This window comes from Ylistrum balloti, unplaced genomic scaffold (genome assembly GCF_031769215.1).
Source record: "Ylistrum balloti isolate Yb309-2 unplaced genomic scaffold, AGI_CSIRO_Ybal_v1 Utg371132, whole genome shotgun sequence".
In the NCBI taxonomy this organism is placed as follows: domain Eukaryota; kingdom Metazoa; phylum Mollusca; class Bivalvia; order Pectinida; family Pectinidae; genus Ylistrum; species Ylistrum balloti.
This window is the reverse complement of record NW_026782621.1, coordinates 453,969-598,147: the sequence shown is the minus strand read 5'-3', so window position 1 is coordinate 598,147 and position 144,179 is coordinate 453,969. Positions and strand designations below refer to the sequence as shown.

The 144,179-nt window shown below is 33.6% G+C and overlaps 9 protein-coding genes across 13 annotated transcripts; 4 read left to right on the top strand and 5 right to left on the bottom strand.

Moving 5' to 3' along the window:
- Nucleotides 1–42,760: 42,760 nt before the first annotated feature.
- On the bottom strand, nt 42,761–50,335 carry LOC132560971 (dynein regulatory complex protein 8-like). Its single transcript, XM_060225679.1, has 8 exons — nt 50,302–50,335; nt 49,855–49,874; nt 49,389–49,491; nt 47,390–47,474; nt 46,278–46,350; nt 44,941–45,020; nt 44,334–44,443; nt 42,761–42,876 (listed from the first exon to the last, which is right to left on the bottom strand). The coding sequence occupies exons 1-8, from the start codon at nt 50,333–50,335 to the stop codon at nt 42,761–42,763; spliced, it is 621 nt and encodes a 206-aa protein (XP_060081662.1).
- A 271-nt stretch (nt 50,336–50,606) lies between these two features.
- On the top strand, nt 50,607–52,475 carry LOC132560984 (uncharacterized). Its single transcript, XM_060225691.1, has 2 exons — nt 50,607–50,870; nt 51,853–52,475. The coding sequence occupies exons 1-2, from the start codon at nt 50,635–50,637 to the stop codon at nt 52,223–52,225; spliced, it is 609 nt and encodes a 202-aa protein (XP_060081674.1). The 5' UTR covers nt 50,607–50,634; the 3' UTR covers nt 52,226–52,475.
- Nucleotides 52,476–65,925: 13,450 nt separating this feature from the next.
- Nucleotides 65,926–70,648, top strand: LOC132560935 (myosin-11-like). The gene is made up of 4 exons (XM_060225638.1): nt 65,926–66,072; nt 68,220–68,444; nt 69,410–69,560; nt 70,362–70,648. Exons 1-4 carry the CDS (start codon nt 65,926–65,928, stop codon nt 70,646–70,648), a joined length of 810 nt encoding a protein of 269 aa, XP_060081621.1.
- A 2,362-nt stretch (nt 70,649–73,010) lies between these two features.
- LOC132560990 (RNA-binding protein 4.1-like) lies at nt 73,011–85,769 on the bottom strand. Of its 4 annotated transcripts, XM_060225699.1 has the most exons (8): nt 85,690–85,763; nt 82,116–83,047; nt 81,733–81,868; nt 81,400–81,483; nt 81,119–81,174; nt 80,493–80,852; nt 78,636–78,671; nt 73,011–75,662 (listed from the first exon to the last, which is right to left on the bottom strand). In XM_060225699.1, the coding sequence occupies exons 3-8, from the start codon at nt 81,853–81,855 to the stop codon at nt 75,416–75,418; spliced, it is 906 nt and encodes a 301-aa protein (XP_060081682.1). In that variant the 5' UTR covers nt 81,856–81,868; nt 82,116–83,047; nt 85,690–85,763; the 3' UTR covers nt 73,011–75,415. The 4 variants fall into 4 exon arrangements, with proteins under 4 accessions (XP_060081682.1, XP_060081683.1, XP_060081684.1 ...); XM_060225700.1 differs by lacking the exon at nt 82,116–83,047 and having other exon boundaries at nt 85,690–85,769; XM_060225702.1 differs by lacking the exons at nt 73,011–75,662; nt 82,116–83,047; nt 85,690–85,763 and adding an exon at nt 77,929–78,236 and having other exon boundaries at nt 81,733–82,104.
- A 124-nt stretch (nt 85,770–85,893) lies between these two features.
- On the top strand, nt 85,894–99,343 carry LOC132560989 (U3 small nucleolar RNA-associated protein 25 homolog). The gene is made up of 21 exons (XM_060225698.1): nt 85,894–85,985; nt 86,784–86,829; nt 87,925–88,015; nt 88,428–88,652; nt 89,017–89,108; nt 89,826–89,912; nt 90,171–90,246; nt 90,471–90,523; nt 90,785–90,870; nt 91,403–91,465; nt 91,805–91,925; nt 93,109–93,193; nt 95,117–95,273; nt 95,676–95,772; nt 96,225–96,310; nt 96,649–96,731; nt 97,248–97,324; nt 97,652–97,723; nt 97,885–98,009; nt 98,338–98,436; nt 98,638–99,343. Exons 1-21 carry the CDS (start codon nt 85,894–85,896, stop codon nt 98,885–98,887), a joined length of 2,163 nt encoding a protein of 720 aa, XP_060081681.1. The 3' UTR covers nt 98,888–99,343.
- Nucleotides 99,344–100,384: 1,041 nt separating this feature from the next.
- On the bottom strand, nt 100,385–107,104 carry LOC132560985 (metalloprotease mig-17-like). Its single transcript, XM_060225692.1, has 13 exons — nt 107,029–107,104; nt 105,862–105,986; nt 105,545–105,671; nt 104,289–104,446; nt 103,290–103,367; nt 102,761–102,921; nt 102,467–102,501; nt 102,159–102,273; nt 101,813–101,968; nt 101,424–101,556; nt 101,188–101,307; nt 100,870–100,957; nt 100,385–100,759 (listed from the first exon to the last, which is right to left on the bottom strand). The coding sequence occupies exons 1-13, from the start codon at nt 107,102–107,104 to the stop codon at nt 100,632–100,634; spliced, it is 1,500 nt and encodes a 499-aa protein (XP_060081675.1). The 3' UTR covers nt 100,385–100,631.
- A 2,535-nt stretch (nt 107,105–109,639) lies between these two features.
- On the bottom strand, nt 109,640–111,708 carry LOC132560970 (uncharacterized). Its single transcript, XM_060225678.1, has 5 exons — nt 111,529–111,708; nt 111,246–111,273; nt 110,658–110,870; nt 110,323–110,438; nt 109,640–109,780 (listed from the first exon to the last, which is right to left on the bottom strand). Exons 1-5 carry the CDS (start codon nt 111,706–111,708, stop codon nt 109,640–109,642), a joined length of 678 nt encoding a protein of 225 aa, XP_060081661.1.
- Nucleotides 111,709–122,862: 11,154 nt separating this feature from the next.
- Nucleotides 122,863–132,010, top strand: LOC132560944 (uncharacterized). 2 transcript variants are annotated; one of them, XM_060225648.1, is made up of 6 exons: nt 122,863–122,941; nt 125,603–125,759; nt 126,341–126,368; nt 127,299–127,505; nt 128,125–128,237; nt 129,267–132,010. In XM_060225648.1, the coding sequence occupies exons 2-6, from the start codon at nt 125,619–125,621 to the stop codon at nt 129,426–129,428; spliced, it is 651 nt and encodes a 216-aa protein (XP_060081631.1). In that variant the 5' UTR covers nt 122,863–122,941; nt 125,603–125,618; the 3' UTR covers nt 129,429–132,010. The 2 variants fall into 2 exon arrangements, with proteins under 2 accessions (XP_060081631.1, XP_060081632.1); XM_060225649.1 differs by lacking the exon at nt 122,863–122,941 and adding an exon at nt 123,356–123,444.
- Nucleotides 132,011–132,389: 379 nt separating this feature from the next.
- LOC132560954 (solute carrier family 35 member F6-like) lies at nt 132,390–143,349 on the bottom strand. The gene is made up of 13 exons (XM_060225660.1): nt 143,255–143,349; nt 141,323–141,414; nt 140,843–140,910; nt 140,379–140,416; nt 138,671–138,732; nt 138,259–138,338; nt 137,746–137,884; nt 136,962–137,056; nt 136,594–136,638; nt 136,018–136,198; nt 135,204–135,286; nt 134,036–134,078; nt 132,390–133,863 (listed from the first exon to the last, which is right to left on the bottom strand). Exons 1-13 carry the CDS (start codon nt 143,347–143,349, stop codon nt 133,652–133,654), a joined length of 1,233 nt encoding a protein of 410 aa, XP_060081643.1. The 3' UTR covers nt 132,390–133,651.
- Between the last annotated feature and the right edge of the window lie 830 nt (nt 143,350–144,179).

Here is a 144,179-nt window from a genome sequence, read left to right as displayed (position 1 = left end):
CGCAATGTGAATTCGGAACCTCTTCATTAGAAAAGCGTTCAAATGTTTATATGAAAAGACTCACAAGTGAATAACATCTTTCGATGCTTGCGGATAACTCTTCAGTTTTATCTTAACTCTTCTAGGACTGGTGAGTGATACAAACTAGAAAGCAACTTTACAATATCAAAATTGATCGAAATCAATCAATATAGTGAGAAATGCCTTTTCTGCGTAACCAAAGAACTTTCTTACTTCCAATATTGTATCATTTCGAATCTATGAACAGTATATGTGTATAGTACCGTCCCATTACTTACATGAAATAAAATCGTATGTAGTTACGGCAAACATTGAAGACTGATGTACATGAAAACGAAACGAATCACTATAATGTTCAGCATGAAATACCTTTTTTCATGCCGCCGGATCGAAATGTCCAGGGCATATTGTTTTCATATTTGGCATGTGTATTCCTCGTGACACAGTTTTTCCTGTGGTACCATGTGACCTTGACAGTGACTTTGACCTACATTTAAAAGTAAAAATGAAATTATCACAATGAAGACATAACTGTTTCACGAAGTGTGCATGCAATTATCACATGTCGTACACAGTAATTTCAATGTCCCACTTTAGAATTTTGATGCGCCGGGGTATATTATTTCATAAACACATCTCTTCTTACGTCCCAGTCTTTTTTTGCACGTAAATTGATATCTTTGAAATCCCTAACAATTTATTTTAATAAAATGCATATAAGATGTAAGGAAGAAATGTCGTTTTAAGAATAATTGAAGCCCACAACAAGCTCCTTCATAAGAACATTTTGACTGTTCCGCTTTAAATTTGTTGTACATAATTTAATTAATTTAAAATGCTTTTTTAGATGGCTTTTGATAAAGTAAATTCATGTTTTAAAGTAATGGCATGAAGCATACATGTTTCCAAACAATTATATTTATTGATAACATCGCATGCAATTGTAACAGGGAATGTGTACATTGCACCTTTGACTTTATATTTTGTTAGCACCCGTAGTTATCTGTTGGGTGATGATCAGAATGTTATAGTTCTAATGTCGTTGAGGAACTAATAAATAATATCTACACATTTATTTTTATTGTTATATCTTATTTGTGTTCTATGAACAAGCAAGTATCATTGGGATTTAACAGGAAATAATTATGTTACCTTTACACCCTGTGTTACGTGAACTCATGCATTTGTATCAAATAATGCAATATAACCCTAAAGTCTGAACTTATTGCTTAAATAACTTTGGCCTCTCATGGCTTCTTAATGTCTAAAGATATCAAAACGTGATGCGTACAACTTGATAGAGTTGTCCTTTAGGGGCCAACCAACAGTCTGAGTTCTTAGGTGGAATCTAACTTACGTTAAACTACTGAGACAGGGAAGGCCAACTCTAATATAATGATGGCACGAACATATTATCGTAAATATGTACAGCATCAGCAAAGTTGATAACATTAGATGCTTGGCACACAATACTAAGATCACAAATTTAAAAATCATACGACAGTTTCGTAAGTACAGCTATTATGCTGCGTAGTATCCAAAACCTCGACTTTATATTCTAAGGCTTTATATCAACAAGCCGATCGTCTTGTTCTTTCTTTCTTTATGTGCTTTATTTTCCATCGATTCTCATAAGACCTGATTGTCAAGAGGACCTTAATCAAGGACTTGTCTTCTCTATACATGATGTTTCATTTCATATGAAATAGTGTTACTTCGGAGAGATCAATATTTAGCGTATTACCTATAGTTTACGTCTAGTTTCAGTCAAAACAGCACAAACATTAAAGATTTATGAGATATTCCATATTCAAACTTTTCAAATCGTTTATTTAGTTCATTGTAAACTTATTTACATTTTCTTTGATGAAAACTGAAATGATAGATATATTTACCGCTAAAATTACGAGAGGGTCTCAGGTTAAAGATAGTACCGAATAAGAAATATAGTTCACTATTTGGAGTGTATTGTATTTGTTACTGGATTCATTTTAAAGCTAAAATTCACTTGTGTGATTCTTAACAACCTTTTATGGATAACCTACTTCAAGAAATGAGCCTTGTTTAAGTTTAAGATTGTTTAATATCCTATTACATATATTGCCTTTTGAGGTCTCACTGTCCATGTATGTGTTGAGTGCATGTAATTAAAGGAGGATGCGATATGATCGTATAAGTCTTCTTGTGAGTTCGGAACTGAGGGTGGATATACACTGCTACTACACTGAAGTATAAGGCCCCGTCAGACACCCCAACCGGTATTTTTATGTATTGGACATTGCCGAAAAAAAAACTCGTATCATGCTATCGTAAAGAGAAGGCTCATACAGGTCTTCCCTTGTTGTCCGATCCCTATATAAAAATCATTCAATGAAATGTCCTGAAATGAAATTCGTACCAGATGCATCAATAGCATTAATTGAGAGACTCATATTTACGTTTCCATTCTTGTTTTGAGCTGATTTAATTACCTATATTACTCTAATCCCAAAGAAACAGCAATAACAGCTTCGTTCTTCTTGTTCTCCATGACTTATGTGTTGAAATTTGACAGATAACAGCATGTCGATTAATTATTAGACTATTTTATGGCCAATTAAAAGTGACATCTATGTAAAATATTTTAACAACTCCAATTAAGAGTTATCTTTCTTTTATCGTTCAGTTTAAAAGAAAATTTGTAGATTTTAAAAAACTTAGAGAGATAAATATCAATTGTTTATACATACAGATTTTATTGCTGAGTACTTTTTTTGTTCTGATTGACTATATATTGCTTAACTTTCCTATCTATATTCAGGAAAGGACGGACTCCCCATTGGAGTTTAATAAAATGAAAAGTCATACCAAAGACACACTAATGAATAGCACATTTCAATAGAAATACATATTTAGGGAGCGCTGAGCCAAATAATGAATACAATGGCATCAAACGAAACCAAACACTGAACGATGATCTGGTTAAAAGCATAAATTTGGACATTTTGATAGTGACGATGCCTAACAATGCTCAATTACGTCTTTTGCGATGCAAGGTGAAGAAATTTCCTAACATATTTCACTAATGTAGAACGTCTTTATTTTCTTACAGATGATATAATAAATTATTCATATTAGAATAACTATTGTCAATTACATAACATTATATTTGCTATTGTCCTCGTAAACACTGTTATTTACTTCAAGACTCAGAAATTGGATACGATAACTATTAAGAAAAAACACCAAACATAGTTTCTACCGTAGCCACGTTTTATATTAAGGAAACTTTTAGGTTGTTTTCTCTAAATTCGGACAAATACAATTGTATTTTTTGTATCAATTTCGGAATCATCTGCTATAAAATTACAGGGGTGGTTTTACAGCTTCTTGATCACGGTGGATAAACTGTGATTGGTATTGGGGGGAAATATTACCTTTAATACATATCCTGTTATTTATTTGTTATCGCAAATCGGAATGTTAACGAAATGTAGAACAAATTGGAACTCTTCTTTTAGGGTACAACATAAGGTATCCGTATTGACGTGATGTAAGAAGAACGATGTGTAAGAGGCTGTCACTTCGAGGAAGCTTTCCTATGATACACGTTGTTCCTTTAAATGGTTTTAGTTATTGTATGGTTGCTTTTCTTTGATGTATAAAAATACACTGTGACAATGGGGTATACATGTGTCATCCTATTTTCCTTCGATTTAATGGAACTCTCTCTTTGAAGGTGTTCTTAGAATCCTGTTCAATTATTTGAGTGTTGGTAATTCTTCTACCTGAAATGATCTAAACTGATGATAGAACGGCCGTAATTATAGACGTGATTGGAACATGCAACATTATGTCCTTGTGACTTATGTCAGCGCCTTGTCTAGAGATACTTTGCCTTTATCTTAATGGCTCAAACACTGTTGATGTTTTAAATTACTAAAACACTGATATTTATCGGGATTGTTAATGAGTGCATGTCACTTAAATATTCTAAGTCACATTACAAAATCATATATTTAGTATTAATTGATACATGCAAAGGTAATTTCTTGAAAACAACACACATGATTTGTCTTTGAAACTGCAATTTCAACAGATAATTCAAATACTGCTATGATGCTATGTACATTCATAATGTACAAATCTGTTATCGAATGACCAACCTTAGTTAAGACATTATCTTGACTAAATGGAGTACAATGTAAATAACTTTTTCCAGTACTGCTGTTGACGCAATAGGGACAGATAGCCAATTTATGATCTCTCTCTAATGCAAGCTTGTCCGTGTTTGTCTTCAACAATGATCAAATTATGTCGTAATAGATGTAGGTTGAAATCTGTGTATAACACTTTCATTGTTCAGAACACTTTCGGGAAAGAATGACGAAGCCTGATTACAAACTCATATCGATAAATAGAGGGCAACATTTAAAACAAGAAAAATATCTAAACGGAGTCTCTTTTAAAGGCATCCAGAGAATACGATGCATGTTCTGTTGCTCCTATAAACTTTATCTATTAACGCATTCATGAAGCGTATACATTGTAACAAATATCTTTATCGATGACGTCACAATGTTTACGAAAGGGCAGTTGTTCTTGAACGAGTTGCCAAGAGATGCAAAATTTTATCTATCTCAATATTGTCGTAATAGCGCGGAAAACAAAATCAAAAAGTGCGTTACTTCCGCATAAATGCATAAACTTGATCTGTGTTAAGCTTTTAATAACAGTATTCCTTTTCATATATACGTTTTCCTATATACAAACACAGAAACTCGGCTTGGTTGACAAAGAAAATAAATGGTCAATGTCTTAAAATATAGGCGGTATTTCTACGAGGATGAAGACAAAAGAAGCTAATCTCTGGTAACATTGATTGAAATAAGACTGTTGAAACTTAAACAGTTTTGTCGTTCAAACTGGGTTTACCTGATGTTGAAGTTACATTGAACTTTGTCTGACAAGGACGCCAAAATGATTGTTCTACGCGGAAACATAGTTCCAAAACTTAAATAAACAAATGCATAAGAAGGTTGTTCGTGATGAACACAAAATGCACATCAAATCTGCTATGCCTAATTGATAAGATTTTGCAAAAAAAAAACTTATCAAAACAAAATTCTAACCTCTTAACGGTAAGTCCATGTTCAAACATGGCTTATGATCAATGATAGATACTTTTCATACTTTATGTCATTATCTAACTGGTGACTGTTTTCAAATGAAAGAATAAACCGTAAATATAATTTAAGAATATCAACAATCACCAACTTTCTATCATGTTCTATAACGAATTACTAAAGTGTGTTAACCAATCTCACACTGAATGATGCAACCGTTATTGCTTGCAAACATGTCCATGATAACACTCTTAACTTATCTTCTGATCAATATTTCAAAGATCAAATTACTTTCATTTTGTAACACAGTTTTGGTTTGATTATTTTTGCTCTTTGTGCAAAACTTGGAAACTTTTATCACAGCGATAAAACGTTTAAAAAAGCATACTCATTCATTAACGCTACAAGGTATTCCAACATATAGTTCATCTAAATACCCTGCAAAATCATATCACAGGTAATATCTTTATGTATCTGTAATTACATGAACCGCAGCTGCTCTTAAAATTATTTTTCGAACTTGATAAAAAGCAGATGTATTTTCCCAGTGATTCTAAATTTCTTTTCATATGCACAAATAACCATATTTGAAATACATTGCTTATGTTTTCTATTGCGTGTTGAGATAGAAAGCTGATCAGAATGTCTTTAAGACTTCCTCATTTCATTACTTGGAACGTCTTTGTACTAAAGAAATGATTGCAGTTCGAAGCCAAACACCCATGATGTCTAATAGGTAAAACACTAATGCATCTGGTGCTGGTTATATACAAGGTCTTCGCGCGACGAGGTTGTTTTTCAAGGATATATATATCACGGAGTTATGTATCAAGACTGTTCGCAAGACAATAAAAGTCAAAGGTAAGGAGAATTTTTTCTATACATATCGAACTGTTTCTCCCGAAGAGTTTAAGAATTCACATCAGAAGTTAATTTTGGTTTTATTAAATCTTCATATCTAGAAGATTCCAATGAAACAGTAATTTTCATGCGAAGTTTTATTATGTGGTAATTAACACATGAAAATAACACAGTTCAAAACAATGTCTCAAGTGAAACGTGCCAAGACGTCAAATAATAACAAAATAGAATATACCTTACCTTGCTCTTTTCATGAATAAATAACATACCAGAATAAACCTTGTTACACATATCTATCTACCTGTTTTACTGAAACTCTAGTACGTCTTAATGCATACGAAAATCGGAGCAAATATATACTTACATGTACCTTTGCACTCAACAAAATGCAGGCATAAGCTTTGTAGTACAAACATATTTCCAGAGGCAAATGTACACTTTGTTTTATTATATATTTCGTATTTGGCTTTGTTCTCTTTTGCTGGCTGTCTTTCTTAGCTATAAACTCATTTAAACTCGTTAACACAATTAAAGCCAATTAGTAAACGAATCTTTCAGACAACTTCGTTTTTCCTATGATCGCATGAGTCATTAAACCATAAGGTAAACTCATGTTAAGTGAGGAGTTATAATATGGCTTGTTGCCGCGAACGTTTAATCATCATGAAAACCGACACAAAAATTTAATGTTCTGACACATTTTTATGGAAAATTTCTGTGTTTTCATTGGTCGCAAACTTTCTTCTCTGTTTCTGTTGGTGAAACAAAAGGACAGTTAAGACAACGTATGAATGGATATCGTTCACCAGTGAACCGTGGAGAGAATCAATGTTTGTATCAACATTTCAACCTCCCAGACCATTCCATACTGTCGATGAATGTCCGTACTTTGGAAAAAAAAATTACCACCGTACAAATGCTCCACACTGAGTACAGCCTTTCGTAGACGACGTGAGGAACACTATATTAGACTAGTTGGCACTACTACGCCATATGGCGGCATTGACGCGCGAAATTTGTCCAGTCGTAGATGCAGCAACACTAAGTTACGGCTTTATTCACTTCTCAAACTCAATTTCGAACTTCGTTTTATTCGCTTCCTCTCTTCGTACTGCGAAAGCTACACGTTCTAATGATATTGAATCTGAATTTGAATTAAGATTACGTTGCCATCTTGGTATTTTCTGAATAATTCTTGTATGGTCGACGTACGTTTAATAATTACAGTCCTATGTTTATTAGAAATGCACTTCTAAATGTTCCCTGGGGTCTTTGATCTCTAAAGGCACAACACAATTAGTAATATCTTGCTTCTGAACATGCTCATATTTTAATCTACTTTTATAAGGAAATGATGACGAATAATACTGAAACAATTTACGACAGCTTAACCATGTAATTATTCATTGGCCAATGCTCTAGCTTATGATATTGATCTGCGCTGAAGAGTATCTAATCATTCAGCAATATGTTCGCTGCTCTAGCTACATGAAAGATACACACACTTTGTACAAAATGTTAACTGTTCTTTCGAATTCAAAAGAGTAAAGGAATAGGAGGTTGAAAACCTTGTCCTTTCCCAAAGTAGTGACAAAAGTCTGTTGCCTATTAGCATTTTAAAGAATAATGCATAATTTTTTGTTTCAGGTATGCATGCCTTTAAAAACGTGAATTTCATTTTAAAAAAAAAAGAAGAAGAAAAAAACACTGATCAACATGCAAAGAATTACATTTTAAGGTATAGATATCTAATTTAATTTCATATGACTAGGTCATTGAAGGATGATCATTTTACATGTATCTGAACGTGATTTGACGAAAGTTGTAAAAGTTATTTTGGATGTTGTGTAAATTTAGCAAATTGATATCTCACCTTTCACTGCCACTAAAAGAAAGAGATCTGTTCAATTTTCAAATTTTCGCCGTGGAACAACAAATATAATCTTACTGAGGCAAGTTTTGTCATATTCATTGACACCTATTCCTATTTGCTCTTTCGAAGAACAACCAGGACAACGTTATATGTGATTTCCCTTTAATTAACTAACGTTCTAATACATAATTATTTTAAAATGTGGTAAAACTAATTTTAATAAATAGTCTTTGTAAGCATTCTAAACGTGTAGCATTAGTAAAGTTGAGAGTTTACCAGAATTGTAATTAAATGTTTATAAATTACTTAGATATACAATTTGATATAGAATTTTATCGGATGATGCAATGTATTTCTATGAGAATACACAAAGGACTATAATTAGGGCTCAGTATTTAGTTATTTGTATAACTAAAGCAATTAATTATTGTAATTACTACTCTATAGCTATATAATTAGTTTGGCGTGTTTCATTGCTGTCGATGATTTATTCAATTTTGCAAATTAGATTAGATTTTAATGATCCCATGTGAAAGATAAATTTGATTTATTTAAAAAGACAGAAAATATAATAATATTTTAAGTTGTTGTTCTAAATATACAGTTTAATTAACAAAGAACAGGAGTACTTGAATGGAGCTTGGAGATTATCTTAAGAGCCCCTTTGAAATGTCAACAATGGCTGTCCCTCCATTGAGCTATTTATTTTGTTGGCTCTATGTATCAAATTATAGCTCAGAATTCGCTTTTAAGTGTAGACGCTTAGGGTTTTTTTTATTGACAATTAGTGAAAACTTATATATTCTGATATACGAAAGTTCAATTCAGTTCAAACAATGTGACTGTTGATAAACTGATTAAGCGAGTGTCATAAAAAGCTAATAAGGTAAACACAAATTGCTCTCAGGGGGGACGTTCAAAAAAGAATGTAGTAGACTCATTGCCTTCCCTTATGACCTATATACAAGCATCTACGCGCAATGATGATTGAAGAGGTCGTGGCGATGATGACAAAATCATATCCTTAGAGAGTCGTACAGGGTTCTGATGAAGCCAATGATGTGCATAGGCCTCAAATAAAACACAATGATACACTCAAATATCCAGTGAAGCTTACAGTTATTATATTATCATCGACCGAGTGATACGTTTTCTCATAAGAACGGTATTAGGAGATGCTGCTGAATATAATACACTATACTAGTATGTGTTGTTAGCTCTTTAAGTAAGTCTTTATGGCAATTTTGAATGTCCATAATGCAATCCACATACGGTCATTAACACAATGTATATGTACTAAGGAAGGACCCAAAATCATGGAACTTCGTGTTTTCAATATAGCATTCCGATCCCATTTTTGTGACACTCGAGTTTTCATCTTGATCATGGTTGGTAAGCTGTGTAGTAGTTCGATCTGTGTATAATTATTACTATTATATAATATTTCATATTTCTTATTTCAGCTTCTTTAATATAGGATCTACAGTCAACATCAATTTTATTTAATACCCTTTACTATAAAGTTTGCTCTCAGTTTTTACTTCAGAATTTGTAACTACGTCTACACAAAGGTATCTTCACTACATTAGGTATAGTTGCATTAAAACATGACATTTATCAGCTAATGTCTTTCTATGCTTAGATAGTCTATCATTTCAGGTCATCTGTAACATTTTGCTGCGATAACAAATCTATGTAGTGATAATAATAATTGAAATGACACATTTCTGTTGAAGGCGACAAATGACTTTTGTCTGCGCTCATTGTCAAACTGCTAATGTTTTTTCCGTCATCTTGATTGATTAAATAGTTTGCCTTTTAGTCTTATAAAATATCATGAACTCAGTTTATGCGCATTCTCAGCAAATATAACCTTTGAAAAGGAGCGGTTAAGAAATGGTCAGCGTCCTTTTTGATTCCGCCGATAGGAAACAGGGTCCGTCTTATAGCTTCCCATTAACTTAATTTCAGGTCTACTTTATCAATATACTGTCCTACTTTTAAAGCATCAAATTATGTCTTGTTGGGTCCTTGATCCCATGATATGTAAATACTTATAGAACTACCTTCGCAGGGAGAAATCATTATCTAAAGTAGCAACTTTCCAGCTCAGACAATACAAAATTCAAATCTCTTTCATTTTGGTTACAATATTTAAATCCCTTATTGAATCATAACACGAAGGCGCCATGGCCATTGTTTACACATTAAGAATATAGTTATTTTTCCAAATGATTATTAAACGACTTATATATTCATCAGCACAATTTTTTTCTCTCTCGTAGCTTCAAAGTTTAGGTATTGCCTTTTCACTTAACATCACTTCGTTATGTCATTGTTTACGACTTACGTGCTATTTTCAGACACATGCATTCAATTTATGATATCTGGATTGTCCTTATTATGCACTACTCATAAATGAAATGCTGAAATGATGATCAACAGATAAACCGGAAGACCTCATCAATAGCTTGCTCATTTACTTTCCATTATTCATGTGCAATATATGCTAATTTCTGCAAAATATCAGCATTGATATCGGCTGGCGCTATTTAATAATTTTCATGGACAATCTGTAACGGTAACACGCTTCCCTCCCAGCCAGGACAAATTGTAAAAACGATATCTACTTTATTAGAATTACCGTCTAATCTAGTAAAAAAATAAAAGTGGCGTCTAAAATAAAGTGGTTCTAAATGGAATGCACAGTAAATCAAGATAAAAGCATATGGACTTACATTTGTGAAAAAACAAAACGATTGAAAATCACATAACCAATTATTATTAAAAATGAGTTTGTTTGGGATGTTTATAGACGTAGATATACAAAGTTTATGTGATATTCTTCTTTTTATTGAAGATAATTGCTTATGCACAAGTATCTGATTTCTCAAAACGTACATATTTTTTTAGAATTAACGTTATGTATTGCGTTACTCTTGCACCTCTTTGATATCATGATAATGCTTATCTTCAATGTTCTTTTGATAATGGCTGGAGTCGGCTTTTCCATCGGTGCAAAAATGCCAAGCTGCATGTTGTGGAAATAAACATTAGAAGTATATGATCATGTGACAAGATATAAACGTTTTATTTCATATGATAACTCATATCATAAAAAAAATCAAATATATCTGCCAAGTGACAATCAGGATTGCCTGAATGGTTTAGGATAGTATCTGAAGATCACTCTAAGAATACCCACTGTACATTGTTTCATGAAGATGAACACATGGTCTCATGCTCCTTGTACTTTTTCAGGAGTCTCCGTGTAAATCTTTATTTTGTTCATGTTATGCTCTAGATTTATTGAATTTGAGTTTAGATTATGATTACGTTGACATGTTGGTATTTTCTTGTTATTTCTTACCCTGTTTCTTCCCCTTTTTGTTTGTATTAAAATTCTGTTGAAGTATCCCATTTTCTTGTTGCAGTATCCTATTGTCTTCTTGTAGTACCTTGTTGTCTTGTTTAAGTATCCTGTTTTCTTGTATAATTATCATGTTTTCTTGTTAAAGCATCTTATTTCTTGTTGAAATATCCAGTTTTCTTGTTTGAAGTATCCTATTTTCTTGTTTTAATATCCTATTTCTTGTTGAAGTATCCTGTTTTCTGGTTTAAGTATCCAATTTTTTTGTTTAGGCATCCTATTTCTTGTTGAAGTATCCTGTTTTCCTTGTTTAAGTATCCTATTTTCTTGTCGAAGTATTATATTGTCTTCTTGAAGTATCTTGTTGTCCTGTTTAAGTATCCTGTTTTCTTGGTTAAGTATCCTGTTTTCTTGTTGAAGTATCCTGTTTTCTTGTTGAAGCATCCTGTTTTCTTGTTTAAGTGTCCTGTTTTCTTGTTTAAGTATCCTGTTTTCTTGTTGAAGCATCCTATGCTCTTATTGACTTTTCATTGTTTCTGTTATAACGAAAAAAAATAATATAACATCATTTTATTTTGGAGGCACGTTTATTTCACTCATGAATTACCTAATACTGAGTACTGATGATAGTGTTTAATAACAAACTAATTATAAAGCATATGACATTTCAAGCACAGAGCGAAATTCCAAATGCTTACACTGCCATCTGTTATCATCAGACATTAGTTGGTGACACCTATAATTGTGTTCATTGCAGAAATAATAAACAGTATCACCAGCAATAATGGCATTTGTAATAATACCTAATCATAATGATTCATTCGTTTGTCACCCAATAATTTAAAGTGCTGATTGTAATTTCCATTAACAGCATATGATATCTCATTCTGATTGCCATTGTTTTACACAACTGTGTCTGTGTAATATGACAAGAAAATCGATTTACTACCATCGGTATTCTTTGTTCAGTAATTTTTGAACAACCGGTATTCTTCGTTCAGTGAATCTAGATATTATTTCAAATTGAAATTGAAAGACAAAAGCATTGATTGCATACATGAACGTGTAATAAATAAACAATATACAAGTTAAAACAGAAACAATTTAGAAAATCGTTTAATCAAAGGGTCAACAAAGACACAAATTTATAAGTAGATCAACAAATACGTACATCAATAACTTTTTTATTTTCAAATATAATTAGATGGTATACGATAGTTTGACCAAAATATGGTACATCAATACACGTATGAAAGTGCCTAACGGCAAAACTGCCCTTACTTGATGTAACACGAAACAACATTTAGTTCAAAGGATTTAATCAAAGGTGATGAATAAAAACATTAGTTAAATTTTACCGCGATTGCAAACTCTTAACAAAAATTAACAAAGTACAAATAAATGTCTAACTTGTAAAAATGAAGCTATGTATCATTAGATATCTTGTCACGCATGTGTGTATGCACATATACTCAGCCATGTGTATAGCATATATGGAAAGTTTGTTTTAAGTTAGATCACATAGGACAAATATTGTCACATGTTAGACAAAAAAATCCAGTGTCAACTACCAGTGAGTTTATTGCGTGCCATTTCAAGAAAACAGTATGTGTATGTGGTTTCCTTGACACGAGATAAAGAAAGTTTTATCATCTCCTAGCTGTAACTAATCTGGTTTTCACATAATCGTCCTACACGCTAGACAAATTTGACACATCCGCATGATATTGGTTGCAGGAGCCGCTGTGATATCTTATTTTTTACAGTTCTTGTATATATAGATTACCTATATCGACATTTCATGGTTACATTCCCAAGGTTAAACAAATCAACCCTCAGATGCAGACAGACAATTCCAGACATGTGAATAAATTCGGATACTTATTCTTAGATGCCTTGCCTAATTAGTGAACAGATCGACCGACCATACCAGTTTACTGGAATGATAAATAGATCACTTTTTTCAACATTTCATCTGTACATATATTGCTTTTAAAGGACGGTCTGATTTTTATTTTGGAGGTGAGATTACAATTTTAAACATTATTGTTACAGTGTATACATGATCAGCTCAACATAGAATCTGTTAACGTGATCATGAGACACATGCGACTCTTGAAACAAGCTCATTGTTATAGTGATGGGTCATTATCCGTGAGAAATAAACTGGATAGAACCGTCCCATGTAATAACTGTTCTATCAAATTTCTGATACCGTAAATGTAGCGTTAACCCGAAGCCTTCGTCAGCTACATGTGATTGTAGTCACGTCATATAAAACGCAATGAAGTGGTTCCACTGCCATGCGTGTGTTGTGATTGACGTGGCGACATTGGTATAAGCATCGCAATGCTTATCTTAAAGAAAAATCTTTATGTCCCATTTGTCGTAATTAACTTTTGCTGGATTTGCATGTAGTATTGAGTTTGCTATTTGTTTCGTTTCATTGGTATACAGTTGTATGTGTCGCTTTGTTGTAAATTCTTAACTGATACCCGCCCGTCAAAGGCAAACCAGCGATGAACACAACATAGAGAGACAGCAAGGTAAAGTTAATGGAACATTTTAACTTTTTTTTATATCACTTCAAGTAAAGACATCACTAGGGATGAAAGCATACGATATTGAAAGATAAATTACCAAGACTAAAATACTTTAGTTGTCTTGATAATTTTTTTTAAATGTCTTGAACTCCAATCAGTTTGGAAATACAATCATTCATAAGTTTAAAAAGGTAGCAAGACATATTTGTTTATTCTACTCACACTCACAGCAAAACCAAACTTTAAGATTTGCAACATCCTATAAAGAAACGTAATCGATATGAAACACAAACATTCATTTTGAATGAAAACTACAGTAATAAATAATAACAAAAGACATTCGTTCGTATGTTTTGCCTCATTAATATTTAAGTATCACTCTATTATCTGATAAAACAGCTCACATTTTTCCTTCGTTCCCCTCTCGTTTACAGTAGTTTTCAATTAAAAAGTTATTTAGAGATTATAATTAACTTATCATTGCATTAAATCACACCGCCACACCGTCTTTATACAAATAATATAGACTCTTTTCATAAAGTTTCGGATAATTTTTCATATTACATATTTTGAGAGTACAATGTGGAGGACAAAATCGAAATACGGCAGCTACTTCTTTTGCGTCATTTTAAATTAATTCAACGTCATTGTCCAAATTATGAAACCACAATCGATTTTTGACAGGCGCAAAAATAGTTCATGGGCGAATTCACTTTCGGATTACATAATAAAGGTTTTATTTAACTATATAAAATGCGAATAAGCTTTTTATTTATATAAGTCACTCTTGTTGGACCGGATTGTAGCTCACGATAGAGGAAGGAACTGGGACACACAGAGAAAACCACGTGATTTGGCAGGTGACCATGTAACTTCCAACCACAGTCCTAAATCGTTTTTAAGACACACAACCAATATTACCGTTATGTTACAACGTATGTTTGAAAGATTTACCATGTTTGTTATCGTTAAGAAAACAAATTCGCTAAAATCAATACAACATTGCGTTTTTATTCTTCTCGAGCATTTGGCTGTCAGGAGATGCAACGATATGATTTTATAATTTGTAGATTTAATAAGAGCGTAGTTCTCGGTTTCCATAGTATATGGGAATTAAAATTTAAGACATGACGTTACTAACTCCCATGCATATGTGTTGACTGTATTTTGATGGTCCGAAAACCGGAACCAGTACTTAATGAAGAAATTATCCGAAACAAGTTGAGAAACCGCAGTGAAATATAGTTTTGGTATATAAAACATTCTGTAATAAGGACAGGCAGTAAGTAACAAACCAAGATGCGGAACTATATATCTTGTCCTATTCTCGCGAGAGTGAGAAAAGTGCACCGCAAACTGCCAAGATATTTCCATGGACAAGGCATTCAAATCCACAGCAACATACACTTGCAACGTATACTCTGTTCTAACATTAACTATTCTTTGAATTAATGAATAATACATTCTTGTATTATTGTATGAAATCGTCTTTTGTTGTAATCAAATAACAATTGGGAAACATGTTGATTTACAGCAACGCTTTTGGTGCATACATAAAAGGGAGGTAACTGTAACATGTTTCAGATGTTCAGTAATTATATATACACTTGCAAGCGCATTTCTCTTTTAAGGTTTTGCCTTTTCCTTGTTCCTACATCTGGCAAAAACAATATATTTTTTTTTTTAATTCTAAAACCGTTAGTTCAGTACTGGTTGAGCGCGTTCAAGATGTCCGAAGGGATTCTAACTATTCATATGAACATAATGAATAAAAAGGCAATTTAAAGACACATCTTGTTTGGTGCAGTAGCGTTATAATGACCTCAATAAACGATCAATAGACATCGACATAAGTAAACTTGTACAGCGGATATTCTACATTTATACTACCTATTCGTATTAAAGCTGTGCCTTGCCTCTGAAGTCGAGATTGAAAAGGGTCTTACAAAGGATTATATCAGCTTATTTATGTTATTTTTGTGTAAGTGCAATAAACGTTGAAATCCTACGGAAATAGCATTCTAGTACATGATTTTCAATATGAATTCATCTGTCGACACATTTTAACAATGTTGAGCTATGTCAGGAACCTGACATCAATCCTTTATCTTGCTCTTAACAGGATGTAGCAGTAAATAATATACATGATTTCATTAAGTAAAGAGTTTTCGTTCATATATATTGAAAAAAACATTATGACCGCATGGAAGACACGCTGATCAGCATACAACACATTTGATATGTTTTGCTTTGGAGCACTATTTTGTTGTGTGTTGCAGTATATGACCCATATTACCTATATCAACTTTTTGGTATTCCTGCCGATATGTTACTATAAGACTTCGATAAAATTCTACTTGTTAAGAGGTGACAGAGATAACGTGAACAGGTATAATCCTGAACCAAGATGTTGGGTATGCGTGTAAACAACATTGTACACTTTACATGCCATACAATTGAATCTCATCTTCAAGAATCCACAACAGGATCTCTTTCGAATCTAAGACCAGTTTAGACATGTCATTGGGACAAACGATAAAGTGATTATTTTCCCCTTCAGTGCAAGAGAGTTAGAGAAGGAAAATAACATCAATCAGGTTAACTCCTGTTGCCATAACATCAGTAGCAAGTTTAAATAAAACAAGTTGTGAATTTGAGACAACTGGTACGAACATTTGATATATTCTGACTTGTTGAAAAAATAAAATGGTATATCATACAATTCAGTTGTTGATGTTATTGAAAATGTGTTACAATTACCCTAAACTACATGAAAATCTTTTTACCATACCAAGTCGTTGACACTATATTTACCCACTCTATCCGATGTTGTCCCCGAGGGGATGAAGCATATCATTACCAGAAATACAAAGATTCAAAGGTTTTCTTTATTTTTGATCTTCTTCATCGCAGTAACGGAGTATTCTTATCTTCAAGTTATTTAATGCCCTTTTACTCGCTTTACTCCTGTAGTACAAGTGTCGATTGATGACAAAATCCAAGATATGTCATTAACAGATAATAAGGTATCTGATGTGTAATCTTCATATCGATAAAGAAAATGCAATTCAATCATTAGATTGCCTCTTGAAATAACTTACGGCCAGCAATCAATTAAGATCGTAACTTTTCATACAAAATGTTTGAGGCTGTATGTGATCTCTCTATTACTGACTTGAAAAGAAAGAAATTGTTTGTGTTTATTTAAGTGAAATCGTTTCCCTTACGATATCCAAATTTAAATGTGAAAGCCATTCGAACTCAAAGGTAAATTTGGAGAATTTACATTTGTAACCCTGGTCCCGGGTTAGAATTCTAGCGTTGGCAATGAAATAAAAATGACCTCTGTTACACATACATGTATATTCAAAATCCTTATTGAATTAACTGATGTTAATTTCTTTAAATCGGATCTCTGTGATCTTCAGATTCTGGTTCAGTGATGATATCATGGGATTTGAGGTAGAATAGTTTGAGCAATTTGCTAGGACCATGAAATCAATTGCCTCTTTTTAGTGGAAACTTAAGTAATATACACAGTAAATGAACTGAATTACGAGGAATGATTAAATCATACACCTCCCTCTAGGACTCTACGTTGGTGCCTACAATTTGAGTAAATCAAATCGGCGTATGTGGTTTCCAGAATATCCTTCATTGATAAAGACATCCTTTAAAACAAACCTGGAACAAGTGTCTTACCCTCTTTACTCTGACCTTCCATCTTTGCCTTTTTACGATATCTTCTTAATAGAATAATCTGGTTATGCGATACTCCGGCTGTTTGATCCGTTGGATGTTCGTTCCCTTTACAAGCAAACCTGTCATAGTCGAATATCAAAATGCACTAATATTAGGCGTCTTTCATGCCATTAGTTGTATAGAATATGTTAAAATATCACCCTTTTTGGTAGTTAGCGCTTAATATTTTGACACATATCAAAGACAGTGTCCAAAATGTATATAATTAAAAAAATAATCACTTTTAGCAATAAAATAAAAAAATGCTTGAATGGCTATAAAGCTCACATTCATGCTATGTGAAAAATTACATCATATGAAAAATAAACAGATGATATTGAAGAATTATGATACGGATATACATTTAAAACTTTAAAATAAGTGTTGTTTTTTTTTTTTTTTTTTTTATCTTGAATTATCGACAGGGGTAGACGATTTTTTCATTGTTACAAATCGCGTTGTTGATATATACATATTATATATTAAAGGTTAAACATGACTTTAGGTGTATTTATGACATATCGATTATACCAGTCTTTTATGTATCGATCAAATTGTGTTATTTGATGGTTCCATGGTAGTCCAGAACAAGATTAGTTATATACGAATTAAAATCACTAATGTAATAAATGTAACTTATTAAGGTAATAATGTTTGTTGGAGGTGAACTTTATGACGTGTCATTGTAGTTTTGCAGTTGAACACATCTGATTTTTCTTATGTGGGTCTTATACAGCCAGCAATATTCAAGTTTTACTGGCGAAAACCCATTTTGATCACAGAAGAATTAGTTTTCATGCTTTGAAGGGAAAATTGCACAGATTAGTCATCTTTAATAGTCAAACGACTCGCAAATTTTAACGTTATCTAACTTCCTCTCAATAGACTTCATTTCTGTTTATCAGATAGATTACTTGTTTGGAATGTGACATAGCTAACTTGGATTTACCATGATCTACATGGCAGGTATTGTCGATGAACAGAAGACGATTACTCCTCCGGATCGCCTGGTCTTCATCTGCTGGTACTATTTCAAGTCTTTTCGTAAAAATCTTTTGTTCATATTTTGCCCTTGAATTTGTGTTTGGATTATTTTTTCATGCTGTATTTATATTGTATTTATTTTTAAAAAGTTTTAAGTGATAAATATGACATTAATTCTTACACAAATGTTTGTGATAACGAAGTGACATCTGGTGTACTACTATGTTTTATGCGAATGGTGTAAAGAGCTTTACTTGCAAACTTATTGGAAAATGGCCAAAAGTGATAACCGCGGGATTTAGGTCACATGCTGCGTTTCAATGTAAAAAAAACATGAAAACAACAAAATACCAACCACTTAATGAAACACGTCGTATTTGGTATGTGGCTTCGTTTATACGGAGGAATTATTGCAAAACCATTATTTATTCTCATTTCGGTTATATTGTGATTACTGGGAGACAACATTATCGTATGTGTGAAAGATAGCGAGGATAGGGGGTCTGTCCCAATACACTCTTAATACAATGATTTATGAGCGTTGATAAGTTGGTTTTGTACCTGACAAACAAGGAAAAATAGTTTCTAAAATGCCACCTTTTATGTCATCTGAATATTACATTACACTGTTACAAAACGAGCATTCAATCATTTAGGAACTGTGTGTCTGAAAAAATGAAAAAGAAAAATTAAAAGATAAAATCATGCATATTGTTTCACTTTTAATATTCATCAGAAAATGTATTTGAAGTGACATTTCATATTCTATATTATAAAGTTTTAACTTACAATGAAAAGAATCAATGATAAATATACAGGTTCAAGAAAATACTTTTCAGTGCGAAAGAAATAAGTAAAAAGAATATTTATCTTCCTCATTATTAAAATTCCATCTGTCGAAATGTGTTTGAATTCAATATTTCACTATTTCAATTCTGTAATTTTTTAAGTGAAGCGATTCTTGTCGTACCGTAATATACCATTTTCATGTTCAGTCGAATTTCTCGTCACTATCTCCTGCACTTCTACTACTTCTATTTCCCCAATGTGAGTGGCGTCTCTCCTTACTGCTGCTGCCGCTGCTGCTACCACTACTACTGCTACCACTACCACTACTGCTACCACTACCACTACTACCACTGCTACCACTACTACTACTACCGCTTCCGCTGTTATTCCTGCTGCTCCTGTTGAAGTTACCACCAGAACCATGGTTCACAATCCTACGGGTTGGGAATCTCGGTGAAACGATGATTGAACCTGTCGAAAATAGAATATCAGAAACTCAGTTAAAATACACATTATTATTTGTATTTTAACAAAGGTATCCAATTGACACCTTGAAGAATTCTGTGTGTCTACTTATACGTGAATGTCAGGTACATTGTAGCTGTTGCAGTATACACTTGTTATGAAAATTAATCTATCAAACAAACAGAACAATACCAAAATCGGTTTAACCTGTTAAAATATTCTATAGTTGTATAAAATATTGGACCAACAATATCTTACAGTTCATTTATGACTCCTTAAGCTTATTTGAATATGTTGACTTTATAGCAATATTTTACACATCAATTGCATTTAATTTCTTCAATGATCTCATTATATGAACTTGTCATGTGTAATAAAATAAGTTGACGTCATAAATGTCACTTCTGGATGACGTCACATGATTGTCGAAAGGTGCGATTACTTTTCAAAAAAAAAATATGAAGAACTGTTTGCATTGGCTACAAGATCTCTCATTATCAATGGTGTGAATTTTTATTAAGAATAATATTTTCAGTAGTAATCTAATTGCAAATATTGTCCCTTCAAATGTCCGAAAAGTAAAATACGTATCAATCAGATGATTTATAATGACGATAATAAATGGCATCATATATTAAAAATAAGTCTACCATTTCGAAGTTTACTTTAATTAAACATCATGTACTTGAATTCATTGATTAACAAGATATTCACGAAATCCATTGAGACCTTTTCAAAAGTAAAAAAACCCTGAAATGAAATCATGGAAATAAATGCATTCCTGCTTTACAACATTTTCGTTGGATTTGTGCAAAAATATTCAAATAGACTATTGGCATACCAAAAGGATCGAGCTGTGCGTTTCGCTTGCCTGATATCTTTCTTTTTATTAGAGCAGGATTTTCCTAAGAACTTTTTAAACAGGTAAAATAGTCACTGGCTAGACTTTCAATTTAACTTAAAGATCCATTGGTAATGTTTCAATCTTCTCAATAATATTAATTTATTTAGCATGAACCGCGGGTGTACCTTCCAGAACTTCAAATCAAAAACATGTCAGACTCATTTACAGCAGCAGCTTGATTCAATCATCTTCGTCTCACGCTCAGCAGGCTTCCAACTTATTTGTATGTTACTCGTGATAATATTGATTTTGAGTTTGTGAATTCTTCATTTCTAGATAAAACTGTAACTGCTACCAAACCTATGGCTTTCGTAGAGTGCTGCCCTAATTCGACATTCATGTATATTCATTTAAGACTTAGTGAGATATAAAGCTGTAATGATTAAAGTATCAGATATCATCTATTTCCTTGATCGTTATGAAGCGAGATTGGTTAAATGATAATGATTGCTTAGTTTTTTAAGTGACTCGGTTCAAATTTTGAGAACTTGGGATTTCTTTGATTGACACAAATTCCAATGACACACATGTGCCAGCTAAACTCACAACATAGAGATCTCAAAAAGTATAAATCAGTCAAAAGTTAATGTAATATATACATTGTTTGAAATACAAGACCTATGTATATATCCTATGCTACAACTTATATACCAAAGATAAGTATTTAATAATAATAATTCGTATACTCATAATTACTTTGGTTTTGAATATCCACAAAATTTGCGAAAACATTAACTCCACATGAAAGACTGATTTTACAGTAGCTGTTTTAGTAGAAGACGAAAATTTAAACATACGACATCCCAACCATGGGTCCCCTGAACATCCCGTGTTACAAATGCAGGAAAAACGTAACGAGTCCCAGTGAGCCAGTGTACCACAGTGATGTACAACGTTGTAATCTGCAAACAGAAACACTGAATTAATACTTACACTGAATTTTCCTCAAACCTTTGTCAAGTAAACTGCATTTAAAGGTCAATTAATGCAAACGAGTTCTATTCTCACGTTTTCTGTGTAGAGGTATGATATTAGGGGATCGTGCTGATTTAAGATGTGAAAAAAGGATTCTCGGCAATTTAACATGGTACATGCACCGATGAAATAGAAACTATACAGTTCACATCTGTTTCACTATTTAAAAAAAGCGTGGATAACGAAAGCAATTAATTCACCATCATTTAGACTTCATATCGGATAGAAATCTTTGAACCCCTTTGAATAATTGCTGGTTTGAACAGCACGAAGAAACATTGTCTAACGTGTGCGGGAAATTATCATTAAATTTAAACAAAAAGAGCGAAGAGAATACGGATTTACAAACACAACCGGCACTTTAATTTAAATATTTAGCACCACAATATAGTATAGGTAACAGTACATTGTATCGAAGATATTGAACGGAACTTGTAAATAATTGTTTTCATTTCTATGAACATAAGAGGTAAATACCAAGGAATACAGAGGGAAAGACAAATCATATTAAACATAGTATCACAGCTTTTGTTCTGAATAAAAATAATCAAACTGAAAGCGATCAAGTTACAAAGTACAATGACACATTCAATTATTCTTGAAACCAAGCATGTCGTTGTGCACAATGACCTCTACAAAAGAAATCGTGGTTATTTTAAAGTCAATTCTTTTCTTCTTTGCAACCTAGACAAAAGACCAAGACAACTGTTTGCATCAAATAATATCTCATACTTATTGATGTGTAGATACATATTAAAATTAAGTAAAAAAATAAATAAAACAGTGTGTCGTTGTGCACAATGACACCTGGCGGCAATCATGGATGGATTTTTATACCAAACTTTGAAAATGTCTTGCAATTATTTTCTTTTTTATTTTGTTGCAGTCTCCTCAATCTGCATAAATGTATGATATTGTGTAATTTTGATTTTAATATGATTTTATTATATCAATAAGATGATACATAATTTTTGTTTTTATGTGAAGTAAAGGCAACTTTGGTAAGTATGCAAACACAAACTCACGACAGCCTAGTATAGGATCCCCGCTGCAACCACTGTTACACACACATCTTCTGCTTGTCGATGAACAATGAGCCAAATATCCACATTTCGTACGACATCCTCCAAACAGGAATCCTACATCAAATATAACATTTTTACTGTCACTTTACTCATACTTCGGCAAAAACAACTTTCTATACTGATATGATGACCAGAAAAATAGACCTTTTATCTAACTAAAGTATTTTTCGGTTTCCGACTGTAACTAACACGTCAACAATATAATTCTATTTGACAAACATTTCATACGACATTTCCATGTATAACCAAGAGTCTGAAGAGTAGATTGTGATTCAAAGCAGCAAATTATTAGATTTATTTTGTTTGAGGTTTGCACAAAAGATATACAAACGCGAATTCTACCTCCATAAAGACCTCTTTTTTTCCTTTCCCCACCATCATCACCTTCACCGTCAGCAGCTATAGAAACAAAAAGAATAGATTCAAAGTTTTGGAACTGAAAAAAAATATCGGGTGAGAATTTTTTTTATCTATTTCTTAGATATTGATAATGGTCATGCTAGGAATTTTTTTCACAAATCTACTTTCCTTAATGCAGTTAACGTTAAAAAAATAAAGATAAAAGCAATACATTAATCTTGATAAACTGGTTTACAGCATGAAGTGTACATTAGCCTTATCAAGATACCATTGTCCTCATTTGTTCTCAACTTACTGGAAAATCCCACCAAACATCCAACCAGGATGGCAGCAAATAAAATCAGATTTCTGAGTAGCGCCATCTTGAATTCAGCAAAGGTAAAAGCTAATAGAATAACATCTTAACAGTATTTATACGTTGTTTGACACACCTGCCCTGAAGAGATGACCATATGATGCATTCTGTTCATGGAAAATGGAAAGTCAATCTTGTTACCTATTTAGGTTTATGTTCAGTGACATGTTTACAAGTAAAACAAGACCTTAATCCCAGATAATATTTCTGGATTATTTACATCGGAAGCAGATTGCAGGTGTTACATTGATATTTCGTCTATCAAAAGAATTTTCTTTATTCACATAATTGAAAGATTATTTCTGAATGACAGTTTTTACATCGTTTATTGTATTTAGTAAGCTCTGTATCGATTGATCGTTTGATGTATTCGCTTGACTATGTAAAGTGTTATTTAAGGTAAATAATCATACGGTCTCATGTTGTTCTAGATCATAATGATGCTTATTTACGTAAGTGATTAATGTTTCATGGTAAACAGATAGCATTGTGTTGACCTTTAACCAACAGCTGGTGCAATTCTAAGATTTATTCCTGTGTTTTTAATGTTGCCATACAGTTTATTTTTTCTGTTTCAGAATAATGCCACGTAGTGGAGTGCAATGGTTCTTTGCAGTACTATGGCGCGTGTCGTAGGTGGAGCAGAAAACCTTTCTGCAACATCTGGTCTTGTTTTCATTGTTCAAAGGTATCCGTGTAACTCGCTTATTTGTTAATAGTTTACTCTCTTTTCAATATTAAATTTGAATTATAAGATTTGTTTCCTTTTTACCTTTTATTTTTTTCTAATCCGTAGACAGGCACTTTACGTGTTATATCATGCTGCGGCAGAAAAACCAAATATATAACGTTGCCATTGTATTCATAAAGTATTATCAAGATACCCATTTATTTAAATACGTCTATATTTGTTGTTATTTTTAATGTTTCATTGGGAGTTATGTATATCTGATGATTGCAACAATTTCTAAGATGTAATTGTTTACCTTTTTCCCTAATGGGTTTCATGACACAATGGTAATTACGACGTGCAAGCAATAACAATTTTAACTAATGAACTATGCACCGTTGACACCAGTCCTTCCCAATCGCTTTTTTTCAAAACATTATTTTTAAAAGTTGAAATATGAATAACCAGATTTTAAAATACATTTAACACATTTTCCTTGCGTTCCTTTCTGATCATTCAATATAAAAAATTCATTGCATCATGGGGGTAGTTCACCATTCGTTTTAGATCTGGAATTTATCGAAGTAACTTTTATTTTCCTTAATTGCCTCCTAAGGTCATCAAAACGTAAGACCCAAAGCGTAAATGAAAAGTAACCTCCCGTAACGTGTTCTGAGTGGGAAGCTCAACCAAGTCAGATTGTCAAGCAGGTGATCTTCTGTAAAATGTTATGTTCTTTAGACATTTAATACTTTATCTATGGGGATGATCATGAAAGTAGGTCGTTAATCCGCAAGACTAACCATAATCACAGACTCAACACATTTGGTTGGTTGCCTAATCATGGACAGCTATCCATTGCTCTTACAAATCCAGGCATTGAAGCCCGAATCTGACAACAGTTATTTTGGAAGATTCATGTTTTTCATGAGGATTAGGTATACCGAAATATTCATAAATCCATCCCACACTCATTTGATTGCTTGCCGTTGGTCGTTTCGTCAAACTATAACATTGTGGTCTGCCATTTTACCTTTATCAAAATGTCTCGGCCAAATCATGTTTGCAGGATGTGTCGCCAAGGTCATTTTGCGGCGAATTCTTCTTTTATTTGTCTGTGGCCTACCTCACTGAACAACCTAGAAAGGCTCGTTGCTTAGCAATCTTGGAAATGTGTCTGATCAAGACAGCTAAATCTCCTTAAGAGGAGACAAATCACAAACATCGGTCCTTAATATAGTGCTGCATTAATTGACTTAGGCTATTGTGTCCACATAACATTAAGGGGCATTGGAAAAAGTGGGAGATGGGATGCTCCGTGACATATAATGTCAATATGGCTAAAGGCGTAGTTCATTCACAAGGCTTAATGTTCTCATACCATCGTAAGTATATTATCAAAAATTGTTATACGGCAGATTTTCCGTAGGGTGTAATGCACATGAGGTTCGGTACTTTGTAGCGTTATCGACATCTGCTATTGTATGTGACAGGTAACAACATTTTTTGAAAGTTTGTATAAGTATTATGTACTCCAGAACACGATGGTGTAACCTATATAAGCAACCGTACCTATATATCTAAGGGCTTGAAATTCTCAATAAAATGCAATTTTATTTTCACTGATAAAGCATCGTGAACACGAACTAGAACTGAATTACATAGTTTGTAATAACATAGTTCTTCCCCATCGATTACACCACATGGATACTTATCATTCATAAACTCGTTCTTGTAATTGATACAGACTACACACGTACATGATACGGAAGCATTTCGGTGAAAATTTCTTAAAAACGATAAATACACTTGAACGTGAGATCATGCACTGCTACGCCGATATAAAAACAATGACAGAAATAGATGGACAAGAAACAAGCATTCAAAAACATAGAACGATACAATGAAATTTCAAAAAAAATATATATTCCATTGCTACTCATACGGTAGATTTCCTAAATGTTTCATCTAGGTAACAGTGGTTGAACATAACGATCAAGTGTTACCACATATCAACAATAAGTTGACTGCGCCTTCCACTGTTAAGGTAGAAGCATAGAAACAAACTTTTAGAAAAACTGAAAGCAAACGCGTATTTACATTCATGAAACCTGTATATCATGTGGCGTTAATTACTATGTTTCACATTACATACTTGAACTGACAAAGGTTTACATGGCGGGTGTCGTCGATGAAGCGGAATACGCTTACTGATCCTGAACACTTGGTCTTATTCTCCTTGTACTTTTTCTGGAGTCTCCGTGTACTATTGAATTTGAGTTTAGATTGTGATCGTGTTTAAAAACACTAACAGTGTATGATGACTTAAGTGTCGAGGAAACAATACAACCTGTCAAACATTACGAACCAGTACATCACAATGTTATTAGTTCATTTCAGATGTTTCTCCAAAATAAGTGTACTGTGAGATAACCAATTAAGCAATGAAATGTTCCCTGATGGTAGTACAGTCGATATGAATAAAATTAAAAGGAAATATATATAAAATGATTATTTATCTGTTATCTGTATTGTATTAATATTGACTGTATACTGTGATATGGTAACAGTGTCATGCTTTTATACACTTTCAGCATGATGCAGTAGGATTAATTTTATGATTCTGCCGAATCTAATTCTTAATTTGTGTTGAAAAGTACTATTCAATTGTGCTTCTATACCTTTACTGACAATACGGTAGTATAGATACCAATATGCTTTCAACGATAGTTTGTCTGATTTCTTGTGATTTAAAAGAGACAAAGGAAATGCTAAATATGTTCTTGTGGTCAATTAACATGGTGAAAACTTCAGTAACTCAGTTTTCAAAGAATCGATCTTAATAAAATATAACAAGCATTTCAATAACTCCAATACATCAAAGTAAAAAAGAAATTATGTACCTCAGGCGAACCCATAAATGTAATTTCCCTGCAATATCTTGTCAAATCAATGGCGTCTTAAAGAGAGCCCAAAGAAGACAGAAATATCTTCTCATCTTTCTTACATCTTGTGGATCAATCGTTTCTCTCAAGGCATTTAGAGTACAGGTATTTAAATACTTATTATCCTTTCTTTTATGTTTTTATCATCTTATTTCATATTATTCCTTTTATCTATAACTGATTTAATGTCATGTGTCAAATAGGATATAAGGTTATCTAACCAAATAAAACATTTCAAATATAAATAAGATTTCATCTGTCAAAAGTCAACATTAATTTCTCATGACCATGTTTTATGAAATGATTTTATCAATGTACAATAGGTTTGCATATATGCTCAGTATAAAGCTATGTGATATCATCCGTATTACGAAAACATCCCTTTAAAACATTTTCGATCTCAATTAAAATAAGTTACCACTTACTCAAGACGTGGAATTAATAGTACGTAAAATTTCAAGAACTTAAACGAGATTTTGACCAACGCCCTCTTTTAAGAAAATTTCTCCTATAAGATCTGAAAGAACGCCTTAGTTCTCTTGTCATGAGGGATTCTTTTCCAAGAAAGAAAAGGAAAATGTAGAACAAATATATGGTTATAAATTATACAGAAAGGTATTTCATACAAAATACGTCCAAATCAAAGAAGAGATGTCTGACCACCTGTGTTGTCTTCGGAGAGGACTTATATAGGCTTATGCCTGCTGTCCTATTAATGCAATTTGTTTTTGTATTAATAAAATATTTGAAACGAAAAAAAAAAAAAAAAGAAGAAGAAGAAGAGATATACGGAGGAAGAAATCATAAAAATGATCAATTTTTTCACTCAACAATAACTTTATCCTGTTGACATAATTGGTATATTTCATACAAAGCAGCTCTATACATTTAAACATAGATGGTTTTCTAAAAAAAAATTTTTTTATTAAACATTGTCTATATAGAAAAGTAATCTACGATACGTTTGTACAAATAACATTTTGATGAGGACTCGACTCTTATAAACATCTCAAATTTTGCTATACTTGGTCAAGAAATCTTTGTCAAATAAAACGTTGCGTGCTTTTCAAATTTAAAGCTGATTGACACCACCAAGTTCTAGACCAAACAATTGATTTTTCACATAATGCATCCAGTGAAAACAGGTTCCTGTATTCTTTTTCAGTAGAAACTTCATGCACTATTTAAATACAGTTTCCAGAATCAATTTATTTCAACCAATACATAATTATTCTATTCTGATACAATATAAAGGTAAACGGCCAAGTTCAAAGTACGCCGTGACATTACATGTAAATGTCAAGTCCTTTTGATGATCATCATAATTCATAGGCATAAAACTATATGTTGCTCATATGTATCAAACAAATGTAACATTGTTTTACAGTTTAAGCTTAGGTTTGAAACTTTGGAAATAAAGTCAACATTTTTTCAGATAATTGCATCTGGATACTGTTAAATATTTGTTATACTTGAAACGATGATATGTAAATTGATCAATACAAGACACTGGGTTGCCATTATAAGTTCATATTTCATAATTACGTATTTGCCAAGCCGTGCGAAATACTACAATTTTTGTCTCATCGACATTACAGTAAATTTCCATTGCTCAGCATAGCAAGCAAGATTATCTTATAACTTCTGTAAACCTTCCACTGTTCCTGAGAATAGCACTAGGTTGTCTTTGAGTATAATTAAGAATAGACTCATTTCTTCAAAATCATTAAGAAAATTACAATTTGAAATTTAAAAAAGCAATTATTCACAATCATAAACTTATATTGCATCAATTTGATATCACTATGGGAAAAACATATAAAAAAAACACCGCTAGTTTTTAAACAAGATCTGACAATTTTACATATTGACTTGATAACCTGGAGCGATTTGTCTACAGCACTTATTTAGAACATTTATACCATAAATTAATCCTAACGACACAAACAAATGTCTTTCTAAAATCAACAAACCAGCAATCAAGCCATTTATTTTCACTTAATAACTTTTTTAAAAATTGAATGTAAAACAAAAAACCATCTACAGTGCTAAGGTCAGAACGAAAACCAAACAGGGCATCTATGATAGTTTCATATCACTTTGACCAAATTAATAATTGTGTTTTCCAAAAAGATGCGAACAATTTTTTAAGACAACTAAACTAAACTAATACCTCTGATATTATCGGGATTCATTTGATCTCTTTTTATGTACTGGTATAATTACCACAACACACCAATCAGAAGGAAAACATCCAGAGTTTCTATCAAATACACATAATACATGTAACAATATAGTTTTCTAAGTTTAAAAATCTAAATTCCGTCATATCCATGAGATTTTTCGCTCTTGTTATTTAATATTTCTTTAATTTTATCACTAGTAAATGGGGCAATTTAACTCATTATATGTAGGAATAGCAATCAATCTCAGCAGGCTCAGTACATCCAGTTTCAATATTTTAAAATTTAGGTAGAATTTTTTGTTTTGATTTTTGTTTTCAAGTATACAATTTTCTAGGCTTAAACTTCCACTTCTATTCCATCATACCTCCTCCATGTCTCATATATTTTTCTTTGATTCTACCGCTTCATACACTCTTTTCTTTGCAACCAAATTATTATAATTTCCAACAGACTTGCATCTTTTAAATAAATTCTATAACTATAACTAACATGTTTGGATTCATAATCAAACTATGGAATCTCCTCATTTAAGCATTGAATGCTTATATTGTCACGCTCCCCCTGCATTTGCATGAGTAGTATTGATACGTGTTACTTATTGAGCGAGAAATGCTTCAATAGCATTGAGCAATTCATGTATGAATTTGGAAACACAGTTATTAATTAATCTCTTATTGACACCCTCAGATAATACTACCAACCCATCAAAAGCATTACGATAACAGGAGAGAGTGCCAAAAAACCTTTAAATTACACCATCATTCCAGCGATACGTTGGATGCATATTACCGGTCTGTCTCTCTATGTAACTGTCATCTCCCTGTCTCTGTGATAAACGAGAGTATATATGAAATGAGGAATGTCAGGCAACACATTAAAATTACTGACTTGTCCCCCAATCCCTTGGTTCCAGTCCTGGCTCCAGCGGATCTGGCACTGGACCTGTGTACATTTTATCTTAGTAAATTGATGATAGCCGCATATCTCTCTTCATATCTGGCCTTATTACACACTGTCCATAGTTTCCTTTGCATCTCTTGAACTTGTTTACATATCGCAGTTGTTCCAAATATGTTATGATATTCGTGCAAGATGTTGTAAACTGACGGACAAACTCATAACAAAGGGTTTCAGAAGATGGAGTTTTAGGGTCGTCATAGTGATCTTATCAGGACAAAATATATCTTTTTTCTGCGATATGAAGCATGACACCTTATAAATGTTAAGTGTTGAGATTTTTTGCCACCTGCAAGGACATGGATGATTATTATTACGTTAGCACTTTTCGTCTTTGTGACTTTGATGGAATGTGGATGTTATTGTTAGACATAATAATGTAAGCTGCTGCAACAAGCATTTTGTTTTTCTTTTCGTTCACAGAAATAGATGGACAAATGAACGAAGTCACCTATACGCACAGTCAACGTTATGTTAAGCAAGTCTACAAAGAAAATGAGGATATTGATATCAGAAGTGTGATTAAATTTATACACGAAGAGATATAAGTGTAGAATGGGTGTGAATGCTTTAGATAGATGACATGTATAAACATCATTGTTTGACCCAAGAGTTAATCGTAAGTGGACAACAGTGTTGATTGAATGTTGGTATTGAAAGATTTAATCAATTGAAAATAGCAATAAATGATAATAAGAGATATATAACCATGTTTTAGGGAAGAAATAGATAACTTAATTGAACGAAATGTGGTATTTAGATTTCCGGAATTATCTTCCGGACTGACAAGTACATGTAGCATCATTAATTCTAGATTTTGAAAAAAGTTTTAAATAACTTCAATTTGATTATCCATTATTTTACTATTTTATACTAGTATCAAAAACTTACCTTAAATATACCGCTTCACCTATGTATCTGTTTTGAACAGCCCTTTGAAGTATTTGTACCGAGTAAACACCATTATCTGGGGTGCGAATCATAAATTTTCAATTGTAAAGCTTCTTATCATTGATGTTATAAGGTTTCAGCTTGTGGGATTGGCTATTTACCTGCATACACATATTCATTAATCATTGATAAATACATCAGTGTATCTGATGCATCATTGGTGCAATTGAATTTTTAATCAGCTTTGACTTATTCATTTCGACTTCTTTAATATCTCTGAAAATAAATGTATGACATATGATCCCACATTCAATCAATACGGTGGGCGGGAAATCTTATTTATTCAATACCATATGGTACATGTATTTGATAATCTATTTTCAATGGTTTTTCTATTCAAGTCTAACAAGGTTAAGATGATAAACATGCGAATTAAATTGTAGATATGGTCTTAACATTGTGATCTGAAACATGTGATAGTCATAACAAAGCAATAAGGAGCGGTTGTACCTAGTATATATTTAGCGTCATTGGGAATCTAGCGTACCCAACATCGTCAACATGGCACCGCTTAGAGATGCGTTATTGTGTATTCTGGTCATCGCTATTGGTATGTTATATGGTCAGATTTATTTCTGTTTGAAATTCCAAATTTCCTTTTATTATTTTATTAGTTAAGTGGTCACAATTTAACGACATATGCTTTTAATGGATCACATAAAGATGAATTATTGGTTCAGAATAGAAATTGTTATTTGATTTTAACTATTAAAGTTAAAAATTGCTATTTTTGTATCCATAAAAGCAAGATTTAATAAATGTTTTATTTCAATAATCTCATATGTAATCTATATGAAAATGAATTATTTTGTTAACTGGATAATAAATTTGGAATTTTTCTGTCTACTGATTGTAATACACGTTGAAATATTTGCCTTTTTAAGTTTTCAGAACAATTTTTTTTATTTAGAATGGCAGCGTAACCTTGAAAAGTTTTTAAATCTAAAACTGAATTGAAACTTTATGTACCTTTTAAATTTCTGATTTCAGCAGTGGAGTGCGCTCCTCGAGAGAAACGTGGTATGTATTAAGAATTATAACACTGATCTATTTTTCCAAGATAACATTTATTGCTTGTGCTAAGTCTTCAAAACAAATCTTCAGTATGGAAACCATCTGTGTGCAACGCCGTCATATGACTTAGTAAAACACGTCCTTTTTTTCAAAAACATGATTTTTCATGATTTACTAAGAACAGATATCTGTATTTTTTTTCTTTATATATATTTGCAATCCGATGTGTCGCTGTGAAGGATATATATCATATACTATCTTCTAGTTTATCTTGGAAAAAATACATGACTGCACTGAATTAAGTTTTACATTTCAAGAAAAACGGTACAGTAATAGATTAATTTAATAAACAGGATGAACATATCGAGCCTGTTTCGTGAATATTGAATTTAATAAATGCTAATAAGTATTGCATTGGCAACTTGGGTAGGTACAAATGCTAAACCTGCATCTCTTGTAAGGATGCTACTTTGGATTGGCCTATATTGAAATGACATATATCTTCGGTAAAGCAGAAGATGCATACTCCTCCGGAACATATGGATCTATTATCCTTGATTCTTCACGAGTGTGCGTATAACTCTTTCTTCTATATATATTTTATGTATATTCTTTTGCCTTTCTGTCACCTTTTTTGTTGTTTTTATGTTTCAGGTGTAGTTTTCTGTGGCAGCTTCGCTCGCTGGGATAGCTACAAGGGTGAATGTGTGTGTAATAGAGGATGTGTAGGAACTCCATCAACTGGATGCCGTAAGTTTCTACACATAAAACCATCATTGAACTGAATTTAAGATATGAGAAGCAAATTTCAGACTGTGCAATGATTTAGAGTTTTTTGATATTGCAAAGCTTACGCAGAATTGCAAAATGTTTACGTTGAACTTGATTTACAGACCTGATGATGGTCCATATGTAGATCAGCACATTTTTTATAGTGGAATATATTTTCCTAAGCCTCTGGAATTAGGGAAAAGTTGTAAACCAATTTATTGCATCTATAAAGCTGATGTTTTCGTTTTCTTTATATTTTCACTGTAGTCATTATCTATAGCTTCAGGCGTCAGTCTGTTTATTCAACAGCATCTTCAAATGCAGATCGCTGGTTTAAAGACCACAATTATGGTAATATTGTTATCGGCCTCAACTACCTTAAACAGAAATTGCTCTTATTTTCACAAATTACCGGTTTAAGATAAGAAAAAAAATATTCCTGAACCATCGAGTTTGTTGTATTGATTGATTGTTACTATGGTTTGCTCTTATTTGGTTCACATTTGAAAAAATATATTGGAGACAGGATTTGCTTTGAAGACGTTTATCAAATTAAAATAGAACCAGCTCCAGTACCAGAACCACAACCTGAAGAAAACAGTAGTGGCGAAGACAGCAGCGATAGCAGTGAAGACAGCAGCGATAGCAGTGAAGACAGTAACGATAGCAGTGGCAAAGACAGCAGCAACAGTAGTGGCAAAGACAGTAGCAATAGCAGTGGCAAAGACAGCAGCAACAGCAGTGGCAAGGGCAGCAGCAACAGTAGTGGCAAAGACAGTAGCAATAGCAGTGGCAAGGACAGCAGCAACAGTAGTGGCGAAGACAACAGCAACAGTAGTGGTAAAGACAGCAGCAATAGCAGTGGCAACGGCAGTAGCAACAGTAGTGGCGAAAACAGCAGCAATAGCAGTGGTAAAGGCAGTAGCAACAGTAGTGGCAAAAACAGCAGCAATAGCAGTGGCAACGACAGCAGCAACAGCAGTGGTGAAGACAGCAGCGACAACAATGGAGAAGGTATAGCATTTCGCGAACACAGACAGATGTATCCTCACTGTTTTCATTGTCCCTTTCTCGTTACAGCAATCGTATGACATCATGTCTATGTTGCAATGGCACTATAACATTACCGCGTACAAAAATACCAGCTAGGTTACATTTGTTAAAAATAATATCCATCTTTGTTTATTCATTTCCAATGTCATTTTATCGTATTTCTGTTTTCAAACGCTTAGCAAAAACATTTCATTATATTAGTTGCATCATTCTGTAAACCGGATTATTTTTTTCACGTTTTCATTATTTGCCGTTATAGAGACTCGACGAAGAAATTCTCATTGAAACGCTTTTGAATACCAAGCGTTAGGTTTATGGGTGTCCCCGTCAGCAACATTAAGCTGCCTGTTGCAATTTCCCGCCGAGTTACAACCTGAATATATTGTTTCTTAATCGAAAAATCCTTCAGACGTGACGGTTGCTATAATGGAATTTTAATGTACTTTCAGACATCAAATGTGGTGTTAGAGCCATACTTCAAGGAAAAATTTGTGTATGCCTTCCAGGATGCTGGGGAGACCCGTATATCAGATGTTATGGTATGTAGTCACAAAACCACAAAGAAAAACAAAGATCAATCAGTTTTTAATAAAATGATATACATATCACGCATCAATATTAAATTGTATATTACGTTTTGATATGCCAGTCAAGTGCTAATTACAGAAATAATAACGTTATAAGATGCTCGTGTATCAAACGAACTATATATAGAGCTGGACAATAATACAATTTGTAATGTTTTTATATTTTCAGACTAGCAGCAGAAGCCGAGAAACATCCCGAAAAAATGTCCAATTACATCGTATGTTATGTAACATGTTTGTTTACATAAATTATGATACAGCATCAATTAATCCAATTTGTGTTCTTTCTGAAATTCTAAGTACGAACAGACGAGAAGATTTAACTGAGAAGAGGCATTTTATATAAAAGCAATACGAATGCACCAAGAGGTAATACTATATTCTGGAAACTAGACTTCAAGTTCGTAATTATTTTTAAAAGATATAAAATTAGCTTTAAAACATTTCAGCGTGATTTCTTGGTTATTCATATGGAAGTCAATTAACCAGGCGCATAAACTTTATTATGCAGCAAAAATAATAAATTATCTTAGATTTATCACCTTTATTGGCCAGAACGGACATACGCATGAGAAGTAAGACCACTGAATCCATGCCTTTTCACAAATGGGAATCGAACGTCCTGGTGTATCACCTACCCAGCTAAAGTCAACTGGATTCCAAAGTATATTAAAGACTTGCACTCCTAAAATATTATCAAAATAATTGTTTTCAATAACATTGTCGCAGATAACAAACTAAGATAATTGTAAACAATGTATGTGTGAGTACATACTTATTCTGGCAAGGCTAACATGCAAAAATGGATTTCGATTTAATTGTAATTGGCATTTGTAAGCAAACGTTTTCGTTAAAAAGGGGGTTTTAAAGATACATGCACTTTCTAGTTGGCCATATGTTGCAGTACTTTGTTCCTTGGGCTTTCTCATCTGCTCGCTAAATCTTACATATGTGTTGCTTGATTCAACATTTCACACTGATGAGCTGGAAACTAGGATCTTTCAATTTCCTTGACCATTTTATGATTGGCAGAATACACATGGTAGAAACAAAGTGATCATTCATCAATTTAACAGTATTTTTCTATCATTCACATAAATGTAAACAAGGAGTAAAACTGTCTTAGACTGAGTATTGTATACAAAATTATAAAGAAATACCTAAATGTAAAAACAAAAACTTTTATTCAAATTAGCACAAGGAGATGGATAGGAGATTACACAAAGCACATAGCAAAACAGCGAGGATGATTATACCAGCTACTCCAGAAGAGTAACCGTCTCCTGCTTTGTCTGCAAAATCTGTCAAATATACCATTCAAACTGAATCAATATCACATTCTCAGTAATAAAAATCCGAAGTAGTGACATTGGAACGACTGTGTATACTTACGAGCATCGAAAACATAAAACTTATCGCGCAAGGATAAAATATACTTTGCAAATTCTGTGTAAGCTGTTCCACGATAAATTCAGCCTCATATGAAAACAAAAAAGTAAGCAACAGATGGTATTGTTCCCACAGGAAGACATTGTCAATCAGACACCCGATCATGTTTTATGATTTCACCTGCCTATATTTTTTCTTTGATTTGGACGTATTTTTCACGAAATACGTTTTGAGAAGTTCACAGCCATGTAGTTATACCGCCGTTTAAACGAAAGCTTTCATAACAGAGGATTGAAGGTGTTATTTTGAGTTAAGAATGGGATATGGTTTTGTACCGAGAGGAAAAATAAAATTTTAAAAAATGTTTAAAGTTCAGGAAGTTAAGGACCCTTAATTGATTGTCAAAAAGTTATTTACAAGAACCAAATCAATTTAATAATTACAACATAGAAAATATATTGTCGATATGAGGTTATCTTCTTTCTATTTGCTGTGATTTAATAGAGTAAAATGATACATAACTGTTTTAAAAGAATGCCAGATAAAGTTTGCTTGTCATCTTAAACCAAATTGCTTTTCTGGAGAAGTGTGCAGCTGACAGATTGAAGTTATATAACGTATAAATTAAGGCATAACAATTACCTTCTTGAAAGCTTTCATCTACCCGAAGAGGAACTTTCATAATGCATTGAGATGTAGGCTGCAATTTAGGAAACCTGTCAACATATGTACATACTTTCGGAAGCATGGAATTCTTCCTGACTATACCTGTGAAATATCTGCTGGTTTGACACTTCATTATGCGTGCTGGAGAGACAAATATGCAGTTAAGTTAAAACTATGTTAGATGACTTCCACATTCAAACATGTGCATCACTCAAAGTGTGGTGATGTTATTGCGATATGTTCTTTTTATGACCAAAACAATCACCAGTGACTGTGGTGTACCATATCAACTAATGTTTAATAGTTAGTAATGTTCAGAAAAGATAAGGCTATTGCCCTCAATCAAAGTCACCATTTCGGTTGATAAGAGAAACGTCTGAAGCGCTTCATGATCATTTATACTTGAAAGCAAGAGGCCCAAGGGTATAGAATGTCGCTAGTACTTGACTTAACTGTTGAAGAAGAAACGGTTACTAAGCCATCATAACTTTTCTGAATTTTAGATAGTGTATGTTGAATTTACTGAATGAAGCAGTACAGGGTAATTTTATATAAAAATATGTTTGATCTTTTTTCTGTCAACGGCTTATGATGCTAAGCTAAAATCTACCAAAAACAAGGTTTGGATCCTACCCTTTTTTACTTGAATTGACATAATAAAGTCATTATTCCTCCGTCGCACTGTACACTCCTAACCGCTTAATAATTGTTATAAAAATATAATTAAGTATAATTTCATTCATTTTTTTGCATACAAAACATTACTTTAACATGTTATAAACATCCCTTAAAGGTCTTCTTCTTTTACAAGATGTCATACCATAGGATTAATTTCATTGGTTAGCAGTGTCGCTCGTTATAAGTCATACCCATGATATTTCAATTTAACAAATTTTATATATAAACAATATATATAAAGCGATCAGATAACAGGCGAAGTCAGCATAAATCTAATCCATTGTGGTGATAGCTATTTAAGAAATTTCGAAAAAGGAAAATTTTCACACTCAAAGAACATCCATGCTCACATTACTCATTACTCCTTCATACCAATACATAGTATTGATATTAGCAACTATCAATATAATTAATAAATTAATGAAAATTTGATAAAAGATTTTGATGTATAAATAATATCAAATTAGAAAATTACTATAAGAACATTAGGTTAAGGTGCACAAATTCAACAAGTATATAAGCATCATGAATGTTTAATTTCTGCAATAATTTTTTTCCACGTTAGATAAAATAAAATCATTGATTTCAAGGGAGAATTTATATTTCAAGATGTCAGAAGTTGAACATTTAGATAGCCAGTTCTAGTATCGATATTATGGGTTGACTTTCTTGAAGTGAAATAATTCGGACAGAAGAAAAAGAAGTGTTCTGAATTTTCAGAGGGATGGCCACCAGAACAGGTCGAGTTGGAAGAGAAAAGATCAATTAATTTATCAAAATCTAAATCATTTGAATTATTTTTAAGTTGGCAAAGGACAATATTTCATTTTCTAGGACTACAGTGCAGGAAATTAGGAGATACATTTGTAACATGGATTCTATCATTATTCAATATAGATTTGAAAATATTTAATGATGGTGCTAACGATAATTCTTGGTTAAGAGAGTTCCATATTCTCATGACATCTGGAAAAAGATATTACCAAACAAATTAGTTCTAAAACGAGGAATGTTACATAATCTGTGTTGTCTAAGATTACGACCTGTAACACCATAATTGATATAGGGTTCAATAATTTTATGCAAGTGATCACGTGTAATATAATTTAGAACTTTATGCATTAGGACAAGTTGATGATGGCTTGAGGATAGTAGTGCAAAACTTGTTTCAATATATCATTTCTGATGTGATGATCAACCTCTTAACCCAGTGATTATCTTCATTGAATCAATTTGAACAGATTCTAATAATTTAGCTTCACCAATAGTACAATTACTCCAAGCAACATCTGCACATTCAAGAAGCGATCTGACAAAGGAACAATAAAGAGTAATTAATATGATATCATAATTCAAACTAAAATCGATGGAACAATGCAAGGTTGGAATATAGAGAATATTTACAAGAGTAAATAGTGTAATATAATATATTCCGGAATAGTAGTCGTCGTCTTTTTATAACCGCATTGGCCATGTAAATATTGGTCAAACGCTATCAAATGAGAGCCAGGAACACCGAACCCAGCAGGCATACTAACGTAACGAACATTGAACTTCATATCGCACAAAGACAAAGACTTATTACATATTGGCCTGGATTTATATCGCGGTAATCGTGATACTACAACAGTAAATCTAGATTTATCATCATCTAAAAACAATATTTTATTATAATTCAAATTGATGTCCAAACTGAAACAGATATCTATAACCTTATTGTGAAATAAATGTCAGCTTTCAGCGCAGTATATAAAATCTGTAAGTTATCAGCAATTCGGGTAAAAAATGAGAAGGTAAATGATAACATCCTGGCTAGAACATTTTGTTTTTATCATCTGGATCATACATTACACAAACTGATGTGAATTTATAGTGTGTGAAAAATGTTGATACTCCAATCAATAGTATTTGATAGCTATGTAACAAAACAATGATATGTTAATGATAATCATTATGTACAAACACCGACACATCAGGGACAGTCGTTATGTACAAATGACACATCGGGGACAATCATTATATACAAACAACGACACGTATGTGACAATTAATGTGGACAAGTAATGACGCATCAGGGACAATCATTATTTACAAACAACGAGCAATATGGAACAATTATTATGTACAAGCAACGACACATATGGGACAATTAATATGGACACGCAATGATACATCAGGGACAATCATTATGTACACATAATGACACATCAGTGACAATCATTACGTACAAAAATATGACACAACAAAGACAACCATTATGTTCAAATAATAACACATCAGAAAAATCAGTATGTCATTTTGGCATTTTTTTTTCTGCCATGACTATAATCTAATGACATTGTCGTAAACCATATAAACTGCCGGTATTTATTCTCCATTGATAGTTGAGTCTTTATAAAGTAGATTCTTCTTGTGTCTTTTTTCTGTCGATATACTATTGTGGTTAGAAGGGATTACTAACTGAGCTAGGTGACCGCTGTTTCAGCTTTCCAGAAACATAGGACTAATCAGGATTCACAACTCTGTGGCATTGAATTGTATATTGTACTTGTTAAGCTTGTAATTCCATACAGAGTAATAATGTACCAGTCGATGTATGCATTATTGTTAGATGTGGTTGATCTTTAATCGGATAATGACCTTACTGTACGGACGGAGTATGTTACATCAAACAATACTGCCTCCTTCACAAACGCTTCGATAGTTCCAATCAAGAATCATCTGATAGTGTTTGTCACATTTGGAAATGAAACAGAGCGAACCAAAAATGTGTAAATAAGTTTATAAAAGTGAAACAATTCATATAAGACCATTGTAGTTCCTCGGAAAGAAAGATATCGTGTTTTAGATTACCGTTCTACGTATCTAATCAATTCAGATCGGGGAGCCGAACGTCTGTAATGACAAGACTCTGTTACATTCGATCTATTGCAGCGCCTTCTAGCCCGTCAAAGTCGAAATTGGTACGGTGAAAAATTACGTAGAAATCCAATATAAAGCAAAATGAAACAGAAAAGAAATGTAACCGGCCTCTTATAAATGTAGGTGTTTAACGTTTCGAAATGGAAAGCAGACAGTGATAGGAAAATGCATTTGGAGACAGAAATAAAAAGTTTGGTCCATTTGTCTAGGATTCGTGAATATCGTTACGATTCTCTGTAAGACTGATTGATACAAATGTTAAAGAAATTCTGCGAAATATTTTCGATACAAAAAGGTCTAGTTCAGTAACCAGTTTACATTTAACATGGCAGATTGGAAATTGAGACAAGAAAGGATTTCCACGTATATGTACCAAACATTGCTATCAACAAGTTGACTTTCACTCTTATTAAACACTGTAGATTTTTACTATGTTATGGTAATACACAAAAAACCTGTTATACAGAGATTTAGAGGCAGATAAATGTAGATAAAAGCCTAGTTAATTCACCGACAAGTAAAAGCTAACATAGTGTATCCATTGTTTTACTATTACTTTGATGGGAGTTCAATTTCCCTTCATCATATTGTCATCCACGATACTAGTCCATACTTATTAAAGTCATTGGCATTTGTTGTTTAGACATTTTTTTGAACATCTTCTGTTATATATTCTCGCCAGCGTATCAGTCATGTGGTGCAAACTTATAGTACAATGCAATTAGATTGCCGGAACTGCTAGCGGCCGGTATTCATAGAAATTACGTGGTTAGTCATAGATGTGTTATTCCTGAAAGGTATTTGATTGTGTCATGTGTAACGTTTGTTCATAAAAACAGGTTTTTTTCCTTTTCGTATCGGATCAGTTACAGTGTCCGAAACGTTTGGTGGTATTCGAATGAACATTTATTACCGGAAACACACGGTTTACGGTAAAGTATCAACCATTCACATAGATACACGTTCCATTATTTTCATAGGATATCGTTCAATGGCATTTTGGTTATCATAATTTTTTATTTTCGCTTGGCAGTAATGAAAATCTTTATAAACGTAATCATTCCAGTTTGGAAAAGAGTTAATCAATTGATCAAAACAACGGACTAGATATGTTCCTTTCAACGACAGAAATCACCTATTTATATATCATTGAGTATTAACAAGATTACAATTTATAGCACCAACATTCTGATTTCTGCACCATGGTTTAATCGTGTAACAAAGGAGTGGGTCATGAGATATAAAAATTCATCGATTTCCACAGGTTTATAGTCAAACACGACTCTCCCTTCCAAACCTCAAACTACTTTAAACCCTTGCTGGAATAGTGCATGGTTAAACATAAAAAAATATACATCTCACTTGTCTACACTGTGGGGACACATCGGATTCAGATTCGCACTTTCACAGCCGCTTACTGACGCCATGAGATAACGACCTGACATGTCATTCCCCGTATTGAAGCCAACTTGTAATGAAAACAGACTACCACGTGTTCAATCTGCAGTACATCATACTGGAGACACATACTGGAGATACTCGCTCGATCGCTCCAATCCTCATCAACGACGCTATAGAACTCCCATTCACTCCGTTTCTGATACTCTGCTTGCCATGTTGTCATTATTGTACAGCCACGAAACGTTGATGTTCGTACTCTCCACGATAGTACAATGATAAAATACCTAGTATTCAATTTGCATTGTTGACAGCCAGACACTATACCATAACAATAGGGTACTCGATTTTCAGATTGATGCTGTGTATTTGAAAGCACCCCAACACTTTAAATGTGTTTTCCCTTTTTTTTTAATTTCTGGCAAACAGTCATTCATCAAGTAACTAATGAACAAGCCATTTTCTGTGTATTTTTATTCATTTTGTTTTGTCAAACTTTTTTTTCTATAAAATGACTTATCAAAAGCTAAAAGTTCATTGCAATAGTAATTATTTTGTGAAAAACCCATCCAATTCCAAGTCGAGATGAAAACAATAACCATTGTAAATGTACAGTGTCACAACTTACATGTACTTCTTCTTAATGAGCACTCTTATGAAACATATGGACGTAACTTTCTTTTTTGTAATATACATATCACAAACCATGAAATACGGAAAGAAAGAAAATCAAAGAGAACTTAATATATGCAATCTATAACGAACATATATGATATTCTCCTATGGTGTATTCGGTTTGATTAACTTCAGTTCTACATCTTCATTACACAAAACAAACAGGCGGAGAGTGAACATTATTTCAATATTCACATATCTTATAGATATGAAATTGTCTGACACCTGAAAAGGGTGTGATGATATTACATGTACATCGATGAATATATTGGACATGTTAGAACAACACAGTTGACAATATTTCATATCATGAAAAACTGTGCAGGAGCTGTTCGATTATCTGTAGTGTAACGGAACCACATCGTACAACACGCTTCAAATGTAGTGAAAACAACCGAGATGTTTAAATAGTAATTTATTACGTACTTAGTCTATTTACATGCATTATGTATTACAGGTATACAAAATTAAACCTCCTCTATTGTCATCCGGGACACGTATTCCTTATATAATATACATCCTTTTTCGGGATCAACGGCAGCTGATAACATTTCCTCCATTTCTTCCTGCTGGAACGGTTCTCCTGCCAAACAATACAACAACTACTGATTAAATCAGAGCTTACATCAATCGTATTCCAAGAATAAACATAATGCTTCATTGTCAATATGCGTTCGCATTGCAGATGATGAATAATTTAATTGGATACCAACAACAGGTAAATACTGCCGGCACCAAACGATCTAACCCATCACTTAGTCAGTCATGGAAACGTGGAATTTCATTTATCGGCACAGAACTTAACGTTTAAGAAAATTACGAAATCTATTGAATTATGGAACAAGTGCACTTTGCTATCTAGATTCTGACATTTCTTTCGATCACTTTAGATTTATCCCACTCGCCTCGTTGGTTTCAACTTCTAGGCATCACAGACGAGTCATAGAAGGACGAAACAGCTGTGTGATGCAGTTTAAATCATCGTTCGGTTCTACTGAGTCTAACCAGGTGTTATTCACTTGTGTTTCTTTTGTACAACTTTCACAACTTAAAACTGACACATCGTTTATGTTTTCTAAAAACTAGTCAGATTTACTATAGTGTAGTAATCATGATAAGTGTTCTTAAACATCTGTTGACACCCCGGTATGTAAGTATTGAAAATATACTACCTAGCAGTTTCAAAAATTACGCTCGAGAAAGCGTTGTCGGACTTAATATTCCAGAAATGAATAAGACTCTCCGATATCGTTGACAAGTATCAATATTACTCAATCAATTGGGATTCAGAACAGTTTTTCATAATATACTGTTTTCATTTGAGGATCCGATGTACAAAAGAACCCAAAAGGCAACACAAATGTTGAAATCGTTCACTTAGGGACGAAACGGACACCTGCACGTCATCATTTCAGTAAGTTTTACTGTCTTGGAATATCAATACACTTCTATCAATATTCTACAATCGTGAATGTCTCCTTTTCTTTTCATACATTACTTCGTTTGGTACATCAACGTAATAACTGAGAAATATGTAAAAGCAACACAAACATTGAAATAAAATTTGGCCATGCCGGAATTCCTTCTTCCTAGGCAAATAGGAAAAGTGCTGTGGGTCCAAATTTTATGAATATTCAATCAATAGCAATATTTTTTTAACAACCATTGGGATCATAAAGATAAGGACTAAGGAAACATAACCAAACAGCACAGTTAGACACCGAAGCCTCGCAATGCCGGGAAGAAGCTGTCAATAGTCAACAGGCTATCAACATTCAACAATTGGATGGATTTTGTTTTGTTTATTTGTTTTTTTTTTTTTTTTTTTTTTACGCCTGTTCAGTTCAGGTCGACTAGAAATGCATATGTAAGGACTTCAGAAAAACAACCAAATAATTTCTAGAAATGTCAAACCTTACAATATCGTATATTTGTATCAACAATAATCAACTAAACTCATCCCCGTATCTCTTTATGTTTTACCGTTTCGTTTAAATCATCATTGAAAATAATTGGCAGCCAAAAGGGCCCCACACTCACCGTCCTCTGACATGTACTTGGCTAATTCCTCCTGTGTAAGATGGCCCTTATTGTCGTGGTCCAACACTTGGAATGCTTTCAACAGTTGGTCTTCTGGTAGAGGCTTGTACCTGTAATAGTTCCAAGCGATTAAAGCACTGAACTTAGATCTAATTATCTGAAGAAAAAAAACCAAACTTGATTATACAATTCAATGCGTGACATCAGATTTTTGTCTTATTATTCCATTTACTCGGCTTCGGATGTATTTCTCACTATCCCTGCTCGCGTTTATAACTTGATTAACAAAATCGAATTTTCTCTAATACGGCGCACGGAAATCCAATTATGACACCAGTGTTGTAATGTTCTTCTGTTTAATGTGTACGAGGAAAGCAGTACTGTAAACTGAATAATCAGTAGTATTAATTGAGTTTGTTAAAAACTTCCCAGAAAATAAATTGAAGTTAAAGTGTTATTCATGATCTTTTCCCTGAATAATATTTTCTTAATCAATGAAACGAGTAGATTAGCTTTGCAAAAATTTCATTTTTATGAACTTTCATTCCTTGCTATAGTAAATCATATATATATTCTAAATGGATTTTAAATGAATTGTGGACCGTACCGTCTCTCCATTAATACTTTTGTCATCATAGGCAAAAACTTCTCAAAACGAATATATCCTGTTGGTTCCTCCTCTTCAATCTGTGGAAACATTTAATTTAATTATTTTGCATAAGACTGGCGACAAACTTTACTGTTTACATAAAGCATCAAGTGATATTTTAAAATTTCAAAAGACATTCATATATGAATGGCACCTTCATTTATACGGAATAATTAACAGATCTGCGTCATTCCACTGTTTGTGTTTCTGAGTACTTTTAGAGGTGCTCAGAGCCACATATCCAGGACAAATCTTGAAACTGAAATAGGCCTGAACAAATGTGAAAGTATGTTGATTTAAGTGCAATAACTGATTAGTCAAATTATAGAACTTAAAATTTAAGTATTGCATTTAATTCGAACAAGTTCCTGATATGATTTACCATATCATTTGTGACTCAAATGATTTAGAGGAAGGAACAGGACAAAAAAGCAACACAACGTTTCTTCAAAGACGGAAACAGTGTGTAATTTAACCTTCTATTTGCATTTGGTATGTGTGCACTGTCACTGGAACTGGTTCACTTACTATGACCTACATTATGACCTTTCACCTACATCAGAGAAAACGTTTGTTTTTGCTCTATCTTTTGTATTGGAACTTTATACTTGGGAAATGGGTCAGATAGTTTAGGTAGTGTGACCTGTAATAAAAGTAGGTCACTCTTACCTCTGTTTTCACCTTTGACCTCCATCAAAAAACTAATTTGTCTATTCCATACACTACATTTACTTGAGACAGCTTTTTCATACTTGGGGCATGGGCTGACTTAGGAGAAGATAAGCGTCATGAACCTAAAGTAAGCCAATTTCACCTACATTTTGACCTTTGACCTATACATCAATAAAAAGTTTGGAACTCAACATGAAGATTATCAAATTCGTTCACATTTATTCCATGAATTGTAATTGAGTAATGAAACACAGTGAAATATGGGATTTAATGGTAAAAATGGGCCCACTTACTGGTAAACATCCTGCAGAGTTGTTTTGTAATAGTAGCACCAACACTATTCCTAACTGAACACATTTGTTTTGTCAAACATCCAGTGTCTAGAATTAGTCAAATTCATTATCTGTGCATTCCTTGAATTTAATTTCCCATTCTGTGGGGGACTGTAATTTGTCAATTACTTGCCTTGTTCTTTAATGACTGAGCAGGCATTCAGATAATTAGTGTTTGGCAAGAATATCAGGTATAGGTGGTGCAATTCTATCAAATATTGCTCAGTGTATTGTACACAACTGTAACAATTCATCACCAAGCTATTAGTGTAGGTAAGTATAAACACTTACCTCTGCAAGCATATCATGGAGCTCGGTCTCACTTGGGCAACAGCCTAATGAACGAATGATTGTACCCACTTCCCTAAATACAATAAAATAAAGGTGATTAATCAGATGAAATAGTCGCATATCCATTACTTTTTCATGATCAGATATGTCATATCCATTGTTATTTCATTATCAGATATATCATATCCATTACTTTTTCATTATCAGATATGTCATATCCATTATTATTTCATTATCAAAAATCATAACCATTGATACAATACAGATATTATAAACCTTCATTATCAGATATATCATATCAAAAAAATTATTCTCAGGCATTGTTCATTAACTTTTCATATAAAAAACCACATTATTTGTTTGATATACTTGAAGAATACAAATAATTACTATAATGATGTTTACTTTGAAATCATGTTTATAACAATTTTTTGTATGTCTCATACTAATACATATTTTCAAGGAGACGACTGATTGCATATACTTAAAATTTCAAACCCCAGAAAAATATTTTGACAAACTTATGCCTGAATCAAGTACACTAAAACTTGAAATGAAAATCAAGAATTTCTCTTCTTGATCAAGAGGTCTGTCAGAAGCATCTAAGTAACCAGGAATTAATTAAAATAAAACACTTTCACAAAAATATTTAAAATTAAAATTTACGTTCTTAGGCATGCTTTACATGCATTAAGAACATGTTTTGTGTATACGCAAGAATGCATTTAATTGCAATTCTTTTAAATAGAATAAGATTTTAATTTGTGAGATGAGATTGGTCAATATCTGTTTGTTAAAAAGATCATTAAATAACAAATCATTCTTTACTGACAAATATATTAGCAATTTGTGGGAGAAGGGGAGTAACTCAGATGGATTATTTGCGAACATTGAAATTGCTCCAAAATTAAGTTATATTGAATATCCTATACAACAATTTTTGTGTTATTATTCTCATAAAAAGAGATTTCCGAGCAAAAAAGGTCACACATTCGTAGAAAATTTATATAGTTATTTGCATAAGCCCCTCAATCATCTTTTTTTCATTTTTTTTTCTTTTTAGTAGATTAGGAGATCAGCTGAAACTATATATAAGATTTTCATCAAATTACCTGACATCTACTGTTTTGTTATTTTCATTGTCAAAAATGTCAAATGCATCTGTTATCCTTTTCTGGATATCAGCCAACAAAGAGTCTGGAAGTAGAAATGGGAGAATATTGTTTATATATATATAGCTACAATAAGTTGATCTCTACATTTTTACATGCCTAACTACACAATAAAAGATTAATGCATGACCAAGTCTTAAAGTGAAATTTCAATACTTAGTGGATCTTATTTTAAACGAGCACATCAATATAGGGAAAAACAATAAATTAAGAAATATTTACTTCTGCAAACAAAACCCTGCAGAAGTATTTGATTTAGCTATTCATGGTACCATAAAATCTGAAGGACTCTGACTATTTTTGCATACACATAATTCTTCTTTTTGTCAATGTCGCTGTCAATCAAAGGAAAGAAAATCTTGGATAGGTAGATATCATCAAACTGGCTACCAAGTGAGTGCTAACAGTGACACAGATTTGCATTTGCAGGTAATCAAACTCTTAATAAAAATTCATTTTGAAAAAATTAAAATCAAATTGAATTTTGATTTATTTTAGGTAGGTCTTCATGTTTATTTTTCTTTTTAATAAATCTGTATTTATATAGTAAATAAAGCATGCATAGGTTTAGTTATATGGTAATGTAATTCCTCAAATTACATTGTAGAAATAGCATTACGATTACAACTGGTTGCAATGTAATTAATTAAATTACAAAATATGTTTACAAAAATGACATTACCATATGTGTAAAGTAATTAATTCAATTACAAATTACATTGTGAAAAATAGCATTAGCATTACCATTACAACTAGTTGCCATGTAATTAATTAATTTACAATTTACATTGTATAAATGACATCACTGTTACAACTATAAATAATGTAATTAATTGAATTACAAATTATTTTGTGACAATGGCAATACCATAACAAATATGTAGAATGTAATGAATCAAATTACCATTACATTACATTAGTAGTGTATACAACTTTATAAACATGATAGAAAATAATCAATAGTTGCATGTTATGTAATCATAAAAGGTACAACTAAGAACAATATGTTTAAAAACATTCAATATAAATCTAATTATACTCTTTTAAAAAAAAATTCTATTTTCTCAATTTCATAAATCATATAGCAAAAGAATCAAATTTCAGAACTAATATTTTTACTTTGAGTTGTCAAGTATACTGTCAACAGAGCAAATATGTGTAAATATCTTCCATGGACACTAGTGATAACCAACATAGTTATTATGATTCATGGTGGCCAATATCAAAGTGTGCCAATGTGTAGGCCATGATATTTAAAACCAATATGAAAGCTAGTGGCTATGCTTAAAGCCTTTTGAATTTTTTTGTAAATTATCATTAAACATAACTAAAAAAAATCTTAAAAGTTATGCAAATAAACTTCTGTTACTGTTATTTATTGTGTATAGGTTTTTCAAAACTTCTGAATCACTTTTATATGTACCATTTGATCTACCAGATAATGACTGACTTAAACAGGTTAAGGTTTTGTCATTTATGGTTGGCAGCGACAAGAAATGGAGAGAAGGAAAATAATGTGTTTGCTGATGAAATTCCAATAATTGAAGGTCCTGGGAAAAAAGGATTCTTTCCTCACAGACCTTATCCAACAGATAGTGCGGACATTGTTTATGAGTGTCTTGAAGGTCTTGTAGTGGGAACCAGATGTTTGAGGTTGATGGCAACTTTGCTTTGACATATTTTATATTACATGGTCAGCCATGTGTCTTTTCTGCAATCAGCAAGGCTGAGCCATTTAAGATAGTCTAATATGTTTTCAATTCATAAGGTGTTATAAGGAAGCCTTGGGAGACCCTGATCTTACTGGGACAGTGTTTTTTCCTCTTCAACTATTATCACTGATTGATTGCTTTTACTCAGGAAGTTTTCAATCCAGGTGTTTACTTTCCCATAAGTCAATGGATTAAAAGTTGGTGGTTAACCATATCAAATGCCTTACTGACGCCCATGATAAGAACACCAGTTTGCTTCTCCAGTTCTATGTTATTTGTGATGTCATCAATAAACTCAATTTGCTGACTCTCATGTGACCTGAAGCCGTGCTGAAGGTGGGAAAGGATCTGATGAGTATCAGCATGTCTCACGATGTTACTAACAATAATATGCTCTAATAGTTTGCAACAGAACCATGTCATGGATATTGGACAGTAATTTTCTGGACTATAGTTTAATCCTTTCCTATACACAGGGGTGATATATATCTGTAGTCTTCCAGTCACATAAAATGTGACTGGTATCCAGGAATCGTTGGAACATGAGACGAAGAAGTGGTGTTATTTCTGGAACTAACTCCTGCTTTAGGCTTGATGAAATCAGGTCCTACAGCTTAGTTTATGTCTAGTTTAAGGAAAAGTTTTTAAATTACTTTGTTTTTATGTAGATATTAGGAATTTCGGGGTAATTACCCTATTTAGGATAATGTAATCTACAGTAATAGAAATGTATAAACACAAATGACAAAAATCTTGCATCACTACTGTACAATTGTACATTTGCACTATATACTCGCAACACAATAGAAATTAAGTGCATTTCTCAGGGGAAAGCATATACATTAGACGTTCTGCAGTCTCAAACTGTGTTAACATGGGGATATCCTCTTTGACGCCGTGATAGAAATTGGATAAGAATAAACTGACCAGGTAAATGTAAGTCATATAACCATTACTGAAAAATTGACCATGTATTTGTGAACTTGTATTGCAGCGGATGGTATGTACTCAAGCCATCATTTAACGTGTATTTGATTCTGGATGTCAATCAAAGTAAACGTATGATATTATACACATTCAAAACGTTAACAAATCCATATACAGTAAACAAACATTGTCTTACACAGCTAAATTGTTTACCTGTATTCTCTTTCTGTTCGTCGGCTCCGGCCATGTTGTTTACTTCGGTTGCCAGATAAAAACGGTTGATCAATATTACAAAATAAGACGTATACAAAAGATACATTAAACACAATTATAGTAACACACGTATGCATATAATATCATTAACATATTACAATTGTTTTGTAAAGAAAGAAAGGAGAAATCATGAAACGGATTATAGTACCTTTATTTTCCTTTTTATATTGATAAATTTTCCACATAATAAACATTGCTAAATATATATCAACCAACATGGCCGCGTCCACATGAAACGTTTACAAGTATAATTCGTTAATCTTGTTTACAACGATGTCAGGCTTAAAAGCACTTCTGATTGATGCCAAAGTTGACGAACTGCAAGTTGTTGAAACAGAGAATAATACAAAAAGTTTGTATTTCACAGGAATAGGAGCAAATGATAAGTGGAAAATATGTTCCACAAATGGAACGGATGTATGGAAAGTGGAGCTTGATGCTGACGAGCTCGAATCCTATAAGGATGCAGCAGAAGTCAGTACGATAGAAGCGTTTTTGTCCAAATTCAGGTAAAGTTCAGTTTAATTTTACAAAATCCCATACACTTGTTAAGTTATTTCTATATTTCAGGTACTCGTATCAAATGGAATATACATGTACCGATTAAATGCCTTTTGGAATTTCTCAATATAAGTACGGGTGACTGTGTCAGGCAGCCATAGACTCATATATTTTTATGTACAACTACCTGATTTTGTCTTACTTTTGCTGCTACTAAAGTTTATATGAGCACTATATATCTTAGAACACGTTATGAAGCACAACATGAATTAAAATGTATTTTAAATGCCCAACATTTAATGATTAAAAAAAAAGAGAGAAAAATACTTACATACATACAAACATACATCTCATCAACCTTTAAGTCTACATGTAAATGGGAAGATATATGTGTGATAGGAGATATATATAAATGTGCTTGTTTTGACATCTCAGGGGAGGTAACTGTGCTTCTTAGGATAACAATTTTTATTGACTTGCATTGTTTCTTTATAATATTAGATTATACCTGAGCTACTTACATTTATCAATCCTCCCAATTTCTTTGTGTGTCTCCCTCATTTTCAGTCTCAATTGTTCCTGTTGGATATTTGCATAAATCAGTGAAATCATCGAAGATGAACAATATTACACCATATGGCTTAAGTTACTCAAAAATGTGTAGTGTTCTACCATAGATTAAGAACTGGCAATGGAATTAAAGTGAAAAGTTACACTTGTTTTGTAAAAATGTCACAAACATAAGGATATGTAAATGTTGAATATTCAGTTGAAAATTTAATGATTAGCTGCAAGTTTGGCTTCAAAGTCATTGAATAGCAAGATCAGAACACAGACTTAATTTACTCTGTAGATGGCTGACCTCTGCTGATTTCCTGAATTCATAAATCATTGTTTTTGCTAATGTGTACATCTAGCAAAGGTCATATCATCCTGACATTTAATAACGATGTGATCAGTAATTTGTTTTGTTTTATTTTTTTATTTTAGGAAAGGTTTTCTTGGGGGAGACATAACAACACTTGTTGGAGGAACAAAGATAACGCTTAATATAGGTAAAGGAAGTGACAAAATAGCAGTTGATGTTTTTGAGGCAAAAGCAGCAGAAAGGAAAACAGAATTACAGAATGTGTTGTTTCGATTAGCTGACAAAAATATGTCGCTCCAGGCAGATTTGGCTGCTGCGGAGAAGACAGTGGTGGCCTTAAAGGCCCAGAAAAATCAGGGAGCATCTGGATTTTCTTTCAATGATGTTGGTCCAAAGACTGCCAACCAGTCTAAAGCGAGACCAAAAACAGGAATGAGTGCTATCAACCCGAACAGTAAAAAGAGAAAAGCAGCCACTGGTGTTGTGTTTGATTAAGTATACACAGACAGAAAAGTTTTATATTTTGAAATAATGTCAAATATTGCTATGTATATTTACAGTGTATCAATTCAAAATTGTTGTATGCCTGTCCAGTAAAGATTTCATTGTTGGAAGTAGGAATTTCAATATCTAAATTAATTCTTCTCATTTGTAAATCAGTCATATCTGTTTTTCATGAATTGAAGGAAAATTACTTTGAAATTACATATGAACGATATACCGATGTGTATTGTTTTAATTTCAATCACAACTTTTATTGGTTCATCAATTTGATATGGTTTACCAATATATATGATACTGGTATCCCTGTCTTACATTTGGTACTCGCTACCTGATGACAGATTCATATTCCTACGCATAGTTATTTACAACGGCAGCTAACTTGAAAGAAAAAAATGACCTTAGTTACTATGACTGCCGCTGACTTGATAACTCAATTTTATTTGATAGCGAAAATTTCATTTCCATCAAACAGTGATATTGTGTTCAAATAAAAAAAATACAAAATTTCTTCTATCCACTTATAGACAAAAATCCCACAAATAATTGTTTTGAATCGTATATTTGAATTCTAGTTTATCTAATACCAATCAGTTAAAAGAGATATATTAGCTTCAAACTGAATATAAATTATGTACATATCAGGGGAAATATGTTTTTAAACATGAAATATGGAAGCCTGGTATATATGGGATTTCAGACCCTGTATAACCCTGAAATTCAGTGTACTGTATAGATACTTGTACAAGAAGAACTGTGATCACTGGGACCTAAATGATTTTTCCCTTTTAAATTAAACAATATTATGTATAGTCATTTTTATGTTGTATTATCTATATAATTTGTATAAATTATGATGTGTGTACATATTGGTTTTGGATTTTGTTTTAAATGGCATACATTATGTCAGTTAGGCATTCCTATAAACATGTAGATTTACCTTTAAGACAGAAAATCATCTTCACAATTTGCAGGAATCCAGTCCACACAGAAACAAAATATCTTATCAGAAAATAGTTATCTTCAAAAGGAAAATTCTTACAAACAGAAAATCAAGCTTGGAATTTCAAATAAATATCATTTCCCCAATGGTGGGAGGACTCATTCTAATCACTATTTTATCTGTTTGTAAAGAAGAAGGTTTTTTTTAGTTCTCAAAACATCATTTCTGTTTTGATATGTTTAGATAGTTTTAGTTATATCCCATGAAATGGTAAAACATTATCATGATGCCACAACAAAATCTGTTCTTACACAATTAATTGTGTTATTTTGATTGGGTTTAACATCCTGGCAACTACCAAGGTTACATCGAGAGGGTCACAAAGACTGGAATGCAAATCTATTTAGGTCATTTCAATGTCCTCTCAGTAAGCACAGAAGAAATCCTCTGATTATATAGGGGGTCAATTTTATCATGCAGTTGTTTGTGGAATACAATAGATTTTATTCTTGGGCTCCCCTCAATTTAAGACATCAGAGAAACTCCAAACACCATCTCCCAATCACTGATTGACCCGAAAGATGCGCCCAACAATAAGTTGTCTCATTCGATAAATGACAACTTGGATTGCCAATTCAATGACTCGGTTTCGTTATTGTATTGCATCAGAAAATGATGCAAGTGTGTCAGTATCATGGTATTTTTTGGACAAATGTGTAATGTATCATATTTTGTGACACATTTCATCAAGTTTTCTTTTTCTCTTACATACACTTTGAAATGGAAAACACTGTAGATCTCTGCATTACACATGCTGTATATCTACCACTCAGAAATCGTAATAAAACTGACATGAGACTATGACAAGTGTTAGTGACGCGTTACGAAAGTCTATGATTTCTGCAAAATTGACAATGATGGCATTTCCTTACATAGCAAGTAATGGTTCATGTGATGACTTTGAAACACATCAACAAAATCTTGTGGTAATTTGTACAATGTAATATGAAAGTGGGAACAGGAGTGTCAGACTACAGATACTTTTTTATGTACATCAATAAATGTTTCACCACAGAAAGTAATGGACATTCCATTATATTTTTGATACTCTAATGCAGGGCTAGCTCCGGGGTAGAATTCAGATAAGCCAACCCTAGTATTATTGCAACAGTTCAATAAAAAATGTGTCCTACGTGTATGAGAGAGTTACAGTAAGTGTACATCACAAAATCTAATGCTGATTCAGAAAGTTTGTTTTTTTACCAAACTGAAAAAGGCAAATAATACAAAATCACCTATATAATAAAACCTTAAATCATATCTGCTACATGATACATAAGTATGTATAGCTGTGTCATCACATCAAATGCAGCTGCTATTAATCTACAATGAAAAAACATATGGGTGTCAATCATGAATTACATACAGTTTCATCACAATAAAAATTTTACTAACTGTACAAACACTGCTTGATTTACCATCATTCTGTATTACAACTTATAAGTATTTAAGTCTATTTGAGAAATGTTGAGTGTCACAAGCATGAGATGTCCATCACTATTTGGAGAAATTGAATACAACTCTAAACATCGCAGAATGTTTGATTATAGAAAGCTATCAACGTAAACCTGTATAAGATGGAGTGACTTTTAAACAAGTGGTACATTTTTTCACTATCTAGCAGTCTTTACCACTGTCATGTCTATATACATTATTGTAAAATCAATAAATAAGAGTCCATTACAATAAAACAAATAATTTGTTGTCTTTCATGCAGGCACAGTCACTGCACGATTTAAGTAGGTTAAAAGTTAAATGATATTTCATGGTCACGTTTCACTGAAAACGAGGCAGTATCCACATCAACTTCACCATTGTGGATGGACATTCTTATATGATTTTCAAAACGTCTGTGAACTAGTGTGCTCCTAAAGACTGTCTCGTTAAGGGTGTGATGACTGAAACCTCTGTAGCAGAGAATAGTGGAAACTGAGATGACAAGCGGTCGTTCAGCAGCTACAGCTAGCAGAAGTTTCCCTACACTAAATGGCCAACTTAGCCAAATCACTTATATTCCAAAAGCACTGACTGTTTAAGTCCTTAACTCTGTCACCTGTCTACACTCTATATTAGACCCTAAATCACACCTTTACATACCTGGCAAACACCTTGTTAATACTAGACAATGTCCAAGCACCCCGTTCTCCGTGAAAATAAGGACATCGACAGTAAAATGAAGGGCTGGGTTCACCTCGATGAAATCTATCGATATTGAAGACCATTGGCAAGGCTTGCAAATAATCGAACGGCGCCTTAACATAGATTCCAGAATGTACAAATAGGCTGTTGTCTTCCACAAAGACACCAACAAGACATGGACAATTGTCTGATTGAACAATATTCTCGAATCCCAACCACCCAGACCTAACATTTTTGTCTCCAAAATATCAATAACTACAATAAATGTGAATTCATTGACATTAAGATATCATTTAAGAGACAGAAAGTTTCGGTCTACCAACCACCTTGTGTGAAACACTTTTCTACCACATACCGAACAACTTCTAGCTCATCCTTTGTTCTTCCGCTGTTTAGGACGTCCTGAACATTTACAAGATATCTAACGCCATCAACTGCCGAACCAATAGCCAAAGCTATGCAGCGAATCCCTGTCAAACGTTGACACATCTCCTGTAAATGAATGATAACTCCCTTCCTGCACACTACCATTACAACACTAGTATAAACCCCTACCTACTATTTAACCTCTTGTCTGCAAACAATAGTAACAACTGAGACTGTCTGATGATGCAGCAGTCAGCTGCTTCATTCTTGATAAATATGCTGATGGTTCCAACTTACCTTCCACCTTCTCAAAATATAAAATATACAACCATATTCTGATGAACTGTCACATATGTAGATTAAGTGACAATACACACCAGTCACTAAGCTTACTGATTAATTTGTCCTCTATGACATGAGCTGGTGGCTGCTGAAACTCGTCAATGCTGGCGCGATGTCCTTATGATATGTGTTAGTCCATACAGGGATGATAACAAGGTAAATAGATATTTCATCAAGAATCTCGTATTGGTTACTGCTTTTATATTTTAAAGAACAATGAAACCATTTATAGTACAAAACTGTTCTAATCAGCTAAATTATTAATGAATGCATAATTCCTAAAAAGTTGCACACCTGGGCAATACATGGCTTGTTTAAGTGAGGAACCATCGTGTTTGCAAGCTCATGGGTGGATACAAAATGAACATTCTTTAGAGCAGCAGGAACCGCTGAGATGGCTGTGTCACACCTTTTGCATATCAACTGTCTGCGATATGTTTCCAATGCCGCGGAATGAGTGTTTTCATCCATAGATTTAAAAAAAAGATGAAAAATTAACAAATAATAAAGAACTTTATACCTAACACCGACTCCGTCCGAGCTACATTTTGAGTAAATGAGTAAAATTATGTTTAGGATAATGTATTATAATCAATCAAAATGGTGAAATTCCTGTGACATTTTTTGTCACAATTCAAAAAAAGTAAATGACGGTGAAATTCATTGTCTGTAAATGTACATGATGCTTTCAAATGTTTCACAAGACATTCCTTCTTCGTGACACTACGGTAAAAATTATTCTTAACTTCATATATAAGGACAGTAAGTAAGGTTGGTAGATTGGAGTTGAAAGGATCTATATTTCACATCCTCCACCCCTAATTTCTTCAGATTTTTTTTTCAAAATAAAAAATTGATAATAATGAGACTAAATTTTGTAAATTACATTTCAACAATTTCTCTCCTTGATCTACATCAGGCGTGACACTCGAGTCGTGTACTGATGCCAAAGGAGATCTCATCCAAGACATTGATTGAATTAATGTTTCAATGGAAATTGCTAAAGGAGAAGATGACACAGACTAAGGTATATGTATCAATACATTTATATACATACGTGTTAGTATACCATGTAACTAACACATTGATATTAGAATCATATTTCCTCTCCGCATATAAGTTTTTCTTCTGACAAAAATGTTTCCGGTGATTTCTCATTTCTAAGGCATTCTATACACATTTTCTTAAAACGTGAACGTGCGCTATTTTCTTGTATTGTAAATGAACGCTTAAGACTGGATTTATCAAACGAACCGTAACCTATGTATCTTCCTTACGAAAATATAGATCTTTATATTTAACTTCGGGTCATTAAAAAAATTTAGCGGACAAAGTGTCGAAAAAACAAATGACGACATCAAACGAATATGTATCTTCCTTACGAAAATATAGATCTTTATATTTAAAGAGATTGTGATTTTCTGTCACTTAGATATACAGTAGGACCTCTTTATCTCGAACTCGGCTGGACCACAGGAAAACTTCGAGATAACAGATATTTGATTTAAGTGAGCTCGATTGTTTTCTGTAAAGGTACGCAGGGACCGACGAAATGCTTCGAATAAGAAGGGGTCTTCGTGTTTTACGAATTCGAGATAGCGAGGTTCGACTGTAATTGACATCAACAATCACTTCATTCGATAAAAGTAATTCATTTTGGATCGTTTTCTCTCAATCGTTGCTTATTGATAGACCCGTCAATAAGACGATAAAACGTGTATGTTTACATGCGAGTATAGCTATAAGAGTTGAATGTTCGTTATATCCCTCTGAGCGTTTAAATGTTGACATTTAAATGTTGTTTGAAATTACTCACCTGTGCTTTAATAACAAATTAAAACAAGATACGATCTGAGCGGTAAAACATTGACCCATGTTTATATTTAGGAAATGCCTTAGAGATAAAGATTTACTTTCACAAAGGAGGTTATCATTTTTCATTACGACACACTGAATACTTCTAACTGTTTAATTAATATATTGTTAATGCTATTCTGAAGGTGACATGATAGGTAACGTTTTAAACAAAACGTTGCTTATGCTCAAACCAAGTGAAATGCATATATTACCATTAATATAGGACAGCTCGAAAGCTCTTATACATTTTGATATTATTCAAGTGAGGTAGAATATTATTAGAATAATACCGCATTACTACACATACAACCACAACTCGCTCACATCAGCATATACATTTATAGGAAATATGATATAGTTGATACATTAATGACTCATGAACGTCGTCACAAACACTGTAGCATTAGGTATATTGATAAAATGTTTATTTGTTCGATGTTGTATTATACTAACCATTTTCCGAGCAGTAAGTCTGCTACTGTTAACGAGTATATATGCAAATGATATTTGGGATTTATATATGCAGGAATTGTATTGTCTGTCCGTTTGTTTGTCTATTAGCTCTGAGAAAAACTTTGTCCTGTTAGAAGTTTTAACAATACTGTAATGATTTAGCTGACCATCATTCACACATTTTCTTACTTATTACCTAAACCTGTTGAGTCGGTTAGGTGTTGGACCTTCATGTTCATATATTTTTTACCAAAAATCACAAAATTTATGTTTAAAGAAAGTTCAAAACCTGTATGTTTTGATTGACATGAAAGTGCATCATTTTTGCACTAATACTGGTTACGCCCATCATAAATTCAATTTCGAGAAATTTATTACATGGTATTGCGTAATTGGCTTTGATGGAAACTCCAAGGTACCAAACTATTGAGAAATGTTAATTTTCAAGTTGTGTTTGATGGATATTGATAAAGGATAGCAAAAACATACAATATATCATCACTTTTAACATAGATTAAGATACAGTAGAGCAAAATTAAATTCTGTCTGTCTGTCTGTCAGTGATGGTACGGTCTGAAGTAGTGATACCTAGGGGACTACTGAGGAAAATCAAAGTAGGTCGCAATAAATGCCGAAATTATATTCTTTGTATTACCTGGTCCGATGATAGGATACGGTAAATTTTGTCACATTTCTTAACTTCTAAACAAGATAATAACACTAAAGTTTTACAGCTTGTTTATTGAGAAACAAAAGATGAACAAGCCCATAATTTATCTATACAGATTTAGGCAGTATTTTTTTTAAACATTTGATTCGTTAAAAGTCATTATAAATATCAGTCAGTGATTTATGTGAGCCTTGACAATAAAAGAGGATGATGTGCTACAACATCTGTTAAAACTGTGATTTGAAATCAAGCCAGTATATAATGATGTTTAACTGTAGGAAGGGGGTGATTTGAAGATAGTAAGGCGATACACAAGAAGACAAATGACGGAGAAGTTTACCCTTGCGACAAAAATTGGTACTTGTACCTTGATTTGCACTTCTAATGTTTTGTTGCATTTTGCATTGCACATTCTATTTTCTTACCCTTTCATTCATTTCATGACTCCTAGATCATCATAATGGACATAAGTTGCTATGTGTTTTGTTGGAATTAACTTGAATTAACACATATTTAAAATAACAACATTTTGTTTTGTTGGCTGAAATTGTGATAAGACCTTTTAGTACAAAGAAACGTATTATAGATACTACATTGAAGCCATTGACAGACCGATGTGTTGACCTCATCAATAGGAGAAATTACATGTTGAGTCTAAGATGTTCTAAAATTACTCACCTGTGTGGTAATGATGAAGTTAAACTAGATTACTATAAAATGTTAGAACGTCGACCTATATCAAGGACAAAGATTTGATATAAATAGTGTTTACCACAAATGAAGGACACTTTCTGCAGAACGTAAACACGGGATGACGTCAATGAGCCGCTTGGAAACTTTTTTTTATTACCTAACACGTTGATAATGTTATTCTGAAGGTGACATGCTGTGAAATACTATAAATCATTTTAAGATTACATTGCAAACAGAGGCCACTTATTTATTACAACATAACACACTTCCCATTGTCATGCCCGGACAGTTGGTAAGTTCCCATCCACTCTCAGACATATCTCATCATAATCAACTGGGTCGCGTATACCGATCATAAGCTAGTCAGAAGTGTCGCCACGATCCCACGTCGTCACACCTGACTGAGCACATTGCGATGACGTCAACCACAGTGGCCAGAGTTGCAAATGCGAGAATTGTTTTTGAGCTGTGAGATGGACGATTTCTAAAGGGCTGTCGTGAACAATTATTGTACTTCTGTTGTGGAAACGCTTGGCTTACTTATTACAATCACTAAAAGGTGGGTATGCATATGTAGTTTTATAAGATAAGTAGTTATATATTGAAAAATATTCTCCATAGGCATATAACATTTCGTGATTGTATCATGCTAATTGTGATACAGATATTTCCATACCGATGAAACTTTGACATCAAAATCGTGATAAGATCACAATCGTTCTTTAATTTTTAACATAGCAAAAATATTCGTACTTTCTATCAGGAGAATTGCGCTAATAATCCTCTGACAGCAAGTACACAATTTTAATAACGCAATTACATTAAAACACTTTTAATTATTCGTTTGAAACGTTTCATTCTATGCACATATTTAACTCGGAACCATCCGATTATATTGCACCTTTAAAAATTCATTTGAAAACAAATTTAACCTGCAACTGGTGCTGTCACCGTTTGCATACATCAGTTATATCTATGTTTACTTCTATAGGCATTGGCGTAAAACAGTTCAATTTTAGAACGTACCTTAATTTGCCAAAATTACCACCTGAATTGAATATCGTATTCAAGATGTGTTTAACCGGCCAAATAGGTGATTTTTATTATTGTGGTGAACAGGTTTACTTAGGTAAGGTACTACTATTGTAATTTGGAGCTATATTTTCGGAAGTTTTTTTGGCGTATATCATTTGACCCAGTTTAGGTTAATGTCAACATCAATTATACGCAGTTTCGACATAAAGTGAGTTTTCAATAAATATTGCAGGAGAGATGAACTCAATGTCTTATATGTCTTTTTCCCACTTTTTCCCCCTCGCTAAAACGTAGTTTATATTGAAATATAGGCATTTCCACAAGACACAAATCGGTGTTGTTTTATACTTATTTAATGAATGGAAATTAAGAAACAGTGAACTGATTGGTCAGGAGTCTGTATCTATATTTCCTGACCACAGGCAAATACATAATCATTTAGAAATCGAGTACATCTTTCTTCTGCCAAATACAAATGTCGGCGATATCAATGTATCGAATGGTTCTAATGTTTACAGGGCAGTTTATCAGACACACTGTACAGGTAACCACAACTGTCCGACTCCAACTTGTCAACCTATACATTGCTTCTCTGGCAATTAGTAGATATGAATTATTTACACTAAGATAATGTCATTTACACACACGATATGCCATAACGTATTTGTATAATGTAATAAACATACATAAAAATACTGCCCTGCTATCACGTAGTATACTGTGGGTATTTGTTACATGTGAACACTATCATAGCATTGGCGTTTTAGTCTACTCTCCAAAATTATCTAATGTAAAATTGTGTCTCTCCAAAAGTGTTAGCAAAGACGGTGAAGAACTTGAGACCTTATGAATGACAACTTTACCCGAATCTACCTGAAAATAAAGCCGATTAGCATACTGCAACGTTTTTTTTATCTGTGAAAGTTATTTGCGAGCATCCACCCGACGAGGGATGAAAACGAAAACAGCCTTTTAAACTTTTCCATACTAGACAGGCATTACGTACTGATAACGACATTTTCGTTGGGACTTCATATATTGTCTTGCTATCATGTACTGATATTATTCTCCGTTTTCTTTTATGTTGGTCATATTTTGCCATCATTTCATCGAGTTCGAAATTTAAATGTTCTTCTTGTCAAAGACATGACGATATGGCGACATTTTAAATGACCATATAGTGGCCACATCTTATTGTCCATGGACGCCAGTGTCACATTCTTTGATATCATAAGGGTTTCTCGGATAAATCAATATCAGCGTATGGAATATGTATATTTATAAAATATGGAAATTTATTAGTTATTTATGCCTAAAGGCATGGCAGGTTTCTCGAGTTAACTTTATTGTAGATTCAATTTATAAAATACAAACTATAGTCGATTGTTCTTTGTTTGATAATCTTTGTGAATTTCGATTATTTTTGAAAATATGACACTCTTGTTTCGATTCCACTTTCTTAATTAAACAAAAAAACCGCATGTATTTGTGATCGATAGATAATGTCTTTTTCATGCTAAAATTGTTTGTAATAATGCGTATCACGTCTTTGTCTATATGATTTATTATAGAGCTCTTCAGATAATTCTTGTAAGGTATGTGCATAATAAAGTTCATTATATAATTGTGTAAAATTATGCTCTGAACTTTGATAAAATTCGAAGGCGCTTGATATTTACCAGGTGGTTGCACTTCCATATTAATCTCTTAAAAGGTGCGTTATTCGATGTCGTTAATGAATGCAGCAGATTCTAGTTCAGCCAAGACACGATAACAACAAAAGAACACATTTCTTTGAATGTTTGCCTCAGAAAAAGTCAAATAATATTTGTATAATACGTTGATTATACTTGCAAACTGAAAAAACGACCCCAATCTATTATGGTAAATTATGATAAAGAGTATGAAGAGTTCGTCATCAGCTTGGCGTTTAGTAGGGGCGTTACATGTCATAGTCAGTTTCCGGGAGACCGTAACAGTTACACGTGACCCGCGACCTTGTGACGCACGTGACGGCATTGATGAACAGTGTTTACATCCCAAGTTCGGGCTGTACTTGATAAATAACATATTGGTGTATTCATTTGATATCCAAGATTTCTTGTTTCTGCCTGTGCCTTGCGTGTCTCTTTCACCAAAATATTACTTTCGTAATCTAAAATCTTTTTAGCAATATTTATCATGAGATACTTTATCTTAAACAATCTATGTTTAGTATATAAATGACATGTAATTAATCACCACCGTGTCAATACATCTTTTAATTCAGTGCCGTATAAAGCACTAAAAAAGGAAAGTTGATGGATGTTTATTAGATAACTACTTGAACAATTAGTCATAAAATAAATTCGTTTATCACTATTGGTTTGTAAGCGAATTTTCTTTTACACAAGCATTTTATTAAGACCAGTGTAAATAATATAAAGGTGCATATTCAATCATTAATTCTATTATGTAAGGATAATATGCAAGTGCATTAATCACATTTTGCGGTTTTTAATCTATAAGTAAGGCAAACATCTTTTCGATCAGGAATAAGATCAATTATATCCTTCATCACATCATGTAATTGATTGTTTTATCTTTGTTAAATCATTTTAAATTTGAAAAATTAGAAGCGATGTTGACAATTGACATTTTCGAAACAATAAATCAAAGTTCTGTAATGATATCCCAATCACATATATATTTGTACTCATACTTGTCTATAAAGCTGTCAGTAATGACATTGACGACCGTTTTGTTTCTATACAGAAACAATAGCTCCTCTGTATATCTAGGATGTAAACATATAACACCAGGCCCCGCTTATTCAAAGCCCAGTGGTTTGTAAGACTGTTTTCATAGAAATCAAAACAAAGATGAAATAATTCTTTATCGTTTAATTTCCTGCAGATCTATTGGGACATGTGAAATTGATATACATGTACATGTATGTCGAGTGATAATTTTGTATATAACTCTCCTAACGCTCTCGTTTTTTCACTAACCACTGGATAACTTCAACATACTATGGTATCAATACTATTTTTATTTATACACTATATACACCAGTAAATGCATGTACCTATGCTATTTCATTTTAGCAAACCACTAATAATGATGGTCAGAACGACGAATTTTCTAAATAAATGTCAGAAGCGAGCTACCTAAAATTTGTAATAGCTTTGTCCACTGTATCCAACAACGTATGAACAATCATGTATCGCAATTGATATCGAACATTTTACACACAATAAGTAATTAATTTTAGCGGTAGCTTAGTTACTAGTAGAGTGACATAATTAAACAGTAAAAATGCAGAACTTTCTTCTAGCATCTCTACTAATTGCAGTTACTAAACAAATTAAAATATCTTCATGTGGGAATCTTCGTTTCGATGGAGACTCCATTGATGATTAAGCGCAAAGCTTTTTGTCGTACCAATGACAAAATGATTGCATTGTGTTTTTATCTATGACTAAATTTGTAAGGAAAGTGCTATTTACTTGTGTGGTTTTCGCACAGTCCGTCAACCAATTTCATCATGGTTCCTAAAGAGTAACTTGTGTAAACTAGAAACTACAAATCACAAAAGGAAAAAATATCTGACGAAAAAGATCTGACGAAGTCAGACTACCGTAGGGTTAGGGAGTCAATCAAATGTCGATAGTGTTACTAAATTACATCACTACCTAGTGTAATGTTAACGACGGTTGAAGGTCGGTGGTGTTGACAGTCTAACTCCCGAGGCGATGATCTGACACCGCGGAGTGTTCAAGACACACAAGTCTATCCTGTGGTATAAATGTAACTGGAGAAAATATGGTGCAATATATAAACTACCTGTGATGATATATATCAATATATATATATATAAATCCTGTGATTAATAAGTTTTAATCAATATAGTTTAACAATCCTGTAAACATATATTATGATACCTTATATCTACTAAATATTAATCAATCGAATAAATTCTTAGATATGTATATGTCTTGCCGAAATACAATTTGGCAGTTGCCATATTTAATCATGAAATATCCACATCAAGCGTGATTTTGTACTGAAACAAATGACTACATATTGTCACGATTTTGTACGACGATAACCTTCCTGTGATTGTAAAAGATAAATGTAATTTATATGAGACAGATAAGAACAATAGCATAAAGCAACAACTCCTTGTAACGTGATAATGTCTGACATATTTTACCATACATCACTGTCTACCTGCTAGCTAAAGACAACCAAGTTTTACATCAAGAAACCAATTAAAGACGTGAAGTAAATAGCAATTAGCTCAATTAGTATTACTTACGTAGCGGGACTGACGCTATACAAACGAGATTTGTTTATACCTCGGGGTCTTGGTAATGAACCTGCGAGTCCGCTTAAGAGCACGGTGACAAGAAGGGCATGTTACTGTATCATTGATTTATTCAAATTACATGTCAATAACTTTTTTTGTTCCCTAAGGTCATTGTTTATCTTGATAAACACTTCAAAATTAATTAGATACCTAATTTGCAATAGACTATACCATAAAATCGGTATATCTTACATGAAGCTAGACTGGTTCGTTTTTTCTGTCACAATCTATTAAGTGAACACCACTTTAACACTACAGGTACAAGTATTAGGAAGCAATATCACTTACCAAGTCGATATAACAGTATAAATATACACTTGTGTATCTACGTTTATATCTAGCTGCAGGGATCGCTAAGGTTTGTGCGAGTGGTTTACCTTCTCTCCTAATCATTACCTCATAATATCCCTGGTCTTTACCAAGACAGACGGTCAATGATACACTGACAAGGTAAAACATTATTGTAGATCTGGTGAACCCCGGTCAGTGATACATTGAAAAGGTAAGACATTGTTGTAGATCTGGTGAACCCTACTTAGTGATACATGTACCTCTGTTACCCTTTTTAGGGTCAAAACAACAACAGGTTTATTTTTACTAATATATATTGTATAAACAAATGCGGTTTTGCTTCAGGCTTCGGGCATTCAGAGGTGACGGAAGAAGTTTTTATTTTGATTTCATTTATTGATATGTAATACCCACATCGTCAATATAAAACCAGTGTCCTTGTTTAGCATATTCAGTTCAATTTCCAATGCTTACAGATACTGCAACATTAAATAATGGCTACTACGACTAGTACGCCAGTCCGCCGCCGAAGTAGTGACGGATTAATGGATACTGCGGACAACTTGGTGGACAGACTAGACGAACTGGCAGACATACTCACGTCTGTAGAGGATGAGTACGTGAAGGTACGTACTCCACAGGTAAATATCGTTTATATGTATCTATACTTAGTCATAACTAACTTCCAATAAATCATTGCATCATAGTTTAGCTCTAGTTATAGTCATATGTAGTACATGCGTAGAGGGTAATGTTCTGCTATATCTAAAAATAAAATTCCGCGTTAAACGTTCCCGATTATCATTGCCAGTTGTATGCTTCGATATAGAAATTCAAAATATCATTGGTAGGATGTGCACTTTATATAGCAACGACACATATCAATCTAACATCTGTCTCTCCGAATGAACACTATTTGACAACACATCCTCCTAGTATTGCAACCAGCCTTTTTCGACAATAGCAATTTGCATCTAGCTTCGTTAGCATCGGGATTTTCCTTATTTAGGCTATCTTCATTTAATCATTAGATTTATGTTTATATCGCTTGATGGGAATGGGATTTGAACTCCAATACATTGTAAACGAGCTTAAACTTCCGGTGTGTTATCGGTTCCCTAGATAGGTTTTATGTGACCACTAAGATACACATGCTTTCATCAACTACTTTACTTTTCATTGAAACTAAATAAAATTAGTAAGGAAATAATTGTATATTTTTTCTCAATTCATGAAATGTATCACCAAAGACTATTATAGTTACACATATCTTTGGAATTCCAATTTGTCCATTCACTAAAGATCAGTTACCAAAATTAGTGAGCAGGAAATGCGTGTCAATGATTGTACAAAAAACACCACAGAAGTGATTAGCAACTTTCACGATTGGATACATCAAAGCAAAAAAAAAAGAGAGAAAAAACGAAGTAAACTGTAATGTAGAACTGTTTTGTCCTTTTAGTATCCGTTACAATTTTATGTCAACAATTATTGTTTTCATTTTAACTTCAGATCTGATAAATAGTGTTGTTGAATAATTTTTTTTTATGTTTTATCGAAGCTTTATTTCAATATTAATGTTTAACATGAGTTTTACTACACACATGCTGATATTTCTTTCTGTTCTTTTGAATGGTAATGACGTATTCGTGTAACACTTTATCTATTTCGATCTGTGTTGTTTTCTGTGTATCTGATGTGTTTATGCTTATTCTCGTAAGGACTTGTACGTCTGGGACACTGCCTGGGCGTAACAAGACAATAAATACATTATTCAGATAACGTGTGATATTGCTATTCAGATTTTTCCGCGCGGATCAAATTTGGTCTTTTTTGAAATACTAGTCATTTAGTGGAAATTTGATTTCGTGGATAGACTGTCCAATAATATAACATTTTATGTTGTATTTATGTTATATTCAATAGAATATTCATATGTACTTATGGGGCTGCTGCACTTCCCCGTCTAGATTATGACTTTTTCTTTATATAATTTTGAATTTTCCTCGGTAGTCTCCGAGATATCAAAATTTAGGCCCTTGGTATCATTGAATAAGTCCTAGAAGGACGAAAAAGCGGTATGATGCAGTTTGATTCTTTGTTTGACTCTACTGTAACTAACCCTAAATTTCTATTAAAATGTGTTCTTTACGATGGAATTAACGAAGATTAAAAACAAAAACGTCAGTCCTACTTATTTTACTTTTTTTCATTATGCGTCCATAATCTGAATTGTGTTTGATATGACAATCGTCCGAGGTCCATGAAATAAACAATTAAAGACAAGAGTATTACTTATAACTTTTGATCACTGCATGTCACCTTCCAACCTCTTCTTTGTAATCCACCTGTATAAATTAGCACAGTAATGAATAACTATAAATGAGCTGTCTGATGCATCCAAAATACAATAAAGGAAATGATTTATAAATATTCATAGACAAATCTCCAAGTATAATTTTAACATCTACTGTGTTTTCATTTGTGTATAGTAATGCATAATGGTTCAACCTTGAAATTGTCTTGTATATGGCGTGTTTTGATTGCTCAAATGTTCGTGGTTTATGCAAAAACATGAAGTAAATAAGGTGTGTTTTTACGGAAGTTATGAAACAGATTATTTTAATTCTTTTCTTATTTGATTTCATCATCGATGATCCTGAAAATTAGAAACCTTCGAAAATAACAAATTTTACGGTATCTAATTCAAGTGTAAAGATTAAAAATCATGTTTGTTTACAAAGCCGTCAGCCTTATCAGAAATGGTTCTGATATTGTTCTTTATCAGATGGAAGACGATGAATTCGACAGACGACAAATCAACAAAACTCCTCCAAATCCTTATGCCAGACCAAACAATAGCTTCAAGCGTCTAAAAGAAGGACTAGAGTCAGCACGTGCCCTCATCGCGTGCTTGAAGCGGGAAAAATGGCGTTTGAGCAGACGTAAACAAAGTGTAGAATTGAGGATGGGAGAACTGGAAGATTATAAATCTCATCTGAAACAAGACATGGTAAACATTAGTTAGTGGGAAAGTTGTCATAATCCTTCGTCGTTGGTAGGGGTAAGACATATAGCAAATATTTTCGATTTTCATTGTGATCTCAGCAGGAAATATTCTGTTTCCTTTTTGTGAAATGAATTTCGATGGGCTCGCTACTCGTTGTCAATATTGTTGTAATAAATTCATATTGAAAACATCATCACTTCCATTGCCCTTAACTGACATGGCGGATATCTTTGATGAAAATGAAATCGTATACCCCCTAAATTCATGGTCTCTTTCTACAGAATAGACTAGGTTACTTAACAGGCAATGGATATATTTGTGTGACGTATCGATGATTACAGCATCACCGTGGTGAATGTATAGTCATCGGAATGCCATATATATAGAGAATACATGGTCAATGTCTTAAAATATAAGCTGTATTTTGGCGAGGGTGAAAAAAAGACCAAGGTGGCGAGCCTCTGGCCAGCCACTTTTGTCTTTCTGTCTCAGTAGAATACAGTTCCAAACTTCAACGAATATGACATCGATTTTATGAATTTTATGAAATAAACTTGTCCATTACAACATACAAAGTCACTTATTTCAAAAGCTATTTATATTGTTAAACGTAATTTCAGTAAATTCAGGAATTAATTCCGTCGAATTCCGGCACGTACTAAAGTACAACTATTTTCCGTCACTGCCGAATACAGCAAATGGATATGTGACAATGGCCCTGCGAGTTGCAGGATAACAACCTCTTCCTAGTGATGAAAGGTCTACGATTCTATAAATTCTTACAGAACATTTCATAGCATTGCATTATCTCTTTGTACTTTTTAAGAGTCTGCGTGTAATTTTACATTTACTCAATTTATACCTTTAATTCTATAGAAATTGCTATTGTTTTAGTATTATTGATATTTCAAAATCCTACGACAAGTAATTTGACTCTTTATTGTTATCGTAATTATTTGTAATTTCAGTCTTCTTTAAATGAAACCGTGGACATATTGAGCATGCGCGTGGTCGACTTGGAGAACGATCTGTGTGAAGCCCAAGAACGTCAAGAAAGTCTCGAATATGAGAACGAACAGTTGTCTGCAAGACTGAATGTTGCTGAATTTAACTGTAGAGGTATGTGTGGTTATTACATAGAAAACATAGAAACTTTGGAAATGCGAAAATTGATATGCAGCACTATTTTAATGCTTGGGATATCTCTGTTTCTGTTGTCTTCGTCTTAGCTGAGCTTTCTATCATCATATTTCCATGAGGAACACAGATTAGCGAATATTTGTTGTTACCGTTAGAGATGTAAAATCCAAGACGAATCAATCGTCATGATCTTCCATATACACAGTCAGCACCAACAAAATATTGCATGGTTTATCAAGTAGTCCGAATTATGACGAAGACTTTTTATATCGATTTCGAATTGATTTCAGACCAACATAAAAGGTCGATAAGACGCGAGACTAATTCGGACTCGGTTACCTTGGAGCATATATATATATATATATATATGTATGTATAAGTCTGAAGGGAGTTTTTGTAAAGTTGAAATACGATTTAATCATTTTATATCAGTAATCTATATAAATGTCCTTAATTCTTACCAAATATCAACATTGGCTATCAAAATCAAATATCAATTTTGATTATCAGTATCAAATATCAATAGTCCTAGGACTATTTCCATATTATCTCCAGTATAAATCGGTATGGAAGGTCATGTGATAATATCAATCAAATCTTCGTGCATAAAATAATATTATGAACATTACCGTAATAGAACACAGCACATAGTCTAGCGTTATACCTAAACTAACAAAGTTCGCGAAAACAGATGCGAAATAAAATTATGCTTCTTATATCAATGAGATGGTAATGTTTAAACCAAGATTGTACATTGTATGTTGATTTTATTTGAAACAGACTTCGAATCCCACAAGAATGATCTTCAGGAGGAACTAGAAAACGTACGAATGCTGAGGAGTGACTCTTGTTTGCGGCAGGAGAACGAAGAGATTCGATCTGAGATGGAAATTCTTCAGGAAGAGAACCATCGACTCAAAGAAATGATCCGACTACTTGAAGAGGAGGCAAAACCCCAGAGCCAAGATGGCGGCACCTTCATGGGACCAACAGAGAAAACACCCGAACAGAAAGAGATTACAAAAGAAATGGAACAGCTAAATATCGACACCGCCACCCTAGTTTAGCTTCAAGTAGAACAGCTTCACAGTGTATTGTCAGTACAACTGACATTATGAATTCAAAGATAGCGAATTGGGTTTTCTGGGAGGGTCCCATATATATCTGCCAGGGTTTGATCGAGAGGTGGAGGACTGTTAGGCTCAGCTACAATCCTGTTATGATATGGTATTCAAGAGATGTTGGGAATTGTCGGGCATGAAACAATGAGTGTTTGCCCATAATGAAAGGAACATCTTTTACTGTAATATTCTGCGACACATTACGAATGTATTGATGTTAAAAAGCCACTGCGAGTTCAATTGCAATTAAGCATCATTGTTCACGTCGTATTTCATAAAGTAATGCTTAATATTAAAGATGTTGAATTATTTTCCTATCGATGTCAACTTATTGTTAGCAATTGTCTCATTACTGTAAAGAAAGGTATTGTACACACACACACCCTCCAAACGACCAAAACCAATTCCGGATGGTCTACGATCATCGCTGTTTTAACATGTGACACTAACAACTGGCCTTCATTTGAAGATCTCTATGTTAATGCCAAATTATATCGGGTGTCCATTTTTCTGTTTTTGTATTGTGTTTGTTCTGATGAAATAAAAAAAAATATTCACATTCGTAGAAAAATGTTTTCGTGCTCTTCTACCTCCGAAATACTTTAAACGATACTTTTATGAATGGCATGTAGCTTTTTCAGCATAGAATGAAAGTTATAAGTTGGTGTGATGCGTTTTTCTTTCTTTGATATGTATTTTGGTGAGATCTTATGTCTTTCTTTCCCCTTTGAGAATGTTGTTTTGAATGTAAGTGCATTTTAAAGGCATTTTTCGCAAAATGATGATGACGAACACTATGAAATATCACATATTATTAACAATATTGAAAAAAGATCATGTTTTTAGAGTGAAAAAGCTCTAAAATACACCAAGAATACTACCGAAGTTCAGCAACACGCCATGGGAAAACGAGCACACTGACCTATCGTTTTCTTTTCATTTTCGATATTTCTATATTCTTCCCTTTAAAATGAGATATGGCTTTCAAAATGTTAGTAATCAGAAAATTTGGACTTTTCAAAATAGTATATCCTTATTCAAAAGAAAAAAGGGATTTTAAGCCTATGAAAGCCAAGAAATGGTGTCACATATTTGTTTTCAAACCCCATCAGCTGAAATCAATATGTCGCTCCTGCAATGCATATCATTGGCAGACAAGACATTGGGTAGGCTATAGTTTATGCCGTCAGACATATAAGTTTACATAGCAGTCAGTCAAAGTAAAGTGCGTTGGGACTAGTACCATTGGTACTACGGTTACTTTATGATATGGAATTTGCCTGTCTGAAGCACACATAGGCCTATTGGTCTACCACGCCGCGGCAAGTAACGCAATTTACAAGGTCAGTCAGTTAATCAGTAGGCGAACTTTGAGCATGTGACAACAATACAACGCGACTAAACATACATCAAGGTAGAATCAGTAAATAAAGGGAAATAACTCTGGTTGATCTTAATGGTATTTTTTTCCCTTGCATAATAGCCTGTAAGTATTCTACTAATTGAACACGAGATCACAGAGGGATCTTGGCAACGAGCATTTTTACTATTTTAATTGTCTCTTAGCATGGAAAAATAAAGGCCTGCACAATTTGAATCAGACCCATATTATACTGTGATAAACTATATCCACTGTAAGATAAGGCCTAACCCGAGTTCATAAATGAATGTGAAATCTCAGAAATTTACTTCACATGAAATGGCCATGTAGTTTCCCCGCCCCCCCCCCCCCCCCCTTTCAGCCCTTATCTCAAGAAGAGGCCTATGAAATTAAAAACCAGTTTGGCACTGAACTTAACATTGTTTATCGGACAGCTGACCCATTTTCTGTTGTGTACATAATTATAAGACATACACAATTAATTTTAAGGCTTTGATAAATGACAAAAGTGGCAACAGGTTAGGGTCAAGTCTCCATTTCTGCAGTTTAGACCAATCTATTATTTTTCTGTACTTTTTCAACCATATACCAAAGAATAGGTACCTGCAAATATTAAAACATAGGAATCTACAAAAAACAGTCCCAAATAAAGACCACAGAAGAAAATGCATCTTACGAATTAAAATTGGGGTTGGTATACATGACCATTAGTGTATATTTGGCTTTTTGGAAATTCCCAAAGATTCCAATCTGTTTCATGTAATGCTTCAAAATCTGGTGTGTCAAATTTTGGTCAGAAGAAATTCAATGAAAGTTTAAAACATATTTAACATAACAGATTCCCATGCCCATAATACTGCTTTATACAACTTTCTTGACTAGCGACCCGAACATAAATAATACTAATGAGTAAAGATCAAAACAAAGCAATTTTACAAAACATTTATTTTACATAGTACTCACATGATTTTGAACTGATGAAAGCGATAAAATACCAGACAAAAATGTATGAAATGGTATACCTTATGACTGGTTATTTTGGCAGATTGTGTCAATGTTTGTATGACAATGAGCACACAATTATAAATATTCATAATAGTTATTGTCCGGACCAATGTTACAACATCGTTACAACATTGTGATATTTACAACCTACAAAAACAACCTGAAATAAGGTACATGTACTTGAAATACTGATTACTCCTCTCAACCCCTGTCTCAATACTTAAGGTGTATCTTCATCCCTTACTGCCACATTCCAATGCCCTAAAATCACAAATACTTGACTACATCTGAATGTGTGGATCAAAGCACCTGGAGTCCATAAGATGATAAATAGACATCAAATATTGTTTCACTTTCCTCTGGAAATACTGACTATTTTATGTTATGTAGCATATGAAACAATTTTCTGATCCAGAAGAGTAAACCGAAGATACCCACCACTCTTTCAAAGATTGGAAGAACTCAAAAATGTGTACATAATTGTAACAACATGGAAATTCTTACATCAAACATTTTTCATATTACAACACACAAATCACTTGGGAAATAAACAATACAACAGCAGCTATGCATATAAATACAAAACAGCAATACATCTAGTACAGCAATGTCTAAAGCATGTTTGAAAATAAATGTAAATGTTCCACAATATTATATTACATGAGAACAGATCAACAACCTCCTTTTTAGAAAAATTGGTGGTAACATTTATCATTGAAACAATGGCTTCCTCATGTTGATAATGATCCAGAGCAACTCCATGAAAAAAAGGAGTTAAAACATGTCCAATTCCTTGATAGCCACCAACACTTCGGACTTTGTAAGGTATTAAATGTCATGTTAATTTTGCTTTTCTGTATGTTTTTCACTTTTCAAAACTGCCACAAAATATATCTATGGTACCTTTAGTATGTATGTCTTGTTAAGAGGTAATTTGTAAAAAGACATATAATACAGAGTATTGTGCATCTTGGCACTGGGTAATGCCATAGGATTACCAAATAATGCCAGTTTTTGATATATGTGTATCTGACATCAAATTTCTTTCAGCAAACACAACAGCAATTTCGGTAAAATTTCATTTGGTTGTCCAAGCAGAAAATAGCCAGATATATAGCTTCAAAGTAAGCCAATCAAATCAATAAAGGTATATCATGAAAGTAAAAGCCTTGGATTTGGTACAGCAGTGCTAAAGAATCACAAAGTGAATTAGTTTAACTAGTTATGTGATCATCCAAATATTCTAGAGTTTCACTTGCTTCACTGACATTTTGGAGATTCTGCAGTGAGCTGATAACCAATTAAAATCAAGATGACCCAAAGGTCATAATTGTCAAACTCATTACTTACTCTAAAAGAGATACACGTAACACAACTAAATAAATATTACACTGAATTCTGCTGGGACAACCATTCAAGTACACACATCTTGTAAAACCTTTTGTTCGAACGTATGAAATTCACAAACACACACACTTACATATCTTTCAATATTAATCTCTCCAGGTCCGTGATAATGTGCTGATGTTTAAAATGGAGACATGCACTACTGTAATCCTCACTCAAAGGAAAAATGACATGATGAACAACTCAACTAAACCTACACACAAATTAGACATTACTGCTGTAAGTTTTACCTAACATTTGTGTTGAAGGCATAGCCAAATATCAAAGGGAAAACAGAACTTGTAAATGATATTTTAATACTGAATTCATTCCTACATTTAGATTACAGGATGATATTCACCGAAGCCTTTCTAATAAGCAACCAAATAATTGAATCAGAGGATGGTACATACATATAAGACAGATGAGTTATTACAAAGTCACTTGACACACACAAAATTAATATTTAAGAGCTACATATGCATACAAGAAACAAATCTGTTCTGACACAAAATTTCAATATCATTTGGTCACTGGAAACCAAACTGAACTTCTGACCTGAATTTCAATTTCTACCAATCTATTAACAGGTCTTACTGGCCAGATGTAAACAACAATCAGTGACAATTTTGTTTCTGGTAAAAACAATTCTCTTAAAAGTTAGACACACTATATTGTATTAAATTATCATATGTAAAATGTATATACTATTTATATATTAAAAGTGTTTGCTCCCCATCAGATTTTTCTTATTTCTGAACTCCCAACAATTTGTCAACGCCAAAGTCATTTTAACAGCAGATGACGTTATCCACATCAAGCGAGTAAAATCCTGAAATTTTTCCTCCATCAAATTTGTTTAAAACTAAAACATAATCAACTGGTGGGATAAAAAGTTAGTGCATGCCCTGACAAGTGAATGCTGCTTAATGTGAGGACAATCAGAAAAAGATAGGTTCTGTTTGAAGGAAACTCTGGTCATCATCTTTCTGCTGGCCAGGTTTTGCTGGTGCTTTTGGGTATCCTGGTCGTGCTGGTGGAGTTTTGTAAAATCGATCATAATAACTTTGTGCAGATGTGGAAGAAGGTTCATGTCCATTTCCATAATCAGCTGGGTAACCATTGTAGTAATCGCTGCTCCTTGGGGGAAGAGAAGGAGGGGCCTCTGCACGCTCTTCTGGGGCATATCTGTTAAAAGAGTCCATACTTCTTAAATGACGGACAGCGAAATATACCTACAGCAACTGCATCTAACATGCAATGTTTTTATAGTATCATACTGTAATAAAACTTTCAATCAAAAAAATCTTAATACAATCAATTTCAATTGTTTAATCCCCTGCATTAACTTCATGATTTTTCCCCCAATTTCTTTTATCTCTTTAGTCCTTTTTGAGCTAGTAATCAAAAAATATAAATATGCATGTAACTTGTTAAGGATATAACCTGTTAATCCTATTATCTACAAGTGTAATAAACAATAAAGCATTATGCTTCAAATGGTTGTCATGAATTGTATAATTGTGGTGATTATGTTCCGTTTATAATAAGACAAAATTCTTATTCCTGACTCAAATTGATCACCTGATGCTAAAAATTCTGAATAGATAATTAGGTTGACTCCCAATGAAGTTTTGTAGGTAAGTTGATGCATGATGAAGGTAGAGAAAGGGGGGGTCTTGTTTTCTATCTATACATGTGTTCATCTATCCATGAATAGTTTACAGTAGTTATTCTTGTGATATCTGTAAGCTTTTGCTGTTGCATAATTATTCTGGATACTTTTGAAAAGCAAAGAACACATATAAAAAGCTCACCTTTAGATGCTGAAAAGTTGGCAAAATGATATATATCCTATCTAAATTTTTGATGTATGAACAAGTTGAAAAGGAAGTAAAGAGTTCTAATTACTATACAATTGACTGGTTTGAAACAATGAGAGGAGAAACTGATTGAAAACATAAAAGAAAACATAAATGACAATCCAAATCTTTGCACCTAAAATGAAATTATTTTTTTTATTTCTAGTAACTTGTGAAAAGTATATTGTTAGTTATGAGGCCTTATGAATCGTGAGGTTGGTACATAAGTACTTGTATGTGTGAATTAACTGCTGTATATATATTGCTATCAGCTAGATGATGATAATATAATGATGATAGTAATTGCACACAAATTTTCAATCTGGTTTTAAGAAAAATCTGTTTAATGTATAATACTATACACCTTTGATTAAGTCATGAAAAGGATACCAGATTCCACACACCTCCACTTACATTACATGCCATTCATATTCTCTATTCCCACATGATTTTCAAAAACCCCATGCAAATTTGTTTTCTTATTGTTAAAAAAATGAGTGTAATTTCTATTTTATCCATAAAAAAGCAATAAAGATCATTCGAAATTCTTATAAACATCTTCTGTTGATTGCTATGTCATAATGTATTTAGTTAGAAGTTATGACAACTGGAATATTGACAAAATATATCTCTTCAGTGTTGTATAGAACGTATGAATTTTTTTCATTAATTTCAAAGAATATTTAAACATTTATCAACATTCATCTGTCAAAATTAGAGGAAGATGTGCACACAATTAGCATCAAAGATTAAAAAAAAAAAGAAAAGAAAAGCACACACACACAAAGAACTACATCATTATATTAATTACTATTGTCCTTTATGTCTTGTATAGAAACATGAATTGATAAGTGTCTTCAAAAAGCTAGAAAGCATGCAACCATTGCCCCAATTTTTTCTAGTTTTGCAACCTTAGTAAAGCAGATGGTTGTGAAATGGTTGTTCAACATAAGTTTTTCTATAAGAATATTTCAAATACTTATGATGCAAAACGTCTTTTCATGAAGATTAATATTGTCTTTTTATATAAAACCAACATTTCAATAAAATGCACCCTGTCACCAAAACTACTCTAGCAGTGCAATGTGCAACATATAACAATGATTTCAACTGAACCTGTATAAGCATTTAGGTCTGGTGCATCACATCCTTGATACTCCAGTGATTATAATCACTTTCTCTTTCTGTACCCCTTGAACATGTCATAACAAAATTGAAGGCACAAGTGAAGTAGTTTGATTGGTTCCAGGAGAAAAAAAACTGACAAATCACAGATTGATACGCTCCTTTTGAATGTAACAAAGGAGCAACACCCAACTTCAAAGCCATTACAATAAACTGTGTGCTACCTCAAGATTTGACTGATGTTCATCAAAGAATCAAGCTGGTCTTTTCATCTTGTCCACAAGGTTGCACACAGTACATTCAATTTTGTCATGACCTGTTCCTGGGGTGCAAAAAAGCAAATGTTATCCTAACCTCTGGAGTATAGAGGATGGATGCACCAACATAAACAGCTGAATGGAATCAATATTTTTCATGAAACTCAAGTATTTAAATTATTAAACAACACAAAATACTGGTATGTTTGATAGTATTTGGTTTTACCATTGCCTAAATGTACATAACATGGAGATATGCTTTTTTGATTCATTTTAATCAAAGAAATTTATCATTACACATAACAATCCACTGACCTTTTTCTTTTACTGTTGTACTGTTTTAGTGTAAGTTTATTCTCAGAAGAATCTTTTTTTTTATTTTATTTTAGATTGGGTACACAAGATTTTAATGAAAGCTGTAAACAAAGGGAAGATTCTGGTTATTGTCAGACACCATGATAATGGGCATTAAAAATTCTCACCTGGCCTCAAGGTAATATGTGTCATCATACCGGTACCTAAATGGAAACATCACTCAATTTTAAAACATCACTATTCAAACCTTCTACAATGCCCAGTTCCTTTATATCAACGGCTCTGTATCCTTTTAGACCCAGTCACTATACAATGAGTTCAGTAAATTTCCTTGTACTTTGATGAACCATTTAACCACTTTATTTCACATCCACTACTTAACTCCTAATTTGCAAAAGCAATTAAACAGCTGCAAATAGTAAAAATAAAAACTGTGCACTAAAGATAACTGACTTCTACTGAGATTTGCTGTTTTAGAAAGCAGTAATGCTAATCTATGGAACTGTTCAGATCAAAATTCATGGAAATTTACCTTTTTGGTTAATTTTCAATAGTTACAGGTGAAGAAAAAAATGTCAATAATTACAATATGCATGTCTCACCTCGCCTCTGGGTAATACGGGTCATCTTGTGGGTACCTGTTTGAAGAATATAGCTTAATTCACACACAAGTTATTGATTTCAAAAACATTTCAATTTTGCAATGCTTTACAGATTAGCAAAGTTTAATTTTCTAAGCCTTTTTCGAAGACCTAATTTGTTTTCATTACTTTAAACAATAGACTAACACATGATTTACATTTACATCTATATGTGAACAGAATCTCTTTTTAACTTCTTTTGATTTAGTATGAAGAACTCTTCTTGGAGAGGAAAAACCAAGGTGAAATCTCTTTGCTGGTCTAAAAGGTTCAATGCTGTTCAGAATAAAATACCCTGTATTACATTTGATTCTGTATGCATATTATGGAAGCCTAGCAACCGATCCAGTGAAATATTTTCACACTAAAATTGAGGCGATCTTAGATTTTTCATCCATCCTCATGCAAAAGATTTCAGAGTAACTTGAAATGATAATTCACAAATTCACTATGGCACCAGTTTATCGAAGAGAAAGGTGAATTACACATGAACATGTGGAAACTATTTCTAACAAATTGTCTCAATGATCATGTATTCTTACAATAAGGTAAAGCTAGTCACAATAAAAATAGAGAATTAATTATTGTTTTAGTGAAAAAAAACTTCTCCTAAACCTCACGCTGTAATGTTGTAATTCAAATAATAATTCGGGTAAACTACTGAAACAAGAATCCAGCCACATGAGCAAGTCAAAGTGTTACAGACTCCTCACTTAAGTCGGGGTATAAAATCAAATAATAACAAAATTCTTCCATAATTGAAAAGGTGAGTGATTTTTGCATCTTTTCAAATTTGACAACTGATGAGATTTTGTGCAGTCAAAATAGCAAGATTTCTTTTGACATGACAACACTTAAAACGAGTGTAAATAAAATTTATCTAATTGTAATCCAACAGCTTTATTTACATTCCTAGTCAATAGATGGATATTTTTTGTCTTTATCCGATGGAAACTATTTACTTTCCACTTTTACGCTCTGGATAATACACCAAACTATTATTCCATCTTTTACCTTTTTCTTTCCACTTTCATCTTAAAATTGTTATTATCTCACAATTGAAAATCTTACGAAATCATCTTACATCTTTCAAGACATTAGTGATACAAATTGTCTAGACAATTGAAAATCCTATGAAATCGTCTTGTACCTGACTTTGCTTATAAAAATATCTATTTATGACGATATATTAAGAATAATTTTATCCATTAGTTTTTTACATTATCGTAATACATTTATATTTATGTTATGTACAGATGTAATGTTTTGCTCCCTACTCACTCTTATTTTTACACAATTTCAAATGAAATTAATATGCATGAAAATTTTTTCACAGGATATTGAACTTGGACATTAAAAATTACACAATTTATATTATGTAAAATAAGTTTTCAGGAAAAATCAATTACCTTTCGGAGTACATTAGTCTCTTAATAGTACACTTATATGGTCTGTTATTAAGATTTTGGGTGAAAAGCAACAAAGTTGAAAAACTCAAAAACACAACATAAAATAAGGGTCAAACACTTTGAAACTTGGCTACATCAACATTGCATGAGAACTATACACACAAGTGGGATTCATATACATAACGCAGCATGCAAGTTCAAAGTCTCATATATACATAGATACTTCATATTATGAAACAATATTTAATGAAGTTTCCATGTAATATTCAAATGAATTACACCTTAATACAAATCTCATTTCTGCCTTGTCCAAGTTGTTTTTCCCTTTAAACAAGAAAGGCTCGAATGAAATATGAACGTAATATTGTCCAACAAACTTGAAAATCAAGTAAGTTGTTACTGTGTTTACCTGGGTCTACTATAATAATCTGGTGGTGGCCTCCTGTAGGGATCAGCTGGTGGGGCTCTTGGTCGCTCATACGGCCTGTCATAGGGGTCAGGGGGTGGTGGTCTTCTGTCATAAGGGTGATATCTATCCCTCAGGTAACGGTCCTCTGGAGGAGGAGGGGGACGTCTATCATCTGATCGTGGTCGATCTGCATAGGGCCTATCATAATAATCATATGGTGCTGGTCTTCTGTAGTATGGGTCATATTCTGGAGGGGGTAGGGGACGACTGTCACTGGAGTATCGGTCTGATCCTCTACCACGACCACCTCCTCCTCGTCCTCTCATAGGCCCACCACTACCACCACCACGTCCTCTTCCACTACAAATCATTAAGTGTAGATCAAGTTAATCAAATGATCAGGAAACAAACTATTTTTTACAAACCTAAATTTTCAGATGATAAACAGTTTTTCTAGATAAACAAAATCTGAAACAATGGTCAGTATATCTATTTTGACTGGTTATGAAATTTTACTGAAGATTTTGTGTTTATCAATCATGACACTTGTGATGTCAGTTTTTGTGTTGATCGAACAAAATTCAACGGTCAAGTGTGTATTATTAATCCAAAGCAAGAAATCTTACCGTCCTCGTTCACCTCCAAATCCTCCTCGTCCTCCTTTAGATGTGCCGGTGGATAACTGTTGTAAAATGAATGATATTTTATAAGTAGAAAAAATTCATCAAGACCATGTTATTTGTACCTTAAAATCTGTAAAACACTAAGGACAGTTTAAAAACAGAAATATCAAAAATAAATAGATTTCCCTGTAAATGTTGTCATAAAAACTCAGGAAATGTAATAAAACAAGTGACAAGATACTGAATACATTATTCTGAAAGGTATATTATCTGGTTGTACACACCTCCACACGTATACGGTTTCCCTTGACTGTTGTTCCATCAAGTTCTGTTATTGCCATGCGAGCTTCCTGCTCGTTGGCCATGTGCTGAAAACAATTAAAAAATGTATTACTACTGTCCAATAAACATAGCAACCAACTTCTTGCACCACATTTCATTGAATTCTTATACATTTGTAGGAACTTCAACACAAATCAGTTAAGTCTTCACTTTTCAATTGGTTTGCTTGATCAGTTGAGTTGTAACATGCATGGACAATATATGAAATTCCTTCTAACACTTATTTTCACTTTATGTGCAGGCAAGATAACTGTAAAATCAACAAGTTTACTCACTACAAATCCATAGTTCTTTAGAACGTCACATTCACTCACTGAACCGTATTTCTCAAACAGAACACGGATGTCAAATGCCTCAGTGTTTCCACTCAAGTTACCAATGAATATTTTTTGGGGCATCTTTTATTCCCATCTGGAAGAAAGGGAAATCATTGATATAAACAATGTAAAAAACATTTTATAAGCTTGTTGTTCAGTGTTTTATGTACTTATGTTCTGAAATTCTCAGTCCCCTAAAATTTGCAACAAGATCAATATATTTTTTTGCTTTAAACCTAAATACTTTCAAATATAGTTCTACAGAACACATTCTTGGTTTATTTATCCATGTAAAAAGCTGGTATAAATCCCTAACTGAATATAAATAGAGAAATACTTACCATTTGTTGTCAATAGCAACTATAATTTTACTGGATTAGATATGTCTTAAGCCATGACAGAAATATATGACTTTCAGTCCAAACCAACAAAGACATGGTCTATAGCTTTTGCAAGGACAAAGTTGGCAGCAATCAATGCTCTAAGCATGTGGATAGTGCACAGTAATTGCTGTTCCAAAATGGAATATGTGACCACTCATACATATTCCTCATGAAATATTTTAATTCAAGTATCTTATTCTTCTAATTAGAAGAAATTAACACTTATGTACCTATTGTAATGCATCAATTAACTTTCCCAAAAACCCTTCCAGTATCTGAGTAGTTCCTTGTTCATTTCAGTTCAAATCATGTGCATTTTTTACATATAATTCATCAGTTTATATGCAGTAATGCATGTGGTTGTGTGCAACAAAAACAACAACATTGCACAAATGCATCGACAACGTATTTTCATCTATATTGAATGGTAAGGTTCCAAAAACAAGTTATCTTTATCAGATGATAAAAATTTCTATAGTTTATCTTTTTGTTTTTTTCCATTTTTGCAAAAATTGCCAATGAATCATACGCATTCGGCTTAATATTCGTGTGTTACGAGAAATTGGTGCAAAACCAGATATGCAGTGCTACATGAATTTACAAACATTAAATTGTTTTCAATGGCAAAGAAACCCACTTAGAAATACATATGACATTTATTTTGTTTGTTTGTTTGTTTTTTAAATCAGTATTATCAATACTGAATCGAAACAAAAAGCGCTTTTCATTTTGAAGACTTTTCATTGTTTATAATCTTCATTTCATAAAACAATTATGACACTTTAACGAAATTAAATGTCCCATAAAATATCATGTTTTATTAAGTTCTCCAGCTGTCTGCAAAGTGTTCCTCTCCATTTCACTGCAGAATTCATCATCATCAATACATCCTGGAAAAGAAAGAAAAACCAACAATGAACAGTTTGAAATTAAACAAAGGTTACAAGTTGGTTTTTTTTTTCAATCATTCTATTCCATCAAATAAGAGGAAGTTATGTTTTCTTCAGAAATATTAAGGAAAAACACTTCTTATATAGTTTTATGAAAACAGCAACATATGTTTTAAGATATACGAAACATTTTGATCTTATGAAAATATACTTATCAATTTTAATATTATTTTCATACGAATGATTACATGTACCTTCAACACTAAAACTAACAATTATTTATCATAAATAAAGAAAAACAAAAAAATATGGTAGAGTCTTAATAATGTGGCACTTTGCTTGGAAACGGGAGGTACTCCTGAACTAAAACTGTGATGTTTAACGGTATTTCACCGAGGACACAGCTTAATGCAAATGTGAAACAACGGCAAACGGCTTTCACATCGACGAGAGAAGAGTTGCGACAAGAACTTCGGTTCAACAATGACACTGATATTTGTAGTCATACATAACTTTCGGCATGATATTTCAGAGTAGTAGTAGTTTTTGTGATTCGGTTGCCTGGACAGTACATTGTATGTAAGGAAATCACGTTTACTTTAACTCATTACTAACTGGTCTTGTCGACAAGCGCGAAACTTGCAAATACTTAAATGTTATTTATTACTTTTGATTTCTGTCGTCAACTTTTGTCGAATAGAAGCCATCCTTAAAAGACTTACCTCTGTTTGGTTCTATCGGTCACACGAGTCCAGGCGAAATGTACGCTTTATTGCAACACCTTTAGCATTTGTATAAACCAAGGAAAGAAGAAAGGATTTGTGATCGGATTTCACATATTCAATCATATAAATACAGCTTTGATGAGGCTTTCGATTCAAATGGATCAAAGCTTTATCGGAGGTAAACAGAACGGCAAAAATTAACATTAACTACTACAATTCAACAATATATGTTGATACTCAAGGGGCATTAAAGTTCGGGTGCAAACATGTTTCAAAACAGTAATAATATCACTCAATTCAACTAGATTTTCATACCTAAGGGAACTAACCATGAAGGAAGTTAGAAATATTTTGAAGTAAATAGTAAATATAACTTGCAAAAGACAAGTTACACTGATATCAGGGATACAATTGGTCTTTAAAATGTATTCAAATCAGTATTACCTGTATACATATAATATACAAGTATTTGCTTAAAGCAAGACAGTTTTTTAAAGTTTAAATAATTACTGAAGCCAGAGACTGTTATAATTAGCACTGCATATAAAAATGAAAGCATAGTGAAATCTGATGTCTAGGTCCCATTTTCATATGAGGTAAAAAGTATTCTTGGCAAGTGAAAGTACAATTCTGCCAAATTGATTAATCTTATCTGTTGTCAATCATGGCTCTTTGCCAGATCACAACAGCATCTTGATATAAGCAATAATGGTGTTTTGATGCATACCAAAACCAAACAGGGAGATCAATTTACATATTTAGCATGATTCCAAGTTTAATTATCTTCAAACTGAAATATATGATCTCTTATATCTGAGAAAAAGACAAGAGTATCTTCCCAAATTTAAAGAAGTTTGAATAATTGAACTAATTTATATAGGCACAGACTGCTGTAAAATTCAGGTATAAGGTCACTGCAAATATGTACAGAAGTGTGGGGAAAGATTGACTTACACAGGCCAAAGACAGAGAAGCCTAGCTAGTATTTGTAAAATGCAGTCGGATCTTGCTGGTAACCAAAAGAAATTGCTCTGACATATTTAAAGTAGACATAACAGTCTTTAACTTCATTAAAAGAAAAAAATAATGAATTTCTGGACCAGCCTTGTTATACATAAGTAGACAATTATTCATAAAATGGTATACTGTCTTAGTCAACGAGACCAACTTGGGATTAACCTCTCACAAACTTTCGGGTACATATTACTATTGATACTGAGATATTTGTGTGATCTGGCGGAGAACTCGACTTGTGTAACTAAGTAAACATGTTACACTGAAAAACATAATTCACAGTCAATCTTTACTTTCTCATTAATCAGAAAATAAGTGTGACTTCTGTGAAGACGACAAATGCATGCTATTTCTAAAACATCGTTTTTCTTCTCTTGTCTTGATTTCACGCCACTGAAAATAAATTGGAATTTGTTTAAAATTTTATACATATGAAAATGCAATCCTTTAGCATTAAGCCACTTGGAAAAGATATGATTAGTTTGTGATTTCAAAAAGTCCTTGAACATCATCAAGCAGGATACTACTTTTCGCCATAAAGCGTGCGAACGCGCGTTTTCGGGCGAATTCGAATTCCTGATCGATCCCTGATCCGGCAACATCGGAAGAAGGCATTTGGTGGCTGTAAGGATTCATGAAAACACTGATACGAGGTCAGTCATGTAACATACAAAAGGACGGTCAGTACCTACATTCCATTTATAATACCACGGCTACACATAATGCCAAAGAAAAATGCATTGTCTTTTTCTTTTCGCCGGCGTCGGCAGAACGGCATTGTATCTCAATTCGAAATTGGAAAATAGTCCAAGTTAAGTGTTCGATAAACCTCGAGGTTATTAAAAAACGGTCTAAAGCATTATAGATTAGTTTGGAATGGGTTTTTTAATTTCATATACAGACCTGATGAAGTGACTTTCGCTGAAAAATATCGTTAATCAGAGATGTTTCACAAAACGTGCTTCCAAGATGGCGGAGATTTGTGGAAGTGACGTCACGATTTGCAAATCTGTCGTGAAAGCTATAAATTCATTGGTTAAGTTGAACATCAGCTACCAATGAGAAAGTGTGTAATATCATTGCACGATCATAGGAAAACAAACCAGCATGGGCCCAAGACGGCATGGATGGGGTGGAAAGAAAAGACATAAAAAAACAAAAAGGCCAGCAAAGAAACAGAAAACTGAAAATGGCAAGAGGTGAACTATGATGGAAATTATAATTTCCGAACAGATGAATGAACTGGTGATCAACTCCCTATCCCTATTGAATTCCGCATGTTGGGATGACAATATTGAATACCCTCTATTAAGTGTAGTGTAATGACATAATTATCTAGATCTAATGTGTACTGAACGGGTTTAGGTTAAAGCTTAATCAAGAATTGTTGACACAAGTTAATTAACAATCGATTGTGGTCGTGGCTCTGGGTCCTAGTAGGACGAGGAAGATTTAAATAACCCATTTCGACAAGCTCCTGTGTTAGACACCTCATTAGTAAGGTACACGTGACCGTGTAATTGGATGAACAAAGTTAATACATGTTTCACACTCATAATTATAATGACATTGTTTCTCTATGGTCTAAATACACTTTGAAGTTTTTAACAGTTTTTGACATATGTACACATATACACGAAGATGCATACATACTTCTAAACACTGATGTACTAACAGGGATCTGATCAACACATTAAATTTACATCAATGCGTGAAACAGGTAATATATGCTAAAATCATTAGGATGAGTAGTAGTGCTTAGAGTCCCAGTAAACATTTATAGTAACAGAAGGACAATATGACACTCACAAAATATTCAATAAAAATGCTGTACCACTGTCTCTTGAAAAACTTCGATAGTTATTAAACTATCAATACATGGAACAGTCTCCAGTTCCAGATTGAATGAACACTGCAAACATAATGTTTTGGTATACATTATACATCATATTAAATCACACATTGTACTTAAATTGATACTTTGTCTTGATTACTAGATCACTACCAGAAAAGCCAAGTGAAACCAGAGAGGCATCTCAGGAGGTTTGTATTTTCTTATTTTTCTGTACGTTTAGAAAGTTGAGCATAAATGAAGTATAAACTTTGTACTTACATTAAAAAATGTCATGATAAGTGGTTATAATAAATTATTAGACCCCAAGCAGTTGAACTGAGGAAAATCAATTTTAGGTCAGAGATCACATTTTCTTTTTATTACCATGGAGATGCACATGTCATAATTTAGATGTATTGCATTTATTTTGACTGTGAGTTACGCTTTTTCAGCTTTGAGTTTTCTTTTATAATTTCGATCATCATGTTAATACACCTCATTCCATGTTAACATATCTGCCCCAGATGAGTAGCTTACAAAAGAATGAAACATTAGGGAAAAGATTCTCATGAAATTGATAGACATATTGTTATCTAGTCATATTCTGTGATCTTTGGGTGTAGTTGTCCTAGAACATTTAAATGTACAACATTTTAAAAATACTTGTGGACACTAATCCTATAATTTCTGTGGCATAAGAATCAAATAATGGTGATTATGAACCAGGAATGCACATATATTATGGAAATATTGCTGAAAAAATTCTAAGAATTATGTTCATTTATGGGCTGATTTTTTTATTTTCTATTTTTTATGGTTATTGGAAATAAATCTGTTGTGTCAGTACATCACATTCCTTGTAATTGCAGCCCTTTTTAATGTCTATGATTATCGTCCACTGCAGTGTATGCCAGACTGTTTGAATTACTCACATGTGTAGGAAAATTGTTCAGATGGTAAACACAAGCTTAACCCAAAACATTACCTTTCACCTGTACTTTAGGTAAAGAAATATTTTTATTCAATAATTCAACAATATTACATTTGGATATAGTTTATCTTTGATGCATAGCAGGTATGAAATTGATTGTTCTTGTTTAGGAATTCAGCACTATGATAGCAGGACATCCAGAATGCTTTTATCTAATAGATATGAAAATATTCTTATGAAATGATTTAAGATCTTGAGAGTGTTTTAATAATAGTGTGTTTAATATTATACTTATAGACCTGATTTACTTTTTATATATAAGAATCAGTTTGTTTGAATAAAATGGTTTAGTTGTAAAATCTTTCGACCACAGGTGCTAGAATCCAGCTCGTCTGAAAGTGAAGAGGAGATAAGTGACTACCAGAAACTTATGTTCTCCATCAAGACTTCAGGTGCTGGTACAGGTAAAATGTTTCATGACTAACAATGTTATTAAGGTCTTACTTTGAGGACATCTTTCCATTAGAAAATTGCTGATCATCTTTGAAAGGAAAAAGTGTTGCTTAAACATTACATGCTCATAAATGTCTTTGAGCTTAACATTACATGGACATTACTATTCTCTTCTTTCGGAGGGACATTCATTAAGTAGACATTCACCATCTCTTCACACCTGGAACCCCCTGTGGGAACAGAGATCGTAAGTGATAGTAACCCCTAGAATTTGGAGGATGCAATATTATTGACCTTTTTTTTTCAAAATCAAAAGTTCCTTATTTGTTAGAATAGTAAGTACATCAGTACATTGTCGGATTAAGTTAAGTTTATTTCTGGTGCAGGACATTTTTATCAAGCAGATGTCAATTATTTTATTAGATGATGCAGAATCAAGTGAGGAAGAAGATGATGATGTAGGTGACAATAACAAAGATGAGAATGAAGATGATAATATCAGTGATGATGAGTTAGAAGAAGAAGATGAAGAGATGGATAATGTTAATGAGGTGAAGGGAAAAGTCATGGCAACAAAAAATATAGAGGAGGAGGAAGAGGTCATTGGGAGTGATGAAGATGAAGAGCATTTCCAAATGAAAGAATCAGGTACTGATATTTTCTGAAGATTTCTAGCTATTGTTCAGTATTGATCCCTGAAGCCCTCATAATGTGTACTAAACAAGCGCTCTCTATATAATTAGATCTTGGATGAGGTCAACATGTCATCCTCCCATTTTGATTCAAATGCGTCAAATTCTCAATCATCCCTATACAGACCTGTATTCAGTCATACTCATCCATTACGGAAGAACACTCTTCCTTTTATTGATAACTGATCTAAATAACTTGATAGGTTCAGGTATGGTTTTAAAAAAGAAACACAAAAGACAGTTTTCAATGGTCATGGCATTGATATTATTAGGAAATTGCTATCAGCTTTAGTCTGTCATTCCATTTCTTTCTTATTTAGATCCTTTCAGCATTCATTTTGAAAATGACAAAGAGGAAGACTTAATCACAGATTTGGAGAAGAAAGAATCATGGAAGAAATCGAATACAAAGGTTAGACAGTGATTTTAGGGATTCAGATATCTTAGTCCATGACTCCTACTGTTGTGGAAATCACTAAAATTTTGAGAAACTGCTATATGTCTGAAGTGTGGGGACTGATCAGAATTTTGGAATTGGTGTTCTGGACTGACCTGAAAAAATCCTACAAAAAATCACTGGTTTGATGATTGTTTTGTAAATATATTTCATTCCTCCTTGGAAGGATATTTATTTCAGCCATGAAATTGCATAGAATCATGGTATGTAAGAGTTTAACTGATTGACCATTTGTTGGGTCGTGGTAGCTCTGGCAGTAAAGCGTTTTACTTTTCATCATCTGGTGACAGCCTCTGTGTTTCTCAGTTAGCCAAGAAATGTCAAATAAATCTGTCCTGTTGCAGTTATTCTTGGTCATGTTACTTTATTCCAGTTGCTTTTGATGAAATGTAACAGGTCTTCAGTATTTTGTTTATTGAGGTAGCCATCAACTGCTACACAGAAACCGCTTGCTGCAGATTTAGTGTATTGAGATTTGAAACGGTAGCCTTTATATCAGAATTTAAAATATTGTTGGAAAAATGAAATTGAAATTCATAAGTTAATTGAATCAGTCATGATAGACCTGTCTGACCAAATATTCTTCAATAACTTTGGATTTCTATCAACTGATTTGAATATCTACTGTTAAATCAAACCAAAGTTATCATATGTGTCTTATTGTTATCACAGGTCCCACATATCGGCAGTGCCTCTGTCATGACCTCAACACACCAGTCCAAAGTCAACTCCACAGACCGGGACCTAAAGAAGCAATATGTATGAATATGAAACATAATTTATCATCCTAACCACTGTTAGGATGGATATTCAGATTAGTTAAATTCAATTAGTCTTGCCTCAGTTAAATAAATTCCAATGTAAAATGTTTGCGATCATAGGCATGTTTCTTAAAACCTCTTCTGAGAAATGAATGATCTTTCAGTTATAAAAGCATGTCCTGTCTTGATATTGCAATGCAGTAATTTTACCTTACAGTATACATTCATACAGAGATTGGCACTTTCTAAATTTTAGGTGAAGTCTAAGCTGTGTACTCAGGTGTTAGAGACAAATAAGAAACAGTGTGATGTGGAACAGGACTTTGGAGACTGTAAGTTTCACATTGGTACTTCATTATCAGTTTTGTGGGTCTGATTTTATACCTTCACTTGATCTTTATCTCTCCTGGCTAGATTTCTGTACATCGTGTGATAATTATTAATAAGAAATGAATATAAGTAATTAAGCATTAAAGTGTTTTTAAGATTTAAATTATTGCTTTTTTGTTGTGATACATTCGTTTGCATCTCTCTATTGATACTTTAATTATTTCAGATCCTTTGACTGGTTTCCAGGAAAGCTTGTTTAAGATTATCAATAATTATCAGGTAGGATATAAATCATACTCATTTATACATGAATCTGCAGTGGTTATATTACAAGTGAGATTGTGCAGTGATTTGTTCCTGTGAACTTTACACTTTATAAGAACTCTATGGATTGTATGTAAACATTTACTTTAGTGAGAAACTTAATTTTACCATTAACATATTTGTTGGTAATTCAGTATTGTAGACCTATCTTGCATCGTTTCTCGCTTTGGTTTTATTTATTATCCGAGATATACTTTCAAGTCTGTTTTTTTACAGGACCTGTATCTACCTAACAGAACGATTTCTAATGGAGAACAGATTCGTCTTGTATATTGTCTTCATGCTCTCAACCATGTCCTTAAGTAAGTTATGTAAACCTTTGTATGTCTCCAATATGACAGCCATTCTGTCATAATTTGGTTTCTGCAGATTTTCTGTTTGCTAGATGTAGATATTGAATTATGGTATCTACTTGTATAATGAGGAGAGTTTGAGATACGGCTGAAGTTCTTATTTGATTTTGGTCATTTTTCCGCAAGAGTAACGGTTCTTGAACATAGACAATTAGAAAAATTAGCACCTCCTACTCATTTTCTCAGAGATGGATTAGGATGTGGAATTGAAATTCTATATGCATTTGTATTGTTTACACCATGTCAGCATTTAATCAGCTATAGTTAACAAATACCTGACTGGCTTAGTCTTTAATGTCATGAGTACACGTACCTCTTAAAATGATACTGAAAAGTTCCAAACATCTCATCAGTTTCTGGGAGGGACATTTGTAAAACACTATATCAAGTTGTATAAGGAAAATAAATCTTAATCTTCTTCATTATGCTGTTGTTGCGTTTCATAGTTTTGAAGTCAGTTGTTTCCTTTTTCATTTGAAAGAACTAGAAGTCGGGTCATTACCCATAACACTAAGCTGAAGAAACGAGGCGAAGACCAAACAGAGTATGTATATGCAGCAAATAATTGAAAATACTTCTACAAACTAGCAGAGAAATTTCTGTAAAAGAACTTCTAAGTGAAATACCCATAGAGTATAATGCAATATAAGTAATGTACACAAGGACATGGAAAAAAAAATGCGTAATAGGTATATAAGTTTATTGAACAAATGTGTTTAATAGCAAATTGAAATGGTTTTAAGGTTCTTAGAAGCTTACTGAAGTAAAATGTACATGTGAACTTCATGTTGTTCATTGTAGCTTAATCAAGTGCATTTGTATATAAAAAAGCATGTCATTATCCACTATTATCACTGTCACATAACAGCTTTGTGATGTATAGTTCCAGTGAATACAGAGATCAGGGCCTAACTCGTCCAAAAGTCCTAATAGTTCTTCCATTCAGAGAAGCTGCTCTTCGTGTGGTTAAGATGATGACTAGTCTGTTGATACCCAAGGACCAGGTAATGCTTGTTTATTATAAATACCATCCATCCAATATGTTAACAGTGAAATCTTAATTGAAAAAAAAACATGTTCATATCTCTACACTTTGACAGGAATGAATACATTGGTTTTTATGTAGCTGTTCATTTCATCAAGATGTTCTTTAAAACATGAAGCTTTGAAATAGATCATTTGAAAATACCACATTTGTTCAGTAAATTGCCTCTGATTTCAGTATTTTCAGTACTTTGATTTGAAATCTTGCTTGTTATATTTTTTTTCTGAAAATTTTTCTCGGTGGAATTTTGTCTAAAACACACTTTAGCATTAATTGTGTTTTGCCATGTTTCATTGTTGAAACCTGAAATCCAAGCAGTTTGAATTCAAACATAAGTCACATGCAATGTTTAGTGTTTGTAATGCCAAATATTCAAAATATCATATCATGATAAAAAAGGTTCATAGGTTCCACTATTACAAACTTCACCTTGTTATTTTCAACATCAGGAAGTACTGTTGATGTAATCTTGTTATTTCGAACAACAAAAAGAAAGTGAAGACAAGTGGTGTTTTTTTCTGGAACATGTTTATAGGAATGTTACTGCTTTTGTTCATTGTCAGATTTACAGTAATTGATCAAAACTTATTTTTATCCAGTACATGATTGAAACTAAAATTAAACTGGTAGCCCAAACAGATTTTTCACTAAAGTCCAGTTATTTTGTGGAAGAGAATTGAAAATTTTCAGTTATTTTCCTTTTACACATAATTATGTTGTGGGCCATGATCAAATACTTAGATAGAGGAAGAGTATCAATGAGGGAATCTCCCACTGAAGAAGCATCTTAGATAAAGAAAGAGTATTGGTGAGGGAATCTCCCACTGACGAACCATCTTAGATAAAGAAAGAGTATTGGTGAGGGAATCTCCCACTGACGAACCATCTTAGACAAAGAAAGAGTATTGGTGAGGGAATCTCCCACTGACGAACCATCTTAGATAAAGAAAGAGTATTGGTGAGGGAATCTCCCACTGACGAACCATCTTAGATAGAGAAAGAGTATTGGTGAGGGAATCTCCCACTGACGAAGCATCTTAGATAGAGAAATGGTTAGGAAATCTCCCACAGCTAGAGAGAGAGAGTGATGATAGATTTGCTTTAGTATGGCTTGGTGATGAAATGATTTGCTCTTTTTTCAGAAACATGTGATTGGTAATAGAAAAAGATTTTACTCAGAATATACAGAACTGGATAAAGATATCAAGAAACCAGCAAACAAACCTGGTGAGTAAGACATATTTTATTACATGTTTCAGGTAAATCAACTCTTTGTAATCCTCTGAATATAAATGGTTTTTCTTGCAGAAATAATCATAATATCTGGTGTGAAGAAAAAAAATTAGTCCAGATGTGATTTTTGTTGTTGTCGTGACTGACATATCACCTACTGTGGATTCATTTATTTTCGTTGGGTTCACTTTTCGTTGTTTCTACAAAATAGACAGTTTCGTGGACTCATAAATTCGTGGATTTTTGATTCTGTGGGAAAAAAATAAAAACGTTAGAATTTTCTCTTTTTGCTTCCAGTCGAAATTTTTTCTGTTTGTATTAAGGCTCTGTTCACAGGAATTAACACTGATGACAAGAATAAAAGAACGTTTTTTTTCAAGATGGCGTCCTGTGTTTTTATAACGCTGGTTTCTGTTTACAACAGTCTCGCATTAATATCAAACCACAAATCAGTATATATCCTGGCGTGTAATCAATCAGTAATTATCAGAAACAATTGCTTTCAGTGGATAAACATTGTGTGCTGATCAGTCGGTGTACCGCAGTCATATGAAAACACCACGCGTATCGATTGGACCATGTGTGTAAACAGGTGTGTAAACAAGATCTGCAGAAACAATTATGAAGTAAAAACACAACTCACTGTCGATAGTATAAAGAAATCACAGTGATGAACATATCATTAATAATATGTAATTATATATCGTTGACACCAATTTAGCGTATCCATGTCGAGCCTCAGACTACCCGACTCCCGACTAATTACGGGGCTTCTGTCATTACCGGTGGACGTTTCCGGTGTCGGCAAAGATTACTTGGTCAAATTCCAAAATTACTTTAGTAAGTAGTTCATATTTCGTTGTGTTTTTAAATTCGTGGATTTGCTCATCCACGAAAACAACAAAAATTGGACCCCCACGAAATAAAATGAATCCACAGTATCATACTATGTTTCAACTTCTCATATTAAACATTACTTTCCTATTTGGCATATTGGATTTTATGCCAACAGTTTGTGAGAACCCACGGCAACTCGCTGTTATATAAGTGGAAGGTTATTATATGAGGGTGGTGTCTAATAAAGGGAAATGAATGTAAAATAATTTCCCCTCCAGATGGAAGAAAGAAACACCAAGGCCAAAGCAGCATAATTTTAACTTTGTATGTGTTATTCATTTGAAATTAAAAGTATGGAGTCAAAGAGAAAACAAATTGCAAGTGTTGTGTGATGGAATGTGTGACCTTTCTTTGTGTGATGGAATGTGTGACCTTTCTTTGTGTGATGGAATGTGTGACCTTTCTTTGTGTGGTGATTTGTGTGACCTTTCTTTGTGTGTGACCTTTCTTTTTGAGATGGATTGTGTGACCTTTCTTTGTGTGTAACCTTTCTTTGTGAGATGGATTGTGTGACCTTTCTTTGTATGTGACCTTTCTTTGTGTGGTGAATTGTGTGACCTTTCTTTGTGTGTGACCTTTCTTTGTGAGATGGATTGTGTGACCTTTCTTTGTGTGTGACCTTTCTTTGTGAGATGGATTGTGTGACCTTTCTTTGTGTGTGACCTTTCTTTGTGTGATGGATTGTGTGACCTTTCTTTGTGTGTGACCTTTCTTTGTATGTGACCTTGCGTTGTGTGTGACCTTTCTTTGTGAGATGGATTGTGTGACCTTTCTTTGTGTGTGACCTTTCTTTGTGTGATGTATTGTGTGACCTTTCTTTATGTGTAACCTTTCTTTGTGTGACCTTTCTTTATGTGATGGAATGAGTGACCTTTTTTGACAGAGGGACTTTGGGATGTAAGACTTTATTTCAGATCTTTATCCAGATTTGAGACCTTTCATCATTGCTGTCTGAAAATGTGGCAGAAAGGAAATATTCCATGAAAAAATACTGTTATTCTAATTTTTTTATGTTTGTAGCTGAATACGACGAAATATTTTCCGGAAATATTGATGATCATTTCCGTGTAGGCATTAGTGTAGCCAAAAACACCCTCAAACTGTATACACCTTTCTACAGTTCTGACATCATTCTCGCTTCACCTCTTGGTTTACGCACAGTGATTGGAGCAGAGGGGTAAGGCACTTAAATTATAATATTAAATTCACCATCAGTTGATGGAAATTGAAACCACATTCCCACATGCTGTGTGCTTACAGACATTCTATGGTTTACTTGAAAGAGTCAAGTTAAAGCTGATAACTTCCTATATCAGTTATTTCTTATAGTTAAATACAAATGCCTTAAGCATACAGATAAATATTAGTTTTCAAATTTCTGCTTCCATGTAAGACAACATACACATGTTGTGGAATTGATGAGTAACCTGGGTACAACATGTGATTATATGTAGGAGATAACTTATTAAAGGCTCTTCATGGAAAAATTAAAAATAGGATGCTTCACATTCTGATGAAGAACGCTTCAAGTTATTTAATGAATTGCTTAAGTGAAACTTGATCATGTTTTTGTCCACAGAGATAAGGAACGTGACTATGACTTCCTGAATTCCATTGAGCTCCTGATATTTGATCAAGCTGACATCTTCCTGATGCAGAACTGGGACCACATTACTGTGAGAATAAATTGTCAAGGCAATTTATTAAACCTAGATGCAAAGACAAACTGATCTCACAGATAGAGAATTTATTATAAATAAACCCATTTGTCTCCAAAAAGAAATGTTTTTTGTGAATATCATTGTTTACAATGAATAACTGTTACAGCTATCTTAGTTAAATCTCTCTATTTCACCTTAGGATTTCAGGTTTAATTTAGTGGTACCACACATAGATGTTTTATTATTAATTTGCTAAGAAGAAAGCAACAGAAAACCATACATAGAAATTATTTATTTTGGAGTCCTGGGGTTAAGTAGATTTTTACAAGGATACCCCATATGGAGGAAGTGACTTTCTAGTCTACTGAGGTTCACTGTAAACTGATTCTTCAGGGGAACAAATTTTAAATTCTGTAGACATTTGAGCTATGAATCATGTATCCTTAATTAAATTTGTATCTCAATAGCACCTGATGAAGCATCTCCACCTTCAACCATCAGAAGCTCATGGTGTGGACTTCTCTCGCGTCAGGATGTGGACTGTTAATGGCTGGTAAGCTTTAGTCTTTACTACGATTAATATTATTTAATAGGGCTTTAGCAAACACATAAGTCAGAACTGCCAGGATTTTTGATAAATGAAGTTCAATATATCTACCTTATTTTAACAGTGTGTTAACATATGAACTTGTGGATTTAGAGTACCGACAAAATCAATGAAAATAAATACCATGCAAAAATGAACTATTCTTCACTATATGTTCACAGTTCATCAACCTACAAATGATACTTCATCATTAATCAGAATCTTACAAGGTTCTTTTACATCTAGATGCTGATGCATTTCTGTAGCACATCGTTCATTCATTTATATCTTCTTTAATTCTTCAGGTCCAAGTTTTACAGACAGACTCTGATGTTCAGCTCAGTGGGAGCTCCTCAGATTAATGCCATCTTCAATAGACACTGTTACAGTATCCTTTAATTCTATAGTTTTGTTAATGACTGTAATAGTAAGACAAGAGGTCAATACCTTAAGACGTGAAAAAAAAACAAAACAAAAACCAAAAAAAGCATACCATGAACAACATAAAAAATTTGGGTACTTTGCTTGATAGTTTAATCATTTCAAGGGTGAAACTTTCATAGATATCAAATAACCATACACATAATTCATTCCTCTGAAATCTTATCCCTTGCACACCACTTTTGTGGTCGGCTTCTATACATCAGATATTTCGTTAACGCCCTTGATATAATTAGTTTATAACATTTACTGAGGAGGGTTTTAGAATCTTCATTTACTAGACACTTAAGGTGATTCGAGCTTATGCTGTGGCACAGTATCCATTGTTTGTCAGCTTTTTCACAATATCATAATTCTGAACGGGCTTGTCGCCAGGCATAGGTTTAATTCCAGATAAAATGGTGTTATTAAACATTAAATAATTATAAACAGTTTATAAAAAGATGACCTTGACAGATGATAGATTACGCAGGCATGATGATGATAACACGCCCCAATACCAGTGGAACAATCTGTCAGATTGTTATACAGCTGCCACAGGTACAGATACTGTATTGAAGAAAGCTTCTATAATTATCTAATTTAGCCAAGGAAAGTAACCAGTATAAATTGATTGATGATGTCTCTCTATTGGCTAAAACTAACAGGAAAGACAGGTAGATAATGCACACACCAGGTATGCGATAAGTCTGACTTTCACTCCGTATTGTACTTGGTATACCAGTTAATGTTCTCATCTCTCTACATATTATTTTCTTCTCCTTTTTCACTTCCTGTTTATGTTACAAATTTCAAGGACTCGATCTGTTTGTAATCACATGCATGTTTTTCTCTGATTTTTCAAGAGTGTCCTTTTTGTTTCTGTAGACTTACCACAAAGTAAAGACTACCAGTTACTCCTCGGCGGCTGATGACCGATTCGAGTTCTTCATCAAGAAGGTAATTACATGCCTGCTTTGTTACTACTGCACATTGTGTTCAACACCTAACAAATTAAAACTTTGATAAATTAATTATGTGCAATCTAGAATCAAGAATTCATTTGGCTATGACATTTGCTTTGTTATGAATATCTGCATATTCCTGTCCTATTTCCATAGATACTGCCGCACCAAAAGGAAGCACTGAAAGCACAGACGCTGCTATTTGTTCCGTCCTATTTCGACTTTGTCAGACTCCGTAATCATTTTGTCCGAGAAGATTTGGACTTTTCACAGATCTGCGAGTGAGTACAGTTATGATCTGTTTATTCTGATGTAGTCATTTTAAGACATATGACAAATTAAATATCAATCTTGTCTGATAATTGGGCTGCAATCAGCTCATAGGGTTGAGTATCAAGGTTCTTTTTAGTCAGATAGAAAAAACAAGTCAGAAAATTACATTTAATATCTAAATATGCTCAATTTTAAAATGTTTTAAAAAAGGAATTTTTCATGTCTAGGGTTAACTTGAATCCCAATAGGCCTTGAAATAGGGAACAATTGACTCTGTATAGGTATTCTAGTGACATAGTATGGTAATAAAGTGTAGCATATTTTGACTTTTCATAGGTATTCTAGTGACAAAAATAACTCTCGGTCAAGGAGCTACTTCTTCCATGGAAATGCCCACTTCCTGTTGTACACTGAGAGAGCACATTTCTTTAAGAGGTGAGTCTAGCAAGGTGATTGGTATAACAGCAAATTTATCATTACATATCTGTTTAAAGAGTATTCATGGTTTTGGTTTATTTAACATAATTGAAGTCGTTAATTCTGTTTATGTCATGTTAATTAAGGTATTGTACTTACCACAAACATTTTTAAAATTTTAATTTCGAATCATTTCTGAAAATATAAATTATCTTCCAGATTCAAGTTACGAGGTATCCGCCATATCGTGTTCTATGAACTACCCACTTACCCACACTACTACAGCGAGTTGTGTAACATGATTCAGGACTTGCACAGTCTGAAGGAGGGTGATACATGTACTTGTACAGCAATGTACACTCCATATGACGCACAGAAACTGGCTGAGGTTGTGGGCACCAACAGAACTTCCATCATGATTAACTCTAGTAAAACTACACACATGTTTGTAACAGGGGATGATACGTGACACCACTTCAATTCATAGGACAAATCTTAAAATGTATTCAGGGCAAAATTTTAAACAAACTGTGCGAACATTTTGTAAATCAATATTTTATTCCTGGATTGTAACTGCACTAAGACTCTTTCTTTTAGTTTTTTTAAAACGAATATCTCTCATTTTTCCAATGGGATCAGTGAAACAATGATGAAAATGTCAGAAATTATATCTTTCTGAAACAACTGATAACATATGCTTATGCAAAAGTATTTGAACCATAACTTATTCTAGCTATTGTATATGAATAGCAAGTCTGTTGCCATAGATTTTCTGACATGGTTAAAGTCACATTTTCAAGCATTATGAATGTCTTATTATGAATTATTAATGTTCAGATGTTTGGTATCAGTACCAATTCTATTTCTTTAATATTATCTTGTTGTCTAAGAAAATAATATGAATAAACTGTCGTATAATACACTAGATTTTCAAATTCACTCTCAGTTTCTTTTTTCTTGTAGTTAGATGTGAATTGTTTCTCGATTAATTTTCTAGAAAGATGTAACTGTAGTTTATGCACAGTTCATCTGAAATGTTGATGTTCCATTGAGTTATATATCTGGCCCCAGTTTCATGAATCTTCCTTAACTTAAGGAATTTTCCTTCATTGAAAAATTGCCAACAGAAAAGCATTACATAAGTTAAGAAAATTTTCTAAAATTCAAGTTTTCCTTAATTTCTTAATACTTTTTTATAGTAGTTCATTTTTTCGTGAATTAAGGAATATTCGTGAAACAGATGAACAGAAAATTGAGCTGTTGTCTTCTATGTCCTTTTACAACACACTCACCAGCCTTGGTATGAAACACTCCAAGTATGTACATATTAAAGACATCCTTCAAAGGAATGTTGCTCACATGAACATAAAAATGGATTGCAGATTAGTACAGAACATAAACCATCAATTCTATACAAGTAAACTAGGCTATAAGTACAGTTGTATATCAAATATATGAGTCTGTTTACCTGCCTGAAGTCTGAATAAATCAAAGGATTCAGCGAAGTTGTTGTTTAAGAATTTACAAAAGTTATTGATAACATTTATCTCATTACTAACAATTCTTGGAAGAAAAGTGTATTCAAAATATAGGAATATAATCATTTAGATGCTACCAATGTTGTGTTGGCATTAGATATGTTCTCTTATTGACAATTGCAGATGTATGCAAGATTTATATAGCAAACAAGGATAGTCAGGGAGGTAACTGACCTCTACTTTGTCTTTGATGGAGGTGCATCACATTTGAGTAAGGATTGATAATGAAATCTCAAACATGGAGTGGTGAACTTTATTATATTTTTAGGTGATGACGTTAGAGGAAGGTTCTAGATGAATGCTATTTTGTCTGGTTTGAACTGAGTGGTGTGCATGATAGTGATGAATAGTATGTGACTCAAAGAACCATTTCCAAATAATTAGAACTTTATTTTGACAATTTGAAATCGGTATTGATTTCCAACCAATATATTTGCTCTTTTCAGAAAAGTTGTGCATCCAAACAGTCATTTTCGTGTTTCAGTAGGTTAGAGTGCAGCTGTTTCACACTGATGTTTAACAGTGGTTAGACAGGTGTTTCTTTTGTCTCAAGCTCATAGCCACATGTAAGACAGCCACACGTTCATATTACTACATAAATAAAACATTTCTCTAACCATGATCATGATCTGTTTTTATATAACCATTGATCACGTGTGACCACATTCGCAAAGTTTACATAAGCATTGAGCATGTCTGACAACAGTAAGCTCCTATAAGTTTGTGCTCACATATTAGTTGACGTCCATACTTCTTGGCCATAGATGTACAATACGCGGGGTCTTTATCGCCAACAGGACATTCTGAAATGCCAGGGAAATAATTCAGTTAAGAGTGGTAATGTTTCATTTTTATTATCCAAATTCACGTCTGCATAAAGTAAAACTTCACATGATTTGTCATTTATTTATACCTTTCATTGATGTTGGCTTGGCGAACTTAAACCCATTGGTCTGCCTCTGTATTGAAGACGGATCCACACAGTTACCGAGATGACATATCTAGAAAAGATAACAAGGTATTTTTAGACAGAGCCAATTGGAAAAGGAAAGCATTTATCTTGGGTCCATGACCATCGCATAATGGTATTACAATATATTATACATCCATGTAATATATAGAAATTCGGAAACTCCAAACGATTTTTTCATGAAAGGAAGTTTTGATCTTGCTTCTCATTTATGTTTTTGTTTATTTCACTCCAGCTTATTGCTAAGATGTAAATACTCACCTTCTGATGTGAACAAATTGTGCCCGGTAGTGCTACCAGACGCGACTTAGTTTGGCAGATCCGGGCATTACTGGGATTAGTGCACCAGAGTTGTTCACACATGTCATGGCGACCATCACGCTGTGGAAGACAAAAAAACGCATGTACACGTACTTCAGTGCTTGTTATAAAAAAAATGTGGACCGTTTACGTTTAGATTGGAATGCCGAGGGTACTGAAAATGATATCGATTTTACCTGACAGAAATCGGACTGTGGACCAAATACCATCTGGCACTGTTTCGTAAGTCCGTATATGGAACCAGGAGAAATGCTGTTCGATTGGATGTTCGCCTCTCTAGTTCCTGAGGTTAAACATCTTCTCCGAGACCTGGATGGTTAAACGATATTCTCTTTATTGTTTAAATGGAACAGTCTACCATTACACAATACTGTAGAATGACAATTTTTAGCGGTAATCTTATTTCAGCGCTAAAGATACGATTCTGAAATCTGATTGCGCTAATTGCAGTTGCCGTATGTCGTCAATAAAAAACAAAACAAAACAAAAAAACGCGGCAACGCAAATTTATCATTGCGCCTATTTGTTTAAAATTGATATTACGGGATAGTTTAGTCATACTTACTGGAGGTGACTTGCCATCTGTTTGATGCTGCATTCCGAGAAGTAAAACATGGACGTTGTTGCTTTTCCATTGATGCTCTGCCTAGGGGACATAATGTTATCCATATCTGCTGAACAGGCGGAATTGAGGCGGTCTCCGTCGTGTGTGGCACCTAGACTATATATCAACAATGAATTGTGAGGCAGTCATACTGCTGTCCGCAACTCGCAATTTTCAGTGCCCAATATAAATTTTTGTATCTAGAAACCATGATTGTAAAATGATTTTCTGTTCCATATGCATGCTGTGACTTTTCAAACGAACAAATAGATAGATGCATTTATAAAATATGTACTTCCGCCCATACCTGTGCCCAAGTTCGTGAGTGGCGATTCCTACAGCAAGAAAATCCCCGTTATCATATACAACTGAAGAGGATTTTCCTTCCAAACTTCGACATACAGTTCCGATATATGCCAAACCTGAATATTATGAAATAAATGAAGCAATGCAACATTTTTCACTTGATATTTTCAATGAGAGATACGAAACTTGTAACCAGAAGTACTAGGGATAATTTTGAAGTACTGTTTCAATTTTTAAAAAAACTTTATAATTCAATCATATGATTAAGTTTTCTGGGCGTAAAATTGAATTATTCTGGTAATAACTTACCGTCAACTTTCCTTTGGCCTTTATATAACCGGTGTCTGAAATCGAAGAATATCAAATTTATAATTTTAATAGAATTTAAAACCGATGATACATATAGTGTGCGTTTAGCTACTAAACATTTCGAAAGTGTGTGTAGATTAAAAGTTATGATAAATAATGTCAGTGTCAAATAGCATTATCAAATGTTTTCCGGTAAACAAATTACTTGCAAATGACCAACTTGCATCATTGCGCCAATCTTTTGCTAAATGATTGACAATGTTCGCTTTTGTGCGTCTTTTGTCCAAACCTCACCCTGTGAAAGCTACAGCGTGATCGTAATTAGGTAGGTCGGGGTATTTCCTTCGAAGCCACATCTGAAACTTGTTCAGAGCTGTATCCACATTCACAACACCTTGGCGGACAGTCCGAGGCCAGAGCACAGAGTTCTCGAGCCAGCTAGCATCACCACGGTTCTTATCACAAGAATAGGTTATTTGGATATCAATATACATGTGAATTCTCCTATTACAAACAATAAAATATCTGATATTTATTTTGAAACAACAAAAATGAATAAATAAATCAAATCTAATAATAGCACCATTTGAAAAACGACCAAACAAGAGTTTTCGCAAAGGCCTTATCAATGGTGTCTCATAAGCTTGGATGTCAAGTGGAATATAGGATATTATAGGGAACAGAATCAGGAATTTGAAGACAAACTAGTCTAGTAAGTGACGATAGTTCCATAAACAATGTATTCCAATTACGAAAAGAAGTGAATATTACTTATTTCTTGTACTTACAAGAGTGAGTGTGTATTTCTTTGATGCATTCTTACCTTTGGAATCACAATGCCGACCAAGCTGACGTGGACTGACAGCAACGGAGATTGGATGGTAGAGAATCGTTGGTTCACCTGATTTATTAAAAATGCTTTAATAAGACTTCACAATAAGGTTAAGTAGGTTACTCTTATCTGTAATAGGAAGACGAAAGAATTTACTGGTGCCAATACAACTAGCAATGAAAATGTAAGTTATATACTAGTGTTTTGTTGGTAAATAGACAAATGAAATAAAACATAATCTATAAAAGCTAACGAGTTAAGACTTTATAGCTGTATACACAAGAGTAGTTATCATTTAGATATTTCCTTATTGACAGATTGTTCTAAAGTGGATGAAAGTTATGGACTCGTTTTTAGTCAGTTTTGTGATCTTACTGATCTCGTTTTAGTATTTATTGTATAGTTTATCATAGTGATAATAGATAACAAACATACGCGTGATTAGCACCTCTCAATACTAATTAAAAAGCATACATGGCAAAGCCTAATAATTATCTAAACGGTCTGTCCTGGGACAGTGATGCTACGGGCTTAAATCGTGAAACCTTTAGGTGTCAACTGAAGAAAATCAAAATTGGTCGAAACAAACCAGATGGGGAGGTGTATTAACCCTAAATATTTAATAAAATTCAGAATTTCAAGATTGCATGATTTCCACAGAAAGCTATAATTACATGTATTATTTAGAGCCTTGCAATTTTTCGAAGGAAATAAATGGTTGACCCTTTGGCGATTCTTGTCACGTGGTTTGGGGTTGCGTTGACATTTTTAATGAGGACGCGATTTTCATTCCGGTTAACACATCAAAATGATGGACACTGTGAATGAACCAAGAGATGCCTTACGTTTCGAAAACCAGATTTTACTATGTTGGTACTTTTTTTGTTTTATCAGGTTTAAGCTCTTTCTTTCGAGCAATTTTGTATTCATATTTTTTTGATGTTGAAATTAAAACAGGCCTTTGTTGATGAGAAAAAGGTCGTATCGTACCATTGAGAAGAGAATACGATAGTAACGTTCGATATGCTCTTGAGCTTTCCTCTTGTTGTTGCGGTTATTTCGGAGGTACTTCCGGTAAAGGCAGTAATCAACTACCGCCAGAACTTCGACATCAGCCATCACACGACGATGACTGTCTTCTGCCATTCCTAAAACGACATCCAGTCACGTCTACGATAAAATTCAGGCGTTTAAAAACGTCAAGCATGCTTAGGACTGTAAAGACTTTGTTTTTGTTCTGATATTTTGTTATGTGGTATTAAATCCCTGGTAAATTTGAGTTATTTCATCTAAGATATTACCTGAAACTATAAAAAGAGATAATCAAGTCATGAAACAAATCATTTAAATTTCATAAAACTGACACTGAGTATACAAACATTATGTGTGTTCTTTAACGAATCATACCTGCCGTCAAAACCAAGATCATCACGTGCTTAACGTTTCAGAGCATCTTGCATACAGGAAGAAAACAAAGTAGTTCAAAATCAGTTAATGGAGTGTCAAATTCTTATTATGATATATATGTATATCTACGCTTGGACTCTGTATCATACACAACAGAAGGGTGTTTATCTCTGTATCATATACAAAAAGGCTGTATATATAACAGTTATTCACCAGAATGATGTTAACGTTGTATCATTTAACAATAGGGTTTTAGACGTATCACAGTTTCTTCACCAGAACAATGTTTAATCCTTTATCATATACAATAAGGTTATAAATATATATATATATATATATATATATATATATCACAGTTTCTTCACCAGAAGAATGTTTAACACTTTATCATATACAATAAGGTTGTATATATAGATCATAGCTATTCGTTAGAATGATGTTTAACTCTTTATCACCAGAAGAATGTGTAACCATTTATCATATACTATCATATACAATAATGTTATATATACATATATATTCCAGTTATTCTCCAGAAGAATGTTTAACCCTTTATCATGTACAATAAGGTTGTATATATATATATAATGAAAATATCAACAGCTCAGTGTCCGGTTCAATATATGAAAGCGCTCATGCTTTACACTTAAATACACATCGTGTTTCTGATTATTATTCTCAATATTTATATCACAGTTATTCATCAGATGGTTGTTTTTCTCTGTATCATGTACAATAATGCTGGATGTATGTAACGTATTATACACAAAAAGGTAAGTTATATATTTTGAGTGATGCACATTAAAGTTGGACGTTTGAACGACTAGATCTCTACTTACGTAAGTTTTGTCCAGTCTGTAAAACAGCTTCCCCATTATCAGCATTAATATAATCAACAAAATCTCTTTCTGTGGAATTCTCCCCATCGCGTAGAAACTCCCAATCAGTCGAGTCATCAGTGGTTGGCTGTGAAATTCAAACAGAAGTGAATCATAATAACTGTTTAATGGTTAATTAATAGCAACACTACCACTGTTGTTGTTGTAAGTATAAAAACGACATGAAGTCTGGTCAGGAATTAAGATTATCTACCAACAAATTATATCTAATCATGGTCTGCAGTGTATAAAATTGATATGAGGGTAATGTTACTTACTTGATAACTGTCCTCCAAATCTATGTATGTAAATACGTCTTCGTCATTTATTTCAGAGTCTGGTACATCATCGTGAAAGTGTGTATGAGTGTAGCCTTCTGTTTCTGAAATCTCCCTCACATTACCTGTAACATGTGTTTATTTCACATTATTAAACGTCAAATTATATTCTCTTTAAATTGTTTTCACACTCGCCATCAAGATTAGCACACTTAAATAACATAACGTGGTTTCCAGGAGACCGTTAGGAATTGTACAAAAGACACATAAGTGAAAAAAACAACTTTCAGTATAAAAAGGGGGAAAATACCAACATGACAACATAATCATAATCCAAACTCAACTTCAATAAACCAGGGCAAAATATGAACAAAAGAAAGATTTACAGAGATCTATACTGAAAACATACCAGGAAAATACGACAAGGTGTTCCTGAAGAGTAAATGTGAACAAGGTATACAACAACGGAATCAATGGGTAGAGCATTAAACACAGCTAACATATAGCAATAGAATATTTCTCAATGAGGTCCTTATGGCGACCAACTTTCCTAACCTGCATATTTTGAACCCTTGTGTTACGAGTTTGTCAAAATACACACACGTGAATAACATATTTCAATACAACTAGGTTCACACAAAATTGGTCAAAATACATTAATATAAATTGCGTTCACTTAAGAATGCACAAAAGGCACACAACTGAATAACACCTTTCAATACAAATAAGTCCCCATAAAATCAGTTCATATAAGATTGTACGAAAGACAAACAAACGAATAACACTTTTCAATACAAATAAAGTTTAAAAGGCACATGAGTGAATAACACTTTTCAATAAAAAAAAATAGTGTGCATAAGACACTAATATTAAATTGCATTTTTAAACAAACAATAAAAGAGATTTACATAAGACGCTCAAACAAATAACACTTTTAAATACACATCAGTTCTCACAAGACCGTACATAATATATACAAGTAATACCATTAAAAAAAATTGAAGATCAATTTCGACAGGGCTTAGACACACCATCAGAAATTAAGTCATTGCAACCTGAAGTCTCGAATTCTAGATCAATCAATGAAAAGTTAATTCTAGATTTAACTAGATTACTAGATTCCTCAGTTTAGGTGACATTGCTGATAAGCGAGTTCTGATATCCTACCTTGATTTATGATCGTCCAAGAGAAACACAAGGAGGAGCAAACGCTGCAGTATATGAATATACTGTACACGACCATCGCTCGGGCCTAGATCTACTTGTTATGATTGTAACTGAAAGAAATGATTTATGTACGATCAAATATCATGCTGATGCAAAAGAAGGGCAATGACGTTTGAGTACCAGATCACTTAAGTGGGGTGAATCAAACAGTGTATGAATTGTAAGCTTAAAGATTTGTTTTATAATGTTGAATTAATTCTCAAAACAATATTCTGTAAATTGGTTTAGCACTTTACTGTACAAATAATACATTACTGTGCTGGAATCAGCTATATTTAACTGTAGACGTTAATTTCATATCAATAATCAGTAATAATTCTTCCTTGTATGAAGCCTACAAAGCTTTGTCAAGCTTTTTATATGGGCGGATAAAGATGGTGTTATTTACCAATCCTTTAGCAGAAGCCCGCTGTGTTAGATGTGCATCAGGTGGTCGGATACAGGGACACTGCCTAAGACACTGGTTGCTTGTGTACCTCTTAGTCGGTCAGTTATCGGTGCAAAGATACGACAGGGTACATACGCTCACACAGTGTTCTGTGCGGTGTACTCTGTGGTTAAAGATCACTCAAAGTTTTACTCGCTATAAAGCATTCTTCATCCAAATGCACTTCCTCGTGGTTTGTGCGATTATGTGTACTTGTATAATCAGCATACGTCGATGTAGATACACAGATAATATCGTATCTAATTTATTAGTCATATCTATCCACTAATTTGTAATATATTTTAATGAATGAATATGCCTAATCATATCTGAACAATTGAAACGTATACCATTTTGTAAAATGAAATTTTAGAATAAGATAAGTAGATCAAACAAACACAAACTATTGATGGGAATATTGAAGTATTAGTATTATCAGATATTGTAAATTCACTAGAAATGTCCTCACGTACGAGTAATACCATAGACAATGAAAATATTACTTGAAAATGGAACATATCTTAAATGCAATGTATCGATATTTTGGGAATACAACTCTGCTTTGCAGGTAGGGTGAACGAATTGTAGCTGTTTCCCTAATGTATGATTTTAAAAGAAGCCTAACTTTGTAGCCTTACTTTCTTCCCATATCCTATTATTCCCTGTCTCCTTTGATACTGCCTAACTTTAGCCTTAAGTGAGCGTTCGTACCTGTGAGGCAGTTTTTGGGTCCTTTGCCCTGGCCGAGAGATACAGTATAATGACCAAATAGGATGTCCCGCTTTCTTCCGGTTGTATACTTCTGTATGGTAGCACGATAAAGTTGGTATCAGATCCGACCTATCACGACGAGGCTACATCGAATTAATTTTCAACCACCCACAAACACACATAATGAACACATTTAATAATATAAAACCTCAAAACTCAAATTCAAGCCGACACTTTTTTAAAACATGATGTGTCATGAAACACTACGCCCTCGGTTGCAACAAAATTCTGAAGTGGGGCAATAAACTTATAGTGTTTAAGGCATGTGCTAAATGCTAAATTCATGCACACTTTGTGAAACACTTGTGTCTAACGGTGCAATATTTATGGCAAATTTTATTATTTTTAAACGTAGGGCATGTCACGGTAAAGGTCACATGATTAGATATTTTAGTACCAACGGAAAGATTTGGAAACACCTAATATAAAAACCCTACCTCTTGGATTGCAATAGATATTGGCAAGGTTAAAGTTGACAACAGGCAAAGGATTTTTGAAAAAAAAAGAGAAGAAAGTTTTAACATTCGTTTATCTCTATGCATGTCAATACATATGATTTATGACCAAGTGCTTAAGACTTGTCCTTGGGAAATAACAACGATATGAAATGAGGAATAACCCACTCAACAAACGGCTTTAATGGTCCAACACTTATAGGGTATAAAAAAAACAGGCGGGTAAAATGTTTTCCACGTTGCCTTTGCTTCACGTTTAATCTGAGATGTGGCCTATCAAGTCAAGTATAAGGACATTACAGACCACAGTTGATATTGACGATTGACTATACAAAACCATGGCTACATGGAACAAGGTAGTTGATAGCAAATCATTTGTGAAATTGTAAACATGAATATCAACGGAAGCAAGTTTTATTGTTGGAAAAAAGTAATTGATATCCGTGGTGTTATGTGTATATATATTGATATGAGGAAGGATCCATCAGGGTTTTGAAATTTGAAATGTTGGAGAAGGATACCATTCGTTGTGTTAAATATCTTGTCGACCTGGGTTATTGTCATTATTTAACTTCTGGTAATGTCATACCGAAGTGTTTTGCTTCAATGTGGGCTATTATATCAAATGTGTCATGATTTGTATGTCTAATGATTTCATTATCATTGCCATTGTCTTTATCTGTGAAACTGGCTTTACTTGGATTTTAATGTCGACTGTTGTAATAGAAAAGCAAATTTATTAGATATGGTTTATTGTCTTTATTTTCATGTCGGAAGAAGACCCGTTACAACACAATATGTCATCGCAAAAGAAATTAATGTTCAAATGTATGAATCCAAATGTATAGACGTTAACATGCTGACTTTGTTTATCTATATAGCAAAGAGCGAAACTATATCACGGCTTGCAGTATTCGTCAAGAGACTGAACAGCTTTACACACTATGCTAACGTTATGTCCATTCTGTGTAAACAATGGAAGCGAGCTGAACATTCCGTCTGTATCGTCTGCATCGTCCACACTGGTGAAAACCGTCACCTGAAACATTATAGATATGTCAACATCACAGAATATTCTTTGTCTTACGGATTGTTAAATAGTTTTTTATCCTTACATTGTCCTGAAATTCACGAGTTATTACCTTTTCATCTAAACAATCTAATAATCTTATAGCAAACGTTCATTCAAGAGAAGAATCATTCTGTTAAAACAATACAGATGAGGTTGGTAGATAACTTGGTACCACTGACAAGAACTAACGCACTAAAACATATTCTTAATACGGCACCATGATAGAATTCTCAGTGACATTTTCACAACAGACGAATATGGGGAAAATCAGAATACGTTGTTGATCAGTAATACACGTTTACAAAGGTAGAAAATGTAACTAAGAAACGAGCAATAACTGTGGTTTTCCGTTATACATGGACACAGTTCCTATTACCTTATCATCCCCCGAACACAAATGTCGAAATCGAATTAACTGTCTTTTTTATCCATCTCGATTATTAGCAAGATCATGTCTTATATAAATAGTTGATCAGGTTTTTACGCGGTAATGTTTTCAATAATCTTACCTTTCGACAATTTTTGTTTTTGAAGAGATCTACGCTTGCATCCACCTCAGTTCGTAAGCCAAAGACTGTGCTCGCCTCTTTAGCCCAAAGTTGTTTAAAATCTTCCCATTTCATTCCTTAAAACGGTTAAATAAAAACAGTAACACTTAATCTATGTATGTAATTTGTTTTCCATCATACATGGAATAGCAATGTACTAATGTACAGGATATGACGTCTATTACTAATACTTTTTCATACATTAAATATTACATCATCACTTGATACCTGTATTAAGTAGAATCCTACCTGTCATAGATTATTTGTAGGAATGTGTCTTGATTGGCGTAACATACCGTGATAATCAAGTGTCAGCTCGTTCCAGTAAGTGTACTTTTTGTTCAGTTTACGTGGAGAAGGTTTACAGAGAACGGGATCAACATCCAGCACACTCTGGGCAAACACCTCATAATCTGTGAGGGGTGTACATGTTATATCATTCAAACCATGACCAAATAGATTTGAGATGATGTTTTCCAACTTTATTTCGCCACCAGATATCTCAATCACTATAAACAAAAACAATACATTACATATTTTACAATGATAGCCAGCATGATATCATCACATATTTCGTGTTTTCAGGTGATCTTACCTTGGCTCGATCGATCCAGGTATTACCTCAGCCAAAAACACTATTTTTGATACACACTGCATTTATACAATTTAGGAAATTCTTATTGCTAATAGGAATAAGTTATTTTTTCAATTTTGTTTATAGATATAGTCTTCCACTAATACAATCATGTTTTGAGATGATCGACCTATAACAAGGTTTATAATAAACAAAGCAATGTTATAAATTCGATTAAAACGTTTTACCGACGAACTGTTGACGCTAACGCGCGCACACTTCAACATATATAACGTATGTTGATACATACCTGTTACAACTCGAGGCTCACCTGTCACCTGTGACAGAACAGTAAAGATAATGTACAAAGCAAATAAGGTATGTATACACAAGAAGATGATGTTACAACCGTTAACCGTTATCAGTTACTCTTGTTATATATTTTACACAGGAAGCAAAGATGTGACACCTAGACCAAATAGGAAATTGATTAATTAATTATACTATTAAATCAGACGATATCAGAAATGATGAAAATCTATTTTTGCTAAATAAAAAATATCATTATATTTAACCAACAAAAACGATAATACCTTGAATTTATGAATTGTCCTGCAAGTCGGATTTCCATTTGTATTAGAAAAAGACTCTCCCATCAAAACTGTGTTGATTTGACTTATGACCGTTTCTAATGACCATCCCATGTCTTGGCATATTTTCCAACACGATTCACCGATTTTGATGTCCAATAGATATAACTGAGTTTTAGACATGGCGATGTTCCGTTATACTTGCACTGAATACCTGGATTATAAGACCGACAAAATCCCAGTATACCTTTCAGGATCCTAACATAAAACTGACATAACTCGTGTTTTACTGAGTCGATTATAAAACTGCCTCACCAATCCTACAACAGACGTCATGATAACGAACAGCATAGAGTACAACAACATCCGGGTACGATCAATGAGCTTGTCATGGTTTACTTTTCTTCTATGTGTGTCTATACTTTACTTGCTATCTATCTTACGTGTGCTTTGTGTACGAGCCTCGAACAGATAGAATCAGTTCGAGTTATTGATTTGTTTGACAAATTTATATTTATTCAAGCAGCTATGATATTCTGTCAGCATTGCTCACGGAATGATGGACTGATTATTTATCTGTATAGAACTTTCTAGGGTTTTTATCTATAAACTTTTGTGGGTTATGCAAAATAATATATTATTGAAACACGTCGACTGGTGCGCCTCCTCATCTAGAATAGATATTTCATTCAATCAGTTTTGATTTCCCCAGTAACTTCCTAGGATTCCTAGGTTATTTTGCTCTACTTTATATGAATCTGAATGTGTGTGTCTTTTGTACAATTTTTTAGAGTGCATGCAGGTCCCGGGCTAGACATAACCTTCATGCCATGTTTTTATTTACTCGAATAGTGACATGGTTCAAGATATACACACGCACTTCTGAAGTTTTAAAACTGTTAATTATGGGACTAGTCCATCCCCCAATTTAGATTTTGACACTTCTTTCAATCAATTTAGAATTTCCTCAGGCGCCTCCGGGTTTAAGCTCCAAGTTAACCCCCTAGCATCACTGACAATTCATAGAAGGACAAAATAGCTGTGCAATACAGTTTAGTTCAATATTTGGCTTTACTATTTGATTCTGACTTTGTATCGAAAGGTGTTTTTCACCTCTGCATCTTCTGTAAGTAATCCTATTAAAATAATGATGACGCAAAACTTAACGCCAGAAGATGTCATGATCCAATCACTGTCGGTATACCCTGAAATGTTGGAAATCTTGGTACAAGGAATTGAAACACTTCTAATAATGAGCATAAGAGAAGTTTTAATGGGGTTACCTTTGACTACTTCTTGTACGAGCTTTCTGAAAAATTCATGTTACTACACTGTATTTTAAAGGCATTTGATACTTTGTGGAGAGTCTTTAGGGACCTAATGCCATCTATTTGACACATTCTTCTCCATTCTATTTTGTTAGACATTTTTATTTATTGTTGCATCTACGTCCGGAATAAATGAAATTATATCCTGTTCCAAACTACATTTATTATTTACATTATATCAAGACACGTCTTATCTACTATGTAACACATGTGAATGTGTGATACTTAGAAGAAAGTGACACACCTGTGTATATATGTAATACAGGTAGGGTAATTCCTGGTAATAATACAGCGCAATATATATATGTGTGTATAGATAACTGGATGTGATAGCGTTTGCAAAATCAATACCATATGAGTTAGAAAGAATGACACAGCACTTATAATTATATGTAAATATGTGAGTATACAATTGCTAATACTATACATTTTTAACTGTCCTTATTGACGAGGTAAAATCAAAAGACCTGTCACAAAAGAGACGACATTCACTGTTCAGAGCTCAGGATGTATCAGTAAAGAATACGTGACAAACAGGAATTGTTAGGACTTCATTTCATCAAATTTTACTGACATTGCAAAGTCATTTGGACCGAATAACAGACAATGTAGGTTCATTTTATCAAGGGAAAAAGTATTATAAATAATGGAAAATTAACAGTTAATTGTATAACATGTTTTTAAACAATTTTGAAATGAAAATTGAAAACTTTAAATAGCTAAATAATGAATACCACGAAACATCAGTTGTAAAGAATGGTTCTTCGAAACTCTATCCACAGTCTATTTGGAGACGAATGTTTACATGACAATTTTCACATGCCAGAGCAAAACTGGATGTGATTTAAATTCTATTGCAGCTTTCAAGTTCGAATATTCATAAATCACGTTACCAATAGAGCACCAAGAAACCAAGAAATAGAGAATTGCCAAGAAATCGAGTAACCAGTCCCACACATCTGTTTTTGTTATTCTAGGAATCATCAATGGTGTTAAGGGCCTAAATATGAAAACCTAGGAGGCGACTGAGGAAGATCAAGACGGATCGAGGAAACGAAATGTCATCATTTATATGTGGAGGTGCAAAAGCGAGGGAATGCATTTTTGGTTGTAGGTATACCTGTACATTTTTCTTTCGTGCTAATAAATATTTGCCCCTCTATGACAATAAATGACATGACGAACATAGAACATATATAGAAAGTTAATATGTTGTGTTAAAATGTTGTGTTATTGTAGTATGATTGAAAGGCTTTAAAATGGATTTAAATGACAAACAACCTAATTGCAATATTGTATATGTAATTGTATTTAATTAAGGTTTGTTGTGAGGTGATATATAATGGTCAACGAAATCAGCATGAACAGCTTCCATCAAGCTGTATGCGATTTAAATTTCCCTATGCTGAATTTTCTATTTTTGGATAGCAACTTCCCTTCACCCACACCTTTGGTGCTTACAAGTCGCAGTTGGTTCGATATTCAAGAACCTGATCCCATTATCGCGAAGTCGTCAACTGACAGAGATACAGGTTGATGAAAAATGTGGGACAGTTTTACAGTCGTCATAGTGACCTCATCGAGAGAAAATATATTTCTTTGTGCGATATGAAGCTTGACATGCTTGATATCCGTTGGTTTACATGGCGGGTGTCGTCTATGAAGCAGAAGGCGTTTACTCTTCCGAAATACCTTATCTTATTGCACTTTTTCAGGAGTCTGATAAATTGGTCTACATCCAACACAATCTGTACGTACATCGATCCCAGATTCGAGATTATTACCCTCCAATCTCACTTCACTCCCTGGTTATTTCAACCAACATAGTCTAGATATAGCAAAATGTGTATAGAAAACGACATGCTTCCCTCCGCAACCTATTGATTTTGTATGCTGCACAATAAAGTAAATTTAAGCCTATTTGATTTCTTCGTATTTGCCGAGTGTCCCTAATGTCAATCAACGTTTACACCATGAAAGTGAGATACACTTCCTCAATGCCTAATTGATAAAAAAAATCCAGTGAATACTTCCCGAATGTCTTTGAGTATTAAACTTCATAACACTTACTTGGGAGGACAAAGAACACTGTACAAACTCGTTCTTTTGTTCGGCTGTGTAGATTTTTTGTGTTTTGCCAAGTTTTAAACATTTCATTTGTTTGTATTTTAACAATGAGGTTTATGTTTACTATGTTGTTCAATAACATGTCACGAATTGATTAAATCGTCAGTGTAAACGATTAAAGGACAAACGTTTTGCTTGCAGTATCTAAGTCATTGTATGGGTTAAATGTGTCACCAATGCCGATAAATACATCCAACCTGGGTTTTAATTATCCAACAAGTAAGCAGTTTTAGACCGATTGTCCTCTTGTCTTCAACAGACTTAGTATATAGTACACACAAGTAGGTCGTGATTTTATTATATTCAGATATTGTAGGTATTTTATCTCCATTCAAATAGTTTTCTATTTAAATCAATTACAAAGACAATGTCTATGAGATTATTTTTGCACTACCGGTTAAATAGTAAATATATCATACCTACATATAATTGCATATTTCTACATAGATCATTTTAAAAACAAATTCTCAAAGAAAGTGTGTCAGTCCAACGTGACCTGTCGAACTTGAACACATTTGGCTTGCCGGGCGGCGCAGTGGTAAAGCACTCGCCCTTTCACCTAGGCGCCCTGGGTAGGATTCCCGGAGCGGATAAAAAAAAGGGTATTGGGGTCATCTGCCCGACTACCTGGGTTTCCCCCGGTACTCCGGTTTCCTCCCACAGAAAGACGCCTTTCGCGTTTCCATACTAGCCAACATTTGTGATTAATATAAAAGTGAAGCTAGTATCGCAACTGTTGTAAAATAAAGTGTATGTTATGTAAACAACACTCTAAATGAATAACAAATGTTACTTGTGCAAACATGCGTTCAAGACAGCTTGTGACCTGCTGCAGCGTGGTTCGATGTTTATCCTCAGAGTGATCTTGCATTACAACCAAACACTAGAAGGACTAAACGCATGAGTGATTCAGCTGAATGTGTCATACTACTTTTCTGTAGATATCATTGAAGGGATATTTTCTCGTGTGCGTACTATGTACGGCTCTATGCGACTTATATCTCTGAAGTTAGTCGTAAACCTGCATGTCGCTTCTAAATTCTGTTGAATATTGGAAAGGTTTAGCATAACACATGAAATCAATACTCTTTTCACAGAAATATCCAATCTTAAAAATTACGTAACTGAGATTAAGTTATTGAGTTTGAGCCCTTTCCCGTAATTTATTTCGGCCAATTTTTATTTCCTTCGACCGAGAATGACTCTTTTTCCCCAAGGAACACTGACTTGGTCTAGAAAATCGTAACAGCTGTATGGCGCGTTCATCGTTTTTCGTACAGTGTCTGTCAATGGTAGAAACGTTTATCTACATGTTACGACTCGGTGTAATTAAGAACTTATTTTGAGACTTCGAATGTCGTTTTATAGTATAAAGTTAATAACTTAAGCTGCATTAGAAAAACACCATTTACTTTTATTTCTATAACTTGAAATAGTTTTGATGTTGTAATACCCTTTTAATCCAGGTGTCTTTTCTATACAAAGTATTATCATATTCCATCTTCACAGATATATTAAGATACAACCCCGCCCTATAGGTAAAATGAAGAGTAGGTCATACATCAGAGGTCTGCCTACGTATGTGCATGTCCGAATTTTTAAATTGATAAATTTACATGTCTCAAAGTACAGCAGGTGGCAGCAGAATCACGCCTTTAATGGAACGATACTCTCTGCCACGTCTACAATTTACATGGATAGATGTACGACCAAGTGATGAAATGCTTCGGTACTTTACAATTTTTTCGAATTTCCAAAATGTTCTGAACTAATTGCACAAATAAAGTCAGTGCCTATCTTGATTCTGTCTTCTTGATTTTCTGCAATAAATCAATTTTCTAGCGTCCCTGTCGGAGAAAGCCGAAATTTTAGATGTATGATGAGGCTGATGAGATTTTCGGTTGCGTACTTAAGCTCTTGCTTGTTGAATGCTGTAGTATTCCTTCTTGCATAGGTGGTGATGTTCAGCAAATATCACAGTCACTCGAAGGAATAATAAGGATTGAGGCCAGAATGTCGGTACCACTTACAGCGTGCTTCGTCTTTTCAGCATGATGTGTCCCCTTCGGACTACAAATCCGTTCTACAAAGGCTTGCCTGGAACAAAATGAGTCTTATATGGACTTCAGAATCAATCATATTACATCGTATTTTTTAATGTTCTCACGGTGTCATTTATAAAGCCATGCATACAAGAATCATTCGGACAGTACCTTATCAAAATATCGTATAAATAACGTATCAGTTAAGCATATACAGTGTATTTCTTAAAAAAGGAAATTTTCTCAAACCGATTTACACAGGAATATGTCACGATATTGCTTTTGATTCTAGTTTTAAACGTAGTGTAACATTGTAACAAAATTACTTCTGTCATAGATGGTTGTTATAGTTTAAAACTACATCAGATAAATAAAACAAATTTCTGAAATTATCTGCAATCATTTGGAAAATTAGAAACAGTGAAAGAGCTCTAGGGTGGTCGCCAGATCTTATAAAGTTCATGGTAACAGTGTTGTGACAAGCGGCATCGGTTCTTCATAATACAGGTATACATATGTACGTGGATGTAACTGATAAGTCAATACAAAACTAATACAAGTACATCATGGTATGGTTTTAGGAGGAAAGTTTTTTTCTTAACATTGATAACAGACATTTTGATAATGTAATCGTAGAATTGAAGTCTTAAAGCTATACTTTTCATGATATACATGTTTGTAATTCGAATTATCACGGCCGACGTTGTTTTGGCCGACCATTTCTCCTTTACCTAACGATTCAATGTCAATAAGTAGACCGATCTAAGTTAGGACACGCCCACTAAGATATATGAACTCGTTCTGAGACCCACAGAGGTTCAATGATCTATCCATTCCCATCTATGAAGTATCTTTATGGAAACAGAAGTATGACTAAGGTCATTCAATTAACATGACAAACGAAACTGTTGACGTATTTTTAACACAGTCCAAATTTTGACCTTCAAGTTATAATTTAAGTTATATATATATATATATATCAGTTATATAGTTTAAAAAGCAGACCGTCGTCAAATTCGTGTCATTCATTTTAGTACTGTTCAAATAAAAGACAATTTACGAATTGGATCGAGTCATTTTCTTGATGTTTTGTCAGTGATCAGTTGAATGCTGTGAGTTGGAAACGTGCTGGAACCTTTCAAGAATCCTTTCAGTGAGACAAAGGTAAGTAGAACACGTAAAAGACATTTGTATTGATTATATTGGAGTTGTTATGTTCATGCAAAAAATATGTTTTCTCAATCTTTTACTTTTCCTTTGTTACTTTTATTCAACGATTCGGAATGTTTCCTCGTGCTCTACACACAGAAGAGCTGTCATGATGAGCCGCATACAATTTTCGGGATGTTAAAAGAGTAAAGAGGGGTTTGAGAGGTGACATTTTGGAAGAATATCTCCAATAGATTCTTGGTACTTTGTAGTTATATACAGTTAGATGTATTTTTTTCTGAAATAGACTCTGAAATGTATTTAAAAAGCCCATCTGGAAACTGTTTTACTTTGCTTCTGATGATTTCGATGGTTGCCAATAATGATAGCATTAAACGTGAACGTGTATAAATTATGGTGGTGTAAACTTAACACTTCTGGTGTGTGGTTGAGAAACTTATATAACACTTCTGAAGTGTGGATTGGGAAACTTAAATAACCCTATTTAAATTGTGGCTACTTGTCATTGAAAACGTTTCGTCACACGATCGTGTAGAAAATACTAATTCTAAAGCGTAAAAGAAAGCACTGTTTCATGAAATTGGTTCTCAGAATCTTACATTTTATCAGCATTGTGTTTTCACCCCTTTGTTTCCCGGAGCTAATGAAAATAGTATTTCTACTTTGAAAACCGTTTTTAGCGTGCATCGAAGATAACGAATTGTTTCAAAATAAATTTGTCATTTTTTCTTTTCGAAAGTAATATTGCAGGTTACGGGACCGGGAAGAGATAAAATCGCGGTGAGAAACTCAGAATCCTTCGGATTCGGAATGTAATATATCAGCACATGAGCTACGTTTGCGTCTGAACTGTCAAGATAGCATTTGAATCTATACAAGAACTATGATAGCATTCAGATTTAGAATTTCAGAAGTTGGTGTTTTACTGTTTTGGAGGTGGATGAATGTTAAACACACAGTCGTGTCTCGAATAATTAAATTGTGTTACTATGGCTTTACTCTTGCTTAAACTACGATCAGCTGGAAATAGGTTATGTTTATTGTCATTTTAAAAACCTGCAATAAAGGAGGTAAAATTTCAAACCCGTATAAAAATAGAAAAGAAATTATTATAACAACCAGCAGAAGATTAGAATGTGACGTTTCGGTGACTACATCGTCACCTTCATCAGACAGTTGACCAGTGTGGAGCGTACTTGTACTGGCGTACGTAGTGTAAGAGAATGTAAGGAATCGACCAAGTTTTTCGGCTGTGATATAATCCTATGTACACTAGGGTTAGAAATATTGTGACGAGATGGTGAACAGATTATAGACCAAACAATGCACAACATGTACGCTCCTTACCGGTCATTTGTCTGATAAAGGTGACCATTTAGTCATATTTTACTAAGTTTTATAAGAACTAAATTCTATTGAAATTACCAACCTGAAGAAAATGTTCCAAAAAATCAAACCTAAAGGGCGGAGACTGTGATCTTTCCCCGACTCAATCGGCACTGGAGAAACGGAAGTACAAGAAAGAAAGGAGAAAGCAACCCGAGAAAAGAATTATGAATTGTGAAAAGTCGAACTAATCGAACAAAGGATTGTTTATTAGTGTTTGATGGGTCGGTCCAGAAAGACTCACTCACTCAACCTATAACATCACTCATTAAACTGTTAAAACCAAAGTTCCCGTACTATTCTTCAATAGTGAACATTTTCCCTCTGGACTTTCCCTCTCCACGTGCATTTTCTTATTTCTTTGCATCCCATCCCTACCATACCTTTTTTTACCATAATGAAAACAAATCACGTTTTTGAAATATAGATTTATATCATCTTGTGTAAATATTTAGGTGTTGTACATGTATATTACCTTAGGGAGAGGGCTTCATATTGTTGGAAAACTTATTTCCGATCCCATTGTATTTATTTGATAATAAAGATATGTTTAAATAAAAAAGAAATGAAAACCCTTGTGTTTCTCTGCTACCGTTGTTGACGTCACTTAAGGCTGCACTGTATGATGTAGGCAGACCGACACCGCCTACCTTGAATTCCGACGTTCAAGTCGTCCGGTATATTCACCTGCACCTCCTACAGAAACTAGATATTATATATATATATGGTCTATCAAAACATCAGTCAAACTAACAACTCTGTGAAGATAAAGATATTAATGGTTTGACCTCTGAACCTCAAGTCCTAATTTAATGTATCAACGACAATGTAGTGTGTTCTGTCTATTTTCCTTCCCTTTTAAACGGTTGAACGAAGCACCAGTAACTCGATGTCTTTGAAGGAGTAACATAAATAAAGTGTCACATTTCCTTACTCGATGTTCGAGCATATATCAATGTAATGTTCAAACAATCTTCGAGATAACGCATTCGAGCGTGAAAGAAATTTGAATAGGATAGTTTCACTTATTGTTCCCTATTTAGATTTTTAAAATGTATTACCTACCAAATGATATACCCTCTTATATTACTTTAATACGTTCTTGTGTTCTCCATAGCATCACCTTTTGGAAAATAAAGGAAAAGTGCTGAGACATACGACAATTCAACCCCATATTTCACCCAAGTTCATTTTCCCCGTGTAGCTCATTTATGACACTTGTGTCTCACTTAAGACTTTTGAAATTAATTTAGAATAAAAGATTTCATATATTTTATAGCGTTCCAGGTGTATTTGGGAGTGAAATTTCTGACCAAATATTTAATTCTTCATTCTATACTAAAAGGATAAAGAAACGCAGGGTGAACTTTAAACCAGAAATTAATTATGATATCGGGCTTCATTTAAAACGAAATTTTGTATACTTACAGATAAATTAAAGCTTAAAAATTTCCGAAGTCTGTATTTTGCATCTGACAACTGGTTTAGAGGTACTAACGATTAAATTGAATGGACCCATAGAATTTTGAAATTGAAATTGAACTGAGACATCAAAATCTTGTGTGTCCGCCGTTTGCTGTGGTCACGGCCCTTACCCTTCTGGTCATAGAGTTCATGAGAGCGTTAATCCGTCTTATGGGGATGTTGTCCCACTCTTCAATCAGAGCTCTGGTCAACTGCTCTCGAGTAGCAGGGGGTGGCTGGCGCTTTCGAATCTGTCTATCCAACTGGTCCCAAAAATGCTCGATCGGGGACAAATCAGGGCTATATGGCGGCCAATCTAGTGGTTGAATGTTGTTGTTGGCCAGAAAGACTTGGCAAATCCTTGCTACGTGGGGCCTAGCATTATCCTGCTTTAGGGTTAAATTATGCTGCTGTAAGAAAGGGATAACATGGGGTCGGAGGATCTCATCTCTATACTTAGCTGCTGTTAAATTGCCATCGATAACAACCAATTGTGATTTTAACCCGTGTGAGATTCCTTCCCACACCATTACTGAACCGCCCCCAAACCTATCCCTCTCTACAACGCAAGCGTCCGTAAAACGTTCGCCACGACGTCGGTAGACACGTTGACGGCCGTCAGATCGATAAAGATAGAACCGAGACTCGTCCGTGAAGAAAACTTGTCTCCACTGCCTCAGTGGAAACCGTCGTGGAGCATGTGCAGCGACCCAGGCCATACGACGCTGACGTCGAGCAGGGGTAAGGTGTGGACCTACGTACGGGCGACGTGCTCTTACACCAATTTCTCGTAATCGATTCCTTACAGTTTTTGAACTTATAGGACGCCCATGATTTCCACGAACATAAAGTGCACTCTCAAAGGCAGTAAGGCGCCGATTACGCACATGAGAGACGACGATATAGCGATCCTGACGTCGTGACGTTACGCGCGGACGTCCTGACCTAGGTCGATCGGCCAATCGCCCAGTTTCCAGAAGACGTCTTACAAGACGTTCTATGGTGGAAACATTAACACCAAAGTGTCTAGCAACCTGATTTTGCAGCTGTCCTTGCATCAGCATCTTAATGTCCTGACCCTCTGAACTTCTGTGAGTCGTGCCATTCTTAAAACGAATCAAATTCTCAATTAATTTTAGGGAAGCAGTTGGTCTGTATAAAGACTGACGAAGGGTGGCTTGACTAACGCTGCATGAGACCAGAACAGCACTATGCACGAGATTCTTGTTTTTTTCTTCCTCCATTTACCAGAGCTGCGCACTGTACCGTGACTAAATTTTCGATACATGACAAGGTGTAATATGACCTAATTACTCAATCCACAAAGTTTCACTTTATTTGGAGAACGCGTTTTCAAAATATCGGAATAAATATTACCCTGCGCTTCTTTATCCTTTCAGTATATTTATGTTATATATATGTGTGTGTGTGTGTGTGTGTGTGTGTGTGTGTGTGTGTGTGTGTGTGTGTGTGTGTGTGTGTGTGTGTGTGTGTGTGTGTGTGTGTGTGTGTGTGTGTGTGTGTGTGTGTGTGTGGTGTGTGTGTGTGTGTGTGTGTGTGTAGAGACAGCGTCAGCTTGTCATACGTTGATACAACTTGTTGCCACCTGAAAGTGTCCCGTTGGAAAATGGGCATATCAAAATACAACGGTTAAAACGACGAAAATATATATTAATTCAAAAAATCACGTATTACATAAAGTAATTTCGAATCTTCTATAAAGATCGGATCACGAATAAAAATATCAGAATCATACAAGTTTCCCAATGGCGGAGCCGTTGTACCAGAATCGGGTTCACTATTAGTTTTTAACTGTGTGCTTCCGGAATATACAGTCTTCTGCTAGTTGACAACTTCAATATTTGGCACATCTGGAGAAGGATTCCGTGTGGATTTCAGGCATGTCATGTTATTTTAAAGACTGCGATTTGTCTAATCGATAAAATGCTCTATGGAAAGGTAGACCTCATTCAGGTCTTGAGATATGAACCACTTTATTTTTAACCGAACATCGCATGCCTGACATGATGCAGATCTAACTTACATGCAATATATATCGTGTTCATATTTTCTTCGTGGTACAACATTTATTCGCGACACAGTCATTTTCATACACTCCAATCTATTCTCGGTATTTAAAGGCCTCAAATGTCATTAACGATATCATTTTCAACAGACCGGCAACCGCGGACTATTATAAATGTCACGTGATTCGCATGGCTAAAATTAGAGAAAACTTGAGTTCTGAAAGGAACTTCAAAGGCAGCTAGGTAATTACCTGTATCTATTTTCCATATCAGGGTGGTTGCCACGAAGTGTTACTAAGATCAGCTACACTGCCTTCTTTAATTTTGGCGAAAAACGGAGTAACTTGCTAGCTGTCGGCTGCTGCGAAAGTGAAAGTAGGTTATAGTTAGGCTTACATTCATGTAATGTATAGCTAAATTTTAATGATTTAATTTTCACCGACTGCAGAAAAGTAACAAAACTTGCATTCACACGACATTCACCTTTGTTAATTTGTATATTGAATGAAGTTGCTATATAATGTCTTCTGATGTGCTTGCAATATTTCATATTTTTTTATAATCAAGTACATGAACATTGTATATGATGGAAGTATACACTAGACCACTGAAACTGACCATAAGTGCATAATTCTAGGCAGTCAGTTGGGTGCTCATAGACAGGTAACCAATTAAATTTTTTGAAACTGTGATTATGGTCAGTTTTAATGTAGTTGATGACATGTACATGTAGGCTTATAGTACAAAAAGTGCACGTACATAAACATATGTGTAGAAAATAAATATTATGTGGAAGAACAGCTATAAATGGTAATTGAGGATTATGTGAACACTGAATGATCAGAACCTGGATTACATGCATATTTGTTACATTTACTGGTATACATCAATACTGGTGTAATTGAAAGATAGGTCTTAGCTGAATGTGGGTTTATTAAACAGAATGTTTTATGTGTTGTAGCTACACCCTATGTATATAAGTGTTTCTATGAATAATACAAATATTTGTAAACTGGTTTATTAACCAGAATAAGTGTGATTTGCTAATAAATCAAGTAAATGCGGTAAACAGGTCTGGAAATATATATCATTATGTCAACTGGATTAAGATGTAACAGAAAAGCTTCATTTAGGTGAAATAAATGTTGTATTACTGCCATATAGGATATTGGTCTTTTGTTAATCTTCAATGTGCAATGCTTAAATCAGTGATTTTTAGCTGACCAGGTCTATCAATGTTACTTTTGAAATTAGTTTTATTGAGCATGTTTGGAGATATTGTGGTGATAGGTAATACATAAGGAATCAATTAACATGAAATGAAGAAACAATTTCTTGTTACTGAATTTAATGAAATTAGTAAAGGGTAAGGAGTCATTCGCAACAAACTCAAGTGTCGCTGGTTTAGTAGCTGGTTAGACTTTATTGTTGACTAGTTTCGCCTCCGGCCGAGGCTTCATCAGGACAATTTTACAAATATTTTCAGCCCCTGAAATACTTTTTTCAGGGTTCAACATAATAATGATGTAATATCAATGTGTATTGTTGTACAGGCAGATAAGCCTCTGAATTATTATGTTATACCTATATTTGTAGGTAATAGAGTATTGAAATCAAATCAATCACATTCATATGGTGCTGACAGAGTCATCTCTGAATTCTCATAATGATACTTTAAAAGTTTAGCACTCAGGGAAGTCTCATGTAAACCTTTTAAAATATTAGCATGAAATTCAGATAAATCCATGTCCTACAGAGTTGATCTTTGGACCAGGTTCCTAATTACTAAACAGCAACACTTCGCTTTTATATCATTAAGAGGTCTCCAATACAACTTCAGATAGAATTTGCAATACAAAATAAATTGCATTAAAAATGAACTGGTGTAAATATATGGTACATTACATTTATATGCAAAACACAGTTCAGGAGGGGTCACATTAGCAAAGTTGGTAAGAGTGTTGGCTTACGTAACCTCAGATTAAGATCTCGGGTTTATGGTTTGACGCTCCCTACCTTTGTGTTTTGTGTTTCTCAAGAAACTCAGAACTGGGCTGGTCTGTACTGGCAAAGTTGTGTCTTCAGGCAAGAGGCTTTAACCTAACTGTTCTGAATGGCATTAACAGGCCTTCTGTATGTTCAGTGAGGTAGCAACCAGCTACTTCACGGAGACCCTACCTCAAAATTACCCTGGGTGTTCACTGGGTGATGAACCAAGCAAACAAACAGTTCATTCCTGCTGTCTGATAAACTTGTGAGTTCTCCAACAAAGCTTCACATTTTGTCATGGCAGCTATCTTGGAAATCGGAACAGAAAGTTGTATCAGGACAAGGCTTTCACCTCTTCAAAACCTTATGATAAAGTCTCAGGTAATCGGATATAAAACCAAAATCATAGTCATATATCAATTTTTTTTCTTCTCTCTTTTCTTTTACATTTTTCATTTTTTATTATGTACTAATTGTAAATTATTGTTTAAGTTTAACAAAATGGTTTCAAGCTGAATAAAAAGACAAACAATTTCTTTTGTAGATTGAATTTATACGACATGGCTTCCCAGTTGTTAATGGTAGTATTGAGGATTAAGGAGAGCGGTACTCCTGGACTTGACCTTCCCACATTCCTATCAAAAGTAGATGGATTCCTCAAAGGCTACCCAAAAGCTAGTCGCGTTATCCACAAGTTCAAGGTAACTGCTACCTCAGTTTTCATTATTCATTTAAAATATCTTTACTTAATGCAGTCAGAATTTTATAGATATCTTGAACAAGGTCCAGTATGAATGTTATCTGCCAAGGGTCAAGGTGACTATCGCTAAAATGTCATACAGAGTATGACATACATATATATATGTCTATTGTGAAACCAGTTTTTGCACCTTAAGTAATCAATGTAAAACATTTCTTCACAAATTTCCTTCAATGAGATAAAAAGTACCTTTATTGTATTCAAATAGCATTGCAATGTGTAACATTTGAAATGATATAGTGTTCTCTTAAAGATTGTTTTTTATGCAATTTTAAGACTTGCAAAATTGGTTTACTCCAACAGAATTTCCTCATTCAGAAAACACATTTCTTGAATTCATGAGAAAAAAATTCAATACTTGCCATAGATAATAGTTCATGTAAGGTAACTAACATACATGATACACTACCTGAGACATTTTGTATATACATTGAATGTTGTCTTTCTGGAATCTAATCCCATTAAAGAAAAAGTCATCTGGTTTCCTGTCTATTAACTAACAACCTACTTACTCTGTTGCAGGTGTGTGGGGAGCCGAAGGTTGTTGCTAGTAAGTAGCAAAGGATTGTATTAATCATATAGTTGTACAGAACCATTTCATATTTCTCTTGATACATTATTGTGTCATAAATTCTTCCAGAGAATTGATTGTAGATCAACATTTATTTTGAAAACTTGTATTGTTGACATATTTTAAATAAGATATACAACAGCTCAGTAGAGAACTCTCTATGACTGAAAAGATTGAACATTTATGATTTGTTCCTTTTTGTAATTTAGATATTCCAGATTAAATCAATTCCTGTAAAAATAATAGATATTGCAGTTTTTCATTACCATTCATTGATTAGTTTTGATTGTGATAAAGTCTGTTACTTTATGATCTTGTTTAAATTCCAATGTAATAAAATGTTGTTAAGGTACTTATTTTCTTAAAGTGTTTCTTCACAACAATAAATACTTCATGTAACATCTTGATAGAAATGCCTTAAGATAAACAGTCTGTGTCTGAAGTTTTAATTGCAATTTGAAATAATACATTTTTCTTTATTTTTTGTATTTCTTATGAATGTGCGCTTCATATTTTATAAACATGAAAGTATACAAAGTTTTGTTTCACTCTTTTGTGTTATGGATTTTTACAATTCTCAAATTTGCTAAAAAAAAATTCAAATCACATCAAAAATATAGAAAATTTTGTTATTGAATGATAAAATCTAGTTTAGCAATTTAGGGTTTTTCTTTAGGGCTGATAATAGAGAAATAAATCTTAAGATTATGATTAAATATCAATATTTTTGTATTTTCTTATTTGTATAGGTATCTCAATTTGAGATTTTGTCACACTTTTTTTACCAACTTAAGAGCTAGGGGCCACATTCTCAAGTTAGTTGGAAAAAAACCCTATGCAGATGAACATCTACCACTCTGTAGGTGAAATGACAAGCTCCTCATTGAATTTTCTAATTATTGTTTAAAGTTCTGGAAGTAAACAACATCTTGGGCCTTGAGAGGAATATGGGTGGTTTATCAAGACTTGGTATATTTGATGTGTCATGCATTCCTCTGTCACACTACGAGACATTTGCTGCAGCACTAAATGTAGATCCAACTCTCACCAAAGTGTCACAACAACCTCTCAAAAAGAAATTCATTTTCTGGCTCAGTTTTAATGTTGAATATCAAGGTAAGTTTTACATATACTATCAAATCATCTTTTTTTGGGGCTCAAATTTCATTGTTTTCCAAAACTCTCAAAATCCTCTAGTACTATAATTAATATCAAGTTTTATCTGTTAATCATTTTGTTAACATATGAATTTGTGGATTAAGAATCCCTAGGGAATCAATGAAAATAAATTTCCCACAAAAATATTACAGATATAATCAGTACTCTATTCTACAGTTATTCAGAAGTACTAAATATGTTGAAACTACTGTTCTAGATTTGTCAACATGTTTTGGTCTGTAAACTATTCAATGTTCCACCAACTTTCTTTTAACTTGTGTCAGTTGACCTGGTATCTGAAATGAGCCATCCATTTGGCTGAAACATCAGCATTAGCTATTGATATATATGTAAATTTACATGTGGGGAGAGATTTTGAGCGCATTTTTTCAATTTTGGATAACCTCCTTTGACTATTGATTGTTAAGGCTATGGAGGGTATAAGTTATCCTTTGGATGACATTTCCTGTTTTTTCTACAGTTTGTAATGATTTTCCTTCAATTCAATATTAACATTAGCTTGTTCTGCTTACAGAACTTACAAAACAACAGATTCGTTAATTTGATTTGCTTGTAGGAATAACAACAGCTGAGCTTTTGGAGCTTTGGCGCAAAGAGGCAACAGCGGCTTTATCTGCTAGGGCTGCAGGGACTCAGCTTGATGCCTACAAGGTCATAGCTGAAAGGAAGGTACTGATTTTCTTCAGAAAATTATAACTGTATAATTATAATTATTAGATTATCCCAAAGTCCTTTGTAGACAGTTATGACGAAACAATTTATACTGTAGACCTGGTGTACTTGTAAGCAGGTATGGCTGGGTAATTAATAATGTATATCCAGGTGTCCTTGTAGACAGGTATGACTAGATAATTAATACAGTATATCCAGGTGTCCTTGTAGACAGGTATGACTAGATAATTAATACAGTATATCCAGGTGTCCTTGTAGACAGGTATGACTAGATAATTAATACAGTATGTCCAGGTGTCTGTGTAGACAGGTATGACTAGACAACTAGTACTGTTTATCCAGGTGTCTGTGTAGACAGGTATGACTAGACAACTAGTACTGTTTATCCAGGTGTCTATGTAGACAGGTATGACTAGATAATTAATACAGTATATCCAGGTGTCCTTGTAGACAGGTATGACTAGATAATTAATACAGTATATCCAGGTGTCCTTGTAGACAGGTATGACTAGATAATTAATACAGTATATCCAGGTGTCCTTGTAGACAGGTATGACTAGATAATTAATACAGTATGTCCAGGTGTCTGTGTAGACAGGTATGACTAGACAACTAGTACTGTTTATCCAGGTGTCTGTGTAGACAGGTATGACTAGACAACTAGTACTGTTTATCCAGGTGTCTATGTAGACAGGTATGACTAGATAACTAGTACTGTTTATCCAGGTGTCTGTGTAGACAGGTGTGACTAGACAACTATTACTGTTTATCCAGGTGTCTATGTAGACAGGTATGACTAGATAACTAGTACTGTTTATCCAGGTGTCTGTGTAGACAGGTGTGACTAGATAACTAGTACTGTTTATCCAGGTGTCTGTGTAGACAGGTATGACTAGATAACTAGTACTGTTTATCCAGGTGTCTCTGTAGACAGGTGTTAGTTGGTGTATTCTAAGGTGCCTTTGTAGATGATTATACACCCATTAATTGCATACTTATCCTTGGTATGTATACTTTTTATTCTAGGTGCATGTTTTCATTGGTACTGATGTTCCAGAGGATGTTGACAAATTATCCTTCAACCTGCCTCTGATGCAAGAGAATGGGGCTAATACTCACATTGAGTGTCGAGCAGTGCAGCACTTAGCAGACTATACCACGAGGATCATGACAGAGAAATTACAATAAACTTCCTGATCATGAACGCCCAAATTATGTTAACAGAGATTCATATGTGATAGTCACTTAAACGTTTCATATATTTCAAGTACAACAAAACCTCTATGTTGCCTCCTTCTCAGCAATTTTTTGTGTTTAAAAATTCAAACTTAAGAATATTTATGAAATAATGATATATTTTGGAGGAAAACAAAATGGCAAATCAAGTGAGAGGCATGTATCATGGTTTTACTGTATAATCACGAATATATATCAATGTTATTTTTTTTTATTAATGAGGCGTTGATTAAGAGAAATAAGTTGCTTGACTGTTATTGGTGGATTCTGCTAAGATACTTATTGTATTAGATTTACGTCATATTAATTTGTTAAATCCCAATACAACCTGAACATTATTGACTCAATCATAAACGCTATCAATCCAATCAAATCAATTGACTCAATTTACACAATTTTACATCAGTCCCCTTATCTTCTTTTATCCCATGATATAAATCGTTAACTCTATTTACTACATTAACTCCACCAAGTTTATTAAAGCTTGTTAACTCCAGCACACCGTTAATTCCCCTCCCCAAATAACTCACACACTTCATTAACCTAAGTGCACAGGTATCTATTAGTTTCCCTTACAAATGAATTTGTCATACACTGACTTTGCGAATACAATCATAATTTTATAGAAGAATTTTCTGATTATCTTATCATCACAGACCCAGGTGTTCTTATATAAGCTGCTGCTTTTTCCTCGGCAGTCAGGCGTGCGGCTCTATATCAATGCAGCTTAAATGTGGAAGAAAAAAAAATTGCAGAATGAAAAAAATAATTGAAGTGTAGGCTTCTAAGAAATGATAAATCTTACTTGAAATCTTAACATATACATCAGAAGACTTCCCGTCTTCAGCTCAGGTCTGATTTTGAGAATGGGTAGTGTCCTCAGAGACATTACTCCTTATGAATAACAGTGTTGTGAGATCTGTGATTCTTTAGGTTGATTGATAAAAAAAAATTAATCTGTAACAGTGTCAGAATTATGAATGGCATTTCTTTATGTTATTATAGAATTTGGTAACATACTTACTAAATGGATAGCGCAGGATTGAAGGAAGCTTTACTGATGATATAGAATCTCACTTATCTACTTCAGAGACGGAAGACAAAAATGTTAACTTAGAGAATGAACATTTAGGACATTTAATATGTTGTTATATTTTAACCATTACAGTGATATCCAGTGTAATGTTACAACTTCCACATTGTCATTCAGTAAAAGTATATGTATGGCCTGTGTTATGTACTGGTAATGATGTCTGATGATGTGGCCTTGACATTTCAGTACTGTGTAGTGTCCCTGGTAATGATGTCTGATGATGTGGCCTTGACATTTCAGTACTGTGTAGCGTCCCATGTTGTGAGGTTCACTTTGATATTAACCATTTTTATCTCATAAGAGTGTGTCATATTATGTGTTGTGACCTGACAGTATTATGAAGGTTGTAATGTTGTGACCTTGAAAGAAAGGACAGTTGATGTGTTGTGACTTTGAGGACATGTAATGCCGAGTGTTGTGACCTTGACAGTGTAGTACATGTGACGTCCAATATCAGTGTGGTGACCTTGATTTTGATATGACACTGTATCATACGATCAAAGTGCAAGGTATTAATAGTGATCTCCATATAGACTAATCCCTGACAGTCGCAACTCATTTTCCTTGCATATTTGTATGTAATGGAATTACTTTTTTGTTGTCATTTTAACAGTAAAACAGTTGAAGCATTTAGAAATAAGCTGACCTCAGCTATTTTCCTAACAATCTTTTAAAAATTTTTGCACATAGTTTCATGGAAATTCCAAAAATCATAAAAAATGGTTACTTCTACATGTGTTTTGTTTTTAATACATTTTTGCATCCCTATGCACACATGCTAGGTATACTTTTATACCAGAAAGGTCTAGTAAAGTAAGAGCTAATTTACAAATGTGTCATACAATGTCTAACTGTGAAAGATTCAGTATTCGTTATGGATTATTGTCGTCAACAAGTTATTATCTTTGTTAATATGTCTGTTGAAACAAATTTTATATACTAATATGTGTTCTTAATTTTTAAACTTTTATCTGATATTAAATTTAATTGCATTTTACAAGTCTACTGCCCTTACAGTCTGGTCCACCAAGTTGATCAGAAATTATCATCTGAATTCTTCAAGCTTGGTCACGGATAAGAACATCAGAAGATACTATACGACAAGATGTCCAAAAGGTTCTTATATGAAATGCATACATGTCCCTTATGTTCACATATTTGGATTTTTGTGAAGATGCAAATTTCAAATTTTCAAAAAACATTCAAAGTTATAATTTTTCATATAATACATGTATGTATCTCTCAAAAATTATATGTTCGTTGTCATGACTTTTTAAAGTTATCACCAATGTTACAGCGATATATAATGATCATGTGACCTGTGTAAATCTATGTAGCTTTACCTTCTGTATCACATTATTGCTAACTTCATTATGAAGTGGATTACGTTATGATATTTGTTAGACATGTTGTGTATTATGATATTATTAAACCAATAACAAAAGAGAAATTAGGAGTTCTTGTTGATTTTATGTTTACAGTGGATTCACTCTAAACCAGATATTTAAGCCAACTATTTTGTCCAGTTTAGATTAAATGCTTTGTTATATGTAATTTGGTCAGAATAGAATAATTATGAATCAGAGAGGCTGATTTAGAGAGATTTCACAGTAAAGATATCTTGCATAGAAAATATCAACACTTTTTATGTCAAGCTGCTTGTCTCTGCCTTGTCGGACAAAATGCAAGCTTGTGTAGTAGTCCATAGATAATCCAGCACATCTTGCATACAAAATACACATACCTTTCCACAGTGTAAAATTTTAATTTTGTTAGAAATATCTCTAAACATAGGTAATTGTTCTAAGCAGCATGAGGAATATTCAGTTTAGTTCTATACACATGTAAATATAAGTAGCTGCAAACAATTATGATTTTGTCATGCAAATATAATAAAGTTATGAAAATATATCTTGAAATAAATCACGTAAAACAATGACTTTTTCTGATAGGAAAATGAATCACTTATCCAATCAACCAATAATGTTTCATAAACTTTCAAGTCAAACACACCTATGTCAACCACTTACGCACAGATACATTCTGTCTATAATAATAATGAGTTTTTTTGGAATGTAAACAATAAATTCCACCACAGGTCAAAGGAATTTGGCACATTTATAAGAATGAACATTGAATTTATTATATTGCTGGTGATCATAAATCAACATTATGAACATCTATACCTCAACATTGTGATATTAGAGTACCCCGATCAGAGCACAGGAGAGTCTTACAATCATTGTATTCAATAAATGATTTTCTTTTCATCCCTGCATTGTGCAAATGAAATTCATGTTAAACACAATGCAATTATAATTCAAAAGGACTAAATCTGTTTAAGATTCCGAGTATTCTGACATCCTATAAAGCTGACTTCTGAGAATTATGACAACCTGTCCTATCTGACTTCTGAGTATTTTGACATCCTGTCTAACCAAATTTCTGAGAGTGCCGACAACCTGTCTAATCTTACTTCTGAGACTTCTGATATCCTATCTTGTCAAACTTATTAGAATTCTGACAACCTGTCTTATCTAACTTCCGATAATTATGACAAACTGTCCTTTCTCCTTTCTGACTTCTGAGAATTCTTACATCTTATCTGACCCAATTTCTGAGAGTTCTGACAGCCTGTCTAATCTGAATTCTTGAGAATACTGATATCCTGTTGACTAGCTTCTGAGAATTCTGACAACCTGTCTAATCCGATTTCTGAGAATTCTGACATCCTGTCTTGTATAACTTCTGAGAATTCTGACAACCTGTCTTAATCTGATTTCTGAGGATTCTGACATCCTATCTTGACTAACTTCTGAGAATTTTGACGACCCATCTGACCTGACTTCTGACATTCTCTCTGTTTTGACATTCTGTTTGGTTTGACTTTTGTTAATTCTGACATCCCATCTAATCCAATTTTGTATACATCTTTTAACATCTTTTTGTTGTTTAATGAATTCAAATTTACTGACTTGGACTGAATTCATTACTGTTGAATGACATATGTAACGATCCAATTAGAGTGCTATCCAACATTGTCAAGTTCTATAACTCTAAACTAGTATCATTTTTTTAACATTCAATCATTTCCTTGTAAAAGTCTTGTTCTCTCTGACACAGAGTTATATTCATCATCACTGTCTGAATCGCTGGACTCCTGGATGTTACCCTTGTGATTCAGTGGTTGAGTGTCTGGTTGTGATACACAGCTACGCAGGCAAGGTATCCAATGAAGATCAACAAGATTGTTGTATAGAGCTGTTCCAATCAAAAGGAACAAGAAACCATCCACTGGAAGGAGACAAATGTAGACATAAGATTATAACTCAGGGGGAACCACCAAATGTTCCAATTTGTCACTCAAATTGGTTTTTTTTAACTAGTCTATATATATTGACAGGATATTGCCTTCCTACATCATTTAAAGCCATAGATCCAAATAGTTTACACTGTTTATACATACCTTGTAATAAACCATATGTTTTATCAAACGGTTCACCAAATCCCTGTCAAAGAAATTCAGAATTAGGTACAGGCAGATGCAGGCATTAAAAGTCAACAGCAAGATTTTTATTTTGTATTATTTTTTACTGCTCACCTGATCCAAAGGACCAAATTGAGTTAATGCTGTACCATGACATCCATCCTCTGTCAGTCGTCCGTCAACAATTTCTTTAAAACACTACTAGCAATGAACCACAGAGCAGATTTTGACTAAATTTTGTCAGAAGTATCCTTTGAGGAATAGAACTCAATTTTGTATAAAAGCTTCATGCAAACCCCATAGGGTTTGTGGGGCCAGGCCAAAATTGGGAAATTTAGCAAATTCATATAATATCCTTCTTCTTTAGGAATGTTCACACTTCGTCCAAATTTGGTCTGAAACATTCTTAGGTGAAAAGAACTTAATTCTGTAAGAACAGTGGGACTTGTCACCATGGGGCCAGCAGAGCAGGGTCTAATTGGGGAAATAGAACAAATCTTTGAAGTCCTTCTTCTATAGAAATGTCATGTTTCTACAGTCTTGGGTGAAGAGGATGCAATTTTGTATAAACAGTGAGTCTTGGCTTAGTGGGGCAGGTAGGGTTTGAGCCAAATAGAAAAAATAGAGCAAATTCTTTATTTAATTCTTCTGTAGGAATGATTGTGATTCTATCCAAATTTGGTCTGAAGCATTCCAAAATAAAGACCCATCTCTTGTATAAACAGTGGGTAGTCCTACCCAAAAAGGGAAGTAGAGAACATACTATTAAAATCTTCTTCTGTAGAAACGTCAGGATTCTGTATCAATATGGTCTGAATCATTTTTGGGTGCAGGAGGTATAAATAATTTGGCTGACCCCCTGAGGGCAGATGGGGTGGGGCTGATGGGAGAAATAGATACATACTTAAGACTTTCTTTATGTTTAGTTTGGATAAAAACAAAAAAGCAAAAAAATGAATAAATGTGGTGAGTGATACAGGCCCTATGGGTCTCTTCTCTAATTTACCGTTATATCACCATGGGACAGTAGCATATTAATGAAATTTGATCCTTTGAAAACAGTCATCTCCAACCATGTTTGAAAGCAACACAATTTTATCAAAGAGATGACTGTTGATGCAGATGAGAAATTTAAAAGCTTGCTTACCTCGTCAAAGGCATAGTAGATAAAGAGATCAACACCCCAAACTAACATTGTTCTGCAGGCATCAATCAAAGTACGATGTACCGCTGAAACAGACAATTTGAAGGTATCTGTACCATCTACTATAACTAACATAACTAATCTAATATACAATTATTAACTTTTACCTGATAAATTAATATTCACATAGCCTGATAAGGCAAGGTGAATATTTCCTTTTAGAGCAGGTAAATCAATGTATTCACCTCATAAAAATCAATAAATACTTATATGATGATGACTTAGCTTTTCATTCTTTTATTTCAAATCTTTATACTTTTTTAGGTGTTTCAATTCAACAAAAACGAGTTTATAATAGATAAAACACAACTACCAATTTCAGAATCTTTCTCTGTCAACAATTGTTTGAATTTAGCCTCATCCAAGGTGGAAAACTTGATTTTAGACTGCCCTGGATTTTCCTCCATACAGCAACCCAAAGCATAGATGAAATTTACATTCTGACTAAACGCTCAGTGTTCAAATATTGGAAATCCCCTTGTTACTACTTATGGGTACGACTGAATTGTTATATTACCCGCTGGGAGTATGCAAGGTAAATATAACAATTTCTTCAGCTGAGCATATTTGAAATGAGCCAATCAGTGCTCAGGAAAATTGCAAGTCATATAATAAACAGAAATATGTATCTCTAGTAGTACTTTTTATGAAGGTTCAGATTTGAACCCATGACCACCAAATGAACCACCTGGTCTCAGACAACTGACCCTGTCTAGTTCTATCATATCTTATGAGCAGATAACACACACAAACTCACCTGTCAGAGACTTGGTGACAGCTAGTCCAAAGTAATTGTAGAAGGCAATAGACAGCAGATACAGGAGACAAAACACAAGTAATTGGGGCTCATTGGCGATCTGGTACAGAGCATCAAGGCTGTTTTCATAACTGTTGTTTACATCTGAACCAGGGATATAGTACATAGCTGGTAGGACTATCTACAACAAAAAATTTTCTCAAATGCATTTAACCTTAATTTCAATAGTGTAATCACATAAGTTAGAGACTATATTTTTTTATAATCTCTAAGTTATGCAGGTTGTAATACAAATATATTGACCTGCCTGTAATACTGTAGTCAGTATGACACTTCAGTAACAAACTAATAACATTTTAAGAGGAACACTTCAGAAAACATAATTACATTTTAACAGGAATTCTTCAGTAAAAAATTAATTACATTTTAACAGGAATTCTTCAGTAAAAAAATAATTACATTTTAACAGGAAAACATTTCAGTGATTTGACCAATAACATTATTCTCATTTAAGACTAGAATATTTTGTTTTCTGTGACGTATCATCTAGTCAATATTTCATATGTATGAACCTACCACAGACATGAAGAAAACACCGTAACTTCCTTCCAACCCAACAACCTACAAAGTAATTTTTCTTTCATAAATGTACGACACATGAATACCTTGTATAACCAATGCGCTATAATTCAGATGGATATCTGCCTTCAATCCCTCTACCAAAATGAAAACTATAATAATATACCATAACGGTTTTAATTTTTGAAGGGTTGTGTTTTTTGTTTTTCGCCATTATTGTTGATTGAACAAAGTCGCAAAATATACCTTGAAAACAAACATTTTTATTGGAAATAAAATTACTGCAAACAGTTGTATCTATTTCAACATTAATATTTGGTAAAACTACAAAAATTTGAATTACCAAGAGGTAATCTTCTACTTGCCTGTAGTGGATGAAGACTTCTTTTCTTTAAAAATATTTCCTCTATAATCATCTGAGAGGCACTAACAAGTTGACTGGATATGATCAATATTATGCCTGAAAAATTTGTACCATGTTCACAGTAATGAAAAAAATCCTCATCATTGAGTTTTCATCGTTTGTGAGTTCAGCATGCTGAAACGTTTAGATTTTCAGTTTGTTAAAACTAAATCAAACTTAGAAATTGTATTCTGAAAATAAAAACAACACAACTTCTTGACAAAATTATTTACAGACTGGATTTGATCTGTCATGCTTGTCAAAGAAATAATTGATATACATTGTAACTGATTTCAATGTTAATATTTTGTATTATGATATATAACACAAAGAATTAACACTATAAGATACACTGGGGAGGAGGGAGGGGGTGGGGATTGTAAGTAAAATGAAAGAACTGATAATGCAGGAACTAGCCAACACTGGATTATTACGGTGTTTTTAAGGTATTACCTCCCCTTCTTTAAGTGCACATTAAAAAATATCATAGCAATCGTCTATTGTCATGAAAAACATTTTGCTGATACAACATGGACCATGACTGGTAAAGATCCAGGAGAGTGTGGTTGGCTTCCTATCCCTGACAATTTTCGTTTCTCAGGAAGCTTTTAGAAACAGATCTCTCCAGATGTTTGTGAAATCCCTGCCTCAAAGTAACCCTGACTTTTTAAGAATTGTTTTATAAATCTGATATGAAATGGAAACGCAGGTAAATCCTACTATTTAAAACATAACTTAAATGTTACCTAGAATTGTATTGCCAGCCTGTTGGTTGCTCCTGTCTGCTTTGAATATACTGGAACAGCCTACGAGTACCAAACCTCCCATGGTGAAAATCATCCCAGTCCATTTGATACAACCAATCTGGCGCTTCAGAAAAATCCTCTGAAATATGAAAAATAAGGTTTATACAAACATCCAGTAGTAAATCAGTGTTAATTTTTTTTTCTCAGAATTTCAACACTAAAATAAATGGTGTGAGGAAGTAGATGAGGGATGAGGGATGCAAAATTAAATGAAAAAGAAAATTCGACAATTACATATATGTACATGTAAACTGTGGGCCCAGATCAAAGAAAATATTCCGTACTTTATCTATGAAAAGAATACAGCACCTAACGCAAAAGTACTACAGCCCTCTGAGCCTCTTTTTATGTCTTCATATTGATTGTGTGTTTACTATATATTGTGCTTTAAATAACGTTTAGTTGTATACAAAGGGTTCAAAATTAGATCATAAACAGAATTCAAACACTTACTGATAAAATTCCAGCAAATATGATGATGGAGCCTCGTAACATCTGCCAAACTGAGGCGTCAACATACACCAAGCCAATACCTGTCAACAATTTATAGTATAAGTCACACTTAACTGAATTACTGGAACTGTTGCTGGATCCAAGAAAAAAATCATATCTTCTTAAAATATAGATTTTCAAATCATAGGATCACTTTCTGTACACAATGATGGAGAAAAGGCGACCACATTTATCCCTTTAAACCTTGTCTAAGGGAGTCTCAAAATTAGTTTTCATTAGTGATAATTAAATCTATCTTATGTTGTCTTTTTATATTCTGTTTGCCTTATGGCTTTTAGAAAATAACAATTTATCTGTTGTATATCATTAAAGTGTTTTACTATAAAATTCCTATGCAAAAATCCATATTTACCTGCTAGGGAAGTTCCCACCAAATCACACACAGTAGGGAACGCCACAACCAGCTGAATTAATCTGTATCAAGATAAGCATACACAAACTAATCAACAGGAAATTTATAAAAAAATAACCTTTCCACAATCAAACATGCCTTAATGACCTCTTGTCTACAGATACCATCAACACCTACCTGAAGCTACAGTCAAATCTACCTTACAGACAACTATAGCCACCACCAATAGCTACCATCAAATCTACCTTACAGACAACTATAGCCACCACCTATAACTACCATCACATCTGCCTTACAGACAACTATAGCCACCACCTATAGCTACCATCAAATCTACCTTACAGACAACTATAGCCACCACCTATAACTACCATCAAATCTACCTTACAGACAACTATAGCCACCACCAATAGCTACCATCAAATCTACCTTACAGACAACTATAGCCACCACCTATAACTACCATCAAATCTACCTTACAGACAACTATAGCCACCACCTATAACTACCATCAAATCTACCTTACAGACATCTATAGCAACCACCTATAACTACCATCAAATCTGCCTTACAGACAACTATAGCCACCACCTATAACTACCATCAAATTTGCCTTACAGACAACTATAGCCACCACCTATAACTACCATCAAATTTGCCTTACAGACAACTATAGCACATTCACTCTACTTAAGGGATCATTTGTCTTTAACTTTATTGACCTAATTCAGGGACAACTTGTTTATAACTACAACAAGCCTACTTCAGGATTCATCGATTTGTAATCATAACCTGGTTCTTTACAGACCACCTGTCTATAACTGCAACCAATCAGCTGTAGGGATCACTTGTCTTAACTACCGCTGACTTACTTCAGGGATCATCTGTATGTAACTAAAATTGACCTACTTTAGGGACCACTTGTCTGTAACTACAATTGACCTATTTAGGGACCATTTGTCTGTAACTACAATTGACCTATTTAGGGACCATTTGTCTGTAACTACAATTGACCTATTTAGGGACCATTTGTCTGTAACTACAATGGACCTACTTTAGGGACCACTTGTCTGTAACTGCAATTGACCTATTTAGGGACCATTTGTCTGTAACTACAATTGACCTATTTAGGGACCATTTGTCTGTAACTACAATGGACCTACTTTAGGGACCACTTGTCTATAACCACACATTTACAGTACGAACATAGAGATAAGAACTGTTTTCAGTTTCATTACCAATAATTAACTATACATCAATGGATATTGATTACATATGTAGTCAGTTCCATACATAAACTGCAAAATAAATTGAGTTTTTTGTTTCTTTCACGTAAATTTTCAAATCAAAGTTTTACCCTATATAATAAGTATTTAGAAGGATAAAATCTGTATAAGTGTATTTTCTACTAGTTGCAAATCAATGATAAAAGCCTTTCTTGGCTATTAGTTGTTTTTATTTCTACATAATGTAAATATCTATCAGTAAATACACTTCCAAATATTCAACTTAACTTAAGGATGTGCACATGGTCTGTGTATTTCTGAGATAAAAAAAGTTATGTTGAGTCATTCTTGAACTCTACAGTTTTTGCTTGTTGGTCATGTTTTGTTAAGCCAATTACTTTTGAATTATTTCTAATTATCAGTCCATCCCTATATACACAGCACATGTATCCATCACTGGTCAATATCCTGAAGTAGGTTACCTGTTTGGGTGTGGCATCTCTGCTGCATTGATATGATTCTGCAAATATAATAATAATAATAATAAATTTATTCAGGAAAGATTTTCACAAATGTATACAAAGCATGATAAATTAAATACATGTTACATAGTACATAAGGTGAACAATTGACATAAATAAAACATGCAACACCGGAACATAAAATCACAATAAAGACAGCTGATATATATGTTAAACAAATCTATCCAAGGATAGCCCAAAAAGCGTTACAATATACGCTTATTTCCGTTGGGGTCCTTCAAATATATGATTCTTGTCATTTTTACAATATTAATTTCTCATCACAGTCTTGTCTTTACAAGCATGAAGACTCTTTTGGACAAAAGAGAAGCAACTGATTATGATTATAGATATTAATATTTACAAACATTGATTGTATTTTATATTAAGTATTACTTAATTAGTGTGTTTTTTTATGTTCTTACCTCTGCCCTCCACTTATCTCTGTCACGTTTACGCACCACACAAAAACCAATCAAGCAAATTGTCTCCCCTAATTCGAAAAAAAGAAAATGAACTAATACATTATCAGATATAAAACAAAATGGTTCAAGGAGCTGATGATATCAATTTTATTTTCTTTTATATGAAAAAAAAGTTACGAGTAGTCAAGGAAATGGTCTATTTCATAATAGTTCCAAAGTCTACTATGAACATCTTTCTAGTCATCAATATTTTTTATTGATTTTACACACTCATGTATCAAAGAAAGGACACTTACTGCAAAATTATATTATTGCAGATTTTTATTTGTTTTGGTGTCCGGAAAGGAATTAAGGACCAAATCTAAGCAAAGTATATCAGAAAAATTGTCTTGAAAATATTTATTATAGTGTCAATTACATACATAACAGACATCTATCCATCATTACCACTTAAAGGGACATGGAATTTAATCTTCTTACCAATAAACATGATGAGAGTCTGGAACCATGGATGGTTAAACTCATGAGGCGATGATGTACCATTAGCATTGTTGGCTGGATATCCTGATGCTCTAAAACAGAAATTGTTTTCTCATTAGTTTGTTAACTGAATATGAAAACAAATGTTTTACTTGTAAAGTGGTCAATGGTGACCTTTGACCTGTAACCTCGACTTAGACCAGTGACTAACAAACCTAATCAGGTGTAGACCTTGGTGGTATGATCGGTGCTATGGTGTGAATATGAACCAAATCTATACAACGCTTCATGGGTTATCTTGTACACAAGATTATCGCAGATGCGCTCGCACTTAGGCATGGACATACCGTGTAGTGATTAATCAATTATCCCCCCTTTCCTAAGTAGGGGTATAATGAAACATTTTGTTTGTTAGTATATGTCCTCATATCTTTTTAGGTTTAATGGAGATAGTGTCCACAGATAATGGGTAATCTTGTCAACTCAAGGACACTTTTATAGTGTTGTCACACTTGAATATTGTAACTTGCACATGGTATCATGACACTCCAACAGGTCATGGTAACTACAAACAAAACACTAACCTGCGGTTGAGATTACAAAAGGAGATGTGGATGGTCAATTGCATCAATAAGAATATTTGCTTTTACATGTAAAACTATGAAACATTTTTCTGATTACACAACTCACTTATTTTATGTAATAATAAATGTGTACATGTATCAAAAATAAGTAACAGTGGATAAAGAGAAGATCTCTCCAGCCGAGCAGTATATTGCAGCTAGTATTTCACCAGGGTCACATGAATATCTCATCTGCCCAGCATCAGCAATACACCTTTATCTCACTATTATGTATCTGAGACTTAGCTAAATAGATTACTACTGTAGTTATACTGCTTTTCAGTAGAATGCCACAATCATCATATACTTTGCACTAACATCACATCACACTCTTCACATCCATATCTTGCCATGGAACATAGTTGAAGTTACCTCTCCTGCTGTGTTTTTCAGATATTACCTCCCATAGTTCGACAACATTGCAGCATTCCTTGTTGTATACTTTATTTAATATCTTATTCATTATTATACCTTATTTTTCTTATATAACTCCCCTAACTAGTTAAAAAGTCAATGTTGGAAGTTCCAGTCTTTTCCTGTAATTCAGATTTTTCATGCTGGAAAGCATTTTGTTACTCTGCATTGAACTACCTCTATCATGTCTATATGTTTACATCAATATGGAGACCAAATTTAACTGGCATACACATTTTAGTTGTGATAGAACAAAGCATTTATATAGAGGAACAAAAGACTTTGTGTTCATAAAATGGCAAGTTCTTCTTAGGAGTGCAAACGTAGAATTAGCCTTTTTAATTTTCTCGCTCATGTGGTCATCAATGAGAGGTCCGAATCTATTTTCACACCTGGTCTTTTTGCTGCTGTTTGGAGATTATTCCTTGCAGATCACATGTGACATATTGATCCTTCAGTAAACAAAGTCCAGTTGTAATGTTCAGAATGTTGAGACATATTTACCTAACAGGGATAATCCCGGAGGAGTCTGACTGTCAAAGGGACACTGGGTCACTCAAAACTGAAAATGACTCCTCCATTTTTTTTATTATTATGATTTTACACAGAATGGCAACGCAACATCTTTTTTGACAAGTACTGATAATTACTGAAAATGATCCCAGTGCTCTACAGGATTCCCATGTCTCGCCTATCCGTAGTAATACAGAAACAATATATAAGCACATACACGCAAAACACGTGCCCTTTATATGCATAGACCTTAGACCGTGGTTTTAGCTATCCAAGACTTTCTTATCCACATCTCGGTCACTGACTGTTCGGTATCTGTCAGTTTCCGGTTGGAAAGCGAAACGAAACAAGTTGTTTACATTCTTGACAAACTGTTACTTACCTACAGTCGTTCTGTGCTTTCTTACTCAGCGTATTGATACTTCCTGTCACAAGCATACCTATCATCAACAAAATCTGCCTACAGGAGAGCGCCATGTTTTTGTCATGTGATAGAGTTTTAGTCACGTGAGGAAGTGTTTTTTAGCGCTAGATTTCCAGCGGACGTAACTAACCTCATTTGCAGAACTATAGCGTACAATTGCTATTGCTCCCGCCTGTCATATTATTATCTCATGTACATATACTTTTAATTGTGCTTCATCATATAACAACAAATTGTTGTACTCCTTTGTAAGACCGGGAGTAAGAGGGAAAATGTTGGCTACTGATGCGAAATGTTTCCGAATGCAAGTAAGGAATACAATGTACTCCCTCACAACGTTATAACTATCCATCCTATGAAGAAAAAATTATTCTATCCTGATTTCTTGGCCTTGTGATTTCTTGCAGTGTTTTGGCGACCTGATGGGCGACCTGCTTCCACCTGAGTAATGTGGAACCTACTCGTTTTTGTTGAAAGCTCCAGGGCCTAATAGTGTCTTAACCGAACTCTAACGGTTGAAACATGCCCAGAAGCTGAAAGAAAGTTGGGGCCTGTCGCTAGATTCGGTTTATGTTAGGGTAATTTTGAAGTCCGTCCAATGCCTTAAAGATAATTGGACCCAGGCTGGACCATCGTTATCAAGCCTACTCTTTTTCCAAAGAGTGATTTTTAGCGTGCGAGATCGAACAAGTCCTCACACGGGCCACCGTTGAAAGTACATCCCTAAGGTGTACTTACAGTTTACACATTTTTGTCCCTTCTTGAAATATTTCCAATCATATTTACTTATTACTTTGCCAGTGTCTATTGCTTTCTGTGATTTCACTCCATTCCTTCTTCATATATCTGTTCACTGTTCTGACTTTTTATAAGTATATACAAT

What these genes read in the sequence shown, in the direction of transcription:
- LOC132560971 (XM_060225679.1), bottom strand. Translation starts at nt 50,335, where the DNA reads ATGGCCGGAGCCGACGAACAGAAAGAGAATACAG. An exon ending in AAAGTATTAATGGAGAGACG is followed by an intron (nt 44,444 to 44,940) that starts GTACGGTCCACA and finishes GAACTATTACAG; the next exon opens with GTACAAGCCTCTACCAGAAG. An exon ending in CAAGTACATGTCAGAGGACG is followed by an intron (nt 42,877 to 44,333) that starts GTGAGTGTGGGG and finishes ATTGTTTGGCAG; the next exon opens with GAGAACCGTTCCAGCAGGAA.
- LOC132560984 (XM_060225691.1), top strand. Translation starts at nt 50,635, where the DNA reads ATGTCAGGCTTAAAAGCACTTCTGATTGATGCCAAAGTTGACGAACTG. An exon ending in GCGTTTTTGTCCAAATTCAG is followed by an intron (nt 50,871 to 51,852) that starts GTAAAGTTCAGT and finishes TTTTTATTTTAG; the next exon opens with GAAAGGTTTTCTTGGGGGAG.
- LOC132560935 (XM_060225638.1), top strand. Translation starts at nt 65,926, where the DNA reads ATGGCTACTACGACTAGTACGCCAGTCCGCCGCCGAAGTAGTGACGGA. An exon ending in TGAAGGTACGTACTCCACAG is followed by an intron (nt 66,073 to 68,219) that starts GTAAATATCGTT and finishes GTTCTTTATCAG; the next exon opens with ATGGAAGACGATGAATTCGA. An exon ending in CTCATCTGAAACAAGACATG is followed by an intron (nt 68,445 to 69,409) that starts GTAAACATTAGT and finishes TTGTAATTTCAG; the next exon opens with TCTTCTTTAAATGAAACCGT.
- LOC132560990 (XM_060225700.1), bottom strand. Translation starts at nt 81,855, where the DNA reads ATGCCCCAAAAAATATTCATTGGTAACTTGAGTGGAAACACTGAGGCA. An exon ending in TTTGGAGGTGAACGAGGACG is followed by an intron (nt 80,853 to 81,118) that starts GTAAGATTTCTT and finishes AATGATTTGTAG; the next exon opens with TGGAAGAGGACGTGGTGGTG. An exon ending in CCGTATTACCCAGAGGCGAG is followed by an intron (nt 75,663 to 78,635) that starts GTGAGACATGCA and finishes CTCTTTTAACAG; the next exon opens with ATATGCCCCAGAAGAGCGTG.
- LOC132560989 (XM_060225698.1), top strand. Translation starts at nt 85,894, where the DNA reads ATGGGCCCAAGACGGCATGGATGGGGTGGAAAGAAAAGACATAAAAAA. An exon ending in CCAGAGAGGCATCTCAGGAG is followed by an intron (nt 86,830 to 87,924) that starts GTTTGTATTTTC and finishes TTTCGACCACAG; the next exon opens with GTGCTAGAATCCAGCTCGTC. An exon ending in TTGTTATACAGCTGCCACAG is followed by an intron (nt 97,325 to 97,651) that starts GTACAGATACTG and finishes TTGTTTCTGTAG; the next exon opens with ACTTACCACAAAGTAAAGAC.
- LOC132560985 (XM_060225692.1), bottom strand. Translation starts at nt 107,104, where the DNA reads ATGGTCGTGTACAGTATATTCATATACTGCAGCGTTTGCTCCTCCTTG. An exon ending in ACAGACTGGACAAAACTTAC is followed by an intron (nt 104,447 to 105,544) that starts GTAAGTAGAGAT and finishes ATGTCGTTTTAG; the next exon opens with GAATGGCAGAAGACAGTCAT. An exon ending in CACAGTCCGATTTCTGTCAG is followed by an intron (nt 101,308 to 101,423) that starts GTAAAATCGATA and finishes TGTCTTCCACAG; the next exon opens with CGTGATGGTCGCCATGACAT.
- LOC132560970 (XM_060225678.1), bottom strand. Translation starts at nt 111,708, where the DNA reads ATGTCTAAAACTCAGTTATATCTATTGGACATCAAAATCGGTGAATCG. An exon ending in GGACAATTCATAAATTCAAG is followed by an intron (nt 111,274 to 111,528) that starts GTATTATCGTTT and finishes GTTCTGTCACAG; the next exon opens with GTGACAGGTGAGCCTCGAGT. An exon ending in AAAACAAAAATTGTCGAAAG is followed by an intron (nt 109,781 to 110,322) that starts GTAAGATTATTG and finishes ATAATGTTTCAG; the next exon opens with GTGACGGTTTTCACCAGTGT.
- LOC132560944 (XM_060225648.1), top strand. Translation starts at nt 125,619, where the DNA reads ATGGCTTCCCAGTTGTTAATGGTAGTATTGAGGATTAAGGAGAGCGGT. An exon ending in GGAGCCGAAGGTTGTTGCTA is followed by an intron (nt 126,369 to 127,298) that starts GTAAGTAGCAAA and finishes TATTGTTTAAAG; the next exon opens with TTCTGGAAGTAAACAACATC. An exon ending in AGGTCATAGCTGAAAGGAAG is followed by an intron (nt 128,238 to 129,266) that starts GTACTGATTTTC and finishes TTTTTATTCTAG; the next exon opens with GTGCATGTTTTCATTGGTAC.
- LOC132560954 (XM_060225660.1), bottom strand. Translation starts at nt 143,349, where the DNA reads ATGGCGCTCTCCTGTAGGCAGATTTTGTTGATGATAGGTATGCTTGTG. An exon ending in AAAGCACAGAACGACTGTAG is followed by an intron (nt 141,415 to 143,254) that starts GTAAGTAACAGT and finishes TTTCTGTTTTAG; the next exon opens with AGCATCAGGATATCCAGCCA. An exon ending in GACTCTCATCATGTTTATTG is followed by an intron (nt 140,911 to 141,322) that starts GTAAGAAGATTA and finishes TTTTCGAATTAG; the next exon opens with GGGAGACAATTTGCTTGATT.